General features: G+C 49.2%; 6 protein-coding genes across 7 annotated transcripts; 4 read left to right on the top strand and 2 right to left on the bottom strand.

Annotated features, from left to right (window-relative positions):
* Positions 1 to 2,081: 2,081 nt before the first annotated feature.
* LOC307072219 (multidrug and toxin extrusion protein 1-like) lies at positions 2,082 to 14,331 on the top strand (the record flags this gene model as incomplete). Its single annotated transcript, XM_079731434.1, has 17 exons — positions 2,082 to 2,192; positions 4,211 to 4,312; positions 4,838 to 4,906; positions 5,011 to 5,159; positions 5,646 to 5,688; positions 5,896 to 5,940; positions 6,169 to 6,266; positions 6,842 to 6,939; positions 7,553 to 7,666; positions 7,801 to 7,868; positions 9,889 to 9,997; positions 10,235 to 10,310; positions 12,142 to 12,211; positions 12,350 to 12,482; positions 12,910 to 13,004; positions 13,594 to 13,677; positions 14,014 to 14,331. The coding sequence occupies 17 exons, from the start codon at positions 2,082 to 2,084 to the stop codon at positions 14,299 to 14,301; spliced, it is 1,752 nt and encodes a 583-aa protein (XP_079587560.1). The 3' UTR covers positions 14,302 to 14,331.
* A 1,246-nt stretch (positions 14,332 to 15,577) lies between these two features.
* On the bottom strand, positions 15,578 to 34,086 carry slc47a3 (solute carrier family 47 member 3; the record flags this gene model as incomplete). The annotated part of the gene is made up of 17 exons (XM_079731433.1): positions 15,578 to 15,839; positions 16,257 to 16,299; positions 16,394 to 16,488; positions 16,695 to 16,827; positions 17,531 to 17,600; positions 18,145 to 18,220; positions 18,390 to 18,498; positions 18,872 to 18,939; positions 19,285 to 19,398; positions 19,901 to 19,998; positions 20,093 to 20,190; positions 20,465 to 20,509; positions 20,630 to 20,672; positions 20,762 to 20,910; positions 21,569 to 21,637; positions 21,735 to 21,836; positions 33,946 to 34,086. The coding sequence occupies 17 exons, from the start codon at positions 34,084 to 34,086 to the stop codon at positions 15,598 to 15,600; spliced, it is 1,695 nt and encodes a 564-aa protein (XP_079587559.1). The 3' UTR covers positions 15,578 to 15,597.
* A 4,165-nt stretch (positions 34,087 to 38,251) lies between these two features.
* slc13a5b (solute carrier family 13 member 5b) lies at positions 38,252 to 47,649 on the bottom strand (the record flags this gene model as incomplete). The annotated part of the gene is made up of 12 exons (XM_079731585.1): positions 38,252 to 38,403; positions 38,792 to 38,929; positions 39,972 to 40,133; positions 40,536 to 40,651; positions 40,846 to 40,952; positions 41,089 to 41,301; positions 41,464 to 41,586; positions 42,028 to 42,202; positions 43,231 to 43,466; positions 45,131 to 45,267; positions 45,684 to 45,812; positions 47,551 to 47,649. The coding sequence occupies 12 exons, from the start codon at positions 47,647 to 47,649 to the stop codon at positions 38,278 to 38,280; spliced, it is 1,761 nt and encodes a 586-aa protein (XP_079587711.1). The 3' UTR covers positions 38,252 to 38,277.
* A 2,894-nt stretch (positions 47,650 to 50,543) lies between these two features.
* Positions 50,544 to 72,475, top strand: wdr81 (WD repeat domain 81). The gene is made up of 12 exons (XM_079732560.1): positions 50,544 to 50,758; positions 51,933 to 52,475; positions 53,183 to 56,763; positions 57,167 to 57,274; positions 57,641 to 57,840; positions 58,973 to 59,154; positions 60,484 to 60,649; positions 62,878 to 63,043; positions 64,492 to 65,289; positions 66,482 to 66,627; positions 67,273 to 67,455; positions 70,590 to 72,475. Exons 2-12 carry the CDS (start codon positions 52,114 to 52,116, stop codon positions 70,914 to 70,916), a joined length of 6,219 nt encoding a protein of 2,072 aa, XP_079588686.1. The 5' UTR covers positions 50,544 to 50,758; positions 51,933 to 52,113; the 3' UTR covers positions 70,917 to 72,475.
* Positions 72,476 to 73,817: 1,342 nt separating this feature from the next.
* serpinf2b (serpin peptidase inhibitor, clade F (alpha-2 antiplasmin, pigment epithelium derived factor), member 2b) lies at positions 73,818 to 79,088 on the top strand (the record flags this gene model as incomplete). The annotated part of the gene is made up of 9 exons (XM_079731679.1): positions 73,818 to 73,871; positions 74,689 to 74,748; positions 75,780 to 75,830; positions 75,946 to 76,249; positions 76,514 to 76,657; positions 77,188 to 77,376; positions 77,805 to 77,947; positions 78,133 to 78,337; positions 78,736 to 79,088. 9 exons carry the CDS (start codon positions 73,818 to 73,820, stop codon positions 79,086 to 79,088), a joined length of 1,503 nt encoding a protein of 500 aa, XP_079587805.1.
* A 2,693-nt stretch (positions 79,089 to 81,781) lies between these two features.
* Positions 81,782 to 118,184, top strand: rpa1 (replication protein A1). 2 transcript variants are annotated; one of them, XM_079733341.1, is made up of 17 exons: positions 81,782 to 81,932; positions 82,232 to 82,279; positions 82,928 to 83,006; positions 83,822 to 83,930; positions 84,543 to 84,631; positions 85,043 to 85,120; positions 86,504 to 86,621; positions 87,359 to 87,461; positions 87,858 to 87,926; positions 88,133 to 88,325; positions 91,044 to 91,180; positions 93,125 to 93,273; positions 104,051 to 104,183; positions 109,551 to 109,727; positions 111,033 to 111,140; positions 111,646 to 111,732; positions 117,498 to 118,184. In XM_079733341.1, the coding sequence occupies exons 1-17, from the start codon at positions 81,906 to 81,908 to the stop codon at positions 117,597 to 117,599; spliced, it is 1,806 nt and encodes a 601-aa protein (XP_079589467.1). In that variant the 5' UTR covers positions 81,782 to 81,905; the 3' UTR covers positions 117,600 to 118,184. The 2 variants fall into 2 exon arrangements, with proteins under 2 accessions (XP_079589467.1, XP_079589468.1); XM_079733342.1 differs by having other exon boundaries at positions 85,043 to 85,111.
* The last annotated feature ends 25,404 nt before the right edge of the window (positions 118,185 to 143,588 follow it).

Raw genomic sequence — 143,588 nt, forward strand, 5'->3', positions numbered from 1 at the left:
GCCCCACCAGCACATGCCGAGTTATACAATGGAACACAAGGTCGGCTCCTGTTAATGGACTCAAACACCGTCGGAATGACTGTGACTCGCCCTCACTGAGTTATGAATTTCATGTCAGGTCGACCATAAAGTCACTGTAACTCGGTTAAAGCCCCATCCGCCGTGGTTTATTATGAATAACCAAACCCCGTCCTCTCGTTGATCTCAGGCGAATGGTTGACGAAGAAGTGAAACGGTGGAACATGGATTAGCAGCCCTCCACCGGTCTCACGCGGCCACTGATTCAGACACAGGGAGCTGGGGGTTCAGATGTGCAGCGTCAGCATCTGAACTGTCACGGTGAAGATTCTTTGAATCTATTTTTGTTTTCTAAATCTGATCTTAGAGAGAGAGAGGGAGACGCATAGTTAGATGGACAGATAGGAGGGAGGTAGTTAGACACAGAGAAAGAGACAGGTAGATAGCCAGATACAAAGTGTTAGAGAGGGAGACAGACAGTGTGTGAGAGACAGGTAGATTGATTGAGAGAGAGACAGCATTATACAGCGAGCGACATCAAGTGATGGAGGGGAGCTAAATTCATGCTGGCTCTAACATACAGAGTCATTATCCCAGTGTGTGTTCCTGTAATGCATGTGTGTGTGTGTGTGTGTGTGTGTGTGAGTGCTTTTGTTGTCTGTGTGCATGTCTGTGTGTGTGCATTTGTGTGTGTGTGTGTTTACATGTGTGTATGTGTGTATTCCTGTCTGAGCACATGAGTGTTTTCACATGCGTGTGTATGTGTGTGTGTGTGTTAACATGTGTGTGTGCGTGTGTTCCTGTTTGAGCATGTGAGTGTGTTTACATGCATGTGTGTGTGTGTGCGTGCATACCTGCGTCAGTGTGCATGTGTGTTTATATGCATGTCTGTGTGTGTGTGTGTGTGTGAGTAGGCATGCTGCTGTGCCACAGATTGCGAGGCGAACAGAGAGTTTTCCAGCTGCAGCACTGCTGGATCTCAGCCAGGACCCCTCACCGACACCGGACCATGTGACGTGTTAATGTTTGATGTCCCTGGTTTTTCCTTGAGGCCCTGCTAGAGAAGAGAATGTTAATGATCACATGTTCTTGGAACGGGGGAATGAACGCTTGGGATTATTGATTCAGTCGAGTAGGAAAAGTGTGCGCTGCCAAGGGTGCCATGTCATTCAAAGGTCAACAGAATCAGATACCTTTTCATGGATAATTACCGCACTTTATTTTTGCCATGCTGAATATCTGACCACAGAGGGGCAGGACTAAAGGTATGCCAGTGTTTGTGTGTCTCTATGCGGATCTCTGCTGTGTCCCAGAACGCCGTTCACTGCCACTCGTCTGTATGTCCGTCATCTGATGAAGCAGTTGCACTGAATATACAACTCTAGGATTTTCGATTCTGTTCTTCGATTTAAAAGCTTTATTCTTCACATGCTCGTTCATGCAGACACGTGTGGCGCAACACGTGTCTGTAGACTCCACACACTGAACCGTAAATGCTGAAAAGTCGAAAATGTACAAAATAAATTTAATATTCCGTGAGAAGCATGTATCGTGTACATTAATACAAATACAATACAAATCATTAATCTATCCTTGAGTGTTCTAGTACATAATATAAAATCCATACAACTGTAGTCTATAGACTTTCTATTCTAGAAGACCCCTACAACTCTAGTGTATAGACTTTCTATTCTAGAAGATCCATACAACTCTAGTGTATAGACTTTCCATTCTAGGAGATCCATACAACTCCAGCGTATAAAATGTATATTCTAAAAGATTAATATAACACTAATGTATAGACTTTCTATTCTAGAAGATCCGTACAACTCTAGTCCATCGACTTTCTATTCTGGAAGAGCCGTACCGCTCCACGGCGAGGACGTTCTCTTCTAGGTGAAGACACTCTACTCTGTTTACCATCCGACCGGTGAGCAGTAATCAGTAACCGGGGAGCGGCCGAGCCCGTGACCGGGTCAGTGCGTGGGGCGTCAGGGCTGCGGCCGGAGACGGCACTGGGCATTCTGCAGGCGCTTCGGACATCACTGCTGCTCCGGGGAGCCATGGAGGACCGACCCGCTGCCCCCCTGTCCCACTGCGAGAGGCTCAAGGCGAGGGTCCCGCCGGCACTGAGGCTGGAGGTCTCCCACCTGCTGGCCATGACCGGCCCCCTGGTGAGCCCCCCTGCTCCGGCCACCGTGTGCGTTGGGTGGGTGTGGGCCAGTTAGTGCGCAGCGTGCCGGTGTTGGACTGCAGACCGGTGGGGCTGTGCGCCGTGAGGAGATGGGACGCACACACACACACACACAGGCACACACGCGCACACAGGCACACGCACACACATACGTGCAGGATTTAGGGCTTAATGTATGGTTCCCATTACGTCATGTGGTGGGACAATGTAAACGCGCTATAATGATCAACGGGGAAAGGGGATTTTTTAGTAGATACGATTACCTCAAGTTAGATATTATGTCCCGTTACCTTGATGGAGAGATGCTGTGAGCTGACTTTTGAACCTTCCTGCAGTGCCGCTAACATGTTGTGTACGTTGTGGGTGCTTTAGTCTTCAGACGTCCGTGCGCTGTCACTCACGTCTCATGTCTGGGTTTATATCTTGTGTTGGTTGTCTTGTGTTACCTTGTGGTTATTGTTGATTTCTTTGCACCTATATTGCCACGCATTGTGTGTGTAGATCTTTTCTGGATGAGTTTACATGAACACCATTAGAAAATGATTACTAGATCATTAGTTAACTTTTAATCAACTGTTAATTGTAGGCAGAGACTTTTTACTGCTATTTATTTTTTTAACTATTTAATGTTTAATTAATGTGCCCGTCTTTTAAGGCGTAACCATTTCATTTTTTGATAAAAAATCATTCAAATAATTGATTGCCTTGTACAGCTGTTCATTCTGCTGTGGCACCGGACTTAAAGATGGACATTTAATCTTCCTCTTATCTTTGGTTGGGCTCTGGGATTTCGTCTCAAGGCCCCCTGCTGTGCGCTCGGAGGCAGCGCCACAGCTCCGCTGTGTGTGCTAAACAGACTCATTCATGCAGCTGTGATCCTCTCTGTCAGCGTGTGTTCTTTTGTCCAAAGTAAATTTCTTGGAAGCAGAAAGCGTCAGCACTAATTGTAATGTTGGGTTCGGGTTATGCAATGGTTATTATCATAACGCCAATAAATATATGAGCAAAACAAGAGCTCAACTTATGCCTTGACTAATATTGCTACCTGCTATTTATCAATATTATTTCTTGACCTGGGGCGTGCCCGAGGCTACATGTGACGGGCCACCCTCACACTGCTGTGGTGATTTGAGAGGCAGCCCTACTAATCTTACAGATCAAGTCTGTACATTTTGTGAAGAACACCTTCCCCACTCTGCTGGGTGATCGAGTGGTCGGGGGCCCCCTGTTATTCCGATCCGGTCCTTAACCCCATGTTGACTGGTCTTGACGCTCCACTGAAGGCACCTCACAGTTTAAGGTTTCTTAGTTTACTTACTACGTCGCAAAGTAAGTACAGAGTTCACCTAGCGCTCCACTGAAGGCACCTCACAGTTTAAGGTTTCTTAGTTTACTTACTACGTCGCAAAGTAAGTACAGAGTTCACCTAGCGCTCCACTGAAGGCACCTCACAGTTTAAGGTTTCTTAGTTTACTTACTACGTCGCAAAGTAAGTACAGAGTTCACCTAGCGCTCCACTGAAGGCACCTCACAGTTTAAGGTTTCTTAGTTTACTTACTACGTCGCAAAGTAAGTACAGAGTTCACCCCTTCCCCCCCCCCATTCCCCTCTTCCACACTTATTGTATGTTGTACGTCCTGGCACTTAATTTACACACCTATTGTATGTTATAAGTCCTTGCACTTCATAATAGTACTTACACAAGCATATTTCAGATGTTACACAATAGCATTGTGTAACATCTTTAGACTTGGTTCTATGAACATCCTTACTGTACCGACAGCGATATACTGTTTCTCTTTCTTCTGACGAATGTACTTGGAAGTCGCTTTAGATAATAGCGTCTACTGAATGCCCTAAATGTAAAAATTTAATTGATCAGGGAAGGCTAGAGGTCGGCTTTGGAAGCGAGTGTCCAAAGTCCATGGATACTGACCTGTGTGTACTGACGGCATTATGTTGTGTATTGTTGTTGTTGGATTGTTTCTCTCCTTCCAGCTGCTGTCTCGACTCCTGAACTTCATGCTTCCCTTCGTGGTCACCATGTTCTGCGGCCGTCTGGGGACCCAAGTGATGGCGGGCTACGGGCTGGCGAGCGCGGTGAGGGTTAGCGCATTTAACAGTCGCTTTTATCCAAAGCGACTTACAGCGGTTCATACACACATTCACACACCGGCGGCGGTGTCAGCTGTGCAAGGCGACAGCCAGCTTGTCACGAGCAGTCAGGGTGAGGCGTCTCAGGGTGGGTGTCGAGGACACCTCAACACTCCGCTAGGAGGAGCCGCGGATTCGAACCAGCAACCTTCCGGTTATGAGCCCTGAGCTAAGCCGACCCCGGCTCAGTTCCTGTTCCTGTTACCACCTCTGATGAGCGGTGAAATAGGATGACAGGGCTCACACAATTCAATTCAATTCTATTTGTATAGCCCTTAATCAAAGTCACAGGCTCAAAGGGCTTAACAGGCTAAATATGTATGTATGCATACTGCTACTAATATGGTAACAGCACAGACGAGCGCGAACAAACAAGCATCGATACAGTCAGAAAAAGAAACATTATCACGATCAGACACCGACACACACCGTCCGTGCAGGCTTACGAACCTCACTTCCTGTCCCTTGCAGGCCATCAACTGCTCCGTGGCGGCGGCTGGCTACGGTCTGGGGCAAGCGTGTGACACTCTGGTCACCCAGGTTTGGAAAATAATAAACATATTGTCACCAATTCAAAATCACCCCCCGCTCGTGCGGCTGCTGTTGAACGCCGCTGACCGGTGACTGGGCGTCCCGCCGGGCAGACGTTCGGGAGCCGGAACCTTCCTCGCGTGGGCGTGGTCCTGCAGCGAGGCATCCTGATCCTGCTGCTATTTTGCCTGCCCTGCTGGGGGCTGCTCGTCAACATGCAGCCCGTCCTGCTGGCCTTGGGTCAGGGTCCCGAGGTTGCCAGGTAACGGCACACACCGGGCCCCGCCCCCCCCCCCCCTCCCCTCCCCTCTGGGCAGTGTGTGCGTCTTGAGTGTGTGCGTCTGAGTGTGTGCGTCTGAGTGTTTGTGCATGACGGCCAATTAGTGTGAACAGTTCAACAGCCTCGTCGCCGCCTGCATGCTGATGGGGCTGAGCGCCTTGAGATGGGACGCACGCGCATACACACACATGCACGCACACACATCCATACATAGATACAAACATGCATACGCACGCACACAGACAGACAGACGATGAAAAGGTATTTTTAGAACTTATGCATAAATTCACTACATCATGTGGGGTGACAACGTAAACGCCCTTTTATGATTAAATGAACAGTGAGTTTGCCTGGCTATATTAAAGAAAATCCAAACATGTATTAATTCCTGGAGGAGTGTATATTACATCACTTTGTCTTAGTGGAGCGATGCTGTGAGCTTTGAACCCATTTGTCTTGTGATTCCAGAATAGTCCAGGTGTATGTCTATGCCTTCATGCCTGCATTGCCAGTGAGTCAAAAGCTCCCTCACACTTCCTGTACGTTGTTGATGCATCACAGCGCACCCACTGTCGCATTGAGCCAAACTATTCCACTGTGCATTCAAATAAACACATTTAAAAATAGACGATGGTATGCTGTTCATCCCTGTGTTGTATAACAAGTGGAACCCCCCACGTCCTCATTCAACATGCATTCAACCGTTGCTTTCTTCCAGGCTGTTTTTCTCCATCACATCCACGTGACTTACCTCCAGAGCCAGGTACTAAACCCCCCTTCAGACCTGAGTGCTGGGGAGTACTTGAGCACTCATCCAACATTCAGCCCCCTCGGCCTTCACAGCCACAGGATGTCAGACAGACTGGGACTCCTGCTGTGATGCGCCGAGGTGTTGTTTGCAGGGGAAGTGACTGTGGTGTGTGTGTGTGTGTGTGTGTGTGTGTGTGTGTGTGTGTGTGTGTGTGTGTGTGTGTGTGACTTCTACATTCAGGGTATCATCATGCCCCAGGTGTACATGGCGGTGTTGGCCAACGTGGCTAACGCCATCACCAACTATGTGCTGTTGAACTGGCTGGCTCTGGGGTTGAGGTAGGAGAGTGCCGCTCACACACACGCTTATTTCCATCTGTGAAGTATGTAAACACACACAAAAAATACAGTCATTTATAGGGATACGTCAAGGGTTTTTTTTCATGCATTACTTGCTTTTAATGCAAAAAGAAATTGTAATTTACTTTAAAAAAAGGTCTTCCCCAAACCAGGCGGATTTAGCTGGATAAAAGTCTGTTCTTTCATCACTTTTTAATTTGTACAACGTTAATTTATGGTTATTAATAACATAAGTTTAGGATTGTTATCGGAGACGAACGCTCCAGTGCACTGCAGCTCCAGCAGGCGGCAGTTCATCTACCGGCCAGAGGGGCCAGTATTGAGAAGGAATTCAAATTTTTACTCATAGTACAACTAGTGCCACTATAACATAACAACTGTAAATAAACAAATAAAATAGATACTTGAAACCATTCCCAAATTTCTGCGATTTATAATTTTTCCGCTATGTATAAAAAAATTGTTCTAAAAAATAATCAGGGAAAGCCATACGTTTATTCTTGCACTTGTAGGCGTTGTTTGAGAGGAGTTTGTTTCTGCTGCTCTATTTGCAGTGGATCTGCAGCTGCCAATTGCCTCGCTCAGCTTTACCAGTGTACCTTCATGTTTGCTTACACTTGGTGGAATAAATTACATGTGAGCACATGGAAAGGTAAGAGACTTTGATTCCAATAAGAAATCCCCGGCTTACCCCTTAAATTGAGGCTCAAATTCAAAGGGGACCCTGCAGAATCACTCACTTCTTTTCACTCCCTTCTTATGACCATTTATAAATTGTACTTTACGTAATGTAGTCTGTTCATTAATAAATAAATAAATTAGTTAATTAATTAATGTATTTATTGATGAATGTATTTATCTGTTAATTGATGCTGGTATTTCTTTATTTTCTCTCTATATTTTTTTCTTATTCTATTTGCATTATTCTAGCATTATAATCGTACATTTACCTTTTTTAGGGTTAGGGTTCGGGTTGCTTTCCCTGTTAGCGCACCCTGTTTGAGTTGCTCCATCGAGGGTATTTTAAAGTGATTTATTCCTTAGCAAATAAATATATATATGGGCGTTGCGTTACCAATCCGGAATAATAATAATAATAAAAATCCCTAGAATAACATACAGTATCCACAGATACTCTGTGAATACCTAAAAAGGCAGTAAAGACGTCCTAGACGCTCTGACCTAGAAAGGTCTTATTATTCTCCGTTGGGGTCTGTTTGTGTGCGTGTGTGTGGCGGTAAGCAGCTCTCCACCGCCCCCTGCAGGCTGGTCCACGGAGTCGCTGCAGGAGTGGGGCTCCTTCATGCGACTGGCCATCCCCAGCACCCTGATGACGTGCTTCGAGTGGTGGATCTACGAGTCGGGGGGCTTCCTCGCTGGTAATCACACCAGGAACACACGGGATACAAATAATAAATACACAATAGTGCACATTGCAATTGTTAATAACACAAATGTAGCTTCTTTTGTCTAGCGAGGAAAGCTGTTAATCATTGATACGACCTTTGACCAGGGTTACTAGGGGAAAACGAGCTGGCATCCCAGCATGTTGTCATGATGGTGGCCTTCGTCAACTACATGGTAGTGTATTCATAAAATACCAGTACCCTCCTATAGACCCCGCCTGTCTCCTACATCCTTAACCCCAGGCCCCTCCTGTCCCCTACATCCTAATACCCCTCCTGTCCCCTACATCCTTAACCCCAGACCCCTCCTGTCTCCTACATCCTAATACCCCTCCTGTCCCCTACATCCTAATACCCCTCCTGTCTCCTACATCCTTAGCCCCAGGCCCCTCCTGTCTCCTACATCCTAATACCCCTCCTGTCCCCTACATCCTAATACCCCTCCTGTCCCCTACATCCTAATACCCCTCCTGTCTCCTACATCCTAATACCCCTCCTGTCTCCTACATCCTAATACCCCTCCTGTCTCCTACATCCTTAACCCCAGGCCCCTCCTGTCTCCTACATCCTAATACCCCTCCTGTCCCCTACATCCTTAACCCCAGACCCCTCCTGTCCTCTACATCCTAATACCCCTCCTGTCCCCTACATCCTAATACCCCTCCTGTCCCCTACATCCTTAACCCCAGACCCCTCCTGTCTCCTACATCCTAATACCCCTCCTGTCCCCTACATCCTAATACCCCTCCTGTCTCCTACATCCTTAACCCCAGACCCCTCCTGTCTCCTACATCCTAATACCCCTCCTGTCCCCTACATCCTAATACCCCTCCTGTCCCCTACATCCTTAACCCCAGACCCCTCCTGTCTCCTACATCCTAATACCCCTCCTGTCCCCTACATCCTAATACCCCTCCTGTCTCCTACATCCTAATACCCCTCCTGTCCCCTACATCCTTAACCCCAGGCCCCTCCTGTCTACTACATCCTAATACCCCTCCTGTCCCCTACATCCTAATACCCCTCCTGTCTCCTACATCCTAATAACCCTCCTGTCCCCTACATCCTTAACCCCAGACCCCTCCTGTCTCCTACATCCTAATACCCCTCCTGTCCCCTACATCCTAATACCCCTCCTGTCCCCTACATCCTTAACCCCAGACCCCTCCTGTCTCCTACATCCTAATACCCCTCCTGTCCCCTACATCCTAATACCCCTCCTGTCCCCTACATCCTAATACCCCTCCTGTCTCCTACATCCTAATACCCCTCCTGTCTCCTACATCCTAATACCCCTCCTGTCTCCTACATCCTTAACCCCAGGCCCCTCCTGTCTCCTACATCCTAATACCCCTCCTGTCCTCTACATCCTTAACCCCAGACCCCTCCTGTCTCCTACATCCTAATACCCCTCCTGTCCCCTACATCCTAATACCCCTCCTGTCCCCTACATCCTAATACCCCTCCTGTCCCCTACATCCTTAACCCCAGACCCTTCCTGTCTCCTACATCCTAATACCCCTCCTGTCCCCTACATCCTAATACCCCTCCTGTCTCCTACATCCTTAACCCCAGACCCCTCCTGTCTCCTACATCCTAATACCCCTCCTGTCCCCTACATCCTTAACCCCAGACCCCTCCTGTCTCCTACATCCTAATACCCCTCCTGTCTCCTACATCCTAATACCCCTCCTGTCTCCTACATCCTTAACCCCAGGCCCCTCCTGTCCCCTACATCCTAATACCCCTCCTGTCTCCTACATCCTAATACCCCTCCTGTCTCCTACATCCTAATACCCCTCCTGTCCCCTACATCCTTAACCCCAGGCCCCTCCTGTCTCCTACATCCTTAACCCCAGACCCCTCCTGTCCCCTACATCCTAATACCCCTCCTGTCCCCTACATCCTCAGATACCTCATGTCTCCTACATCCTTAAACCCAGACCCCTCCTGTCCTCTATGTCCTGAGACCCCTCCTGTCTCCTACATCCTCAGACCCCTCTTGTCTCCTACATCCCTAACTCCAGACCCCTCTTGTACCCTAAATCCTTAACCGCAGATCCCTCCTGTCCCGTATGTCCTCAGACCCCTCCTGTCCCCTACATCCTTAACCTCAGACCCCTCCTGTCTCCTCCGTCCTAAGACCCCTCCTGTCCCCTATGTCCTCAGACCCCTCCTGTCTCCTATGTCCTCAGATCCCTCTGGGGGTCCAGGCTGCCGCCTGCGTCCGTGTGGGGAACGCTCTGGGGGCTGGAGACACGGCCGGGGCCATCCTCTCTAGCAAGGTGGCTCTCTCACTCGCTGGTCAGTCATTCTCTCTCTCTCTCTCTCTCTCTCTCTCTCTCTCTCTCTCTCTCTCTCTCTCTCTCTCTCTCTCTCTCTCTCTCTCTCTCTCGTTGGTGTTTCACACAGTGCCGTCCATCACTCATCAACAGTCCCACCTTGTTTCATTCGTCTTCTTGGCGTGTGTCTGTGACCTTGGTGTGTGTCTGTGCCCTTGGTGTGTGTCTGTGACCTTGGTGTGTGTCTGTGACCTTGAAGGGGGTCTGGCGGTGGCTGAGTGTCTGTTCCTGGCCTCGACCAGGTCCGTCATCGGTCTCATCTTCACCTCAGACCAGTGAGTAGGAGTTAGTATCAGTGAGTAGTAGTTAGTAGTAGTTAGTATTAGTTTGTAGTAGCAGTCGGAGTTTTGTTCTGCAGACGAAACGTGAGCATGACTCCTGCTTCAATTAAATATGGACAAATAGAAACATAATGGAAGAATAATTTGGAGTGGGAGATCATTTAAATATAGATATAAAAAGCAGTTTCACCTGTGAACTTTACTCTGCTTTATTTATTCAAACCTGCTAAACAGATAGTGATGCTAATCCGTTTGGCAGATAATTCTGCTATGATGCTTAACAGATAATGCTGCTATGCTGCTAATCTGCTGAACAGATAAGGGGTTACATGCTGCCATTCCGACATGCTGCCATTCCGACATGCCCCCATTCCGCGAGAATATAGTCTAGACCCACCCCTTTCCACACAAAATCTCGAAGGGGAGCAATAAAAATAAACCAACCGTTTTTGCCCATATAAGGCAAATCCGTTAAACTTAGACTGTTAAACAATATCCCCCGACCTCGGAGATGATCAGAACAACCGGTAAGGTGAAATTGATGGATCAACAGAATCACAACAGTCACATGCCAGAGGCGTGCAGTTGTTAGATTGCACATAACATGTTTGCATATTTAGGCTGCATCCAATCCAATACTCATACTTGCCTGCTATATAGTAGGCATTTTGTAGTACATCACAAATATAGCTCGTCTGAATGCTCAGTACGCATTGTGTAGTAGGCAAAAAGTTCCCGAATGCGTACTACCGCCACAGTATACAACGGTAGGTCATTACGCTATCCCACAATTCAGCCGGAGTCTGGTAACCGAAGATGAAGAACGCCGCGGTGAAAAAATAAATATATATTTTGCCGGCATCTGATGTGCAGCGCACAGAGGGGAACTACGTTATCTCCAAACATCCGGTGGCGTTCCGGTGGTGTTCGGAAGCGTTCGGAGGCGTTCTACGCATAGCTGTAGAACGTACAACATTAACGGTTAAGTAGTAGACACTGCACAGAATAAGTATATACTTAGTATTCGGATGCACCCTTAGTCCTCTTTTTCTCGACTCTTCAGCATTCCCTAATGGCCTTGGTGCGCAAAGACAGGCAGGATTTCCGACGCTCCTTTTACAGTAAACCACTTCACAATGATCGTTCAAATAACCCCCAGAGTTCAGTGTCTATCAGTCCCAACAATTAGAAACAGAATTGAAACGTCCAAGCGTGAATTGGGTGGTTGGGGATTTTTGGGAGAGACTGGAGAAGGACCTTATGTCTTGGGCCAAAGATCCACAGCGAATGAGAGTCGGCGACTATCCCCAATGACGAATGTCAGTGTAGACACTAAAGTGCATGAAACTAAGAAATAATCACATTAATGAATTTTTAAAGTACAATGATAATAGTAATGACATTTATATTAATGACCTCATGTCGGAATGGCGGGACGTTTGAAAGAAAGTAGTCCCGCCACTCCGACAATTAGACGTCAATGTCGGAGTGGGGGTATGTCGGAATGGTAGGCGGTCCCCCAGATAAGGCTAGGAGGCTAATCAGATAGCGGATAAGGCTGCTATGATGCTAATCTGTTGGGCAGATAAGAATGCTAAGATGCTGTAATGAGACTGCGACTGACTCCATTGATTGCTAGACCGATATGCTTAGTGAAACGAATACATCTTCTTCCAGCTACTAGTGTGATCATTCATTATACAACAGCGCTCCCTTGTGTCCCGGGGGCCTTATGATATCATTACAGATGCTAATATGCTAAACGGATAATGCTGCTATGCTGCTGGTCTGTTGTGCACCTTCACGAGCGTCGCTTGTCTTGCAGGAAGGTCGTAGCGCTGGTGTCGCGCCTGATGAGCGTGTACTGCGTGGTGCCCCTGTTTGACAGTCTGGTGGTGAGTGCCGAGTCGCCCAACGCCGTCCGTCCAGAGCAGCCACATGGTTTACATCGACGTTCACGGATCGGTTGTTCTATGTCAACAACAACAACACAACAGCACCACACAATGACCAGGTGTTCTCCCGCCCTGCAGTGTGTGAGCACCGGTATCCTGCTGGGAACCGGCCGGCAGAAGATAGCAGCGGTGGCCAACCTCGTGGGTTACTACGGTATCGGCCTTCCCCTGGCCGCCACCCTGATGTTTGTGGCTGAGCTGGGAGGCTTGGGTAACCAACGGGTCGTACAACTTCAACGTAGAACATTTTAAAGACATTGAAAAGTTTAAGCAAATGATAGCAGACGTTAAACGTTTAAACCCCAGGCGTGAGTGGGATTAGCCACTCACGCCTGGGGTTTACGCCTGGGGATTAGCCACTCACGCCTGGGGACATATGGGCACGCCCATATGTCCTCTCCCTAAAACCGGAAAAGGCTGATTTTCAAACAGCTTATAACGGCTGATCGAACTCATCCCTGGCGGCATAATAACGCCCCCTTTAACATATGGAATGTTCAGCCTTCAAAGTTTTCACGTGAGAAACGGAAGACAAAATGTGAACTTTTAACGTGAACCTTTGAGGTTTTCATGTTAAAAGTGGAACCCTGAGAAAGGCAAAAACCTCAGTTTTCCGTTTCCTGCCCTCCCGTCCACAGGTTTTTGGGTCGGTCTTCTCGCGGCGGTCTGCCTACAGTCCGTCTTCTACGTGGTTGTCATCCTGAATTTCAATTGGGAGAAAATGACAGTAGAGGTATGGAGCCCGGAGGCACAAACATGCACAGACACGGCTTCTCCGAGGCACGTTTGCTGCTTAAAAGACCTATTCCTGCAGTTCATAGAAAGAGCTTTCTTATTTATTGGTTGAAGATCTTCCAGTCGTTTTAAAATGTATTCGTGCAGCACTTAAAGGTTTCATAGTTACTGTAGGAGATAATCGATATCAATCCAATGATGAGACGGATGAATGTAAGCAACTATCTTTTATTAAAATTGCATTACTCTCAACCACCACCTTCATCCCCTCTTCCATGCTATGGTGCATGGGAAATGTAGTTACAAACGGTAGGAGGTACATTATTAAGTCTTTGGAAAACAGAGGGAAAATACACATAGACTTCACTGAGTTATTATGGTACACATAACTGAAAGCTGCTCATTGTCCTTTGGCTGGGTGACCAACACGCCACTCAGAAGTTGATTGAGTGATTGATTTATTAAATGATGTCGGCCTCACCTGAGTTGCCTCTGATCAAAGTGTCTGCTAGCTTAATTAACAAATGGCTTCTTTGGTTAGTAATCAGTCAGGAAAGATGTATTTCTGTGTAATCCTGTGTTCCAAGGCGATGAAGCGAGGTAAGAAGAACATGCTGGTGGATCCCTTGAACCCAGAGACCTCCAACCAGAGTGCCAACAGCAGCGGCAGTGTGAGTGCCGTGGGCTTATTCAGACGCTCACAACAAAGCTTCAGTCACAGCCAGACAATTTGGTCTAGAGTGACTGCTGAATGACAGAAAATGGCTGCCTCCTCTTTTGTGGGTCTGTTTCAGTGATTACCGTTCCTGTAGTAGGCTTCCACTCGGCACCAAATAAACAGAGGAAACAAGGACCAAATACTATCATACACACACACACACACACACATATATATATATATATATATATATATATATATATGCACACACATCACACACACACCACACCACACACATGCATGCTACACACATCAGATACGTGATGCTGGGTCTGTGTTCCCGCTACAGCTGGTGAACGGTCTCCTCTCGGAGGACCAGAAGCGGCCGGACGGGGGCCCTCCAGCCCAGCGGTCGGGGGCCCCCCAGGGGCCCAGGAAGCGGCTCTCCCCCACCCAGCTGGTCCTCAGGCGGGGCTTCACCGCCGCGCTCATGGTTCTGCTCCTGGTGGTGGGGGTGGTGGTCCACCATCAGGTGCCCCTCCCTGAGTCCCCGTCCCCCCCCTCAGAGAGCAACAGGACCCTAGGGGGGGCTAACGTCACGGACACCCCGCCGGCCCCGGGCGTGCCCACCCCGTGAGTCTCCCGCGGGTAGCGGACCCCCCCCGACCCAACAGACCCTGGCTCTATCTTTATCTCCGCCCGTCTTCCAAAACACCCCGATCGGAATCCCCAAACCGTCCGTAAACTAAACGAACGTCATCAGCGTCATGTTTTAAAGCTGATCTGCATTTGTTTACATGTCATTAATGTGTATAAAATGTAAGAAAAAACACGCATGAAAAAAACAATAATAAATGGCGTCCGAGTGACGACTGTCTCTCCCCTGACCAGCGGGTCTCTCCTTTAGACTGGAGGGACAGCAGCGCCCCCTGGTGGAACGCCTCCTCCTTCATACCGCTTTAGAACCCTCACCCTCCGGCATGGGTGAGGAGGGTGACCAGGCAAGGGGTCAGCAGGTCGGTCATGTGACCACGAGAGGAGGGGTAAGCAGGTCGGTCATGTGACCAGGCAAGGGGTCAGCAGGTCATGTGACCACGCGTGGGGTCAGCAGGTCGTTGGGTCATGTGACCACGCGTGGGGTCAACAGGTTGTTGGGTCATGTGACCACGAGTGGGGTCAGCAGGTCATTGGGTCATGTGACCACACCAGGGGTCAGCAGGTCGTTGGGTCATGTGACTGCGCGTGGGGTCAGCAGGTCATTGGGTCATGTGACTACGTGTGGGGTCAGCAGGTGATTGGGTCATGTGACCCTGCGTGGAGTCAGCAGGTCGTTGGGTCATGTGACCACGCGTGCGGTCAGCAGGTGGTTGGGTCATGTGACCACGCGTGGGGTCAGCAGTTGATTGGGTCATGTGACCACGCGTGGGGTCAGCAGGTCGTTGGGTCATGTGACCACGAGTGGGGTCAGCAGGTCGTTGGGTCATGTGACCACGCGTGGGGTCAACAGGTTGTTGGGTCTCGTGACCACGAGTGGGGTCAGCAGGTCATTGGATCATGTGACCACACCAGGGGTCAGCAGGTCGTTGGGTCATGTGACTGCGCATGGGGTCAGCAGGTCATTGGGTCATGTGACTGCGCGTGGGGTCAGCAGGTCATTGGGTCATGTGACCACGTGTGGGGTCAGCAGGTGATTGGGTCATGTGACCCCGCGTGGGGTCAGCAGGTCGTTGGGTCATGTGACCACGCATGGGGTCAGCAGGTGATTGGGTCATGTGACCACGCGTGGGGTCAGCAGGTCGTTGGGTCATGTGACCACGCATGGGGTCAGCAGGTGATTGGGTCATGTGACCACGCGTGGGGTCAACAGGTTGTTGGGTCATGTGACCACACCAGGGGTCAGCAGGGGGTTGAGAGGTCGGGAGGGCGGGGAGGGTCATGTGACCGTGCGTGGGATCAGCCGGTCAGTGAGGATCCCCGTGAGCAGGATGGCGAGCATGGCGCCCAGTGCCGCACCGCGGCGCAGCAGCAGGCAGGGGAGGGAGTGACGGGCGGCGCCGGGCGGAGGGGCGGACGCGCCGTCGGCCTCCTCCTCCTCCTCTGTGGCCCTCCCCTGGACCATTGCAGAGTCTTCCTCCCCCCCTGGAGAGTCTTCCACCCCCCCCGGGGCTGAAGGGACTGCAGTTTATAAAGGGAGGAGGAGGGTTTAGTGGTCCTGGGTTCGATGATCCCCGATGTGTGTGACTCTGCCACGACAGTGGTTCCTTTTGGTTTTCACCCCGTCACATCTGTGACCCGCCAATGCACTGGGGTGTCACAGATATCTGTGACGGGGTGAATATCCGGGGAATGACACATTTTAAACGTGCATATCGTTAGCCTCATAGCATAGTTGTCTAAGACTAAGTCATATTTTAAGGTTCATCTTGTATTTATCGTCAAAAATGCTGAAGTCAAATCAATATCTTTAAAAAAAATAGAAAGGGTGTTGAAATATATGTCTACTCACTGGTAGGATAATGAAGGAGCCCTCGTCCTTTTGAGGACTTGTGCGTAGAGCCTACAGGCCAGAGAAGGATGAAAAAGTGTACTCACGTGTTTCCAGAATGTTCCCTGGAACCCCAGCTCTGACCTGAGCCTGGAAGCAGAAAGCGGAGGGGAACCGGGGATATTTAGAATGAATGGACATTTTGTAGAATATGCACAATGGGGAATTAGGGTTTGATCCTCACCTCCACGGTGACCTTCTGCCAGTCCATCCTGACCAGGTAACCGAGGAGGAAGATGGACTGCAGAGCCACACAAACCAGCAGGCCCAGCCACAGACCTGGGGAACCCACGTTACATTCACACGGTCAGGTGAGGAGAGAGAGAGAGCGGGCGAGCGGAGCCCGGCCGCCCGGGCGTTTGATGTCTCGCCAAAAGAGTTCTCTTTTGGCGAGACCATTGATCTTTCAAACGGCGCTGGGGTGGGGATCAGTTAACACGAGACACGCGCGTTTCAAACATCAATCACAGAGGCCCCCTCCTCACCCTTGATGCCGAGTTTGGCGGGGAACATCAGAGAGATGCCGATGGGGAAGCCCACTCCGTAGTACCCCAGGACGCCACAGAGCGCGCCAACCCGCTGCCGCCCTGCTCCTCTGGCGATGCTGCCTGCGGCCAGCTGGTCCAAACAAACACAAACACCTCCTAAATACCTCCTCCCAGGTCAGCTGGTCCAAACAAACACAAACACAACGGCTTCTTACCTCCTCCTAGGTAAGCTTAACATCTCACCAATGCTGTACGACCCAGCCCTTAATGTACACCCCTATTGTATGTTGTATTTCCTGGCCCATAATGTACACACTTATTGTATGTTGTACGTCCTGGCACTTACACTTATTGTATGTTGTACGTCCAGGCACTTAATGTACGCACTTATTTTATGTTTTACATCCTGCCACTTCATCTACACACCTATTGTATGTTGTATGTCCTGAGACTTAATGTATGCCCCTATTGTATGTTGTACGTCCTGGCACTTAAAAATAGTGCTTAGCATTGTGTAGCATCTTATCCTAGCTATCTTTGTTTTATACGGGGAATGGGTTAACCTAACAATAAGAAATATAAAAATATATAAATATATAACTATCTTTTTTTTTCTTCCCCTGAGCAAGTTTAAATTCTGAAAGCTTCCGTTTTGTGCCAGTGAAGGGGGCACTCAGCTGAAAAATATTTTTTTTAGAGGGGGTACATGAGTAGAAAAAGTTTGAGAACCACTGCTCTAGGTAGTCCGTGAATCAGGGACTTCTGGTTAAATTTCGGCAGAACACTCTCAGGATACAATACAACACTGTGCATGCAGGGCCACACCAGCTTACCGCCAACGCATCCAGGATGAGGAACGGTGAGTACAGGGCCACCACTTCGGCAGCCCTCAGTCGGATCTCCCTGTGAGGGGAGACACAAGAGTCAGGTCTGTTGTGGAACATTTGTATGTTGTGCCTCCTGGCACTTAAAAATAGTACATAGCATTGTGTAGCATCTTATCCTAGCTATCTGTCTTATACAGGGAATGGGATAACCTAGTGATTGTTAGTGCTTGGCACTTGTATCTATGAACGTCCTTACTGTACCGACAGAGATTTATTGTTTCTCTCTCTTCTGACAAATGTACTTTGTCAGAAGTGTATCTTTTGCGTCTGCAAAATAACCTAAATGTAAATTCACATTTGCAGCTTCCCAGTTCCTTCAACCATAGTTTGTTCTGGCTACTGTATATGTCACGAGACCTGGAAAACAATTCCTTATTGGAATTAAATATGCATCCATAATATCAGCATTAAAAGTGATGTACAAGGGGCTTTTAATTGTGATAAAGTCTGTCATCTTAATCAGTAACCAGCTCCAAAACAGTGACATTGTAGAGGTTAAAACAGTAGTGTAAAAGTGTAACTTTGATGCTCAGGAAGTATGCACAGGATCAGTTACTTACTCGTCGTACGTAAACATATATGATATGCGGTCCTTCAGGATCGCTATCACGACCGACAAGCACGACGAAATGAATACTGCAAATTCAGGTGGAGTTAATAACACATTACCGTGTGATAAATACAGTGGATTCATGCATAACACAGGCAAGGTCTCAATCGTACTCATTGACAACACAACAGACACAAGCAGGAGTGCATCGCTAACGGGAGCGATTGCTGAGTGTCAATGGCCGCTGGAACTGACCTGAGCAGAGGATGGTCAGCTTAGCGGACAGCTTGGCCTGCTCTGTATCCCCGGCACCCAGGGCGTTCCCTACCCTCACACTGCCCGCGACGCCAAAGCCTAGGGGGAACTGAGAGGCACGGTAAACAGCGTCAGCCTCCACTGACCCACATTGTGAACGCACTCTGCTCCTGTGTGCTCCGTCTCAGGTGAGGCGTCACGAAGGACGTGCGGTTCACACACGAGGAACTTGTGCGTGAGGGCTGCGCAATTTGGCCTAAAAATAAAATCTCTGATTTTTTCAAACCAAACCCGATTATCGATTTTAATTGATTTTCTTTCTATATATGACAATTATATATATATTTTTAAGTTTGGATTTTATTTGAAGACTAACAACAATTGACAAAATCTTTGACCATAAATTCGAATTACGATTAAAAAATCGATTAATCGCCCAGCTCTAGCGTGACATGTTCCAGAGGTAAGACGGTGTTGTTTACCATGATAACCAGATTTGCCAGTTCAAACACGACTGACTGAGCTCCCAGCTCCACCTCGCTGATTAAACCTGTGAAACGAAACGTACATCACACGTCGGATTCAACAAATAACAGTAACACATATTGTTCACTGGAATGGTGTGACAGTATCGTCACGAAGAGTTTTGCTTTCTAAGAGAGCCCCACCACGGCGAATTACTAAACTTTGTGCTTCTGCAACGAAGACCATCCAAAACAGCAGCAAGACGTGTCGTATTTCAAGAGATATATATTATATTTAACTTTTCTATTGCTTGGAGACAGAAATGTGGTAGGTCCATCCCATAATGAGTAATCGCACGCAGGCATCTACTGTGCCTGTCTCTACCGGGGGTTCCTGGACTTTCTTGTCCTCTAGCACCCGGGGCTTGTACCTGCCAGGAAGCTTCCCATCTCGTAGGTCCACCACTCCACGCACAACATGAGCATGCTGGGGACGGCCAGGGCCATGAAGGCGCCCCACTCGTTCAGACACTCCCTGGACCAGCCTGGGGAAGGGCAGCACATCAGAATCACCTCAGAATCACCTTGTCTTAGCCTTGCAGCAGTCACTCAAGAACCTCGCCTAACATTCAGCCATTCATGCACACATTCAAACACTGGCGGTGGTGTCAGCCACGCAAGGCGACAGCCATTGAGGTTTCTTGCTCAGGGACACCTCAACACTCAGCTAGGAGGAGCCGGGGATCGAACTAGCAACCTTCTGGTTACCAGCCAACCCTCTCTACCCACCTGAGCCACATGCCGCGCGATTAATAACGTGTTATTATAACCTGAAGGAACATGCTCCGTTACAAATTCATGAACACAAGTTCTTGTTCTATTCTCGTCTGTTCTTACATAGTTTCTCGTGGCGTGGCTGAACACAGTATCTTGGTTTTGTCCTTCTAAATAAAAATAATCAGTATGGTATGGTATAGGAGTGGGGCGTCACCCCTATACCATTGATGAGAGAGGATAGAGACGTTCTGAGCCTGTAAGCACACTCACCTGACCAGGTGGCCTTGTAGAGACCTCTCCTCCATATGTAAAGAAATAGAATCCCAGCCATGGCAAACTGGGAGACTGCATTGGCTATAGCTGAACCTCTGTAAAGGGTGATTAAGTGATCTGCTGTTATTGTTATCAATAGTTATAAATAATCACAGTAATCAATTAGGTTAGGCCTCTTAGGTTACTCACGCCACTCCCATATCGAGGACGTAGAGAAGGATGTAGTTGATGAGGACATTGATGATATTAACCACAACTCCGGTGATCACCTGTGGCCATATGATGGCCTGAAGGGAGAATGGAAACTGAGATTGGGCCGATCATCACATAATAACAAGGACGATTTAAGATCCTAAATTAGAGAAGGACCACATTGGCATTTATGTATTGGTGCGATCCAGGGTTCTAATTGGCTCATTCGGCTCACCTCTGGACTGTTATTTAAGTACTCCGTTTTTGTTCCTCTGTGAAAGAGTAGTCACCGTGTGCGCCGTGTTTATCTGCTCCCTTATATTCTGAAGTCTATTTGAAAGTGTATTCACATTTGTGTTGGTTACACACCTGGTTCTGCAGATACCTTATTTCCAATGAATACATAAAGGAAGCCTGTAAAAGAAAGAACATGGAAAAATAAAAACATATATATATATATATATACACATATATAAGATTTTTCACTTTCGGACACAAGGAATTGCACATTCACTCTCTTGTTGGTATACCCACAGGCAGGGCCGGCATAAAGATCTTCACGTAGGTCTGAGACAACCTGAAGATAAAACACACGTTATACACCCGGCCTTCGTTTCCGACGCCCGTGGGTTCCGCTGTGCAGTCGGTGCGGACGGAGGCACGTACCGGGCCACCTCGGGGCTCTGACGGACCGCCAGCAGGATCAGCTCCGTGTTGACCAGCACCGCCCAGCAGGGGAGACAGGCCAGAAGCAGGATGAGGATGGCTCGCTGCACCACCAGCCCCACCTGCAGCACGTTCCCGCTCCCAAACGTCTGGCATGACAACGAGAGAGGATTTAGGGGGCGGCCAAGAGGTTGCCGGTGTGATCCCCGGCACCTCCTAGCGGAGTGTCGAGGTGTGCCTGACCGAGACGCCTCACCCCTGACCGCTCCCGACGAGCTGGCTGTCGCCTAGCGTGGTCGACACCACTGTCGTCGTGTGAATGTGTGCTTGAATGGGTGAATGGAAGGCAGTATTGTAAAGCGCTTTTGTGACCACTGGTTAGAAAAGCGCCAATAAATACAGTCCATTTACCATTTAGAGAACCTGGGCTGCTAAGTCCGATACTGTTTAGCAGGGTGTCAAAAAGCGGAAACAATAGTGGAGGGTGACATGGATTTATTTTTATATTCTTTGTGTCTCGGCTTTTTAATTCTTGCCCACTGCCCCTGCATGATAGCCAAACGTTAGGTAACATGTTAGCATTTATAGCAGACACTTTAGCCAAACTTAACTTTGGATGTTAGTATTTTTAGCAGACAGATTCATCCAATTGATTAAATAACTGATGTTTGGTGTAGTAAAACATATTATTTGGTGTAATGTGGTGTAATGTTGTGTAAAGGGTGTGACTAAGACATGGTTCGTGTGGTGCCAATTTACTGAGGAAACCGACCACACCTTTCCACCCCACAACAGACCAGGACTCACCTGAGATATGAGGGTATCACATGCAGACGACAAGCCAGCCCCAATCGATATACCCGTGACGTTGATCGCCTGCAGAACACAACACAGCAGCAGCATCCAACGTCAAAGGGAGGGACTTCCTCGTCTGCTATACACAAATGAATATGTGGTTTAGTAGCCTACTTACAGCGATGGCAAGGACCACTCCAGCGAGCTCGGTCTTCCCCAGGTGCCCACAGAAGACTGTACTGACAAAACTCACGAGGAAGGTGAGCATCTGAGATATACACTGAGAAAGAACGTGAAAGAGTAGAGCAGCACTTCATCAACAACATCCAGTCCCAACGAAAAAAACATTTACCAAAGCACATCTTTCCAAATTGGGCTGTTCAATTACGTTCAGCCTACCGTAATTGTACTAAAATGCTAACAAATCACCTAGATTTGGTTGAATCAAACCAATATAATTTGATCTAAATCATGAGCGTTTAATTTTTATTGATATTTATTGACAAAAGGATCATAAGACGACTTTAGAGGTGTGTTCATGGTCCTGGTAATAACGAGACGGCTCGTCAGTAATGACGCTTATGCTTACGCGTGTTCCCGACAGCGACCGTTCATGTGCACTGCGTTCGGAAGCTAAAAGTTCTTCACAGCAGGGATTTTTTATCCGATAAAAAACAGTCAGAACTAAACAGAACTTAGTGGGATCAGTTTCAAGTTTGCACGCCTTTATTTTCCTTGTAGCCTATCACCTACTATACTTTTGCTTTTATTTATGAGACGCACATACAGTATTGCCACTGTATGGAAGGCAACACTTGCCCTTATCTAGAGCTGGTTTATCAGTTCACAACGTTTAAAACTGAGCAAAGTTGATGCTAACAGACGGTTACAACGTCAATCAATAGTAAAGTATGCAATATGATGGTTGATCATTTTATATTGAGTAGAGATTTCATGTTCTGCCATGTTCATGCGCGTCACTAGTTAACAATACCAACCGGGCAGCTCTGTTATCAAAATCTGGCCCCAGTTGCCAGGCAGAAGTAGAATCATCAGAGCATCATTTCCGACTTCGCAAAAATGTTTTTCCCATAATTCCCAGCGATCTGAACACGCCATAAGTGTGATTGAACGTTTTTAATCCCTGTCACTGTGATTTAGGTAACAGATCAGATAAACCAAGGCTACGTTTACATGATGAGGGTCTGAACAGAAGACGCAAAAGTGGCGTCGCGTCTTCACTTTTTATTCTGCGTTTAGACGAGCGTTTTCGGGAGGAAATATGCGTGCATAAAGTGACGCAGAAGTGTGTGGAATTTGATTGGGTATGCAATCGGCTAGGTGGTGCTGTGATACACTATCACACAACACCGCCATGTCTGAGCGCATGCGTAGAATCTTCCTTCTTCTCTTATCTGCGCCGCGAAAACCAAAACATAATTACAGATCCTTCTCTGTTCAGTAATAATATCTGTACATATCCTGTACATTTCGTGGAAAGACTCCTGTAAGTTTATTAGAGCTGCCAGAGCAGCTTGACGGTCCGACGCATGGAAATAATCCAACATGTTTGTTTATTTCCCTGTACTGGCACTGTATGTGACGTAAACGCGTACGCAACGTAAGCAGATCTGGGTCCCGTTTCCCGAAAGCATCGTTAGCCTAAGTGGACCGTGAAGTGCGTCCTACGAGCATCGTACAGTTTTCACACCGTTTCCAGAAAGCATTGTTGGTAACGAACGTCGTGAAAACGCTCGTAGCTAACGAGGACTCCAGGGGTACTCGTAGGATGCTAAGAGCATCGTTAGCCTACTATACCCTTAGTGGCGTCACCAGCGGACATTCCGTGTATTGGATGCGTTGCCCAGCTTGAGCAATTTCGCAACCAAAAACAGTGGTTACCGTCGATATATTACTCATAGACTACTGTTAGATTTAAACAGCAAAGATAGAGACATGTTAGAAGTCAACAACAACATAATTTATTGCAGCAATTTAAAAATCCAAAAATACATGCGCAGCCGAAATGTACCGATCAAACGCCACGTCACAAGGCATATAATAAAATCAAATGATTCCATTGCTCTTGTGTGGGAGGTCGCTTTCGTGCTGCACTTGCTGTCTCCCTCTGATTTTAATTCAACCATCGTGGTTAAAATGTCCTCATATTGATCAATGACAGAAGACATAGGCTACTGTAGACATGCATCATGCTGAGACCAGCGGGTGTCTGAGAATTTCTGCAGGGGTTTTTTGTTGCGATTGTTTGCATTAAGCACTGTAGGCTCTTCGGTGAGGCTGTGATGAAGTTCACTATTTATTGGACCGTGTCTAGACAGTATCGAACATCCCTGACCATAGTTAATCACGTTTGTAGTCTACACTCAGACGTGAAGTCATTATTGCGTGAAGTCAAATTAAAACATGCAATAATTCAAATTATTCTAAAGAGGTCTAGACTCCGTGAGCAGCCCCGCCTTCCCCAGTGAACCAAGAAAGCCCGCGCCGTGACAAACGGGATTTGACCCCCTAGGTTTTACACAGGAAACTTGAGATAAGAAGGGGAAATCGCCGGGCGTGCCAAGCTGCGACCGAACCGGCTCGGCAGTGTAAAAAGACCTATAGCCTACTTCATCCTGCCCAACAATATGGACAGGATCTAGACCAAGCTCTCCTATTCGGGTCAGCAGTAGCCGTGTGTCAATGCCTAGCCTCTGCGTTTGAATGATAATGAATGAATGGAACATTGCATTTTTAATGTCTAAAAATATTCTAGACTAGAGAGCCAATCAATGAAATGCGGAATCAGATAAAGTCGTCTCTCTTTGCTGCGCAAAGTATGTTTCAGAAATCAGCACATTAAGATAAATGTAGTTGTCACACAAGCTATTTTGGATTTTTGTAATATGGAATTATTTCAGGGAAGGAAATGCCGTGAGAAAATGTATGCGCAGTGCGTTCAGGATTAGGACTGATATAGCATATGTTCATGCAAGTTTCAAGTTTTCGACTCTGGAGGGTGGTTTCAGAGTTTTGCGTTTTTAAGCCCCAAAAACGCTGTCACCGTCTAAACGAAAGGCACGAGTGTATTTACAAGTGACGTCGCCCGGGAACCCGGATATACGAGCGCATCTTTGACAACAAAGAAACAAATATACAAAACTGTGAGACCAAGGATGAATGTGCCTTGCCCTATCGAGGAGTGTGACTATGTGGCTACACATGCTGAAGCAGCAGTGGTGGTGGCCATGCTGAACATACACGCGACCACACACGCTGCAGCCCCTAGGGAACCACGCCCAAATGCCAAAATGGAGAAACTCAGGCGCCCGTCCATAGCATTGGCTCGAACAGCCGAGACCTGGTCATACTTCCTAACCCGCTGGAGTGAGTACAAGAGGGGCACTAAACTAATTGGATCAGATGGTGTCACACAACTGCTAGAGTGCTGTGAGGAGGATCTGAGAAAAGACCTCACCCGTGCTGCAGGCAAAAGCCTAGTGGACAGTGATGAAAAGGACGTTCTCTCTGCCATGAGGGCACTCGCTGTCCGTGCAGAAAACACAATGGTAGCTCGAGTGGCCCTATCTAACATGCGACAGGGACACGAAGAGCCCATCCGATCATTTCATGCTCGCTTAAAGGGGCAGGCAGACACGTGTAAATACGAAATGACATGCACTAAGGAGGGGTGTGACCAAGTCAACGACTTCACAGAGGAAATATTGCGTGATGTTGACGCCCGCGGCATAACAGACCAAGAAATACAGCTCGATCTGCTTGGCGAAAGGAATCAGGATATGCCACTAAAGGACATGATAGAGTACATCGAAGCCAAAGAGTCAGGAAAGCGCTCAGCGTCACGCCTGCTTGACCCTCAGAGCACGGACACTATCAGCAGCTCTTATCGACGGGGGAAGCAGCAGGACGTCCGCGCCAGGGCCGGCGTCAGAGCGGAGACACCCAAGGTCAAGGCCGAGGGGACGTGCATCTACTGTGGCGAGGCAGGCCACGGCAAAACAACTCAGTGGCGCGCCAGGCGTGCCGAGTGCCCCGCGTACGGCAAGACGTGCCGGAAATTCAACCGTCAGAACCACATCGACAAGGTCTGCCTGGGTGGCCGATTATCTAGGCCCGAGGAGGCTGATGGGATGTGTGACGAACAGCAGATGACCGCCTTCAGTGAACTGTGCACACTCACCAGCACCGCCGACATGGTACGCACACTCCCCCTCGCTCACCACCTGTATGATGATATGTGCGACAAATGGATGAAGCGCCCGTCCAACTCACAGCCATATATCCACCTCACACTCACGATTAAAAACGAGGATTACAAAGCACTGGGCCTCGACCTCCGGAAGCGCACCCGCACTGTGACTCTGCCTGCTATGGCTGACACGGGGTGCCAGAGCTGCCTGATCGGCGTCAAGGTCGCCCAACAGATGGGCCTGAGCACACATGACCTCATTCCCGTATCCATGACCATGAAGGCCGCGAATAATGAGGGCATACGGATTCTCGGGGCCGCTGTCGTCAGGTTCGCTGGTAACAGCAGCGACGCCCGAAGAATGGAGACACGCCAGATCGCGTATGTGACTGACACCTCAGACCGTATATTCCTATCTCGTGCAGCCTATGTGGACCTGGTCATGATCTCAGACAGGTTCCCAACACTCGGGGAGGTCAACCTCGCGACCGCAGACCCATGTGACTGCCTGCGGCGTGCGGAACCTCCAACCAGGCCAACCACGCTCCCCATGCCGGCCACGGAGGCTAACAGGGAAGCTCTACGGAGACACTTACTTGGACTATACGCTCAGAGCACATTCAATACATGTCCCCACCAGCCTTTGCCGAGGATGTCTGGTCCACCGCTTCGTCTCATGCTCGATGAGAATGCAACGCCGGTCGCCTGCCACACCCCCATCCCAGTCGCCATACACTGGCAAGGTGAGGTGAAAGCGGGCCTTGACCAGGACGTTCGTCTCGGAGTGCTGGAAAAAGTGCCCATTGGCACACCAGTGACGTGGTGTCACCGCATGGTGATCTGCGCGAAGAAGAACGGCAAGCCACAACGCACGGTCGATTTCCAAGCACTAAACAAGCATGCGCTCCGTGAGACCCACCACACGCAATCTCCCTTCCACCAAGCGAGACAGGTGCCCAGTGGGAAACGCAAGACTGTATTCGACGCCTGGAATGGCTACCACAGCGTCCCGCTGCATGAAGATAACCGCCACAAGACAACGTTCATCACACCATGGGGGCGCTACCGGTACCTTTCAGCGCCACAAGGGTATGTGGCGTCAGGTGACGGTTACTCACGGCGCTATGATGAGGTGGTTGCGGACATCGGCAACAAGACCAAGTGTGTGGACGACACGCTCCTGTGGGCTGATACAGTTGAAGAGAGCTACTTCCAGGCGGCACAATGGCTGGACGTTTGTGGCAGGAACGGCATCATCCTCAACCCGGATAAATTTGTCTTCGCCGCACCCTTGGTGGACTTTGCGGGCTTCACAATCACCATGACCGACGTACGGCCATGCAGCCGTTACCTGGAGGCTATCCGAGACTTCCCACGACCCCGCAATGTCACTGACATCAGGTCCTGGTTCAGACTGGTCAACCAAGTGGCCTACGCCTTCAGTATGGCCGAGCGCATGCAACCGTTCCGGAAACTCCTACTGCATGGGGTATGCTTCGAGTGGTCTCCGGAATTGGAGAACGTTTTCCGCGAATCAAAGGAGGAGATCGTCCAGGAGATCAAGCGCGGCGTCCGCATCTTTGACAAGTCCAAGCCGACATGCCTCGCCACGGACTGGTCAAAAGAGGGCGTTGGCTTCTGGCTGTTCCAGAAGCACTGTCAGTGCGCGCCGGTCAGGCCCTTCTGCTGCGCTGATGGATGGAAGGTGACCCTGGTTGGCAGCAGATTCACACATGCGGCCAAGTCCAGATACGCGCCTGTAGAGGGCGAGGCGCTCGCAGTCGCTGACGCCTTGGACAAAGCGCGCTACCTCGTGTTGGGCTGCAGGGACCTGATTGTTGCGGTCGACCACAAGCCACTGCTCAAACTCCTTGGCGACAGGGCACTCGACGACGTGCCCAACCCCCGTCTCCGGAACCTCAAGGAGAAGACCCTGCGCAATCGTTTCCGCATCATCCATGTCCCCGGAATGAAGAACAGGGCTGCAGATGCCATGTCGCGCAGGCCGGTCGGCACACCGTGCCCGTCGCCCATGGATCTTCCGGACGACAATGCCGCCATGGTGGCCCACCTCTCACCCAGCGCACACACTGATGTGCTGTCTCTGATACGGTGGGTAGGGCCGAGGGCCGATGATGTTGAGGAAGGTGACCTGGCCTGGTGCACTGCGGGGCTTGAATCGCTGCAGTCCGTGACATGGGACTGCGTCAGGGAGGCCATGAGCAGCAGCGACGATATGCGCGCGTTGGAGGAGATGGCAGCAGACGGCTTCCCCGAGTCAAGGGCTGGGATGCCGGTGGCGATTCGTGGCTTCCATCAGTACCGCAAGGACATCACATCAGCTGACGGGGTGGTCCTGTACAAGGAAAGGGTAGTCATACCACCCTCACTCCGTGGCGAAGTGCTGAGCGCCGTGCACGCTGCCCACCAAGGCGTCTCCATGATGACCGCCCGCGCGGAATCGTCCGTGTTCTGGCCAGGCATGTCGGCTGACATCTGCGCCACTCGGAATGGCTGTGAACACTGCCACCGGATGGCGCCCTCTCAGCCCGCGGCGCCGCCGACCCCGCCTGTCATGGCCATTTACCCCTTCCAGGCTGTGTGTTCGGACTTTTTCATGCACAGGGGTGTACACTATCTTGTGATAGTTGACCGCTACTCGAATTGGCCGATCATCTCGAGGTCGACGGGTGGCGCCGCGGACCTCATATGCCAACTACGCCGTGCCTTTGCCACGTACAGGACTCCGGAAGAGCTTGCATCGGACGGGGGACCATAGTTCACCTCCGCCGAGACCAGGTCTTTCCTTCGCAGATGGGGCGTGCACCACCGCCTCTCATCGGTGGCCTTCCCCCACAGCAACTGCCGCGCAGAGATCGGGGTGAAGACGATGAAGTGGCTCATCACTGACAATACAGGCCTGAAGGGCGAACTTGACACCGACGCTGTGCAGAGGGCGATACTCCAATACCGTAATACGCCGGACCCTGACACGAAGCTATCCCCGGCGATGTGTGTCTTCGGCCGGCCCATCCGCGACTTCATCCCGGTTCCCCCCGGGAGGTACAGGCCGCACGTAACGTGGCGTGAGACGCTGACGGCGAGGGAGGAGGCCCTCCGCAAACGCCACTTCCGCACAGCTGGCACTTGGGCGGAGCACACCAAACGCCTCCCACCTCTCGAGGTGGGGGACTTTGTCCGCGTACAGAACCAGACGGGGCCTCACCCTAAAAAGTGGGACAGGACGGGCAGTGTCGTTGAGGTGCGCCAGCATGATCAGTACATGGTCAACATTGACGGGTCGGGCAGGGTCTCAGCTCTGAACCGAAGATTCCTGCGCAAGTTCTACCCAGTCCACAGCGACCGGCCCCCGCCTCGTTCGATCTTTGATGATCTGGTGTCTCGTGTCGCTGTGCCAGCACTTCATGCAATGCCGCAGCTGCCTGGTCTTGCGAGCGGCCAAGTAAGGCCCATGACGGAGTCAGGGCCCACTCCGCCACCGGCGCTGCCACCTGCAGGCTCTCCCCGGCGCGGGACGCAGCCCTCCTCTATCGTGCAGGTGGTGCCGGCCCAGGGCGTGCTCCGTACGCCGCCGCCGGCCTCTGTGGCCCCTGTGACCCCTCTCCCACCGCCACCCGACGTGTCGCCGGCGGCAGGCCTGCGCCGGTCCACCAGGAAGACCAGTGTGCCTGCCTGGCATAAGGACTTTGCTGTGGGGTAGTCTTTAATGGGTTCTGTCTGCGTTGTGTTCATGTTGGACTTTCCACTCGTTTTTATGGCACAAAGTGCATACGACCGTTCGTTCGATGCTGTTTTTCTTTTATTTCTATCAGCCTTTGTGTTGGAGTGTTAAAGGCTCAGGGGGAAATAGGGAATATTGCACTACGGTCCTCTATGTTGTTGCACATAGCGGAACAGGAAGTTAATGACTCTGTTTAGATGTAAACCTACCGGCACTTTCAGCTGCTCATGACATGTTTGGTTATTGTCATTTCACTGCTGTCGTTCATTAAAGCAAGTGAACAAATGGAAAGTTGTTCTTATTTATATAGTATACTTTTTTGTGGTTGCATTCACCAGTGGCGCCAGGATTTTGATTGTGGGTGGGCCTCCAGAAAACTGGATGGGCCAGTTAAAATAAGGCAAAAAAAAAAACCGGGTTCCCCCTCATCTCTGTTTCATCTTCCGCCTTTCTGCGGCACTGAGGACAGCGACTCAGTAGCCTACATGTGTGGCTCGTGTCGCTGTCCTCAGCTCAGAGCTGAAGCGGACAAAGAAACACCTTGGCATTAAGCCTAACTTAATTTATCTCTTTTGAACGTTCAATACACAAAAAGACTGAAACTGAATTTTATCTTTGGAGGGTCTGTTTCTCTCTCCATTCATTTACCCAGCACGGCGCGCAGGGAACTGTCCAAAATTATTTAACTGTTTCTTATAAATTCAGAATGACAGAAGAACTGTATGGACATGAAATAACAGCAGCATTGAATCTGACACAGCTGCTAAACACAAACAGCAGGAAAACGATCAAAAATTATTTCTCCTCTAGCTTATTTCTTAAGAATAATTAAATGAATAACATATGTAACCATATAAACAACAGCATAACAATCCGAGATAACTGATAAACAATCACAAATTAAACTGGCTTGTGGGACTTGGGACTGACAGCAGGAGACGGCGGGGTTTCGTGCTGAACACAGCAAGAATTTCTTGATATTCCAGTCAATTAGTCAATTCCCTTTCAGATGAAAGCGGGGACAACGAGTTCAGTCTATCTGTCAACATTGTAGCCCTGGTGCCTGTGTGTATCCAATTGACAGCTGAAAAGAGTCTCTCCACAGTACTTGTCGCCATGGGCAATGTGAGCAGGCTGTTCGTGTTGGGGAAAATATCACGGGGGCATGCGTCGAGCACTTTTACGAGTGTTTCTTTTTTCTCGTTCTTGGTCTTGTTGGCCTTTGCCTTTCGTTTAAGCTGCTGCACAAACACAGTGTGCTCTGCGTCTTCCACTGTAATGGAAAAGTGCGCGCAGGCGGGCCGGATGAGAGCCTCTTCACCAAAGGTGTCTGACCGTGGCAAGCAGGCAGCAGCGGCTCTCATAAAGCCATATGCGTCGGGCTTGAAACGAGTGTTCAGCTCCATCATCTGCTTGTCCAGTATGTCATTCCTTAATTTAATTTCCGTAGGATTGAGTTTTGCTGTACAGGTGATGAGTTGCCCAGAATAGAATCAACGTGCGTATTGCAGCCTGTGGGCAGGCAGTCCACACGTGGGGTTGAAGCCGCTGATTGGCTGAGAAGCTTTTACTCGAAGCATTCCTCAGGCTGCTTATTGGATGAACAGCTAGAATGAAAATCAATCACTGCTCACTATAGGCCCGGACCTAAAATGGGTGGGCCCAATGGTAGCGGCGCGGTCGATTACCAGCAGCCACAGATGCATCATTAGCCAGTGAAGCCTGCAGAATTCTGACGTGTCCATATATGGGCAGATTTAGAATAATTTGTTGCAAAATGTTGCAAATTCAAATTCTTTTCAAATGCTTTCTTCTCTATGCATAGCGCATCTCGTCGATATTGCTGTTTTGTGCTGCTAGCCTTTTAGTGAGATCAGAGAGTGTTGAGAAGGACAGTAATACAATATCTTTTGTAAGATGGATATAAGAAGAGAGACCCGCAGTGAATTCAACCCGGTCCACTTGACATCGGGTGGGTGCATGACAGTGGTACCGTAAAACTTCAATAGCACGGGCTTTTATTTGTTTCAATCACTGAACTTTCAAACAAAACTCTTGCTCAGCAAAGATGGGAAATAGTATCAAATGTATTATTTAAACCAGTATGAATATTAGTAACCTAGGTCCAATAACGCCTGTTCGCATGCTTACACACACACACGCACACGCACGCACACACACACACACACACACACACACACACACACACACACACACACACACACACACACACACACACACACACACACACACACACACACACACACACACACACACACACACACACACACACACACACACACAGTAATCGGGCGAGTCGGGAGAATTCCGGGTGGGCCGTTAACGTTTCGGGGCTGCCGGGCTGATTACTGCGGGATAACAATATTGCGTTTATAAAAGTTCCTTGCAGCGCCGTCCGGCAGCCTGAGCTGTGTGTAACAGGGTGTCATATCTCTTACTTTATAATTACACAAAATTGCCTTACAGTTTTGTTTTATTACCTGAAGTGTAGCTTTCTATGCCCCCTTATGTGCCCCTTTCTATTTGATTTTGTGCTTTGATTTGGCTCCTCCTCCTTCTGTGCTCCCGCCCACATTCCTGAGAACCCCATAAGTTTCCCGTGCCCCCTTGCCCTCTTCCCTTTGTTCTGGTTCCCTTGGGAAGAGAGGAGTTGGAGTTCTGTCAAGGTCACTTCTAAGAGGAAGCTGATTTTTCATGTTTATCTTCAGAGAGCAACCAATAAATGGACGTCGGAGTTCCCGAGTCCGGACAGAGATCGCGGGTCACGTCTTTCATTTAAAAAAACACAACACAGAATCAACTGGTCACATGTGCAACCACAAAATGATTCTAAATCTGCCCATAAATGTACAAGTCAGAATTTTGCGGTTTTCACTGGCTACAATATTGCATCTGTCAGTTGTCAAATTTGCTGACCAAAATGTTAAACTTCAGTAATTGTTCATAGTCAACTTATATAGTCCATTTATTTAAGCTCTCAACAGCATAACCATACAGCTTCGCCACATCAACGGGAAAACACGGCACACGCAAAGTACATCCATGGAATCAGCCGTTCAAAGCCAGTCTGCATGAACCGTATGACAACTGGATGGCAGGGGATGCGGACAAGGAATACACCGCAGAGGGGACATGAGAGCCCCAGCTCGCCGCATACTAGTAGCCTGGGGGCTTAAAGCGTGGAACAAGCTGGATACGGAGCGGGTGAAAAACTCCTTAAAAGTGTTTGTGTGTGTGTGTGTGTGTGTGTGTGTGTGTGTGTGTGTGTGTGTGTGTGTGTGTTTGTGTGTCACTCAGTTCGAGCCTGCATGAGAGTTCAATGTTGTCATTAGCTGTTACGTCTTTCTGACCAATCGCAGTTCAAGGCCGACCTGGGCTGTACCACATCGGGAGGGGGCGCTCAGTCACTCCCCTCTGGACAAAATCGAATTGGTTGCGACGTTGACCCGGCGGTCCGAAGTTTACGGCCCACAGGGAATTCTCCCAACTCTCCCGATTACCACTCCGCGCGCGCGCGCGCGTGCGTGCGTGTGTGCGTGTGTGTGTGTGTTATTCAATTGCCTGGTAAACATGTACGGTAATATTCATACTGGTTTAAATAATGCATTTGATAGTATTTCCCATCTTTGCTGAGCAAGAGTTTTGTTCGAAATTTCAGTGATTGAAACAAATAAAAGCCCGGGCTATTGAAGTGTTACGGTACCACTGTCATGCACCTGCCCGATGCCAAGTGGACAGGGTTGAATTCACTGCGGGTCTCTCTTCTTATATCCATCTTACAAAAGATATTTTATTACGGTCCTTCTCAACACTCTCTGATCTCACTAAAAGGCTAGTAGCAGCACGAAACAGCAATATCGACGAGATGCGCTATGCATAGAGAAGAAAGAATACCGACGTTGAATTTGCAACATTTTGCAACAAATTATTCTAAATCTGCGCATATATGGACACTTCAGAATTTTGCGGTTTTCACTGGCTACAATGGTGCATCAGTGGCTGCTGGTAATTCAACCACAAAGAAGTAAACTCTACTGGGCTATTTTCAGCATTATGTTTTTGTTTTTTTGGACGGCACTAACTTCTGGGCTTTAGCCCCGAATATCTTCAATTGCTAGCGACGCTCATGATGCTAACTAGCCAAATGGCACGCGACAGTTAGTGTTCTTTAATTGGAGTGATGACGTCGGCCGACGGAGCCTCAGCCAACGGTCGTTAAAATATTGGGGTCTAATTGTTATTTTTGTTAATACATTTTTCTGATGTAGCCTAAAGCACATCGTTCAATTTACGAAAACGTTGTTGCTTTTAGTGTCTGTATCTGCATTTAACTTAGATAAAACACCGACCCAAAGAACTTAGATATCGAGGTATTTGGTCATGTGACCAGACCGCTGTGAATGACTGCCCACTTACCATTGGCCAGGCCAGTTTAAACAGTACCACAAGTTCTGTTTTAAAACCAATAGGAATCCATCGAACCCCCCGCGAGATATCACGACAGCAGCCCGTCAGCGGAAAAAACACAGATCCGGTCCTGGGGTCGTAATGCTCCATCTTACACCGCGTGTGTGTGGTTTCTCGCCGGCCACTTGTCTTCCGCTTTTAACCACTGAACTTCAGACCGGAGTCAGGTTTCCTCTGTATCATCCATGGACGTCGCACCGGTGACGTTTTACACCTCAAACACAGTGAATACACATATGCACATATTTCGTTCCGGAAAATAATTCTCTAGGAGTTTTTTTTAAAATTATTATTCTTTATATTATTGCCGCATTCGTTATTGAAACCTATGCAATATATTGACTGGATAGAACACGTCAAAGCATTTTCTGTTCATTCACGTTTCTGCCACAAGATTGCGCCATTTCTCCTGTTTCTCCCCCAAAAATGAACGTCACCCGTCGCCACCACACGGTTGACCTGGCCTATCATTGCTTTCAGAATGTTCAATGCATGAGAACAGAAGATATTGCCTTGGATCTGGTGGTTAACCCACTTTTCAGGCAATTTCTCCCCTAGCACGCTTGCCGCCATGGGTAACATTGTGGGAAAAGTTGTAGTAGTCGTTCCGTCGTTGACAGAGTTCTGGCTTGCTGGACTCTCAGAACAGAGTGGTGCGTGTGGATATTGACTGACTGTTTCAGAGCCAGCTCTCTGGGCCCATAGCTTTGGCGGTGGAAGTGTTAATTGTGTGCTGATAAAGAAATACGCAGTACGTCAGTAAAAATAGTAATTTAAGCACTAAAGAGAGAACATATGGTAGGTTTGCATTGCATGAAACCCCTTATTACAGCACTTTTGCCAGTGAAGTGGCACCCAAACATTGGGCTGTGTATCCAACAGAGGAAAGAGTTATTATTGTCATATGAGTCATTGTTCATCTTGCCTATAGGCCTGAGGCTTGTGTGGTCCAGAGAACAAGAGGCCTGCGTTTTGCAATAGTGAAAATATGACTGTACTGGGATTTCACAATATTTGGACTACGGGAACAATAAAGGTTTTAAATAATCCAACTGAAGATGATCTCCCTAGTCACGGTCACAGAGTGGGCCCAAGCTGTGCTCCCCTGATCACATCACATCCCTCCGATCTCTAAACCCTGTTCAGTACATCAGTGGTACTGTCATCAGGGAGATATATATTTTGCCATCACCATTAATCCACTAATTACTTCGAATTGTGATTGCTAGTATCCACACAAAAATGCATGATACGACATAAAGAACAACTCTAAACTTTCTTCGGGGGTAGTCGATACCAACGTATTCACTTGGGCCAAAGAAAGTTCTGTTGTCTCTCACTGCCAGCCTTAAAGGAGAAATCTGGTGTAAAATGGATTTGGGTTAGTGTTTGTTTGGTGTGATAACGAGTTGGAGTGTAAAAAAACGCATATAGATGCATTCTTCAGTTGGCTGTTTTTAGCTGATTCTATCAAAACGCTATAAACTTGGAACGATAAGGGCATGTGTTATGGTAAAAACTAAATCGCTATTTTAAACCACTTAAAAGGCTAGAAGTAGCCCGACACTTCTTTGGTAGTATAATAAGGGTCTTGACATATAAAACGAGGCATTGATAACTTTGTAAGTGTACAGATGTGTTTATTATAAAGGACATTTTATACACACAATACCATCAGTAGTTCACCCGTCAACGCCATCTTGTTTTTAAGACTCGATAAGTAGATGGGCGAACACAGAGATTGTACCATCCGTCAACAACACGCAAGCTCTGTTTTCGCCAATCTACTTATCCAGTCCTAAAAACAAGATGGTGTCGACGGGTGAACTACTGATGGTATTGTGTGTATAAAATGTCCTTTTTAATAAACAATCTGTACAATTACAAAGGTATCAATGCCTCGTTTTATATGTCAAGACCCTTATTATACTACCAAAGAAGTGCCAGGCTACTTCTAGCCTTTTAAGTGGTTTAAAGTAACGATTTAGTTTTTACCATTACACATGCCCCCATCGTTCCAAGGCTAAGAACAGCCAACTTAAGAATGCGTCTATACGCGCTTTTTTGCTCCCAAACAAACATTCCAACTCGTTATCATACTAAACATATCCCAGATCCATTTTACATCGGATTTCTCCTTTAATTCCACCTAATCCTGGTCAGCGACAAGTCAGTAAGAGTTTCTGATTTTACTTTAATTTGAGACAGAAGTCACATGAAACCGATCCAGTGTGGACAAGGGTCGATTGTGTCAAACAGGCTTTCTCTTGTCTTCTGCTGGTAAGTGATACTGTTACCTGGGAGAATGGCCCAGGCTGTTTGAAAACCAACCACCAACCATTCATTTACTATCAAAAATCATTCTTGTTCATCCAATGAAGACGAGTGATTCAAAGAAAATGTGTGTGTTTGTGTGTTTCAATGACTCTCTTACGAACAGGGAAACACTTGACAGGGTGATTGCTGTCCAATCGTGCTTACAGGTGCTCTCCCTGCAAACAGCACGACATTGTATGCTTATAGGGAAACAACAGAGCTGTGACTTCAGGGAGCTCTGCTAAAGCCTTGGCATCATGTCCCTCCTATACCCGGGGGTCCCCGGCCCTTTTAAAGTATATACATAGTGCAAATAATGGAGGCCGTGATCCCAAAGAACGTGTTTCAATTGGATAATGATTGGGTGGCAAAAAGGCAGCGAAGGGAAAGGAGAGCAAGATAATTACATGGGCTTTATGCCTCGCTGGTATCCAAGATCACAGGGATCCCAGCTGGATTATACTGGCCAAGACCGCTTGTTAACTACCCTTAAAACGCCCGGCGTCAGGCTGCTGCGGCAGGGACCTCTCCGCTCGCCATCTGAGCTGGAGCGCTGACCTTTATTTGATGCTGAGTCACCGGGCCGCCGTGCGACACCGTTCCATTTCCCTTCTCTTTCCACAACCGTTTCTGCCGTTCTAATGCTGAAAGGTTTACCGCCCTTCCTGCCCGGCCATATATCGCTGCGTTGGAGTACGCAACAGTCAACCTGGAGGTCACATGTGAATATAGCACTTTCATGAATTTCACATAATTTTGCACGCTGCTGAAACATTCTCGGGTTCTCAGAGGAATCTCCAAACGCGACGCGATAGGAACCGCGCGGGGTTGTTGGGGTGAGTCCAGAAGAATAGACACTTGTGAAATGGACCAGCCGGATTTGAAAGGATTGTGGCCTTAAGATGAGAGGCAGCCATTCAAAGCCAAAGGATTACCCGGGCATTGAGCACTGTGTTTACAGGATCATAGCTCATCAGCACCGAGACAAGGTCACCTGCTGATCCCAGAGCGGGAAAACAATTGCACCATCAAAGCATAGACTATGTTGTCTATGTTGGCATGCTCGTGTAATGGCTTTTTGTTTCTCAGCTGACAGGTTCAGAGTTTGTAAATAGAAAAAGGAATGAATGAGAAATCAAAAACGTTTTCGGTTTCTTGTGCACATAACATGCAGCAGACATAGATGGAGGAGACTTTCATGATAATTTCAATGTTTTTATGTTCAAACACACATACAAACTATACATATTTGCTCTTAAATATAAAATGTATCTATCTTTATATGCATACACTGGCTTCAGTATTGAGAAAAACAGAAAATACAATACATCTATTTGTTTTCATCATATACATTGGATTTCATGCTATTTTCCAGTGATCATACACCAGTCAAAGTTCGGGTGATGGTGGAAGTAACAATGCAACATTTTTTTTTCAGAGGCATAAGTGTAAGAATATTGGTTGTCTACGCCATTGTTGAATACATTATCATGATCTCGCAGGCTAGCAAAACAACACATGGCAACTTTAATGGATTGGCAAATTCTTTATTATGAGTCTGAATCCATTCTTAAACCCTCTGGAATCCATTTCACGATGTTGACAGCCCTTTCATGAAGGTTATATTTTATATATATATGAAGCTAAAAATATGTTTATTCTGAGGGAAAAGGAGAGTTCCAGTGGCACGGTTATGCCTTACTAACAATACCAAAACGTGTTTTTATCTTAAATTAGGGGTGCAATGTTAACCCAAACATGACTGACACTCCACTTCCTCAGCCCTTTGAACCCCAATTCTCACATTCAGCAGCGCCTTCCCTCCCCAGGTGGGAGGGACCCACCTGGAGGACCCGGTTCACCCAGTCGTCCTATGGCCTCTCTCTGGTGTGAAGTCTTTGAACTGGAGCTCCCGCTGGACGCTGCTTGGTACGTCCTCCGTGTCCTCGCTCCGACCCGGGGGGCTCACACCCCCGTGTTATTGGCCCAGGCCGGGAAGGTGTCCAGCTGGAACATGGCCCTGCCCCAACTGTTGATGGCCAAGGTGATGCAGAGGATCCCGATGATGTTCATGACGATGCCCGTCTTGGCCTGTTGGACAGGGAAGCAGGGAGGTGCACACAAAGCATCACCGACCGAGAGCCTCGATCCACCTAGCTTAGTGTCGAGGTGTCCCTGAGCAGGACACCTCACCCTCGCTGCTACCGAACGAGCTGGCGGTCGTCTTGCGTGGTCGACACCGCCGTCGGTGTGGGAATGTGTGTGTGAACGGGTGAATGTTGGGCAATACTGTGAAGCGCTTTGAGTGGCCACCGGTTAGAAGAGCGCTGTATAAATGCAGCCCGTTTAACATTCACCCATCACTGTGGATGCTCCCCGTTCAGGGTTGCGTAACAAGGGACCAAAAGCAACAGCTGTGGACCGGCAGACTCCTACTTTATGATCCTGCTGAGCTCAGCGGAACCGCTGTGAGGCTTACCATGTCAGCCACCTTGAGGTAGCCGTAGGAGAAGACGATGGCGTTGGGCGGCGTGGCCACGGGCAGCATGAAGGCGAACGAGGCGCTGAGCGTACAGGGCACCATGATGTACAGAGGGTTCATCCCGATGGACTGGGACTGCACCGATCACAGAGAGAGAGAGTTAACAGGTTCGTTGGCGTGGTAGAGCCCACTGGTTCTGGAACCCGATGACAACACCTCCGCACACACTGCCATCTGCCGCTGTTTGGTTTTGCACGGTAACCGCTGACTCATAGCGGTGTGTAACGCCGCGCCGGGGGAAAACTCTCATTACTCGGGTGTCGTTAAGAAGTTGTTCTCGTACCGTTTTGGTCATGGGGTCATGGGACAAGCCGAACGGGGAAAAGTACTTCCCGTATGGCTGTAATGGCAGACTACTACCAAGGCACACATTACGCCTTGCTTGGGGTTTGCGTTGGAATTACACGTCCCCCCACAGCAAAGGAGCGGGCAACACGATCACAATTGCTGGCTTTGGAATAAACAAAGGGTGGAAATACTTTATAGTCCATAATTACTAACATTCATGCTGCACGACTATACACCGTGGCAGTTCGGTAAAGGGCATGTTTAGACACACCCCCTAACTTTACATTGCATGCACTTGATGAGATGCTCTTCTCCTATCCACTCTTCCATTGTCCCTTCGGGTATTTTTCTGTGGCACCCCCCCTTCTACCCCCTCTTGGCTCGGCTGGGCTCGGTAAATATCTGTTTGAATACCCCCGCTTGACATGTTCTGCCTCCTTGCTGGGCACAGCCCTCCCATTCTTCAGCGGCAGGGGGGTTGCGAAACAGGACCCCAGTGCAGGACACTGGGGTGAATGTGTGCGTTTGGCAGGTTACTAATGGGAGAAGGGCCCAGCTAAGGGGACCTACTATCTGCAGCCACAATGGGTCGCCATTGAAGTGCCAAACAAGGACATATGGGCCAGCTTCCTCTGGGAGTTGTTCAAGTGCTGCGCTCCGATTGGTGCGTTCTCTCCAAAGGCCTCGCCACCGTTAAGATGTCTCACGTTGAGGATCCCCACTGCCGACGCATATATCTCCCATTGTCCCTGCCCTTCTGAAGGAATTCGGTTGTGTAACGGCATGTTCCATAAGAGCTCGTAAATCTGCGATCTGTGAGAATCCTTACCATGGAGGCCAGCACAGGTAGGAAGAGCGTTGCCGTGGCGACGTTGCTGGTGCACTCTGTGAAGGTAGCGATTAGCAGGCACAGGATGATGGCTATTGCCCAGGGAGGGATCGTTTTCAGGGGACTCATTTGCTCTCCCATCCACATTGACAGGCCGGATACCTGCAGAGGAATGTACAATATCACATTACATCACATCAGATTAGAGAAGAGTAGATTATATACAGAGAGTACAGAGAGAGTACAGTGGAGCACAGAAGAGCAGAGTAGTAGAGTAGAGAACTAGAGCAACTAGAGTAGATTATATTAGAGTAGAGTAGATCATACACGAGTAGATTCTATTAGAGTAGGGTTGAGTAGCTTAGAGTATCATGTAGATTAGATCAGAGTAGATGACATGACTCTAGTTTTTGGAACAGAGACATTGGAACACAGAGCTGACCGGATAAGACGTGAGAGACTGTATTCATCAGAGACAGAATTGTGGCTATCGCAGCGGCAGAAATACAGTACAGTAAAACAGAAACAGTAGAGGTCATGTGAGGCTGGCTGTTGGTAGCATACCTCGCTGCCCTTGGCCAGAGCGAAGCCCCCGCCGAGCAGAAGCACGATGTTCCACGGCAGCTTCTTCTGGGCCACCCTCCAGGTGAGCAGTGGGATAGAGGGACCTGAAGGTTCATCTGTCGGAGACGGGAGCAGTCTGGTGAAACAAGTGGATCGCAAGTGACCTTTTCCTCTCTCAACGTCCTACCTCACGGCAGAGTGAAAACTGATCCAGGTTCGACGACAAAAACACATTTGTATTGATTGTTGTTGCCATTGAACGGACGCCCTCGTGACAGCTGTGTGCTGTCGATCTGAAACGCCGAGTCACCTGGTTCGAAGGTGTTGCGGCGCCCCCAGCACTTGCGGGGCCCTTTGGAAGGCAGAATGAAGAGGAGGATCGCGATGAAAATGGCAACCGTGGCGTCGGTCACATATCTGGGAGGACAACAGGGAGAAGAGTCAGTGTCGAGAGCTTCCAGAGGCTGACCTCTGGAAGTAAACAACAACAACAACAACAACAACAACAACAGCGGGGTTTTAATGAGGCCGGCAATGTGTAAGGATTACGAACTCGGCTCTTTCGTTGAAGAGGTTCGTGGCCCATCCGTCCACAAAGCCCGGGTCCCGGGTGAACCAAAGCAGCACCAGCAGGACGAAGAGGCCGAGCACACTGAGCTCCCCGAAGGACATGGGGCCCAGCCGCCGGTGCTCCTCGCGGATGACCTTGTAGGCGGCGAGCTCCTTCTCCGTCTTCACGGAGCCACACCCCCAGGTCTTCTTGAAGCTAGACAGGGGGGGGGGATTTGGAAGGGGATTACAAGGAATCGGCGTGTCACCTCAGTGTTTAATCTCCCCGCCCGGTGGAAAAAGGGTTTTTGGTGCAGATTCTGTCAGCTCGGGTTAGGTGGTGAGTTACGGGCCGTTTCATCACAGCCGAGGGGCTTACTTGAATCCCATGTAGACGAACTGCAGCCAGAGCCAGGCCAGCGTGAGCATGAGGATCATATTAGGGAAGGCAAAGCCGAACCACGACGCAAAGTTGATCACGTCTCCGTTCTGAGGAAAGAGTCTGAGAGAGAAGGGTTTGGGGGGTGACTAAAACAACGACAAAACATAAAACACTACATTGTAAGACATGATGATGAATATGATATAATTCTCTGTGCCTTGAGCAAGCTGTCTGGTCCTTAATGGCATGTATGTTTTGCCTGTATGCATGTATGTCAATTATAGCCCCCATTGTACTCCTGATCATCCCTGGAAGAAGGGAACCCCAACTCTGCATTCCTTCTCAAGATTTCCGCCTTGCTAATTAAACTAGTTTTTTCTTGACCTCTGGGGGGCTAGGGTCAGGGGGGGGGGTCACAAATAGACGGCCTGTTAAGCCCTTTGAGGCTGTACCTGTGATAAGGGGCTGTACAAATACAATTGAATATAAATTATCTGACCACTGGCTTTCACTGCAGATGAGGGTGTCTGCTAGTGAGCAGTCCTCCGATGGGACACTCACTCGTTCATCTGGCCCGTGAGCACCAGGTTGGGGCCGGTTCCGGTGAGCGTGGCGGTGCCTCCGATGCTGGCGGCGTAGCAGATGGACAGGATCATGCCCTTACACATCCTCTTGTTCTCAGCCTGCTCCTTGCGCCGGGCGAGCTCCAGCGAGGCGTCCAGGAAGGTCACCACCACTGGGGGGCCAAAGTGCACGAGTCACGGGCTGAATGGTGCCGCCTCGTGTATCGTGTTGCGCGCTGCACAATAAACTAACGGGGACATTCCAACTGCAGCCTTGCAAAGGATGGCCTCGTTTCCCTCGTTAGTCGTCTTGTTCCGGCTGATGTGGTAACTCTAAACACTTTTATCATTTGCATGCAGTACTCCCCACTCATGAGTAATATGTCATCTTGTTATTTAAATATATATATATATATATATATATGTTTTTTATAAACAAATCTGCATATTTGTGCCTGTTCGTAAGCTTTGTAAATAGGTGGAGTTTGTTGAATGGCTATTCAGTTTTTCCTCTCTGCCTCCTTGCAAATACTGTACTTGACACTTGTCTTGTGTACTTGTACTCGATACACTTGATATTGTACTTGATATAATGCACTTACACTTGATCCATGTGAGTACATTATAACACAGCGCTCGATGCCCAGGTAGGCTTTGAATGGCTGCACCTCATCTTAAGGCCCAAATCCTTTTCCAATCCACAGGAGTGCAGTACCTTATTGAAAGTTTGTTATTTCAAGTTTTCTATGCATGTCTCATATCTAGCTTTGCGTCCTGTGCGCCACGTTTGTGACGCCTGCGTCTCCACGCCCAGGGATCCCTAACCCCGTCTTATCTGAGCTTTAACGCCTCCCAGACAGTACCACGGCCGGGGCCGAGGGCCTGATCAGAGCTTTAACGCCTCCCAGACAGTACCACGGCCGGGGCCGAGGGCCTGATCAGAGCTTTAACGCCTCCCAGACAGTACCACGGCCGGGGCCGAGGGCCTGATCAGAGCTTTAACGCCTCCCAGACAGTACCACGGCCGGGGCCGAGGGCCTGATCAGAGCTTTAACGACTCCCAGACAGTACCACGGCCGGGGCCGAGGGCCTGATCAGAGCTTTAACGACTCCCAGACAGTACCACGGCCGGGGCCGAGGGCCTGATCAGAGCTTTAACGACTCCCAGACAGTACCACGGCCGGGGCCGAGGGCCTGATCAGCGGACCTTGTGCCTCCGCCTGCTTGGTGGGCTTGGAGGGCGGCTTGGTCTCCCCCGCCACCTCCGGGCCCGGGTCCTCCGAAGAGCAGAGGATGGGGGGGCTCTCCCCTGGCTCCCCCTCGTTGTTGAGCTGCTGCAGCACGGCCTGGACGATGGGCACCATCATGGCGGTGGTGGCCGTGTTGCTGATCCACATAGAGAGGAAGGCCGTGACGCCCATGAAGCCCAGCATCAGCCTGGAAGACCACACAGACCCGGTCAGACGGATGTGTGTGTGTGTGTGTGTGTGCGCGCGGTATGCATTAGCTTCTAGCATGTGTTTGTGGTTGATGTGCTGATGGATGAAGGGGTGAACGTGTGGGAACTGTAATAGGCCGTCTAGCTGTCCTGTCCTGTGCCGTTCCTGTCTGGGAGTCTAATTGTGTTTCTCAGACAAGTGCAGGACCGTAATAAACCCGGCTCGGTGAGATGCCGAATGAGAGTTTACTATTTTTGAATTTTAAATGATGTCAGAAAGAATGTGTTTTGTTGTTGCTCCCGCTGGTGTTGTTCAGGGCCGTGCGGGGTGGCGGCTGATTGACGAGCTGATTACTGGGTTGGTGATTACATATCAGCCCTGTCTACGGATTCAAGAGCTCTTTAAGGAGAGATTGTGAAGCTGACACCGGTAGGGGGTGCGTATCACCGGTAGTGGGTGTGTGTCACCGGTAGGGGTGTGTATCACCAATAGGGGGTGTGTGTCACGGGTGTGTATCACCAGTTGGGGTGTGTATCACCAGTTGGGGTGTGTATCACCAGTTGGGGTGTGTGTCACCAGTAGGGGGTGTGTCCCCAGTAGGGTGTGTGTGTCCCCAGTAGGGTGTGTGTATCACCAGTTGGGGTGTGTGTCACCGGTAGGGGTGTGTGTCACCAGTAGGGTGTGTGTGTCACCGGTAGGGGTGTGTGTCATCGGTAGGGGGTGTGTATCACCAGTTGGGGTGTGTATCACCAGTCGGGGTGTGTGTCACCGGTAGGGGTGTGTGTCATCGGTAGGGGGTGTGTATCACCAGTTGGGGTGTGTATCACCAGTTGGGGTGTGTATCACCAGTAGGGTGTGTGTGTCACCAGTAGGGTGTGTGTGTCACCAGTAGGGTGCGTGTGTCCCCAGTAGGGTGTGTGTATCAGCAGTAGGGGGTGTGTGTCCCCAGTAGGGTGTGTGTATCAGCAGTAGGGGGTGTGTATCAGCAGTAGGGTGTGTGTGTCCCCAGTAGGGTGTGTGTGTCCCCAGTAGGGTGTGTGTGTCCCCAGTAGGGTGTGTGTATCAGCAGTAGGGGGTGTGTATCAGCAGTAGGGTGTGTGTGTCCCCAGTAGGGGGTGTGTATCAGCAGTAGGGGGTGTGTGTCCCCAGTAGGGGGTGTGTATCACCAGTAGGGGGTGTGTGTCCCCAGTAGGGTGTGTGTATCAGCAGTAGGGGGTGTGTGTCACCAGTAGGGGGTGTGTGTCCCCAGTAGGGTGAGTGTATCAGCAGTAGGGGGTGTGTGTCCCCAGTAGGGGGTGTGTATCACCAGTAGGGGGTGTGTGTCACCAGTAGGGGGTGTGTGTCCCCAGTAGGGGGTGTGTGTCACCAGTAGGGGGTGTGTGTCCCCAGTAGGGGGTGTGTATCACCAGTAGGGGGTGTGTGTCCCCAGTAGGGTGTGTGTATCAGCAGTAGGGGGTGTGTGTCACCAGTAGGGGGTGTGTGTCCCCAGTAGGGTGAGTGTATCAGCAGTAGGGGGTGTGTGTCCCCAGTAGGGGGTGTGTATCACCAGTAGGGGGTGTGTGTCACCAGTAGGGGGTGTGTGTCCCCAGTAGGGGGTGTGTGTCCCCAGTAGGGTGAGTGTATCAGCAGTAGGGGGTGTGTGTCCCCTCATCAGCCACTCACAGCGCAGGCCGAACGCCGACACACAGCAGCACCCTGAGGGCGATGCGCTTGTGGAGGTTCCAGTGCTCCACGGCCACAGCCACCATCAGCCCGCCCACAAACAGCATGTTGGTGTCCTTCAGGTACTGCATGCACACCTGGACGCACCCCAACAACCATGGCCACTTAGAGCCCACTCTTGCGTCGACCGAGGAGAACGGCAGACTTAAGAAAAGTACGTAGCATTGTGTAGCATCTCGCCCCATCATTGTTGTGTACGGGGAATGGGTTAACATATCAATTGTTAGTACTTGGCACTTGGTTCTACGAACATCCGTACGGTACCGACAGTGATATCGTGTTGTTTTCCCTTTCTTCGGACAAATGTACTTATTGTAAGTCGCTTTGGATAAAAGAGTCTGCCTAACGCCCTGAGTGTAAAGGTAAAGGACAGACAATGATTCCTCGACGGGCCTGACACAGAGAGTAAACACAGGCCCCTCCGACACCCTGAGAAGGCCCTTCTCTGTTTCGGGGGGGTCAGGGCGGGAGGAGGGGGGGGGGGGGGACTCACGTCTTTGGACTGCATGATGCCGAACAGGGGGAAGAGCAGGGCCGGGAGCAGGGCGGTGACGGCCAACGGCAGCGCCTCGGTGCACCAGAACACCGCCATCAGGATGATCACGTAAGCACATTGTGCAACCTGGAGCACCAGGAGCGCGCACGCACACACACACACACGCATTAGTGAAAACACAAAGATACACGTAAACACACACACACACACGTTAGTGAACACACAAAGATACACATCAACACACACACGTTAGTGAAAACACAAAGATACACGTAAACACACACACACGTTAGTGAACACACAAAGATACACATAAACACACACACACGTTAGTGAAAACACAAAGATACACATAAACACACACACACACACACGTTAGTGAACACACAAAGATACACATAAACACACACACGTTAGTGAACACACAAAGATACATATAAACACACACACACGTTAGTGAAAACACAAAGATACACATAAACACACACACACGTTAGTGAAAACACAAAGATACACATAAACACACACACACACACACGTTAGTGAACACACAAAGATACACATAAACACACACACGTTAGTGAACACACAAAGATACATATAAACACACACACACGTTAGTGAAAACACAAAGATACACATAAACACACACACACACACATTAGTGAACACACACACGCTAATGAAAACACACATAAACACAAACACACATGTAAGTGAACGCACACACGTTAGTGAACACACACACACACGGTAACAAAAACACATATACATTAGCAAACACACACATACGCACATACATACAGACCCGAATACAGAGGCACACACACACACACACACACACACACACACACACACCTTGTTTTAGATCAGACAAGAGTGACACTTGCTCAGTGGTGTCAGATGAAGGGTAAAACACAACAGAGCAGACAACACAGGCTTCTGTCCTGCTCCATATTTATTACCAAGCGGAAAGTGAATAAGTAGCTCTGGGCTCAGATAACAGGGGGTTGAAGTTTAAGTTTCTGAGCTGCCGTTAAATCCCCTGCCACTACACAACAGCATGCCTATCACTTAGACGACGTAGAGGGACATTGTAAAATAAATCAATGCCAACATCTGTGTGAACATGATTGTTTCCAGGAGAGATTATATTCTGTCAACTCATGTATATTTTTGATAAGGAATTTTATAGCAGTAATTAGGAAGCTGGTAACTCATTATGGATCAATAATTCAGGGAGAAGGGATGAGATTAAATACGTTTTTCTTCTTCTCACCCCTTTCCGAACGGGTAGAGCAAATGTTAGAAATGTTTATTTTCGTTTTCGGTTTTCATTGTTTTAATGTTTTATTGTTTTTTTTCCTTTTATTTTATTGTTTATTATTGCTTATTTTTCTTTTTCTTTGCTAACCGTTCGAAATAACAATATTTTCAATTCAATTCAATTCATTCCGTTGTGCGACTGACTTATCACAACACGGTCATCGCGTGTGACATGCAGGAGGGGTGACACCGTTCTGTTCCCACGCTGGACTTGACCCCTGCTGTGTGTTCACACCAAAGAGTTAAAATCACAGCTCAGAGTTTGAGGGCAGCCTGCGGCAACACGGGCCGGTTCCCATACATGTTGCTCCCATGCATGTTGAGGCGGGGGACCGTAGGGCGCATCAACAGTGACTGTTCCGCGAACGGTTCCAGTCCCCACAAGAGCCTTCCGAGTTTTACGCAAATGCGTAAATGTGCAACAGCAGCTGTCCAGAGTTTTGCGCAAATGCGTAAAAGTGAAATGCGTAATATGACTGACTAAAAACTAAGGATGCATACAAAACAAACCCAAAGTGTGTGTTTGCTGGGTACATACCGAAGTGCCGATCACCAGGGGCAGCGGGAGGAAGATTAACGGGGCGACCAGCAGGATAGCCTCGTTCTTTCGGTTCCGGAGACGCGTGAAAAAGGCCATAGCCAGCAAAGCGCGAAAAAAGCCGAGGAAAGTAAGTCGGCGAGCGCCATGGCGGGCCTTTTTACCACCCGGAGAGGCGGGGGGAAAGGGGGAGTCCTCCATCAGATAAAAGAGGACCGAGGGACTGCAGTCCACTCACGGAGTGCATTGTGGAGGAGAGGGGGGAGAGAGAGAGGAGGGAGAGAGAGGGGGGGGGGGGGGGGGGGGGGGGGGGAGTGAGAGGGAGAGAGTGGAGAGGGAGGGAGGGAGGGAGAGGAGAGAGGGAGAGGAGTGAGTGGGGTGTGACGGAGAGGGAGGGAGAGAGGGGCAGAGAGTGGAGAGGGAGAAAGAGGGAGAGAGGGGAGGGAGAGAGGACAAGAGGGGGAGAGAGAGAGGGAGAGAGAGGGAGGGAGAAGGGAGAGGGGGAGAGGCAGGGGGGAGAGAGCTGTTGGGGGGGGGGAGCAAAGCCTGAGAACACTAGATCAGAACCTGCCGACTCCCGCCCTCCTCCATGCTCCTCGTCATCGTCACATCACTTATCATTCATTACTAGCCAAAGTAATGGTTACGGTGCGCGCGCACCGTAACCATTACTTTGACACGTGCACCCGCTCAGGTCACAGTCGGACTCGCCGACATCTGATTCCCTCAGATTGGTCCTGCAGCGGGGTAACCGGACACCGGGGAATCCGGTGTCTGAGGACTATTGTCCACATGACATGTCCATTGCCCTTGCTATTATCATTATTATATTTTTTATTAAACATTATAATAGAAAAAAAACGACAGAAATGCCGACGGTTTAGGCCCCGTTTACCCGTTAGGTCTATTTAATCATCTGCAGACTGCAAGCAGGATATTCACGCTCAAAAATTATACTTAAACATTTTTAACTTGTACAAGTAGTATTAACGTTATATGACCGTATGCCAAGTAAGGTGAACAATAAAAGATCCGATTCGATTTTATTGTCATTGCCAAAGTAAAGCAGAACCCAAAGTGGCTCGGATGCAGTCCGCTCTCCACTGATCAGAATAACAACAGTCAGAAAAAAACCACAATCACTGGGAGTTGTTTCACTTAATGCATCAGAAGCAGTTTGAGTCTATATAGTGCACGTCCACGGAGCAGGTTACATAACGGTTCCTCGTCTGCGCCCCGGTGCGCCACCAGGGCACCAGACCGCGTCAGACTGCAGCGGTAGAAGGCTTTCTGCAGGTTTCGGGGGGCTTTCCGCAGTTGTTTTGGGGTCTGCCGCTCTCAGCGTCCTCAGTTATCCTCGGGACCCGGTGGGAAGAGTTCAGAGTCCAGGGTGCAGGTTTTTATCAACGCAAGGTGGCCTGTGCGAGTAGATTAGCCTACTTCGAAGGATATAAGCAGTCATTGACTGCTGTGTCTACCACTGTGTCTACCACTGCAACAACTATTATTTAATCGATATAAGCTCACTCCAGCGTGTTTATCTCACAGAGCGAGCTTGCCACGTTATGCAGGGACAAAGGAAAGCGAAGGGAAGGCCACGTCGTATCCGTTTGTGTTTCCAATGTTCTTGTGGCCAGAACATAGTGTGCAGAAAATCTCATGTTCTTTGAATCGTCGCTGGCTGAAATTACGGCGTTTGTGGTGGTCTTCCGGGACGAGGACCGCTTTAATTCGTTGTCCTGTAACTAGGGTGACCAGATCCCAATACACCAGAAGTGGGACAAAGACTACGTTTGTGCGGGACAATGCGGGACAAAGTGGGGGGGGGGGGGGGAGAGGAGGCGACCTGGGACCTTCAGTGGGGGTTTCAGTCCGCAATAACAGATAATCCCCCGTTCCCCCCTTGTCCGTTCTATTTAGAAGCATATTTGATAAACGTGTTTTATTTCGCTTATTTAGTTATATTTCATAATTAATTAAGGCCGCCACCAGAGGGCGCCTTCAACGCATTTGCCGCCCTAGGCGATTGACTAGGATCGCCCTTGTATTGCTTCTTGGTGGTGGGCGTGCCCTTAACCTGCGTCCGAGACCAAGTTTCATTGACATGATCAAACAACCTGCCCCTCCCCCTGATGACAGCCCTGCTGTCTCCGCACGCAGCTATTTGATAAATGCTAGATGATAAATCCCGCATTTCCAAAAAAAAAAAAAATCGAGTCTGACTGTCAATAACAATGCGGGACAACGTCTCAATTTGCGGGACGCGTCCAAAGTCATGGAAATGCGGGACTGTCCCGCACAAAGCGGGACATCTGGTCACCCTACCTGTAACCCTAGTTGGGCCTCCTCTGCATGCGTAGTCTACCCTTTGACGCAGGGGAAGATGATGCATACATCCCTATTATGAAAATAGACAAAGTGTAAGAGCAATATAAATAGAATAGCGAGTAGAATTCAGATTCTGACGTTATTATTTTTACACTTATATGTGGTCTTATAGGTCTGCTTAGTACGGTAGCATGGTAAGCATATCGGTATAGGCTTGTCTTAATGCTTAGATGTGCAAAAATAATATAGGGAATAAAAGTATCCTACTTTAAATTAACCAAAGAGAGGTCAAGATTAACACACACACAAAAATAAATTGAAACATAGGAAGGTTATGAAGTAAAAAAAAAATGATGGACCATAAAACAATGCCACGGAATGCAAATTAAAACCCAAAGCGCTCAACCTGTGGAGAAATGGCGCCACCGCGTGGATTTAACGTTTACTGCATTTCAGACGCAAGGACAGAAAAACCATTGGATGAATGTGGATCGGTCTCACTCATCATCACCGAATCGTAAATGTTAATACTTTATATAACCTCTACACCTCATTACTTAATAATCATCACTATTAGCACTGTTTAGTTTCCCTTATAGGAAAGAGACACTGGTCACGTGACAGGCGGTTACAGCGGGATCACGTGAGTGCTTCTGGAAATAACATGGCTGCACATAACGTTGCACAAAAACACCCTCGGATGGCTGACTGTGTTTGACTGTGTCTATCTGAACCTACCGGAGCAGGAAACGAGCGGCCTCAGAGAGACGCGCCTCACTGGTCTGCGTCTAAGAGCGTCTTGACGCGTCGTCCTGCGCACCGCCGATCAGGAAGCGAAACTTCGCCTTCTGCACTGGCTGCTAGCTACAAGTTGGGAGAGGTGAGCTATTGTCACGTTAAATGATCCTTATGGTGTTTGACTGCGTTGATGAGTTGGTGTTTAGGTGTCCGGTAACCGCTGCGTCCACGTTGTGGTGCCTCTCGTCTCCGTGCGTAATGTTAGTTGTCCCTGGAGAGCTGCTCGCGTTAGCTGGGTGTTTATCAGCCGATCTGGGGTCGGTACTTCTTCCAAGGGGGAACTTAAGACAGAAGGCCACTCTGCAGACCGCATCATGCAAATTCGTTGTTTGTTAAGAAAGTGCGAAATAAGTGTTGTATTGTGTGTTGGTGAACTCTCTGCCACTGTAGTTATAAACGTGTTGTTGTTGAACCGCTGTCTGACAGAATTTGTAGCTTCCCGCTATAAAATCGGAACATTTTGCATTAATGCATAATCTACCTGTATTCATTCTTATTTTAAAACAGCCACCAGGTCTGTACATAAGTACATGTGTGATTGTTTACCGAACGACATGTATCTTTAGAGAGGGAGGACATATCCGTTATCATTTATCTCTGAATCCAGACCTGCTAAGTTCAGTCAATCCTTATCTAGGTAATGTTGTGAGGTATGTTCTTCTTCAGTTTAAACTCTTGAGTACACTCTCTCCTTGTGTTCGGCTAGTATAGCTTCACGAGCCAGCCTCCCTCAGGGTCTCGCGTTCTGAGCCCGGGGATAGTTATTTCTCCTTTGCACATGGGGTCGTGGCAGCCAAGTCATGTGAGCTTGGCTCCCAGATTGAAATCATGTGTCACTAAAATGACATCCTGTGTCGATTACAAAATAGCACCGGCTTCCACTGTGTAACTTCCCTGTGGCTGGTGACTTCACGTTGTAGAGTGGAAAGCACATTTTTAATAAAGCGCTATAAATGGTAAATGGACTGCATTTATACAGCGCTTTTCTAACAAGTGGCCACTCAAAGCGCTTTACAATACTGCCTAACAATCACCCATTCATGCACACATTCACACACCGACGGCGGTGTCGACCAAGCAGGGCGACAGCCAGCTCGTCAGGAGCAGTCAGGGTGAGGCGTCTCGCTCAGGGACACCTCGACACTCAGGAGGAGCCGGGGATCGAACCGGCGACCTTCCGGTCACCGGCCGACCGGCTCCACCACCTGAGCCGCACGGCGCCCAGATCTAACAGGTTGTATCTCCGTTTCGGATAGGTCCTCTGCAGAACCCTCGGGGGAGACGAACCGCACCACATAAATGTAGGGCTCTTGTAGTCCTGCGTTTATAACCCGATGGGAGTGTGAGTGAGTGTGTGTGTGTGTGTGTGGGGGCGGCGGCGGCGCATGCATCGGGACCGCGCGTGAGTTCTGGGCACAGACATCGGACACCTTCACCATGGAGTGGCTGGCGCCAGCGGTGGAGCGGGACCTGGGCATCGACCGGCGCCAGCTGGGCCAGGGGCCGAGGCCCCAGGAGCTGGTGGCCCTGGTGCCCACCCGCTGGGCGGGGGGGCTGAAGGACAGGAGGCTGCAGCGCTGTCCGCGCTTCGACAGCGTCAGCGACGGCGAGGTCCGCACGTACCTCCAGCGCTCCCAGGCCAAGCTGCCCGCCGGCTGGACGCGCGTGTGCGTCCAGGGCCTGAGGAAGAGCCGGCTGGGCTACCGGCTGGCCCGGGACCCCGGGCGCCGGGGAGAGGACGCCATGCCGCCGGACTCCTTCATGAAGACCATGCGCTGTGTGTCTCAGCAGAATGTCAGGTAGGGCGTGTGCCGCCGTGGCTCGTCACCAGTGAGAACGCACTGGCACTTTGGGATGCGAGGAGTCCACAAAGTGTGTGTGTGTGTGTGTGTGTGTGTGTGTGTGTTAGGGCTGCTCGATTATGGGAAAAATCATAATCACGATTATTTTGGTCAATGTTGAAATCACGATTATTCAAACGATTACTTTTGAGTTTCAAAACATGTTGTATTTATTCAGCATGTCTCCCGCAAAAGAAACTTTGTAACTGGGAACTTAGAAATTTCGCCTTAGAAAAATGGTCAAAAAGAAAATGTTCCAATCTAAAATAATATACAGATATGTATCCAGCTGTTCTGCCCTTTCTATAAAACATTAAATAAAAATGGGATCGAAAAACTCGATTATGTTAATTTTGTGGTCGTTTAACGCTAAAATCGAAATCGTGATCAAAATTAGATGAATCGCCCAGCCCTGGTGTGTGTGTGTGGTGTGTGTGTGTGGTGTGTGTGTGTGGTGTGTGTGTGGTGTGTGTGTGTGTGTGTGTGTGTGTGTGTGTGTGTGTGTGTGTGTGTGTGTGTGTGTGTGTGTGTGTGTGTGTGTCCCCACTAACGTGTGAGTTCAGAATGTAACTACTCATGTACAACTCATCCTCTATGTACGGGTGATTTCACGGAGCGAGACGGACCCATCAGCGACGACGTCGTTTCTGTCTCCTTCCCTCCAGGAACCTCTGGCGCGAAGCCCACCGCGAGCGCGTGCAGCCGTACGCCGGCGCCACTCAGCAGACGCAGATCACCGCCCTCGACGCCGTGCGCCAAGCGCTGCAGAAGCTCTTCAACTCCTCCTTCTTCTCCGCGGAGCGAGTGTCTCCGTCCCTCTCCCCGGCCCGAGAAAAGGACAAAGAAATCCCCTTCCAGCCGGCCGCGGCCCCGCCCCACAGGTCCCCGGGAGACCCCCTGTGCCCCAACGTCCTGCGGGCCGAGTGTCTCTTGGAGACGGCCGAGGTGCTCTACGTGGTGCTGCCCTACAGCCAGTACTCCCTGCACGACGTCGTGTCCTACAGCCCCGCCAAGCTGGCCAACAGCCACGCCAAGGTGCTGTTCATCCTGTACCAGGTGCTCACGGCGCTGCAGGCCTGCCACGCGGCGGGGCTCTCCGTCGGGCCGCTGTCCCTGCAGGACGTCGCCGTGGACGACCAGCTGTGCAGCCGGCTCCGCCTCAACCTGGCGCACTACGAGGACGCGGGCGGCTGCGTCGCGGCCGGCAGACGAGGGCCTCGGGAGGTCCCGGCGGCGGCGGCGGCGGGCGATCGGGCCCTGTGCGGTGACTGCTTCGACGGTCTGAAGGCGCTGGTGCTGGGCTGGGTCCACGGCCGCGTCAGCAACTTCTGCTACCTGATGGAGCTGAACCGGCTGGCGGGCCGGCGGGAGGGGGATCCCAACTACCACCCGGTGCTGCCCTGGGTGGCCGACTTCAGCGCGCCCTTCGGCCGCTTCCGGGACCTCCGCAGGTCCAAGTTCCGGCTGAACAAGGGCGACAAGCAGCTGGACTTTACCTACGAGATGACCAAAGAGGCCCTGGCAGCCGCGGGGGGCAACGGGCCGGGGGGCTGCGGCGTGGGCGGGGACCTGGGCGGGGTCGGCGGCGGCGGCGGCGGCGGCGGCGGCGGCGGCGGCGGCGGCGGCGCGGGCTCGTCGGACCACCTCCACGTGCCGCACCACATCTCGGACGTGCTGTCGGACATCACGTACTACGTGTACAAGGCGCGGCAGACGCCCAAGCCGGTGCTGTGCAGCCACGTGCGCTCCCAGTGGGAGCCCAACGAGTACCCGGCCAGCATGGAGCGCATGCAGAGCTGGACCCCCGACGAGTGCATCCCCGAGTTCTACACGGACCCCTCCATCTTCCGCTCGGTCCACGCCGACATGCCGGACCTGGACGTGCCGGCGTGGTGCAGCTCCTACGAGGACTTCGTGGAGGTGCACCGGGGCATGCTGGAGAGCAGGGAGGTGTCCCAGAACCTGCACCACTGGATCGACCTCACCTTCGGCCACAAGCTGTCGGGGAAGGAGGCGGTCAAGGCCAAGAACGTGTGTCTGCACCTGGTGGACAACCACACCAACCTCACCAGCTTCGGGGTGGTGCAGCTGTTCGACCAGCCCCACCCGCCGCGCCTCCACCCGTACCAGTACGCCCCGCCGGATCCCCCTCTCCTGGGCCTCGCCGCGCAGCTCAGCGTGCCGGTCCCCCCGACGAAGGCCCTGCCGGACGCTGTGGACGGGGCGGTGCAGGAGACCGCGGGGTGCGAGTCCAGCGGCTGGACCATGGTGGACCGCGACGAGGACCTGGAGCAAGGGACGGAGGCCCTGGACTCGTTGTCGTCTGTCGGCTCCTCCGGCTCGGGGGCCACCTCGGCGCCGCTGCCGTGCATGCACGCCGCCGGGGGGAAGATGGCGGGCGAACACCCGGCCCTCGTTATCTCCCAGTCCCCGAGTTCGATGCCCGGGGAGGGCCGGGGCAGCAGTGGCCTGGGTCCGAGCTTCCGTAGCGCCATGCTGCAGAAAGGAGGCCCATCGGGCAAAAAGCACGCGGAGGGGAGCGCGGCCGCCAGCAACGCCGACGACTTTAAGATCATCCTGCCGGAAGGCTTCAACCCCCTGCAGCCCCTGGAGGAGCTGGAGAAGCTGAACAACTTCCTGGTGAAGAGCCTACACGCGGAGGTACCGCATCTCGCGGGGCCCAGGGACGAGGCGAGGGCACCGAGGGCGGCGGGCCAGGCCTTGACCTCGGTAACGGAGCTCTTTCAGAGAGACGTTCAGGCGCTCGGTGTGGTCATCGCCGAGATATTCTACTCCCCCAAGCTGAGGGGCCTGCCCCCGGGCGCCCCACTCAGGGATCGCTTCCAGGCTGTGAAGAAGCTCTGCTCTTCCAACCTGCGAGACGTGCCCCTGTCCCTGCACCACGCCCTGGAGACCCTCCTGTTGATCCGGAAGCGCTCTGGGAGGGCGAGCGCGGAGCTCGCGCATGGCTCGGGCCCGCTGCTCTTCGAATACGAGCCGATCCACGAGGGCCTGCCTCCTCCCAGCCCCTGCCTGCTGCTGAACCCCGTCGTCACCCCCTTCCCCTTCCCCGCGTACTTCCCGGCCCTGCACCAGTTCATCTTCTCCTACCACGACAAGATGGAGACGGCCTCTGGCCTCCAGGGCAGGGACGTGGTGTTCCACCTCTGGCAGCAGCTGGAGACTCTCCTCTTGGGGAACATCAACGCCGAAGGCCTGGAGATCCTCCTGCCGTTCGTCCTGTCGCTGATGCTGGAGGAGTCCACCGCCGTCTACGCCGCCTGGTACATGTTCGAGCCCGTCGCCCGCGTGCTGGGCCCCAGGAACGCCGCCAAGTTCCTGCTGAAGCCCCTGGTCGGCGTCTACGAGAACCCGCGGCGCCTGCGCGGGCGCTTCTACCTGTACACGGACTGCTTCGTCCTGCAGCTCATCGCCCGGCTGGGCCTGCAGGCCTTCCTGTCGAGCCTGCTGCCCCACGTGCTGCAGGTCATCACGGGCTTCGAGAGCTGCGCCGCCGGCGCGGGGCCCGGGGAGGGGAAGCGCCTGAGGGGCGGGACGTGCACCCTGGGGGAGGAGGAAGAGGAGGAGGACTACCAGTGCAGCGAGGGGCGCCCGTCGTCGGGGTCCGTCAGCGGGAAGGCGGGGGGCGGCAGCGTCGGCGTCGGGGTGGGCGGGGACACGGGGCTGGTGGACTACTCCTCGGGGCTCAGCCTCAACGACCAGGTGTTCCTCTCCGAGGGCGAGGACTTCCAGAACGGCTTCTACGTCAACAGCGGGGCGGGCGGCGGCGGCGGCGGCGGCGGCGGCGGCGGCGGCGTGGCCGGGAAGCAGCACGGCCAGAGCTCGGCCGGAGCCACGGAGCAAGACCAGGAGTCGATGAGCGTGGGCAAGCTCAGCGACAAGAGCAGCGCCAGCGAGCTGTCCATCGGGGACGGGGACTCGACGCGGGACCGCGCGAGCCTGCGCTCGGCCGACAGCAGCCAGGACCTGAAGCCCGCCAGCGAGGGAGAGGACGTGGGCGAGCTGGAGGAGGAGGAGACCCCGGAGACGGCCGGGGGCCGAGAGCGCCCCGACGACCCCGGCGGGGAGCTCTCGCTCTCCGGCGGCACCGAGGACACGGTGGGCACCCTGGAGGAGGAGTTCCTGAACGGGATGACGCTGGAGGAGTCGGAGAAAGGCGTCGAGGAGGAGGAGGACCACGACCCCATGGACGGCTCGGACGAGAAGGAGCACAAGATACTTCTAGGTGAGCGGGGAGGAGCGGTTGGTTTATGGGGGGCGGCTTTCTCTGTTGCGGCTGTTCAGTGTCGACTGGCACTTAATGTACGCACTTATTGTACGTTGGACGTCCTGGCACTTAATGTACACACTTATTGTACGTTGTACATCCTGGTACTTAATGTACGCACTTATTGTATGTTACTTAAAAATAGTACTTGTGTAGCATCCTATCCTAGCTATATTATTGAATACGGGGAAGGGGTTAACAAGTGCTTGGCACTTGGTTCTATGAGCATCCTAACTGTACCGACAGCCGTATGTTGTTGTTTCTCTTTCTTCTTACTAGAAGAGAGAGTCAAGTCGCTTTGATTAAAAGCGTCCGCTAAATGGCCTAAATGCAAATGACTTCATTCAATGCTCGTCCACAGTAACGGTCTTCAAAACGGTGAGGTGGCTGACTGCCAAGCTGGGTCCCACGGTGACGTCGCGCTACGTGGCCAGGAATCTTCTTCGACTGCTCACCACCTGCTATGTCGGTGAGTACGTGGTGGGAACGCTCTCTGGGATGCTTGTCTTTGGGGGAGCGTCTAGCCTCAGTATTTGATACAGAAAATCTCCAGGATCATGCAGTTTTATTTATTTGTATAGATATACACGTAAATTAAGAGCATTTAGCAGACGCTTTTGTCCACACAACCATGAATGCACACTGGAGCAGCCAGCTCATCAGGAGCAGTCAGGGTGAGGTATCGATCACCGACGGACCGGGGATCGAACTAGCAACCTGCAGGTTCCACGTGAACACGCCCTACCCCCTGAGCTAAACTGACCCGAATGATCAATGCACCTTTTTAATAACAAACAGACTTCCTTTCTGCCTGCTCTCCTCTGTGTCCGTCCAGGGCCGGAGAAGCACCAGTTCCTGGCCCCCCTGTCGGAGGAGAGCAGCCTGGAGGGCGTGGCCATGGGCAGCGTGTACGAAAAGAAGCCCGTGGCCGGAGACCTGACGGCGGAGCCGGTCCTGGAGAGCCTGCTCTACATCGCACAGCTCTACGGAGAGCCGGTGCTCACCTACCAATACCTGCCCTACATCGGCTACCTGGTGGGCGAATGACCCCCTGGGGGTCTTTAAGCCCCTGTTGTTACCCCTAGCCCGGGTATACCCGGGCTGCCTTGCGCGCGATTTCATAGAGATAGGAAACCAATCACAGAACGGGGAGGGACGGCGAGACGATGACCACGTCTATTCGCCACAATAATAAATAATAATAATAATAATAATAATAATTCATTCATTTTCTAAAGCGCTTTTCAGTGACCCAAAGACGCTTACATAAAACACGAAGAGGGAGATGACACACCCGTCGTCTTCTTCCTCACCGGATTTCTGTCGCTCTATCTGCGTCGTCTGGTATAATTGATACGATTGGCTATGAGCTACGTACAGACTCCTGTGATAGACGTTCGTAGCGCCCAATAAATGGCTCCGGGCAATCGGGAACCACGCCTCAAATACGAGAAAATGAATGTGTGGTTCCCAGACCTCATCTCAATGGAGATTGAGATGAGGTCTGGCGTTAGCCAGGCTATTAATCCACCAGGTGTGAGTGGGATTAGCCTTTACAAGCTGTTAGTGACATCATAAGTGTCCACCTTGATATATGATGGATAGATAAGCAATATTTGCCTACATCTAGGTAGAGACTCGTTTGCATTTAGCAGACGCTACTATTCAAGTGCCAATCATTAACAATTGTTAGGTTAACCCATTCCCTGTATACAACAAAAATAGCTAGGATAAGACGCACTCCCACTGGTGATGTCACAAAGGCACAGGAAAAGGCTGAGTTTCAAATAGCTGGTATTGGCTAATCACACTCACACCTGGTGGTATAATCCATCCCCATTTAAATAGACAACGTAATCAATGCCTTACAGTGTTGCGTCGATGGTATTCTACTCTCATCCGAAAGGTACTGGGTTCGATTCCCAATGTCAGACGTTCAATAGATAGATGGATGGATAGATAGATAGATAGATATACTTTATTTAGATAGATAGATAGACTTTATTTGTCACCTAGACAACATTGAATTGCTACATCTGAAGGTGCAGTAAAAATATAAGACATGACATCACGAGACAACATAGTAGGCATCTATGTCATGTGACCTTATTATGGATGTGCTATAACCACGTTGTGCCGCTGTCCGGTTCTGGCCCCGCCCCCTCAGGTGACTCCGCCCTCGTCGCAGCGTCTTAACACGCGCAAGGAGGCGGGGCTTCTGGGCGCGGTGGTGCTGACCCAGAAGATCATCGTCTTCCTCTCAGACACCACGCTCATGGACATGCTGATGAAGATCAACCAGGACATCCTGCTGCCCCTCCTCGAGCTGCTCACCACGCCGACCATGGGGTAACACTCACTCACTCACTCACTCACCACGCCGCACATGGGGTAACCCTCACTCAGTCAGTCAGTCAGTCAGTCAGTCACTCAGTCAGTCACCACGCCGAGCATGGGGTAACACTCACTCACTCACCACGCCACACATGGGGTAACCCTCACTCAGTCAGTCAGTCAGTCAGTCAGTCAGTCAGTCAGTCAGTCACTCAGTCACTCAGTCAGTCACTCAGTCACTCACCACGCCGCACATGGGGTAACCCTCACTCAGTCAGTCAGTCAGTCAGTCAGTCAGTCACTCACCACGCCGAGCATGGGGTAACACTCACTCACTCACCACGCCACACATGGGGTAACCCTACTCACTCACTCACTCACTCACTCACGTACACTACTCACACACATGTACATAATCACCAATTTACACACACACACACACACACACACACACACACACTCACTCACTCACTCACTCACTCACTCACTCACTCACTCACGTACACTACTCAAACAGATGTACATAATCACTAATTTACACACACACGCACACCGCTTGGTCCATTTGGCTTTGCTATTTAAACTGACGGTTCTACGATTAAATAAATACAATTGAATAAAAGTGTTATTGCGTGAACGCCCCGCTCATGAATCACGGCTGTCGTTATATTTCAAGTAGGACATAAAACCAATTCCCTGCACATGATCTTTTGGCCTCCGTTGTGGGGAGAATTGGTTTTATGTCCTGCATGAAAAATAATGACACAAATTACTGATGATTGCAATTCCTCCACCTTTCTCGGTGTGATGACATGCCACCCGTAATGCCATTAGTATTCAAGACGCGCTCCCTCTAGAGAGGACTGCACTGGGGGAAAGGGGAGCATAATGGTCCATCCAAGTGTGTGTGTGTGTGTGCGTCTATATGACTGTATGAACGTGTGCATATATGGCTGTGTGTGTGTGTGTGTGTGTGTGTGTATATAAATGACTGTATGTGTGTGTACATGTGTATATATTACTGTGTGTGTGTACATGTGTATATATTACTGTGTGTGTGTACATGTGTATGTATGAGACTGTGTATAGATGACTGTGTGATGTGTGTGTGCGTGTGTATATATGACTGTGATTGTGTATATCTGTGACTTTGTGTTTGTGTACGTGTGTATATATGATGTGTGTGTATGTGTGTGTGCCTGTGTTTGTATAAATGACTGTGTGCGTGTATATCTGACTGTGTGTGTATATATGACTGTGTGTGTATCTGACTGTGTGTGTGTGTATCTGACTGTGTGTGTGTGTATCTGACTGTGTGTGTATCTGACTGCGCCCCCCCCCCAGGTTCCCCAGCGGGGTGCAGACCCGCTCCGCCCTGTGCCTGAAGACCCTGAGCCTCATGGCGCTGATCTGTCTGCGTATCGGGAGGGAGATGGTTCAGCAGCACCTGGCCGACACGCTGGGACGCTTCTTCACCGTCTTCAGCCTGCTGCACTGCCTGCAGCCACAGGTACGCACACACACACACACACACACTCACTCATTTACATTTACATTTAGGGCATTTAGCAGACGCTTTTATCCAAAGCGACTTACAATAAGTGCATTTGTTACAATAAGTACATTTGTCATAAGAAGTGAAACAATATATCGCTGTCGGTACAGTAAAGATGTTCATAGAACCAAGTGCAAGTATTACAATCGCTAGGCTAACCCATTCCCTGTGTAACGCAACGATAGCAGCTACTGTAGATGCTACACAATTAAGTACCTTGAATAAGTGCAATGTACAAGTGCCAGGACGTACAACATTCAATGGTGGCTGTGCATTGGTTTCTATGCAGAGTCGAGGTGAACTCTGAACAGGTGAGTTTTGAGTCTTTTGCGGAAGCTGGTGAGCGACTCTGCGGTCCTGACATCGGTAGGCAGCTCGTTCCACCACTGAGGTCCCAAAACAGAGAAAAGTTGTGACTTCGCTGATCGACCTTTGCTTGCTCTTAGCGATGGCGGTACAAGACGTCCAGCTGAGGTAGTTGAGCGGAGGGATCGAGCTGGGATGTGTGGCTTTACTAATGCTTGGAGGTAGGCAGCCAGTTCCATCGACTGCCTTGTATGCCAGTACCATCATCTTGAATCTGATGCGAGCTATTACAGGGAGCCAGTGGAGGTCTCGGAAGAGGGGGGTTACATGTGAGAACTTTGGTAAGTTGAACACGAGGCGCGCTGCCACATTCTGGATGCGCTGCAAGGGTTTAATCGCAGAGGCAGGGAGTCCAGCCAGGAGCGAGTTGCAGTAGTCGAGGCGGGAGATGACCAGTGATTGGACTAGAAGCTGAGCTGCTTCCCTTGTGAGGAATGGCCGAAACACTAGAATTCTTACCTTCAAGACTCACCACAGCTAGATATGAGACAACCTTCTTAAAGACAAAATGTAATGTAACTGAGTTTGTCAGCTTCCTGACTTTGCTAAATAGGCAGCCTTAGCTCCGCCCAGTCAATCAAGCCTATTGTTCACACCTTGTGACCGAAACTAGACTCAACGACCTTTCTATCAACAACAACACAGCAAAAACCAACGCTGCAGATACTATAGTTAAAGTTAGTACAACCAATTGCAATGCCAAACACTAGAATTCTTACCTTCAAGACTCACCACAGCTAGATATGAGACAACCTTCTTAAAGACAAAATGTAATGTAACACACTCACTCACTCACACTCACACACAAACTCATACACACGAATACGAACACACACTCATACAGAAGCAAACTCAATCACAAGCACACAACCTCTTACACACGCATGCACGCAATCTCTTACACACATACGCAACCTCTAACACACACATACGGAACCCCTTACACGCACATACGGAACCTCTAACACACACATACGGAACCTCTAACACGCACATACGGAACCTCTAACACACACATATGCAACCTCTTACACACACACACACAATCTCTGACACGGACACACACACAACCTCTGAAAGGGACACACACACAACCTCTGAAAGGGACACACACACACAACCTCTTATATGAAACACACACTGGAGAACACACAAAGGGGGCTGGGTCAGAATCATTTGACCTTTGGTGCTTAATGACATGAAACAGACTGCTTTATCACAAAGGGCTTCACAGAGGACATTAAGGCGTGTACCAGGGGCTCGCGGGTTCACCGGTGGTTTAGGTGGACCTTTGGAGGCGTGAAGGGGAGTTTAAACTTTGAGGATGAACGCCCCGAAAGTACCTCTGATCTCCCACCCGGGCTGCATGTTTCAATGAAACAATGAAAGATCTGGGTGAACAAACCCAATAGGCCTCCGAGGCTCCCGGTTCCCTCGGCCAAATTTTTGAATGATCATACATAACTAACTGGCAAAGAAGTAAAAGCTGCGTCACGTTGTGAACTACACTCTTTTTCCACCTAGTTTCCACTGTAGTTTTGGATTGTCGGTGCCGTTAAAGGAGCATTACTAATAGTTCACTACTTTAACGGCACCGACAATCCAAAAACCTTCTTCGCCACCTACAGAGTTTGTTATGTACGATCATTCTAACCCCGTGTTATTCCCCATGGACATTTGACCGAGGGAACCGGGAGCCCCGGAGGCGGGACTTATTCTTCAGCGGTCTATTGGCTGGCGCAAGGCGTCAGGCGCCCAATGGGAGATGAGCGTGAGCGGCCAGGAGTGGCTGACCTGTGATGCCTTCTCTCTTGCAGCTGGACAGCGCCCCCCGCAGGCTGGTGGGGGACGTGACGGTGGTCGAGGTGCGGACCCCGGAGGGGGCGGAGGCGACCTACGAACTGGGGGTGCTGGAGGAGCTGCAGACGGTGTTCAACGCGGAGATGGCCTACGCCTCCTACATCCCCTTCTACTGCCTCATAGGTGAGGAACTTCAGTACTACCTTCAGTACTACGTCTGGGTTTGCGGTATATTAGCAGGTTTTCTCCGGCCAAATTTTGCCGGTTCAATCAGCGAACAGAGGGAGCGGCTGAGAACAATGACGTTGAGGTCGTGCGCTAGTTTGACTTGTAGTCAAACGTTAGCGATTGGTTAAGACAGATCCAGAGTGGCACTGGGCAGATCCAATAGTTTTAAACTCCAACTGACACCCGCCTTCAAGTGAGTTAACATTTGTCAATAGAGAGAGGCCCTGCAAATGAAATTAAGTGTCTGGTAGGAACAGGCTAGGACGACTAGGGCTGAGCAATTAATCAAAATTCAATACTTTATTTTTTATTTTTGGGTAAAACAATCTCTGTATAATCGAGTCAAAACTATTTTTTCTATTTTATTTTATAAAACAGCTAGAAACATATTTCGACATTATTTTTTATTTGAAAATTTAGTGTATTTTTCTCAGTTACAAAATGTGTTCTCAGTTACAATGTGTTTTTTTGGGAGAGAAGTGCTGATTAAATGCATCATGTTTTCAAACTCAAAAATAATCGTTTGAATAATCGTGATTTCAATATTGACCAAAATAATCGTCCATAATCGAGCGGCCCAAGTAGCAACTAGAGTTGTTCTGATACCGGTACCAGTATCGGAAATTCCTCAGATACTGCCTAAACTGCAGGATCGGGTATCGGCGAGTACACAAGTCTATGCGCCGATCCGATACATCACGCGACTCATTTACTACAAAGGGAAAGAACATAACAAACACTACGGTGTTATGCTGCGTTCGTTAACGGTCGGAGGTGGAAAGTCGGAATGGGTTACGCCTCATCTCCGACATACGTGCGTTCGCGTCAAGAAGTCTGAAAAATACGGATGCATTCACGGTTAACTGCAAGAATACTAATGTATTATTCTCATTGAAGGTTATACATTTAATGGGTCTAGTTAGCTAATAAAAATTGTCATTAGTAAGTGAACCGACATTGCGGACACCGTAAGACAACCTTCAATAAGAAAGAATCTCTGTATAATCGAGTCAAAACTATTTTTTCTATTTTATTTTCTATAACAGCTAGAAACATATTTTGACATTATTTTTTATTTGAAAATTTTGTGTATTTTTCTCAGTTACAAAATGTGTTCTCAGTTACAATGTGTTTTTTCGGAGAGAAGTGCTGAATACATGCATCATTTTTTCAAACTCAAAAATAATCGTTTTGAATAATCGTGATTTCTATTAGTGGTTACAACGCTAGAGGCTGTGTCGGTATATACTCGGCATCGGCCGATACTCAAGTTCAGGAATCTGAATCGGTATCTGGAAGGGAAAAATGGTATCGGAACGTCTCCAATAACAGCACATGCTTTTACGTGTTTTTCACCAAGTGGTTCCCACCGTGTAAGACCTGTTTCTCTACGGGGGTTTCAGGCGACAAAGCCATCTGCAAACTGGTCCCCAACCACGAGCTGGTGTGGGGCATGGCGCAGTCCTACCACCAGCGCGTGCGGCCGGCCAGCCCGGACCCCCACTCCGGGGCGGGGCCGGCCCCCACGGCCGCCCAGAGCCACTTCCCCGCCCCCTACACCTCCACCTCCGCCGACCCGGGGTCGGACGGCATCCCCGAGTCGGGCACCTTCGGCAGCCACCTGGTGGGCAACCGCATCCAGGTGGCCCGGGCCCCCGAGCACAGCGGCAGCCCCAACGCGGGTTTGTCGGACTCCTGGGGCCGGGCGCGCCCAGGGGGGGCGGGCGTCGCCGCGGCGACCCGCGGGGCGGACTCCGCCTTCGCCTCGGCGGCGGCGGCGGCATCGTCGTGGGCGACGGGGGGCCCCGCCCCCGAGGACAGCGCCCTGAAGATGGAGCTGCCGCGCAGCGAGCGGTCGCTGCAGGGCAACTGGCTGGCCTACTGGCAGTACGAGATCGGCCTCAACCAGCAGGACCCGCGCTTCCACTTCCACCAGATCCGCCTGCAGAACTTCCTGGGCCACACGGGCACGGCCAAGTGCCTGGCGCCGCTGGCCGGGGAAGACTTCTTCCTGTCGGGCAGCAAGGACAAGACGGTGAGGCTGTGGCCGCTGTATAACCACGGCGACGGCACGCGGGAGGCGGCGGCGCGGCTGTGCTACACGGACCACCGGAAGTCGGTGTTCTACGTGGGGCAGCTGGAGGCCTCGCAGGAGGTGGTGAGCTGTGACGGCACGGTGCACCTGTGGGACCAGTACACCGGTGGGTCAGACAGACACACAGCCTCTCGCACACGTCCGCGCACGTAAGCGCGCGCACGTGCAGACACGTGCGCGCGCGCACGCACATACGCGAGCGCACGCACGCACGAGAACATACGCCCACGCACACGCACACGCACGAGAACGCATGGGGGAATGATGAAGTGTCACTGTGGGGGGTCTGCCGCTGGGCTATTAAACTATTATTATTATTGTTATTTACAAACAATAATAACAATTATAAAAAATTAAAAATATCTCATTATCTTTTTATTTTACACTGAGCAAGTTTAAATTCTGGAAGTTTCTGTTTAGTGCCGGTGAAGGGGGTACTCATCTGATACTATTTCTTAGATGGGGTACACTGGTAGAACCACTGGACTAGAGTATTATATATTAATATTATTATTATATTCTGTGTGTATCAATAAGAAAGTGATCAGTGTGAACAGCAAAGAGCCATCGGATGGCAATTCAATGCGTTTGGTTGATCGGGATTACGACCATGTCCGAAGGGAAATCCGGCTCCAATATGACGAGTAGTAAGGAAGGTATGCACATAAACATGCATACTTAAAGGGGTGATATGATGCCACCAGGTGTGAGTGTGATTAGCTATACAAGCCGTTTGAAATTGTTGTGATGTCACTAAGGCACAGGGGAGGGCACATTTTCAAACGGCTTGTAATGGCTAATCACACTCACACCTGGTGGCATAACATCACCGCTTTAAGGCCATAAGCGACTTTAAAGGTGACATATTACACCACCAGGTGTGAGTATGATTAGCCATTACAAGCCGTTTGAAAATCGGCCTCTTCTGACATCACAAGTGGGCGTGTCCACCTAGATGCGTGCTGGATAGATCAGTCTACCAGCCTACCCAGTGGACTGCAACAAAAGTTGCTCATCTATCCGTCATAGATCTAGGTGGACACGCCCACTTGTGATGTCAGAAGAGGCCGGTTTTCAAAACGACTCGTAACGGCTAATCACACTCACCCCTGGTGGTGTAATATGTCACCTTTAAGACTTTGGAGCTCATCACTGTCATTCTCCAGACATCTGCTCACCCGTGTCCCCCCCCGGCGGTCTGCATCAGCAGAACCACGGCGGGGCGTCCCTGCAGTAGAGCTCAGAGTCAGGGTTCAGTGTAGCGTTCGTTAACCCCTCCTCACTCCGCCGCTCTCCAGGGAAGCAGATCCGCTCGTACGAGGCGCTGGACGGGAAGAACCCCATCACGGCGGTGACCACCATGCCCGCCCCCCACTGCAGCGTGGTCTTCGGCAGCGCGGACTCCGTGCTCCGCTTCATCGACCCGCGCAAACCCGGCCTGCAGGTAACCAGGCGGCGCGCTGACGCCGCCCCCTAGGGCCCCGGAGGGTCATTACCCCCGGGGCCAATTTGGGCAAAACTGGGTTTTCTTGTGTTATTAAAGTTATAATTATGAATCCTAGGCAAAAGCTGAGCGAGCAGATATTGTGGATAGGAAGAGAGTTGGTTTAAAGTATATTTTGCAGGTTCATTAACTGATGTTGAACCAATTAGGTCAATCGATGTAACATGCTAGTTTGAATTGTTTTAATAGGCACCATGTTCTAGTCACACACTTTATATGACCGATCCACAAACAAAAACACACATTGAGATTGATTCGGTACATTGGCCAGCACACTTTATTATAAAAACACATACATATATATATCAATACAAGACCCAATCGACTGCAGTCCTGTAACGTCAATTTACACCAACTTCCAATTATCCAGATGTACTGCTTCAGTCACAGTGCGGTTGTTTGTGCATTTGATACATGTAGGTATCCTCAATCCACCGCCTGTTAAGCCCTTTGAGACCTTACCTGGGATTTAAGCCAGGGGGCCGCGCAGGAAAATAAAGAAAACACATTTAATCAAATTGAGTTTGAGTCACGACCAGCAGTGACCCTGGTCCTGCTGAATCCGCATCGTCTCGTCCCTCTCAGCACGAGTTCCGCCTGGCGTACAACAACGTGAGCGCGGGTCTGATCCGCTACCTGGCCGTCAGCCCCGGGGGCCGCACGGTGGCGGCCGGCTTCTCCTCGGGCTTCATCGTGCTGCTGGACTCCCGCACGGGGCTCATCCTCAGGGGCTGGCCCGCGCACGAGGGAGACATCCTGCAGATGAAGGTCCGTCCCCGCCCTGCCCTGTGGTCCCGGCTGTAGCCTAGCGTGTGGCCTAGCGTGTGGCCTAGCGTGTGGCCTAGCGTAGGACCTAGCGTGTGACCTAGAGTGTAGTCTAGCGTGTGGCCTAGCGTGTGGCCTAGCGTGTGGCCTAGCGTGTGGCCTAGCGTGTGGCCTAGCGTGTGGCCTAGCGTGTGGCCTAGCGTGTGGCCTAGCGTAGGACCTAGCGTGTGACCTAGAGTGTAGTCTAGCGTGTGGCCTAGCGTGTGGCCTAGCGTGTGGCCTAGCGTGTGGCCTAGCGTGTGGCCTAGCGCATGACCTAGCGTAGGACCTAGCGTGTGACCTAGAGTGTAGTCTAGCTTCTGACCTAGCGTTTAGCCTAGCGTGTAGCCCAGACTGTGGTCCAGACTGTAGCCTAGTGTCTTGCCTAGTGTGTGACCTAGCGTTTAGCCTAGCGTATGACCTAGCGTAGGACCTAGCATGTGACCTAGCGTGTAGCCTAGCTTGTAACCTAGCGTGTAGCCTAGCGTGTGACCTAGCGTTTAGCCTAGTGCATGACCTAGCGTAGGACCTAGCGTGTGACCTAGCGTGTAGTCTAGCTTGTGACCTAGCGTTTAGCCTAGCGTGTAGCCTAGCGTGTTGCCTAGCGTGTAGCCCAGAATGTGGTCCAGACTGTAGCCTAGTGCCTAGCCTAGCGGGGAGTCAAGAATGTTGCATGGCCTGTAGCCTAGCATGTAGCCTAGACTGTAGTCCAGATTGTAGCCTAGTATGTATCCTAGCGTGTAGCTTAGACGGTTGCCTAGTGTGTAGCCCAGACTCTAGCCTAGCGTGTAGCTTAGACGGTTGCCTAGAGTGTGGTCCAGCCTGTAGTCTAGCGTGTAGCCTAGACTGCATTCTAGGGTGTGGCCTGGACTGTAGCTTGAACTGTAGCTCAGACTGTATCCTAGCCTGTATCCTTGCATGTAGCCAAGAATGTGGCCTAGCAGGTGTCTAGACTGTATTTGTGTATGGTATGCGTGCGTGTGTGCGTGCGTGCGTGCGTGCGTGTGCCTGTTCACATTTACTAGGTTATTGTGACCTTAGGGTTTATATAGTTATAAGAAGGCGAGTCTTGCCAATTAGTTTACTATCTTTATGGCTCCCTGCTTATAATCCATTCATTTTTTTCGATTGGATATCATTCCTAGCTTATCCCCTCTGCATTGCTTTGATGCAGAGGACTGCTGATATGCACAGCTTTGTTTTTCTGCAATCTGCGCCAGAAACCCTCCTCTGCGCAGGTTTAGTTCCATCCTTCAAATTAAAAGTAAAATCGGGAGTGAGCAATATTTGTAGCACAATATTTTTCTCTTCCAAGTATGCTGAATGGCTAATATCAGTCCAGCAGGTTTCAAAGTGTGGCTCCCGTCAGTCTCCTGTGATACGTGTGGTTGGTAACGTTTGTTTATGAAAACAAAGAAGTCCCCAATTATTTGCATATATGCGTGGCGCTACAATTCCTGTCAATCCTAAAATCCCCAGTCTGCTTTTTTTTATTTTATATGTCAGAGTCCTTATCCTTCGGTAATTACCAACGCATTCTTATATTTATTCATAAACTATAAACATTGCTAAGAGGGAAATATCCGACGGTAATGTGACAATCCAATAAACAGCGGCTAATTGGCTGAATAAATTACTGCCACAACTCTGACGGTGAAGATAACGAATGTTTAAACGTCCTAATGCATAAATTAGTATACTGTGTTGTCACAATAAACATCCAACTCAAACCTTTTCCCGGTCAGCCCTTGAATTCGGCTTTATTTCGGCGTTGCGCAATCAAAGACCTAAACGGTTGTTTACGTTTACGCCCGACGTCAAACCGCCGTCCCGCGATGCGCCCCGTCCCATTCAAAGCAACTCGCTCACAAGGAACGGTGCCTGTGATTCGCTCCGATGCGGAGAACCGCCGCTCGGAAAATAGACGGAACGGAACTTTATCAAAGTTGCTGTCAGGTTACGATCGCTGCTGAAACAAATGCAACGCGACGGAGGTTAATCTAGGCCAGACGTAGCCCTGTTTTCAAAAGGAGTATTTTTATACAGTGTGTTTTTTTTTTTTTTTTGTGATGCCACAACCGTCCTGGTTTCTCCACCTCTGCTTTTGAATATTGGCACGGTGAGAGTCTGGGCTCGCACCCGGGTTAGATCTCAGTCCCCTGGCATTTGACTTTGACATTTCATCAATGGCGTTCGCTTTCCACTTTCACAATTGGATCAAACGCATGATGAGATACCCGACTCCACGACGGCGCTTAGTTTGGTAAAGTTTGAATGTCGGAAAGGAGTCTGTTGGCTCGTCGCACTGACACACACAAACGCGCACGCACTTGCGCAACTGTTGCGTAAGACCCGTCACCATCTGATTGTGTTTCGGGACTTTTTAATACATAACGTTATATACTCTGCTTCAGGTTGAAGACCATACGCAGACCGCCGGAAGGCCGGGGACAGTTGAACCCGGGCTCGGGTAGTCAACAGAACGCTGAACAAACTTTATTTAACCCTGAATCTGGGGTCAGGGCCTTTCGGATTATAAGTCATGGGTTTAGGCAAATATGGACACAAGTTAGTCATTAGAAAAACCTTGACGGTGCTGTTTGGGACACACTGGACATGAATATCCCCCAAACCACTGTCCAGTTCCTCGGTCTCTGGCCCACGACTTGGCCTGATAAAACCAGTAGCCCCCTCCCTCCCCAGATGTGTAATCAAACTGCTGGACTTTGACGTGTGTAGCAGGCGTGCAGCCTTATCGCCTGCCGCGTGTTAATGAACCAGAATGGTTATTTTATGGGGCGGCATGTGTCTCCAGTAGGTAGAGCGGGTTGCCTGGTTACCGGAAGGTTGCCGGTTCGATCCCCGGCTCCTCCTAGCGGAGTGTCGAGGTGTCCCTGAGCAAGACGCCTCACCCTGACCGCTCCTGACGAGCTGGTTGTCGCCTTGCATGGTTGACGCCGCCGTCGGTGTGTGAATTGTGTGCATGAATGGGTGATTGTTAGGCAATATTGTAAAGCGCTTTGAGTGGCCACTGGTTCGAAAAGCGCTGTATAAATGCAGTCCATTCACCATTTTGACCATTTCCCATTTCATGGCAGGCTGCAGAAGGCAACCTGGTGATCAGCTCCTCGGCCGACCACTCCCTGACGGTGTGGCGGGACCTGGAGCAGAAGCCGCTGCGGCAGTACAAGTCGCCCTCGGAGCCCGTGCACGCCTTCGACCTGTACGGCTCCGAGCTGGTCACCGGCACGGTGGCCAACAAGATCGGCGTGTACTCCATGGCGGACATCTCCCTCAGCCCCGTCAGCAGCACCAAGCTCAGCTCCGAGAACTTCCGGGGAACCCTGACCAGCCTGGCCGTGCTGCCCACCAAGAGGCTGCTGCTCCTGGGCTCGGAGAACGGAGCCATCCGCCTGTTTGCTTAGGCTGGAGGCGTAGGCCCAGGGAGGGTTGACCCAGGGAAGGAAGTGCCGCGAAGTCCCTGGCTCTGTGTGGGGCGCAGGGCGATTGTGAAACCGATAAGGCCAGATGCGTACGCCTCAAATGTGTTTTTTGTTATACTTGGTCCGCCTCCTACGACGATGGAGTCTTAGTGAGCTAGTTGAATTCCCTTGCACCCCTGAAGGGATCCTGCTGCCGCTTGGGGGGTCGAGGCACTGACCAAAGTAGTAGACCTGAGTCTTTCTCTTTACTTCCACTGTTGAGATTTATTTCTGCACAGCGAATCACAACCTTGTGCTTAGAGAAGGCTCATGACTTTCTGCCTTTAAGTGTGTGTGTGCGTGTGTGTGTGTGTGTGTGTATTCCATATCATAGGAGATTCTTATCTCGATAAGGTCAGTTATTATTTTTGAAAGAAAGAATCTGAGGACCCGCTCAGGGGGAAAGCAAATAAGGTTTGAGTGTAGTGTTTACACTTTCCAAACAGATGCATACCAACCAACGCCAAAAACACATCGACGACGCCACCTCCTCCTCCTCCTCCCTCGTCCCGTAACATTTGACCCCGCGGTGAGTCCGAAGCACTGATGAAACTATGCAGTATTTGTAGAGCAATTTTGTTTTTCATTTGCATCCAAGTTCCTGTTTTTTGGTCAAACCTCTTTTCCACAGTAGACTTTTTTTTCTAAACAATAAAGCTACCGCAGTCGGTTTCCATGTGACGGTGTTAGTTGATCTTCTCTGCGTTTTGGTCTGCGTTGGGTGGTCAGCCCAAGTAATAATGCACAACTCTGGATCCTGAGCACAACCTGGGGTCTCAGCCACACACAGAGACACGGTCGATTTTAAGATGCTATTTTTATTTTTTCCACATTAATTACTTGAAGTTTCTTTCTGAATAGTCTTGACACAGGTTTTCAGACGTGAATTATTGTATTAACAATCAGAGGGTCCATAGTAACACGGCTTTGACGTGACTTTTTAACATATGTATTCCAATTGTTAGGAAATCCATTTAGGAGATGTCCCTTTGGGCTGTTGTTAATGTACCATCGATGCATTGTCAGCACAGAAAAGCATTGCAGGAGCACATGGCAAGCCTCAAAATAATTTTCTATTATAACACTTCTATGTAATCACAAATGCATTATAAAATGTAATATAATCTGTTCAACTAATGGGACGGATTACAAAAAAACGAATCATTTGTAGTCATGTAGTGCTTTTCCTGTTGCAAATTGCGCATATTAAATGGTAACTCTTGTAGTTATCTCATCATTACTCCTTATGTCAAAATGCCTCAAATCAATGTCTGTTAGAAACTGTTATCAAAGCTTTTTTGTCATGTTTGAATTGTTTAGCTCTTTATGCCCACAGATCAACAATTTCCAGTATTTTTATTTTTATTTACTTTGCACCCGATTTCTAAACATGGACTAAATCTTGACAGACAACTTTGCGTTGAATTCTAAACTCCTGTTACATATGGATATTCGGTTGTGATCCAAAAAAATTCAAACATGAAACATAAATAACTTGATTTATTTATTAACTTGTTTAATAAAAAAAACGACTTGATGTCACATGTTTCAATGCGATTATTTGTCATGAGTCAACTCCACTAAAATCCATCCCCTCACCATTCTGAAATTGCCTAAGAAAAGTCATTACGAATGTGCTATTGGACAAAGTCCCACTTTTTTTTGTTTGGAATAGAATCCTTTCCCAGCTGCAGTCATGTGCTCTAAAGAAACAACAGTTTAACCGAGTGTTGCATTCTGAAGCACTTGCCACACACAGTCATTTCAGCCCTCCTGGCACCTTCACCCATTCATGATATAATCACCCTCGCTCCTCCAACATCGGCCACAGCTCTCTTATCACCAGAGCTGACGTCATCCTGCGTATATTGTTTTACAGAATCAAAGTTAACTACTCAACAGTACAACAGTCTAGTGACTCAGGTTTGTACCAACGATGTGTCATGGAATTATCTGTGAATGATACTGAGTAATCAATTAATTGGAATTGAGCACAGCTTGACCCCGATTTACTCTTGAGAGACATTTACAAACAAATAGTGACTGGTTTGAGGCCTCGATCAATGGGAGTTGATATTTAACTGGCCACTGAGCAACTGCCAATCTTTTACGCTTGGGATTTCTGTCGCACGTTGTCGCTTTTTTTAGACACACGTGTTTTTTCACATTTTATGTTTTCTCCAATTTAAATTTAAGGTAAGATCTTGTTTCTAGTGTATTTGATTTAGTTTTGTGCCTACGTACATTTCCAATGGTTATTGGAGGATATTCTGTTAGATTTTTGAGGTTATTTCAATCAAATATTTTTTTCTTCTTTTTGCTCCATTGAAAATTTTTAAGTTAATGTTACGCAAATAGTTTCCACCGTTTGGCATGGGTTTTAAAGTGAATTTGGCAGACTTTGGCTTGGCTACATTACAATTTGTACAATATTAGAAATTCTGCTAACAGCTTCATAGAACCTTATGGAAAGCAGTGTTTACAGTCATTGCAAAAAGAATATTTCTGTCTTTGTGATTCCTGTAGCAAATCTCTCACTCGTTTTTCTTTTTTTAGACTTTAGCTTTAGCTTCTTGTAGCTCCTCCAGTTTTAATTGTATACTTTTCATTGCAAATTATAAATATGTTTCTACACAACGCAGGTGTTATTTTGGGATTAACCAATATCTGTTCATGTCGATAATATTAACATGATATTATATATAGTGATGCCCTAACCCTAACCCTAACCCTAACCCTATGTCTGTGGTTCATTGAAAGAGTGTTTTTTGCGAGAAATGTGAGGTATTAAAGAAGTATTTCACAACTTGGTTATTTTTCCTCGACTCTAGACACTGTAAGGACATGGACATACTTCTGGCACTCCTGTTGTTATGCCTTGGCAGCAAAGGAATCTCAGTAAGTAGCACAATCCTTCCATATATCGTTTTTGTTTCTGATACGATGGTTCGAATTTGAGCCAAATTGGATAAAGCAGCCAAAGAAAGCTAGCCCTAACCCTTACAATCGATTTTTGAAAGAATCCAACTGAAAAAGTCCCAGCCCTCCCTTCAAGCCCTCCCTTCAAGCCTCTCTGCAAAGCCAAGCCCAAAAACATGTAACTAGCTAGTAAGCTGTCAATTCCAATTAATTGATTCCTCAGTATCATGTACAGACAGGGTGCGATTTGCCGGTGGGGATGGTGGGGATTATCCCCCCCTCTGGTTTACACGTCCTACCCTCTGCTGAATTATTTTTATCCTCGGTGGGGATAAAAATTATCCCCCCCACCCAAAGTATTTTCACCATTACATCGTAATAATTAACAACCAAAATACACAGGGTCCGTCTTCATTTTGAAACATTTTAAAATGTTTCTCAAAATTATCCCCCCCTCTGGTTTTTTCACAAATCGCACCCTGTGTACAGATAATTCTGTGACACATCGTTGGTACAAACCTGAGTCACTAGACTGTTTTACTGTTGAACAGTAAACTTTGTTAAAAATAGGTTTGCCTAGCATTGTGCTCTGGTCATCTGGTCATGGAGTGCCTGGGCACAATGTGTGCAGGTAGCCGGGTAGGTAGGTAGACGGACAGGTTAGCCATTCAGCCATTTCATTTGGGAATGATGGAAATGATCGTTGTAAAGAGTTTATGCAAAGTTAATTTCAATAAAAATGCTTCATAACTATGTGGCCTACCCTAGCTTTAATGCCGGGTTCCCCTTCTTACAGAATGCCGAGGTGGCAGAGGTTATGCCTCTCGGTCCCCTACTGCCCAGCGATCCTCTACAGGTGAGACGCTCGAACTCCTCTTGACTTCTTATGTTTACCCATCACTCTTCAAATATGTCAATCATGTCTTCATGCATACAAATACTGGGATTTCAGTGCTTCACTACATTTCCTGTATACTCGAATATCTTAATATGACTAATACTTCATACTTTGACAAATACTGGGATTTCAGCGCTTCACTACATTTCCTGTATACTTTAATATCTTTATATGACAAATACTTCATACTTTGACAAATACTGGGATTTCAGCGCTTCACTACATTTCCTGTATACTTTAATATCTTAATAATACAAATAATTAATACTTAAACAAATACTGAGATTTCAGCGCTTCACTACATTTCCTGTATACTTTAATATCTTAATATGACAAATACTTCATACTTTGACAAATACTGGGATTTCAGCGCTTCACTACATTTCCTGTATACTTTAATATCTTAATAGGACAAATACTTCATACTTTGACAAATACTGGGATTTCAGCGCTTCACTACATTTCCTGTATACTTTAATATCTTAATAGGACAAATACTTCATACTTTGACAAATACTGGGATTTCAGCGCTTCACTACATTTCCTGTATGCTTTAATATCTTAATATGACAAATACTTCATACTTTAACAAATACTGGGATTTCAGCGCTTCACTACATTTCCTGTATACTTTAATATCTTAATAATACAAATAATTAATACTTAAACAAATACTGAGATTTCAGCGCTTCACTACATTTCCTGTATACTTTAATATCTTAATATGACAAATACTTCATACTTTGACAAATACTGGGATTTCAGCGCTTCACTACATTTCCTGTATACTTTAATATCTTAATAGGACAAATACTTCATACTTTGACAAATACTGGGATTTCAGTGCTTCACCACATTTCCTGTATGCTTTAATATCTTAATATGACAAATACTTCATACTTTTACAAATACTGGGATTTCAGTGCTTCACCGCATTTCCTGTAGTTTTTGCCGACCCGGGTTTTAACGCCGGATTCCCCTCCTAACAGAATGAGACGGGGCCGAGCGCGGTGCCTCTCATCCCCAGCAAACCTGTAGAGGTTAGAGGCTTCATCTCAAACGCGTTATGATTTCCCATCACCCTTTGTTTGTCATCTTAATGACAAACAAAGATTCCACTGCTTTCACTTGATTTCCCGTATACTTTCCTCCCAGACCACAGCTGAAAATACCACAGAAGCACAGCCCGACAGAACACTAGAACCAACGGCTGAAGGTACAACAGCAACTTCATCTGGGTCCCCCGACACCGACGACGAGAAAGAGACGGTCTCAGAAGAAGATCTAGACGGCTCTTGTGAGTCGGTGGGCAAAAGCCGGCGTTCCCTGGGGCTAGTTGCCAAAGCCCTGCAGAGGAGTGGCCTGCAGCTCCTGGCGAAGTTGGAGCCGACAGAGGCCGAGCCCAATGTGATCATATCCCCACTCAGCATATCGTTAGCTCTCTCCCAGCTGGCTCTGGGTAAGCAGCCTCCCTCTGAAGCCTGGGCATGTTCACGTCTGATTATCTGTTGTTTCTATGGTGTGTAGATCTGGTCACATCGTGTGTCAGAGGCTGATTCTGGAAGCTGCTGCACTGTGTTCCGCGAGCAAATCTTGAAGATGGGGCAGATGTCGGCAGATTTGGCAGGATTTTGATTCCTGTGTGTGTGTGTGTGTGTGTGTGTGTGTGTGTGTGTGTGTGTGTGTGTGTGTGTGTGTGTGTCCCATTCCTTTTCACTCATAGGAGCAGTCAATGAGACGGAGGAGCTTCTCATGAATTATCTCCATGGAAACAAGCTGTCCTGTTACCACGAGACTCTGCATAAAGCTCTGGAGCAGCTCAAAAGCGATGATCTGCAAATCGCCACACGCATGTTCCTGGCCCAAGGTCACTGCGGACACTGGCCGGCATTCTGAATTCACGAGTTCATTCACATATCAGAGGACAACATTAGCTCCTCTTGAGTAGTAGTCATCTCTTACATTCACATTTTACATTTATATTTAGGGCATTTGGCAGAGGCTTTTATCCAAAGCGACTTACAATAAGTACATTTGTCAGAAGAAAGAGAAACAACTATATACTGCTGTCGGTACAGCTGTAAGTAATATAACTAAGTACGACATACTATAAGTGCGTACATTAAGTGCCAGGACTTAAAACATAACATCTCTTAATTTCATCGTTTAGGCAGACTTCATCACAGGCCATTTGTATTAAAGTGCTTGTATTGCCATGAATTCTTCGTTAAAGTTAATGCTCCGCAATTCGTTTCCAATGTTTGGCGTGTATTCTAAAGTCAATTTGGTAGGCTTAATTTCATCATTTAGACCTATTTCGTCATAGGCCGAGGGAGCTTAAAGGGCTTTGAGAGATTGTAAGAATCGCCGTGAATGTTTGTGTTGTACGTGTTTCAGGGCTGGAGCTGAAGCAGAAGTTTACTGAGGACTCTCAGCGGCTCTATGGGTCGAAGCCAGGGGCCCTTGAGGGACTGCAGCAGGTCAACTCATGGGTGGAGCAAGCAACCAAGGGGAAAATCCCTGAGTTCCTCACTTCGTTGCCTCCCGAACTGCTTCTGATGCTCATTAACGCCGTCCACTTTAAAGGTATATAACTAAATCTCTCTTTTTTTATGGGTGTTTTTACCTAATACAGTGTTAATACAAAAAGTAGCTCCTGAAATCGTTTCAACATGTTTTTTTCCCCTTAAATGGACATAGAGGAATGTATATATCTATATCTATCTATCTATCTATCTATCTATCTATCTATCTATCTATCTATCTATCTATCTATCTATCTATATATATATATATATATATATATATATATAAATCCCACACACAAAACACACAACAGACACCACAGTCTTCATGGTGCAAATGAATTACTGTTAGCCCTACAGATTATCACTATATATCTTAAGTGATGTTTAAAATGCGCCACATCGCAAAATGCAGTATATTGCGACCACCGACCGAATTTGTGTTTCGGTAAAGCTACTTAAGGATGTGGTCTTCCTTCCATCTCCCAGGTGAATGGAGAGCCCGCTTTGACCCCCAGTTGACCTCAAGAGGGGTGTTCTACCTGAACGAAAACCAGCTGGTGGATGTGGACATGATGGAGGGCCCCAAACATCCCATGAGTGTGTACGTAGATCCAATCATGGAAGCCCACGTAAGCATCCTTTCTTCATCTCATTTAATGTTTTTTTTGTCGGTGGTCACAAATGGGATTCTGCCGTAGAGCATGGTTATTCGTAAGTGAAGGTTACACTTCAAATGCATAATGACGTTTTGTTCAAATTTAATGTTATCCGTGTGTCACTGTGCTAATTGTGTTTTTTCTTCATGCCTGCACAGGTGGCTCGCTTGAGATTCCAGAAGCGTATGAGTCTGATCCTAGTGCTGCCGACCTCTGGACAGGTGAATGTGTCGAGGCTGGCCGAAACGCTGGTCCTCTCAGAAGTCTACTCTCGTCTGCCTCAAGAACAGGATGTAAAAGTCACCCTTCCAAAGCTCAAACTGGAGTACGGTCAAGAACTGAAGAAAGCCTTCACTGCCTTGGGTACGTCAACAGCCCCTGCACAAGTAACACTACCCTATTATTTACGTTTAGGGCATTTAGCAGACACTGCTAAATGCCCTACACATTCATTCTACACATTCAAAGCAACTTACAATGAGTACATTTGTTAGAAGAAAGAGAAACAATATATCGCTGTCGGTACAGTAAAGATGTTCAACCAAGTGCCAAGCACAAACAATAGTGAGGTTAACCCATTCCCCGTATACATCAGAGATAGATAGGATAAGATGCTACACAATTCTAAGTACTATTTTTTTTTTTTTTTAACGACGTACAACATACAATAAGTGCGTACATTAAGTGCCAGGACTAACGCATCACACTGGGTATTGCTTCACATTGTCCTGTGTGTCCCTCTACGATCGGTTGTCCAACAGGACTAGGACTGATCTTCTCGGACCCCGACCTGTCTGGGATTGCGGAGGGAGCCCTGGTAGTGACCAGTGTCAAACACAAGTCCAGCATGGAGCTGAACGAGGAGGGGGCAGAGGCCGCTGCAGCCACCGCTGTGATCATCTCTCGGATGTCCACTCCCATCTTCTCCGTCGATCGTCCCTTCTTCTTCAGCCTCATGGATGATAAAACCAAAGTACCGATCATGATGGGCGTGGTGAACAACCCCAACCCTGGAGCGCCCATACTGCGAAGTCCCGAACCCGACAGCAAAGAAAAAGAGGGGTACCCTGTTGACAAGAGCGAGGTGTCATCTAAAGGGCTCCCTCCCAAGTAGGAACTGTTACATCACGCCAGCTGGAAACAGATGACACGATCATTTCGCAGATCTCAACTTTATTTTATAGCGTTAACTGGATCGAGTTGTGATCAAATTTTTAAAAAATAAAATCGGTCAAAGACAATGAGTCGTGAGTCCCTGGTTAATGTCCGCTTCTTTATGAAATACTATTTTAGTCTGAAGAGCACACACCATGCTCATCCAATCAACCAGGTCAATTAAATAAAAACATACTAACTTGGTTTACACTCAGACATTGTTAAATCAACAACAAAACCTAAAATCTGTAGTTCTTTTTCAATCGTTCCATCATTCTAAAAAGTATGTCTTTGTAAATGCACTCATTACTTGGTCGGGGATCCTTTTGCATGAATTACTGCATCAATGGGGCATGGCATGGAGTCGATCAGCCTTTGGCCCTGCTGAGGTGTTATGGTGGAAGCCAAGGTTGCTTTGATAGCGGCCTTCGGCTAGTCTGCATTGTCGGGTCACGTGTCTCCTCTTCCTCTTGACAATATAAAGCTTGGCAGCAGAAGGAAGCATGAAGTGCTCTAAAACGTGCTGGTGGAACGCTGCGTTAACCTCGGTCAAAGATAAAGCCCAGTGGACCCACACCAGAAGATGGACATGGCTTCCCAAATCATCGTGGACTGGAAACGTCACACTGGACTTCAAGCAACTTGGATTCTGTGCCTCTCCATTCTTCCCCCAGACTCTGGGACCTTGATTTCCGAATTAAATGCAAAAATTTAAGTTCATCTGAAAGGAGGACTTTGGCCCTCTGAGCGACAGACCAGTATGTTTTCTCCTTAGCCCAGGTAAGACGCTTCTGACGTTGTCTGTGGTTCAGGAATGCCTTGACACGAGGAATGCAACAGCTGTGACCCAGGTCCTGGACACGTGTGTGTGTGTGTGTGTTGTGGCTCTTGATGCACTGACTCCTGGATCTGTCCACTCCTTGTGAAGTTCCCACATATTTTTGAACCCGGTTGCTTGTGCACCTTTTCCCACCACACTTTTTCCTTCCACTCAACTCTAAAAATAGTTGGATACAGCACTCTGTGAACAGCCAGCTTCTTTAACAGTGACCTTTTTCGGCTTACCCCTCTTGTGCAAATGTCTTCTGCACAACTGTCAGGTCAGCAGTCTTCCCCATAGTTGTGAAGCCTACACAACCAGACTGATAGACTATCTAAAGGCTCAGCAAATCTTTGCAGTTGTTTTGAGGTAATTAGCTGATTAGAGTGTGACATCTTGAGTCCACAATATTTAACTTTTCCACAATATTCTACTTTTCTGAGATATTGAATTTGGGCTTTTCATGAGCTCCATATTAGTCAAACTTAATACAATAAGGGCTTGATATATAATGCAAGGAATATAGCTCAGGAGGTAGAGCAGTTGTCTTGTAACCGAAAGGTTGCTAGTTCGATCCTCAGCTCTTTCTAGCGTGTTGGATGTGTCCCTGTGCAAGACACTTAACCTGACGAGCTGGCCGTCGCCTTGCATGACTCTGCTGTCAATGTGTCTATTAACCGATGTAAGTCGCTTTGGATAAAAGCTTCTGCTAAATGCACTAATTGTAATAATATATGAGGTGATTATATGACTTATTGAAACTTTCTGTATTTTTAACCCATAGGCTACGAATATATTTTAAATAATTAACAATAGGGCATTATATATAGGGCATTATTATTTTTTAAGAGTAATGCCATATTTAGTGGCGAAGTCACGCCTCTTCCGGTAGAGCCCGTGGGACCTATGAGGTCGAAAAATATGAATGGGTTTCAATGGAGAGAAAGTAATTATTTTCTGGTCCCAGTCTTTATGTCCTGGATTACACATATGTTGTTTGTGGATTTAAATGATATTTTTTCATGTCAAGAGTTTCACCGTTTATTGTGCAATTGTTCAGTTAAAGGCTGTAGAGAAAACAATGAGAAAGACTACGTGTCTCGTATGTGACGTCACGCTCCCTGCGACTGGCGTGGACAAGACCGACAATCTCCCCATCGGCATAACTGAAACTCTCCTCATGTACTTATAATGGTTTTCACCTCTTTCAATGGTTTTATCCTCCACTTGGAAAAAAGCGGTGAAGTGGAGCCGAGAGATCGCCATGTCTGTACCGGAGTTCCAAGTGCGGGTGGTGACGTATATCATACGCGTCGAGAGCAGCGAAGAGCTGTAGTTCACAAAGCGGCCTCACACAAACATTATTACACCTAACATTATCAAACTTCTTCGCAAACATTTTTAGTTTTCTTTGCATGAAAAATTATCATTTAAGTCCACAAACAACATATGTGTAATCTAGGGCATATAAAGACTGGGACCAGAAAATAATTACTACCCATGGGCTCTACCGGAAGAGGCGTGACTTTGCCACTTCCGGTAGAGCCCATGGGTAGTAATTATTTTATATATATATATATATTCTATATCTCCGAGGGACCAAGGTTTCAAGTTTTCATATTGAGATGAAATATCCCGAAAACTAGGCTGCTGCGAACGCACCATTCAGCACTACGTAGCACGCCCAGCGTTGTCACGTTGTGTTTGGCGCGTAACCCCTTTGACGAGCAGCTGGTCTGGAGTCGGTTTTACGTTCTGCACACCGACCAGGGACGACGTTAGACTGACGCTAGATCTGTGGACGGAAACGGAAGCCAGAGCTGAATGTGAATGTGCGCGGTGTGAGCAGGAGTAGTTGGCGCCACAGTTTATCGACAACAAAAAAGCCCTCAGCAGAGATTCTGATATCACTCTGAAATATTAGCTTTACTTTGTAATAATATCCGTACAGACACGATGAAACTCTCAGAGGGAGCCATAGAGGTACAGTGCCGGTTTAATACACAATGTTATTGAGTGACTGCATTGCTGTGTATATACAAGTTGAGCCTCTGAGCTTAATCAAACGAGCTCAACTTCAGACGCATATTACTGATGCGTCTGAAGGCACTCCGACGCATCAGTAATATGTAAATGTGTATGTTATACGTAAACCGTTAGCTAAATTAGTGGTATCTGTCTTTAACCAGCCAATGCTTTTTGGCAAAACGTACACAAACACATGCATTGAACGTTAATTTGACGACCAACGAGTGTATAAAGTATTGATTGTGTCCCATTAGACGCTGACCATGGGAGGGCAGCACCCGGACGCAATGCTTCAGCTGCTGGTGAGTGTCACTACTGGGGTGTGAGTTCAACTACGGTGTTACTACGCAGTTTCACATTTTCCAAAGGAACGGTTCCACAGTGGTCACCCATGGTCACTATCACTATGGTCTCCTCTCCTGTCATGCTTTATCAACAGTGTAAGCTACGACTGCTCTATATTGAGGGCCAATAATGGCATATATATATATATATATATATATATATATATATATATATATATATATATATATAGTAAGCAGGGAGATGCCATAGATACATTTTTCTTATCTATGGTTGTGATGGTGCACATACTCTTTTTTTAATACTGTTTGGTTATCTATTCTGTTGGTTGGCCACTGAAATGTCATGAAGTCGAATGCATTTTGATTGAGAATAACTATTAAAATACATCAGACTCATATTTTCTAAATCCTCAAGGACGCTTTACAGAGTGAACACAAAATAAGATAATTTAATAGGAATGTCTATAAGTAAAAAGTTAAAGGAGGAAGGGAAGAGAAGGGAAGGAGGTTATGTGCTGAAACAAAGAAAAATAAGCATTTCAGATTCATGTTCTTGGCGTGTGGACCGATTCCTGTACTCTGTACTGTACAATGTACTGTACTCTACCTTGGGGCAGCCTGTTGCCTGACTGTGTTTTCTCTCAGAACATCCGTAAGATGGACGGTACCAGTGGCCCGCCCCGGTTCAGGATCATGATGAACGACGGCCGACACACCATGTCGTGTAAGTATATGCACTCATTTGGATTTCAGACTCTGAATCAGCACTAGTCATTTCCGAAGTGAATTAATTCACATTCACATCGGTTAGCTTCATCGTGATTTGCAAACTTGAAAAGAGCTTGTAAAAAAATTTGTGGAAATCAATTCCAATTAATTACAATGACAGGATAAAATGCATTCAGTTGACTGAAATACGATAAAATATTTAATATGTGTCACTACCTCAGCAGTCCTTGCTGTGGTGTCACTGCCTACTGGTGTGTGGCTTTTAAGATACTTTTTAGAGGCATTTCAGGTAATAATTTACCAATTATGAATGGCCAAGGCCTTTTTACTTTTCTGGTGGCCTGATCTGATTGCAGTTCAATGTGTAACAGAATATCCGTGATTTATTACCGGCACTTTTCCAAGCCAAACTTGATTAGCAGTACTAGTTAATTAGCCTGTGTGGTTCATGGTTTCGTATTGACTGTTCAACACGCCCAGGCACATGCATGCGTTACACAGCCAAAACCTTTCTGGGTTCGCGAGGGTTCGGCTTCGCTCAGGAGGTAGAGCGGGTTTACTTGTGACCAGAAGGTTGCTAGATCCCCGGCTCCTCCTAGCCGAGTGTCGAGGTGTCCCTGAGCGAGACGCCTCACCCTGACCGCTCCCGACCAGCTGGCTGTCGCCCTGCGTGGTCGACACCGCCGTCGGTGTGTGAATGTGTGTGGGAACTGTTGAAAGTCCCTTCTGATAAAAGCCGACCGCTGAATGTGTATGTTAAAGTGTGGTGGTTGGAGGTTCAATGTTTGTTGGGTTCCCCGCTCCCTGCAGACTTCATGCTGTCCACTCAGCTGAACTCCCTGGCCGAGCAGAACCTGCTGGAGCCCAACTGTGTCTGCATGCTGAAGAAGAGTGTGACCAACGTGCTGAAGGATGGAAGGTGGGCTGCAGTAATGGTGTTATTATGGGATGCTTTAATGGTGAATCCCCATCCTAAAATGTAGAGGGTTGGTGAATTTGTTTCACAAAACGTTACGGACCCACTCAAGTGCCAGGCGCCGGTGGTGTTAATGTCCGTCCTGTGTTATCATTTACATCTACATTTTACATTAAGAGTATTAAGAAGATGCTTTTATCCAAAGCGACTTACATAAGTACATTTGTCAGAAGAAAGAGAATCAACAATATACCACTGTCGGTACAGTAAGGATGTTCATAGAACCAAGTGCCAAGCACTAACAATCACTAGGTTAACCCATTCCCTGTATACAACAAAGACAGCTAGGATAAGACGCTACACCATGCTAAGTACTATTTTGAAGTGCAAGGATGTACAACATACAATAAGTGCGTACATTAAATGTGAGGACAAGCGACATACAATAAGTGCGTACATTAAGTGTGAGGACATGCGACATACAATAAGAGTGTACATTAAGTGCCAGGACGTACAATATACATTAACTGCATAAGAGTGGGCAGTTATCTTTAAGTGTTTCAATGTGTTGATGGAGACTTGGTTAATAAAACGATGTCGGTGGTTTGTCCCCAGGCGGGTCATCATCATCCTGGAGATCGAGGTCATCACTCCGGCCAAAGACGTTCCCGGGAAGCTGGGCGAGCCCATTCCCTTCGTGGAAGGTGACGCCTTCAAGTCCACGCATGTTCACCTCGTGTCTTAGGCACCTTACCACACTCTGTATTTTATGAGAGCGTCTCAGTAAGGCCCTCAGTGGTAGGCAAGGCAACTCTATCTATATAGCACTTTTCATACACAAGGCAGACTCCAAAGTGCTTCACATAGAAACGTTGTCATAAAATAATAGATAAGCAAAAGAAAAAATAGTAAAATAGATCGAAAATTAAGGCAAAGTTAAGAAAGCATTTTAGAAAGTGCAATGTATTTAAGATCAGACCAACAGTCTCTCTGGTACCCACGTCGGTACTCCAACTATTCTATTAGTTAGAAGGTCGGGTTGGACCTTCTGACCTTCTATTAGAAGGTGATTGAAGGTCACAGAGCTGATGGGGGATGTGTCTCTTGCTCTCCAGGTCAGGGGAGTAAAGCACCACAGGCTGCCGAGCCCGCCGCCCCGGTCCGCCCCCTGCAGCCCCAGAACGGTAAAGAGCGTGAGTTATATTTTGCTTCTTTCAACAGGCATTTAGATGCGTATTCTCCCGAGCGGCCACCAGATGGCAGTGTTTGTCGGGCCAACGCAGGTATCCAGCCGGTTTGCAGCAGCAGGGGAGGGGTGTGCCTTCAACGCTGCTCGGATACGTTATGTTCGGATACACATTGCTTACGTCTTTCCATATGGGTGTGATCAAACACAAGCCTCCACATTGATATTTTATTAATGCATCTCAGGGGGTTCTCGTTATTCATTAGCATGACGAGGTTAACCGTCTCTTAATGGATCATGTCCCAAACTTCCCCCCCCCCCCGCGGCGATGAGAAGTTTACCTGGGAACGCTCGAAACGCTGACAAGCCGGTCTGGACGTTGATTAAAACGCTTCCCCCTCGCCTCCACCACGCTCGGGCTAAATCCATAGGTAATCTAAATACGTTGTTGGAGGGACTCGAGTAGCGCAAGGTGGGGTAAATGGGCTGGAACCGGGGGGACGGGCGGCGGTGGTGGTGGTGGTGGTGGTGGAGGATGAGGTGTGATCTGGCTGTCAGAAGGCCCTCTTGAGCCCCGTTCCCTGGCAGGTATTCATCCCTTTTAATCTGCCGCAAGGGGATGGAGCCTGCGGCAGCACCCTCCTCATCACCAGAGTTATTGTTAATTGTGTGTGTGTGTGTGTGTGTGTGTGTGTGTGTGTGTGTGTGTGTGTGTGTGTGTGTGTGTGTGTGTGTGTGTGTGTGTGTGTGTGTGTTGCCTTGCCTGATCTGGGGAGGGCTTAATTACCAGAAGTGCAGTGGTTGGCAAAGTCGAAGTGGTGGTGTGTTGGGTGGTGGTGTGGCTTAAGTGGACACTTTGAACTATAATCCGCCACGTGGGAAACACACACACGCACGCACGTGGTAGGGGTGTCCATCCAACCGACAAATCCCGCAGTGAGGCGGTGGCGGCGGCTCTCTGCAGTGGAGGAAGCGTCTCCAAGTGCGTTTCACATTTCACACCCTGCCCCTGAATCTGTGACTGTGATTCATCCTCCGCTTCCTCCTGCTGGAACATCATCCCCACCCCTTCCTTCTTCCCGCCTCACACTGCGTTCACACCGGCGTCCGCAAGCGTCCCCGCGTCACGTGTGGCGGTCGCCTGACGCAGGTCTCTGTGGTATCGTGGCCGAGACGTTTACGCCGATCAGAGAACAGAGCCGCCATCTAAAGGAATTGGATCTTTTGTTATTCGGCCTCTGATGAATAATGCATGCGTCTCTCACTTCACTTCACTCTATTACTTGCTGTTCTTGGATCATTGATTTCCCACGTCCTCTCTCTCTCTCTCTCTCTCTCTCTCTCTCTCTCTCTCTCTCTCTCTCTCTCTCTCTGTCTCCCCCCCCTCCAGCGGCAAACAAAGGTCCAAGCAGAGAGTTTGGGAAGAAGACCCCCTCTGCCCTGCCTAGCACCCCAGGGGGCTCCTCCAAAGTCGTGCCCATCGCCAGCCTCAACCCCTACCAGTCCAAGTGAGTGTCTGGGCCCCCCTCCAACCACTAAGGGGCCGCTGGCTCTCTGCGTATCCCTGCCATCGCGCCCTCCTGTGGGGTTCTGAACTGGAACGCAGTGCAGCACTGCAGCGACAGAACCGGCAACGCGTTCATATTAAAATGTATAAAAGTTTAAAGGGATTTTTTATGTTTTTTTTTATTTTCAGGTTTCGGCTCCTAGCTAGTGCGTTTTCAGAAAAAACTCAAACTCTCGAACGCCTAAAGAATATAGAAAATAATACTTTATCTTTACCAATGTCGATGTTCAAAGGAGGCTTCCATCCGGTGATTTCTTTGTGCCAAATGCTCTGATTCAATGAATACAGCAGGTTTTATTTCGAGTTATTATAAAAGAACGATCGAGAGACTAATTGCCATTTTAAAGCAGTGGGGGGGAAAAAAAAAGTCATAATCTTGGAACTATTTAATTCACGACGCTAACCACCCTTTAAAATCCAATTAATCTCAACGTGCTTTACATGAACAGCCTGTACCTTAATGCGTCTTCAGAAGAGACGCAAAACAGCCCAATTTACCCCGCGTTTATCCATGCACTCTGTGTGCCTTGGCTACGCGGAGATACTTCAAATGTGGGAAACTAGAAAAATACATAATGCGGCGTGACCGTCGGCATGAAAGGGACTCCCACGCCGCCCTGAACCCTTGAGCGTGAGTCAGACCATTCACCCCGGTGCCTCTCTCTTCCCCTCTGCTAGGTGGACCATACGGGCTCGCGTGACCAACCGCAGCAACATCCGCACATGGAGCAACTCCCGCGGCGACGGCAAGCTCTTCTCCATGGAGATCGTGGACGAGAGTGTGGGTGTCATTACCGTCCTCCCGCCGTCCTCGTTCCTGTTGTTATGTTAATCGTGGTCCCCGTGCTCCCAGTGCAGCCCGGAGTGGGACCAGTGGGTCTCCGGGGTGTAAATGGAATGTATTTATACAGCGCTTTTCTCACCGCTCGAAGCTCTTTGCAACATTGCCTAACATTCTACCATTCATTCACTCATTCATTCGACCATTCATTCACCCATTCATTCATCCATGCATGCACACGTTCTCACACATGGGTGTCTCGCTCAGGGACACGTCGACACTCCTACGCTAGCAGGAGCCGGGGATCAAACTAGCAACCTTCCGGTTACCAGCCAGCCCGCTCTGCCTCCTGTGTGTGACGGTGGCTAACGTACGGTTTGATGTTTTGGGTTGCAGGGAGAAATCCGCATCACGGCCTTCAACCAGGAGGTGGACAAGTTCTACAGTCTGATCGAGGTCGGAAAGGTGAGAAAACTGAGGCTAGGTCTGACGACACACACGCTTACTTCCCGAGCCGTCGCACGGGAAACGGGCTTCGGGCGGCGATGCTAACTCAGCCACAGCTGCGGCGGTCTCTAGTGTCTAGGAGACGGCGATATCTTGCCAACGTACCAGAGCATCGACACTGTTGTCCTATGGTCTCCCGTCAGCGTCTATTGTTGTTGCTCCAGGTGTACTACATGTCCAAGGGCACCCTGAAGATCGCCAACAAGCAGTACTCGTCGACGAAGAACGACTACGAGATGACACTGAACGGCGAGTCGTCCATCATCCCCTGCGACGACGCCAGCGACCTCCCCGTGGCCCTCTGCAGCTTTGTGGCCATCAACGACCTGGCGTCGCACGAGAAGGACGCGGTGCTGGGTGAGGACGCTGTCTGTCTGTCTGTCTGCCTGCCTGCCTGCCTGCCTGCCTGCCTGCCTGTCTGTCTGTCTGTCTGTCTGTCTGTCTGTCATAATCACGATTATTTTGGTCAGTATTGAATTCACGATTATTCTTACGATTATGTTTGAGTTTCAAAACACGATGCGCATTTTTCAGCATTTCTCTCCCCGAAAAACACGTGGTAACTGAGAAATTTGAAATTCCTGAATAGAAAATAACGTAAAAAAAAAAGGGATCCAGCTGTTCTATTTCGATATAACATATATACTTAAAAAAAATACAAAAATCGATTTATATTAGGTTGGAGATCGCTTTACCCAAGAATCTAAATCACAATCAACATTAGGTTGATTGCAGCAGGCACCGTGGGAGGGGGGTTAATCGGGCCACTGGGGAGAGGGGGGGACCCACCTGGGTTTGGTGAGATCAAATGAGGTCGTTTATTGCGTCGTGAGTGGAAATGAGGGCACAGGAGAAACAAACACTGGGTTGTACTATGAAACAAAAGCCTTCTAAGTCTTTATGTAATGTAAGGCCACTATATGACCCCTGGGCTTAAGATCTATATAATATTTACTATATTTATATACAATGTTTTATTTAGGTGTATGAGTGTGAGAGATGGCTCAAGGTGAACTCTGGCCACTCAGAGCGTACAGAGGTGGAGTGATTCAATCTGAAGCACATTTCCCTCTGGACATTAAACCTAGTAAACCCCCCCCCCCCCCCCCCCCCCCCCCTTACATCTGGCCTTCAGTGGGAAAGGTTACAATCCGCCGCCATTCCAGGACAAATTACTCTGTGGTAGTCGTCGTTAGCGGTATTTATCGGCTCCGTCCGGTGATGGAGACGGGACATCAGGGAAATGCAAATGTTCTTACCCTTTTCCCACACGCTAATATCCGGGCAATGTTGACTCCTCAGTCCCTAGCTCAACATCGATAGCTTGAGTTATACGGCATCAGTGTATTCAGATGCAACAACAGACTTAATACAATAGAAACCTAACAATTGGTTGTAGAATATATTTTAACATTAATGTAGTCAACCGGTGACAAATTTTTCAACTTCATTTAATTCCTTTTTGCAAAGCAACATAATACCTTTGAAGAACCATACAAAGTATCTTTTTCTTTATTTAACTAAATGTTCTAATGTGTTTTACATCAAAATATAAAACCTGCTGATTGCATGCATTTGAAGGCATCTGTATATGTCTTAATAAAGTGGAGGTGATATTTAAATAAACTGCTTGTCATTTTGGTTTCATTTTAGCTCATTAAAACATTGCCGTTCCTCGTTTTAAGAAAATCAAGCATTATTAAGAAACGTCCAAAGCTATCGAGCAAACCACTGATCACACAGGGATCCGGGATAACCGCGTCTGCTAAATGCCATAAATGTAATGGATCCATCCCACTGCTAGTCCCATCAGCTCAAAGTCAACTTTATTGTCAATTTCAAAATATGCGCCAGACATACAGAGGAATCAAAATTGTGTTTATCTCCGACACATCGTGCAATAATAACAAAAGGATAAGATAAGTAATATTTACAATAAATTAATTCTAAATAGTGCAAATGGTAAGGCAAAACAAAGCGGTTTATCGATAAAATAAAGTAAATAAATTGAAATGTACAAAATGAGGAACATTATTTACAATATGTGCTTACTGGGAACACTTGGTAAACAGTCCGATAACTTATAGTCCGATAGACTGAGCCGCTCTTTAGCAAAGAGAGCGCTGAGCTGTTCCCGGCTCAGTCGAGTGGCGTCGCGGCGTTATGAATGTATGCATCTGCAAGTCGCGGACCACTGACCTCGGCCCCGCCTCCAAATGAAAAACCAGCCGCTGATTTCCCCAGAGCCAATTTGTGGTGGAAAAACACCGGAGTTTCCTCTGAGTGACCTAGGGTTCCCTGCCCTCTCCGATCAATATGTATGATATGCATATTCGCCCCGGTGTCTGGTGTGGAATTTTCCCTTTCTCTCTATTTTTATTGTTTATTATTTTTGGAGCCAAGGACGAGAGTTGTCGTCCCTCTCCGGACGGCTTTCCTCGGATGTACGTGACTCGGCCGGGAGACTTCCGTCCGATCTGTGCCCGGGTTCCTTACAGTCAGTCAGTCAGTCAGTCAGTCAGTCAGTCAGTCAGTCAGAATCAAGATTATTTTGGTCAATATTGAATTCACGATTATTCGAACGATTATGTTTGAGTTTCAAAACACGATGCGCATTTATTCAGCGTTTGTCTCCCCAAAAATCACGTGGTAACTGAGAAAATTTAAAATTCCCCTAAAAAAAATACACAAATTGTCCGAATAGAAAAATACGTAAAAAAAATGGATCCAGCTCTTCTATTTCGATATAACATATGCTTAAAAAAAATACAAAAATCGATTTATATTAGGTTGGAGATCGTTTTACCCAAGAATCTAAATCACAATCAACATTAGGTTGATTGCAGCAGGCACCGTGGGAGGGGGGTTAATCGGGCCACTGGGGAGAGGGGGGGACCCACCTGGGTTTGGTGAGATCCAACGAGGTCGTCCTTTATTGCGTTGTGAGTGGAAATGAGGGCACAGGAGAAACACACTGGGTGGTACTACGCCGGGAGACTTCCGTCTGATCTCTGCCCGGGTTCCTTACCGTCTGTCCCACCCCCCCCCCCCCCCCCCCCCCCACCCCCGGTGCAGATGTGATCGGGGTGTGTAAGAGCGTGGACGAGCTGACCCGCCTCACAACCAAGGCCAGCCGGGAGGTCTCCAAGAGGACCTTCAACCTGATGGACCAGTCCGGCTGCACCGTGTCCGTCACCCTGTGGGGGGAGGAGGTGAGTGGGGGGGGGGGGGGGGGGGGGGGGGGGGCAAGGGAGACGGGCGGGGGTGTGTGGGTGGGGGTCAACACGCCGGAGCTCCGCCAAACTGGGGTCAGAGCGATGGGATGAGTTTGTTGTCATTGACGTTGGAATCGAGGTGGTCCTCAACGCATAATCATCCAAAGTCCGCATATTCATGCGGGGGGCCGCATTTTTTTCAAATATGCCGCACTTTCACCGCATAAGTTGCTGATTGCCGCGCAAAATATGCGGGGCTTGCATGATTTGATAATCCCCGCATTTTCGTCACCTATATCTTAGCAGAAAGTTTAAAAATGTTGCGTTTACTTCACACAAGAGCAGCCATTTCCCCCTGTTGCCATGGGAACGTTATGAAGTGACGTAATTACGCGACGTGAACGTCATCGAAGAGCTGCAAGTTCCCGCAATTTCATCGCATAAAATTGCATAAATATGCCGCATATTTCATCACATTTTTTAAGAAAACGTGCCGCATAATCAAGGATTTTTGGCCGCAACAATCACAAAAAAACGTTGCATTTTTCTGGAGGGACTGGTTAGTAACAGAGTGGCGCAAGAACGCCGGTCGAGACGTCGATGTCCATTTTAACTCTGATTCACTATCGTCAGAACATCGTTACACTTAACAGGTGCCGTAGAGCGTCGTAAGGCATCGGAGTAACGATGCACACTGTAGACTAGGACTGGGTATTGCCAGGTACCTCACTATTCAATTAGATTCTTTAGGTCTTCATTCGATTCGATTTCGATTCGATATTGATCCAATTGCTTCGATATCGATTCAATAATACGTGCAGATGACAAAAATATCTAAATATTATTTAGAGTTAACCATTTCATAATGAATTAACCATTTCATTGTGCTTTAACTAGCAAAAAGGGAATACACCATTGTATAGTATTGTTCCTGAGCTAAACTTGCAGCATAAAAGTAATAATCATAACATGGACATTTGCCCATCCCTAATGTGGACTATCCATTGAATACATAACAGTAGCATAAAGGGAACAGCTTTTGATGACGCGTTGCGGAAGGATTCCAAACTAATTCCCGTTTCCAATGAATACTAATGCCCATCCAAACACTGAGTATTTATTCAGAACTCTTTTCTATGGTTGCGTGATGGGAACCATCACAATAACTCATACCTGCCAGGTCTATCTGTCAACCAACTTGGTCTTTATTTCAAAATAACCTGTTTGTGGACCGGGCTTGTGTGTGTCACTGTGAGTAGTTATTGGTGGATTTGGATGTGTGTGTGTTTAATGGAAACTCGGGGGCCTCTCCGATAGCGGAAGCTGTAGCTCAGACCAGGGAATAAATACCCTGTCACGCAGTGATGAACGGACTCTGGGTTGCAGTCTCAGTTGATTTTCAGCTCATGGCCCCCGCGTTTCTCCTCTCCGATTTCCTCCCCCTTGACGAGAGGCAGACTGTTAGCCTCTTTGTTTGCTCGGCAGATCCCCCGTTCCGCAGGGAACGTGCCGAGGTACACGAGGATGTATAGTTTAGAAAGAACAATCATAATACCAAACTGCATTATGTCCCCCCTCGCCTCCTCTCCTCTCTCAGGACTCTGGTCAGGTCTATGTATTTGCTCTCTCATTTCTTTAGTTGGTTATAGTGGGACTGTGTGTGTCTGTCCTTCCTTTTTGGTTTGGTTTCCTTCCCTCTAGGTGCTTCTCCATGTTGTTGTTGTTGTTGTTGTTGTTGATGCTAACTCGATGTTAAAAATAAAGGGATGGAAACTGAAATGAAAAACGATTGCAGTAAAATGTGTTTTTACGTTGTTGAATTGTACTTGGCGCAAACAGAACAAACGCACTACGCCACGTAGGAAGCTGAGGAAAAACCGGAATCGAGTTTGGTGAAGCGTTGTCGACCCTCTGCTCCTCCACCCGTGTTTGTGTGCGCAGGCGGAGAACTTTGACGGCTCGGCGCAGCCCATCGTGGCCATCAAGGGGGCCAAGCTGTCGGACTTTGGCGGGCGCTCCCTGTCGGCGTCCTTCAGCAGCACAGTCATGATCAACCCGGACCTCCCAGAGGCCTTCAAGCTGCGGGGCTGGTGAGTTGGGGGGGTGGCTCGGTAACCTGAAGGTTGCCAGTTCGATGCATGAATGTCAGGCAACAGTGTAAAGCGCTTTGAGTTGCCGCGGGTTAGAAAAGCGCTGTATGAATGCAGTCCTTTCACCGTTTGACCAAAGCCAAAACAGGCGTGTATCCGTCAGTGCATGCGTCCATACGTGTGTGCGTTGGTGGGAAGCGTTAGCCGCTGTTTAACGAGCGCTGTGTTATGTCATGACGGTTCCCAGGAGGTGGAAACGGACTGTAAAGCTGCGTACTTTGCTCTTGTTGTTAGGATGTGTGAGGTTTAAGTGCCCCATAGTCTGGTGGGTTTGGGCTGCTGCTGTCGTACCTCCATGAGAATTGGATTCCCCTGTAACCGATTGAATGTGTTTCCTTGTTTTTTTTTTGTCTTGCATGTAACGAGACGAGAATTATAAAAGTCCTCTTATGAGTTAATTAGATTTCTCGCAATTGTGTTCGGTTTTTATTTAGACTTTGACTTTATTTTGTGGACGAGCACGTATAACCGGTCCTGTGTGGGCTTATCACAAGAGGTGCTGTTGTATAGTGAAATGTATTTCAGCCTCTTTCAAAGGCACCGGAGCCAAATGTGGTTTTAAGATGGTCTGAGCTATCACAATTGAACAGCCATACGCTCCTATTCCTCTGACTCTCTATTGGCTTCGGCTTCTCAAAGGAATAGAGAAACAGTTTGGACTTGTGCTTTCATCTTTTCTCTGCACTCTCTGGCCATTCCTACAATTCATCATTACCTAAACCCTCCCATCCTAGCTGCTTGCCCAGACCAGAAATAAGCCAGTGTGTTTTGCACCTCCGACTGCGACACAAAAGGAAAAAGCATAAATCCTTTTCGTTCGTTCTTTCTTCTGACATTGTCTGGGGCCTGGACGCAGGATTTCACCGTGTGACACATGGGTGGAAGATAAAAAGGCTGTCAGTCAGCCAAAAGGGCCACTGAGGGGAGATGGCTGCGTGACAGAGCTCTGTCTCGACCTTGCCTTCAGCTCCAGGGCACATTGATTGACCTACTCCGGCCTATTGATCCTGCCCTCACCTCAAACCTTCCCCATTCTAACACGAAGGTAGCCATCTGTTAGTGGCCTGTGTTCACTTAGCGGACTAGTTCCTCCCCAAGGGGATGAATGAATGAATTCATCCCAAGGGTTTAAACTGGCAGTCACTGACGGTGGAGTTGAAGGCGGTCCTTTTGCCCCGCTACGTGCGGCACTGGGCGGCTGCTAGTTCGATCCCCGGCTCCTCCTAGCGGAGTGTCGAGGTGTCCCTGAGCAAGACGCCTCACCCTGACTGTTCCTGACGAGCTGGCTGTCTTCCTGTGTGGCTAACCCCACTGTCGGTGTGTGAACGTGTGCATGAATGTGTGAATGTTAGGCAATGTTGTAAAGCGCTTTCAGTGGCCACTGGTTAGAAAAGCGCAATATAAAAAGTCATTTTACATAGTCACCTGTGTGTGTGTGTGTGTGTGTGTGTGTGTGTGTGTGTGTGTGTGTGTGTGTGTGTGTGTGTGTGTGTGTGTGTGTGTGTGTGTGTGTGTGTGTACCGACGCATGGGTTGTGATGAGGGTGAAGGAAAAGGGCGTGGCTAGTTTGAATCTTCACTCATTCAGCCATTAGCTCCCTGGCACTACTTTACTCCGTACCGCCTTGTGTGTGTGAATCGGCAGCCACGTGCTGTGGAAGAGTAAGCAGTTGTGTGGAAGAGTAAGCAGTCGTTGGTTTTTCTCTTCTCTGTGGATGAGAGGATTTTATTTCCATAATGGTAGCGGCTAAATGGGCGGGCACTGCGGGAGACGGTGGGGAGCGAGCAAACAGAGTACAGTTCTGTTTACCACTCGGCTGCCTCTTCCTGATCGTGTTGATCCAGTGATTGGCTCATTCGGAAGCTCCTGGGTGCCCTGCGAAGGCCGCGCCTTAAGCCCCAGTTCTGCCGCTTTGCGCGTAAGCCTTTCCCAGAGTGGCGTGTTCGTATAAAATCGGCTGGCTGTTTTGTCCGATTAAAATAAACAGACGAGTTTCCGAGACTTATGTCTGTGGGGTCTGATTGCTGGCGCATCACGGGACCGTTTCAGAATTCCTCCGACGGTTGACGATATTGGTCATTGACTCAAAACGTAGAATGTTTAAATCATACACTAATAACTTCATGGCTCTTCCTATCAATCTGCTTCAATTCATCCATTTTAGTGTGTGTGTGTGTGTGTGTGTGTGTGTGTGTGTGTGTGTGTGTGTGTGTGTGTGTGTGTGTGTGTCTGTGTCTGTGTCTGTGTCTGTGTGTGTGTGGAGACCCTCTTCAGTCCCTTCTCACTTGGCCGACCCCAGATAACGATTCCTGACGCTGTGTTTGTTTATCCAGTCCTTCCTGGAGACAGGCCGGTCCTAGCAGGACTTTCTGAGGCCTTTTAGTGCCTTATAGACCTCCTCTAATTGAGCCCAGAAGTCACCGCTGACAGGAGACCTGACTTGAGCTAGGAGAGGGAGAGAGTGTGAGGGAGGGATGGAGAGAGTGGGAGAGAGGGATGGTACCTTTCAATTCGACTCTTTAGGTCTTCATTCGATTCAATTTCGATTCGATATTGATCCAATTGCTTCGATATCGATTCAATAATACGTGCAGATGACAAAAATACCCAAATATTATTTAGAATTAACCATTTCAAAATGAATCAACCATTTCATTGTGCTTTAACTAGCAAAAAGGGACTACACCATTGTATAGTATTGTTCCTGAGCTAAACCTGCGGCATCAAAGTAATAATCATAACATGGACAAATGTAAAAGGGCACGTACATTTAGGCATACTCGCTTCTAGATTACAATGACTGAGTATGCTTCTTTTTTTCTTTTTCTTTTTTTTTAATGGAGATAATTGATTTTCAAAAAAGTTCTGAATCGACATTGAATCGAGAATAAATAAATTGCAGTACATTGACGAAACGATATTTTTACCCAGCGCTACTATTTTCATTCAATCCAATGCATGTGGAGATTTACGGGGTGCAATAACAACCTGACTAAACACAACACTTAGTTTAAAAAATAGTTTTGTTTTGTAAAGGTGATGGATGTGATTTTTAAACATAAATAAATGTATAAAAAAATATACTTGTTTATGTCTCAAAGTAAAACATTATTTAAACCGACGACTTGGCAACCAATTAAACACTTTGTGGCCCTTGCCTTTCTTGATTTTGCTCAACTCTGTGTGACCAGTTTTGTCACACACATGTGGCACTTCTCGTTTATTTTCTCTGGGCAGGCAGAGAAAAAGGCTCACCGCAATCACCTGTGTCCTGGTTCTGTCCCGGGGATTCAGTTTTAATTTGATTATGTTGTGGTGCCGAGCTCTTGAGTTCTCTACAACTATTTAATATGTCCCTGATGGCTTGCTTTGCGCCGCACCGGAGAAATCAGTCAGCCTACCCCATCCTGTATTCTGGGGACTGCTGACTACTGCGCCGTTTAATGTCACAGTAATTAGCATTAGGCAGAAGACGACTGTTTTATTGCACAGCAATGCAGAACTGTGCAGAAGTTTGTTCGTTTTTTTTGAGGGGGTGGTGGATGGGGCTGCAGAGTATCTGTGCTTGCGCTGCCCAATTATCTTCCTACCATGTTGAGCGTTGCTTGCTCACAGATTGCATGCATTTGTGCTTTCCAAGCATAACTGTTGTGTTTGCTCCAAATAACTCTTAACATACTTTTGTGTATAACTCAATTGGGGTTTTCCCTAAGCTCAAATCCAATGTTCCGCATTTTCCCCCCATTTACAAGGATAAAAGATTCAACCAATGTTGACAATCAGCACTGCCGGTCTCAAACAGGCTTCGTACTACTGTACTTCTCCTTCGTTATACCTCTTTCACTCTTCTTGTGCAATACTGCAGTTGCCCATGAGGGGGCAACAACACGTTTGGTTATGCCTCTGGTCCTTCTCTCCAGGACGCCAGTCAAACCCTCCCCCCTCCCCTCCGAAGGGGGGGCCTTCTCGTTCCAGCTCCCTCCCTCGCCGTTAGTCACTCGGTCACTTGTGGCCAGTCTTGCCACGTTTGTCCAGGCCTCCAGATGGCAGAATGCGTGTGTGTGTAACCGGAAGGTTGCTAGTTCGAGTGTCGAGGTGTCCCTGAGCAAGACACCTCACCCTTACTGCTCCTGACGAGCAGGCTGTCGCCTTGCATCGTTGACACCGCCGTTGGTGTGTGTATGAACAGGTGAACGTTAGCCAATATTATAAAACGCTTTGAAGTGGACACTGGTTAGAAAGCACTATATAAATGCAGACAAATTGATCATTTAACACACGGTCGCAGATTCTGCTGTATGTGTGCTGTAGCTAGGAGGTGGCAGGATTAAAGGTAAAGTGGGTGTGAATCCACGGTGAAAGGTCCTGTGTTCTAACCCCGACATCTGCAGTCCTTGCTGGAGGCATCCTCGGGCCGGGATACAGACCCCTACCTGCTCCGTAGAGCTCGTATCTGTATCTGAAAGGTTCAGATGGTCTCTTAGGATGTCCGCCTCTGCTGAATACTTCTGAATGGTAATGGGAGGTGGGCAGCTGAAGTTCATCCATTTTGTGAAACATTTGCCCGATCACACCTCCTCTGAATCGGTAATTGTATTATTCATTATTCGTCATCTTTGGAGAGCCAGGGTGTGTTATCCTCTGATGGATGGTGCTGCTGAGAACTCGGTCTCTTGAGTCATTCCCCCGCATGATTTGGTGGGAAAGACTTATGGTTGAAATGCCTCTCAACCCAAGGGGAGAGTCTTAATACATTTAAAATATATATTGTTAAACACCAGTAAGTTACAGTTCCTTGAGAATGAACAAGAGGTGATGGAATGTTGTTATTTTTATGAACAACCGCGTCGCTTATGTTGACATTTTAAAAGAGATATTACTTTGAACTGTGGTTTGCCAACACATGATTCGGTCTATCAAGTGAAATCCCAGCCTTTGTCGAGTCACCCATCGTGTTGTTTTGAAGGCCGAGACGTAGAACGCCGCTTCAGGCAGGATGCACATACCCCTGCTATTTCGCTGAAGAATTTAACGCTGCTGGCTGCAAACGTGTATTTATTTTTATTTTTTCACGGAGCGTATACATTAATAACCAGGCGTGCTTACTTATTCAGTGTTTGGCTCTGGCCCGCGCTGACCCAGTTACATATGTCAATCAAGCCCATCTGGAGACTTCTCATCCCGGTTAGTTGGTCATTATCCCGGCACATAGTTTAGTATTTGTGCACCTCGGTCATTAGTCCGCTACAGTCAACGGCTAAATTGTCAGAAATTATCCTTTTTTGTTTCTCTGCCCTTCTTCTCTACACTGAGCTGCGGTTTTTCCACCTTTGAAAAAAAGTGTGAGGTGTTTGAAAATGTTCTCCAAAGTGAATAAATCTAAATAAAACACATATCTTGCGGAGCAACAAATAGTAAAACGTGGCCTGTGCGTACGTGACGATGTTTGAACAGCGCTTAGACACAAAAAACTTGGCGGTAATCGTGTGGATGTGGCCTGAGAGATTTAGGTTTATTTTAGACGTATAATTGGCAGTGGATACAGCCTTGTGGAAATGGAGGTTGTTTAACCGTCAAGGCAAGAAAAAAGAGGAAAAGGAAACGAGTACTGGGAGAGTTCTGGGAGAGTACCAGTCTGTGATCTCCCAGTCTGTGACCAGTCTGGGAGAGTACCTTCTCTGGTGCACTGTAGGGGTGAAACAAGCAAAGCAACCGATCATGGCTTGAGTGCTGGCCCTTCAGCTCAACTGCTCGGACATTGCGTTGACACCGCCAGTTAGGGGGTTTGATTTCCACCGGAGCCACCCATGCAAAGAATGTATGCACTCAAGATACTTTAAGAGCCTTTGGATGAAGCTCTCTTGCAGTACTAAAAGAGGTGGAGGCGGGGTTGGTGGGGGGGGCACAGAGCCTTGGCCGGAGCCGGGGACAGAGTTACGCTGTAGTATTTTAATAAGTGTTTCCGCAGCGGCCAGTCTACACGGTGCCGATGCGAGACACTTATTTACTGTTTGCTAGTGCTAGCCGAGGTTGAGTTCAGCGCTAACAGCCAATTAGGCGCTTCCAGAGCCCGGCTTCCAGCAACACCATTGGTCGATTGGAGCTCGTTCCATCAAACCTTATATGAGAAATCTAACGTCCTATTTATGGGACAATGGCCTAAACCTTTGGACCCCAATGTCCTGTGATTGACGCGACTCTTAATGTGACAAATGACTAAAATGAAGGACAAAAGCTTGTTAGTGTTGGGGTCGCCGCAGAGATCATCTTTCCACTGAGCCGTGAGTCGGAAGGCTTTACGTTCTAACATTACACCATTCGTTGCGCTCCCTAAATTTTGCTCGCACTGTACATTCGGAATAACATAAAGACAACAAGCATTTAAACTGAACTGCAGATACCAATTATTGTACTGTAATGTGTGTTTGTGTGTGTGTGTGTGTGTGTGTGTGTGTGTTAGGGCTGCTCGATTATGGAAAGAAAACATAATCACGTTTATTTTGGACAATATTGAAATCACGATTATTTAAATGCTTATCTTTGAGTTTGAAAACATGCATTTATTTAGCATGTCTCTCCCAAAAAACGTTGTAACTCAGAACTTTGAAATTTCGCCTTTAAAAAATACACAAATTGTTCAAAAAGAAAATGTTCGAATCTAAATTAATGTAAATATACGTATCCCGCTGTTCTGCACTTTCTATAGAACATTTAATGCGTTTGACGCTAAAATAAAAATCGCGATCAAAATTCGATTAATCGCTCTAGTGTCCTGTGTGTGTGTGTGTGTTTGTGTGTGTGTTTGTGTTAGGCATTCATCCATTTTATTGTCCTTGCTTATGATTGGTCTGTATAATGCTTGCAGCAGCTCAGTGCTGAACTGTGCGGCACGCGGTTTCGGTCCCTGTCGCCGCCTTCGCCGCCACCGTCACACACGGTTTTCCCTGTTTCCCTCCGCCTCGGCGTCCGCCACGTCGCCTGTCACACGGCGACTCCCGCTCTGTCCTTGGTTGCTGACACATGTCCGTGACATGTGACATGTCTGTAGCGTGCCCCCCCCCTTGAAGCCGGGGTCAGTGTCACTGCTCCTACAGTCGGTTAGTCTTCACTCCAAGGGCCGCTGCGCCGCCATCTTGTTCCTCGGCTCCCGCCCGGCGCCGATCCCTTCTGCCTTTGTCCGCCTTGATCAAGACCACCCCCCCCCCCCCCCTTTTCACCGCTTGAATTAGCCAATCATGTTGTCTCGTGTTATGAATAGGCCGCGTATGCCAAGGGAGTCTGGGACTTTTGCGTGGGAGTCTTGGCTTGAGAAAGCAATCGCTTTTATGTAAAGAGTAGCGGGTCGTTTGTTTCCATCGCGCGTTTCTGTCTGGTTCTAAGTGTATTGTTTGCGAGGGTTCGCCCACGGACTACTGCGGTGGGGTCTGTTTAAGTTCAGCAGCGCTCTTCTGGTCGAGCCACCTTTTTTTTAAAAACGCCGAACCGATAAAAGACCCAATTTTCCTTTCAGGGTTTAGCTCCCCCCCCCTCCCCCCGATCTCTCGGACCGCGAGCGAGCACAATTAAAAACTGAGCGGTGCCGGCCAAAGAATGGGTGTCACCGGAAATAATTGCTGACATTAGTCAGCAGGAGTGGTGGAGAGTGACGGCCTGCGTGCAGCCCTGGGGCCGCCGACTGCAGCGCTAATGGGGAGATTTTCAATTAGTCATGCCTCCCGTCCATTGCAGGGTCTTGCGCCACCTGTATTTATCTTTTGTATTTACCTCTCGAGCGGCCCGCTACCGCAGAACCCCCACGACTCCAGGCTCAATGGATCACCGGGGCAATTTATAGATGGCGTTTACTCCCGCCCCCATCCCCCCCCCCTCTCTCTTTTTCCATTTCCTTTCCCCTGGTTCCTCCCTGCCCTCGCCCCCTCCCTGCCCTCGCCCCCTCCCTCCCACGTTTCTCATCCTTGTCTTGGGCGTCGCACCGCGAGCGCTGGGGAGGAAATGGGTTTCTGGTTCCACGGAGACGGCCGTGGCCCCGCCCCGGCTCAGGTCCTCTTTGTTGTATTTGAGTTTTCCGAGACTCCCGGTGCTCCCGTGTCTCAGGAGGGGGAGCACAGGGCGGCCAAGCTCCCTCCCGCCTGCCTAGGCGGACACAGAAGGCCACGCCGCCTCTGAACATAGCTCTTGTATTTCTGTCCTTTCGGCCTTTCTTTGAAGCCAAATTCAAATGGGACGGCTTTCAACCCGTCGGCGGCCGTGTTCACCGCCGACGGATCGGCGGTCTCGTTCTCGGGTCAGCGTTTATGTGATCAAACGGCAGAGATACGAAAGACACATCTATACAGTGATACCCACCCAGTACAAAGCCACATCTATACAGTGATACCCAGTACAAAGCCACATCTATAAAGTGATACCCAGTACAAAGACACATCTATACAGTGATACCCAGTACAAAGACACATCTATACAGTGATACCCAGTACAGAGATACATCTATACAGTGATACCCAGTACAGAGATACATCTATACAGTGATACCCAGTACAGAGATACATCTATACAGTGATACCCAGTACAGAGACACATCTATACAGTGATACCCACCCAGTACAAAGATACATCTATACAGTGATACCAGTACAGAGATACATCTATACAGTGATACCCAGTACAGAGATACATCTATACAGTGATACCCAGTACAAAGACACATCTATACAGTGATACCCACCCAGTACAAAGATACATCTATACAGTGATACCAGTACAGAGATACATCTATACAGTGATACCCAGTACAGAGATACATCTATACAGTGATACCCAGTACAAAGACACATCTATACAGTGATACCCAGTACAAAGACACATCTATACAGTGATACCCAGTACAAAGCCACATCTATAAAGTGATACCCAGTACAAAGACACATCTATACAGTGATACCCAGTACAAAGATACATCTATACAGTGATACCAGTACAGAGATACATCTATACAGTGATACCCAGTACAGAGATACATCTATACAGTGATACCCAGTACAAAGACACATCTATACAGTGATACCCAGTACAAAGATACATCTATACAGTGATACCCACCCAGTACAAGGATACATCTATACAGTGATACCCAGTACAAAGACACATCTATACAGTGATACCCACCCAGTACAAAGATACATCTATACAGTGATACCCACCCAGTACAAAGACACATCTATACAGTGATACCCAGTACAGAGATACATCTATACAGTGATACCCAGTACAGAGATACATCTATACAGTGAAACCCAGTACAAAGACAAATCTATACAGTGATACCGACCCAGTACAAAGATACATCTATACAGTGATACCAGTACAAAGCCACATCTATACAGTGATACCCAGTACAAAGACACATCTATACAGTGATACCCAGTACAAAGACACATCTATACAGTGATACCCAGTACAAAGCCACATCTATACAGTGATACCCAGTACAAAGACACATCTATACAGTGATACCCAGTACAAAGACACATCTATACAGTGATACCCAGTACAAAGCCACATCTATAAAGTGATACCCAGTACAAAGACACATCTATACAGTGATACCCAGTACAAAGATACATCTATACAGTGATACCAGTACAGAGATACATCTATACAGTGATACCCAGTACAGAGATACATCTATACAGTGATACCCAGTACAAAGACACATCTATACAGTGATACCCAGTACAAAGATACATCTATACAGTGATACCCACTTAGTACAAGGATACATCTATACAGTGATACCCAGTACAAAGACACATCTATACAGTGATACCCACCCAGTACAAAGATACATCTATACAGTGATACCCACCCAGTACAAAGACACATCTATACAGTGATACCCAGTACAGAGATACATCTATACAGTGATACCCAGTACAGAGATACATCTATACAGTGATACCCAGTACAGAGATACATCTATACAGTGATACCCAGTACAAAGACACATCTATACAGTGATACCCACCCAGTACAAAGATACATCTATACAGTGATACCAGTACAGAGATACATCTATACAGTGATACCCAGTACAGAGATACATCTATACAGTGATACCCAGTACAAAGACACATCTATACAGTGATACCCACCCAGTACAAAGATACATCTATACAGTGATACCCACCCAGTACAAAGATACATCTATACAGTGATACCAGTACAGAGATACATCTATACAGTGATACCCAGTACAGAGATACATCTATACAGTGATACCAGTACAGAGATACATCTATACAGTGATACCCAGTACAGAGATACATCTATACAGTGATACCAGTACAGAGATACATCTATACAGTGATACCAGTACAGAGATACATCTATACAGTGATACCCAGTACAGAGATACATCTATACAGTGATACCAGTACAGAGATACATCTATACAGTGATACCCAGTATAGATGGGGCTCAAGAAGGGAGGATAACGGTTGGGGTTTGACCCCGAGTTGAGGTGTGTGTGTGTGTGTGTGTGTCACGTGTTTTGTAAACAGACAGCGCCATAGATCTACACATAACAAACAGACGTCCAGTAATGGCCCCATGTGTGTGATGGATCCCCTCACCGTGATTCATGTCCCCTGTGCCGCGTGCGTCCATCACGTTTGTCAACGCGTGTGTGTGTGTGTGTCTCTGTGTGTGTACATCACAGGTACGACAAGGAGGGTCACGCCGTGGAGGGCCAGTCCCTGACGGAGGCGCGGGGTGCAGGTGGGGGTGGGGGCACCACCAACTGGAAGACCCTGAGCGACGTGAAGACGGAGCACCTGGGGCATGGAGACAAGGTGAGCCCCCCCCCCCCCCGAAACACTCTCACCCCCCCGACAGAGAGAGCATCTCTTCCCCCCCCCCCCCGACACTCTCACCCCCCTGACAGAGGGAGCATCTCTCCCCCCCCTGACACACAGAGAGCACCTCTCCCCCCGGATCATCTCTCCCCTCCTGACACACAGAGAAGCATCCCCCTGACCCGCGCGGCATCTCTCTCTCACCCCCCCTCCAACCCTGACACGCAAGGCATCAGTGTCTGGTCGGCGTGCCGACCGCAAAGACGTTGTCATTCGCGGCACGTCCCCCTGTGTGTTCGGCGCTGGGCTCAAGGTGAGGCCAACGAGGCAACGGCCGCACGGATCCTCTGTGATTTGTCGGGATCCTCTGACGATCCTGGAAGGAAGGAAGGAAAACGAAGAAAACAAGAAAGAAAACAAACGCTGTTTGTTTTCTTTCTCTCTCTGAATTCGATTTTTGGAGAAAGTTCTCCGGTGCCCGCCGCTTCCAAAGGTTGCCACGGTGATGGATCGGGCTTCATCATCCAATTGAGCGCGATCATCGGGTGCTCGTTTTTAAGTGACTGTGGGTCTTCCACGCCGTGTCGCTCCTTGAGGGGGGGGGGAAGCCCTGCGTGGAAAGCGTTTGTGAACGTCCGCCCGGTCGTTAATCACCTCGTCCCGGGTGTCCTCTCGACGACCGGGTTATGTAGATCCAGACTGAGTCGCTCAGCACTGCATATTGGGATAACCACCCTAGCCCAGGGCGCTTGGTAATGAAACGATGGTCTCTGCGTTAAGTGAAGTGTTTTAATTCAGCTCGTTATGTAAGGACTCCGGGTCGCTGGCCGTGTCTCTGTGTGTGTAAACAGTGAGATCGGATGAGAACGCTGAACCTGTGTGAATAATTAGTTAGATTTGTCTCTATATGTGTGCTGTTCAATTTATTTGGGGCGGGATTTCTTTTTTTTTTTTTTTCCTTCACAACTTTTTGGTCAGAAAACCATTTTAGGCTTTAGCTGAGGGCAATAATGGGAAACTTTGGGGGGATTTGAGCCAAGGGGACACCAAAGATGACACCTCCACTTTCTGGAAAACAAAAAGCACAACGGTACACAGCGTCTTAACAAGGACACCGGCGCTCCCAAGCCTCTTGCCCTTCCTGAGTGCCTCGCTTTGATGTGAGAAACTTTGTGGAGTCACAGGGGTTATTGGATTACGTGTGTGTGTGTGTGTGTGTCTTTGCCTTTGCTGTGTGTTTGTGTGCACTGTCCGTGCAGATTGCTCTGCTCCCGGCTGTGAGTGTGGAAGTGGAGCCTTTGTACCAATGCTATAAGCTTTACACACACACACACACACACACACACACACACACACACACACACACACACACACACACACACACACACACGCACACACACAGGCACACACACAGGCACACACACAGGCACACACACACACACACACACACACGGACACAGCCACGTACACAGACACACACGTACGGACACACGTGGACACAGCCACGGACACAGACACACACGTACGGACACACGTGGATACACAAATACACACACGGTCACCCACACTCTAATCTCGCTTCCCCATCACCAGTCACCAGAACTGGGCTGTGTCTCTGTATATCGTAACCACGATGTGATACGAGATACAGCGGCTCCTCGGATCAAAACGTCTGGGTAATCACATTGACGTTATCTCCTCGCTCTCGTCTTAATGGTCTCCCCTCCGTCAGGCGGTCCAATTCTCTGAAGTTATTACCGTGGTACGGTTTGAATTAAGGAGGAGGCCGGTGGCTGTTTGGGCTCCGCGTTACCAGCGCACATTGTTTCTCCCGTGTTTCTTCATGGCGGGGGAGTTCTCGACGCAGAAGACCGTGATAAACTAACTGCCGCAAAGTTAGAGGCGTCCACATCGCTTTGGGAGGCAAATTATGACGAGGGTACAGACGGTCTGGGTTTCCATTGAGTCTATGCGAATGCAATACACACGGCGGTCTTCACGGCAGTGGCTCAGGAGGCAGAGCGGGTTGGCTGGTAACCGGAAGGTTGCTAGTTCGATCCCCGGCTCGTCCTCGCTGAGCGTCGAGGTGTCCCTGAGCAAGACGCCTCACCCTAACTGCTCCCGACGAGCTGGCTGTCGCCTTCCATGGTTGACGCGGCCGTCGGTGTGTGAATGTTTGCATGCATGAGGGAATGTCTGCCAATAATAGTAAAGCACTTTGAGTGGCCGCAGGTTAGAAAAGTGCTGTATAAATGCAGTCTATTAACCATTTCAAATGATCTCTCTGGTTTTGCTCTCCCTGAGGAGCGTACGTCTCGTCAGTGTCCTCTTCATCTCGTCGCTCTTCCAGGCCAACCGCGGTCATCGGTGTCTCCGTCTCGTCCGTTGAACATCGGCCCCTCTTCCCATTGGCTCAACCCGCGCTCAAGGCCGAGAACAAGAGCGAGCGGAGAGCGAGCGGGACCCCGCGACGCTGCATGTTCGTCCTCCCCAGCGGGGACCGTGTCATGGGGGGGGGGTGACAGGCCGCAGAAACCTGTCTCGGCCGTCCTGAACCTCACCTCCCTGGCCCCAGACCCCCGATGAGTCAGGGAGGGGGGGTGACACAGGGTCAGGTTTTCACTGCACTCCCTTGACCAACGTCTGCCACAATTAATTCCCCCCCATCCCTGTCACAACCTCTTTGTGTCACAATCTGCGATATTCCCAACGTGGGAGCGTGCCCTCTGACACGCGCTGTCCGGTCTCCGGCGTGCCGGGCGGACATGTTGTACACGGGAGGTGACAGAGGATGGCAGGACAGCGTTCTCGGACCCTCCCTGGGCACGGTTTCCGCGGTGCCTCACCGATGGTACGTCCAACTCTAGACTGACGATTTTTCTATTTATTTTTTGTAATTGACGCTTTTCTGGCGAAAGTGTCGCGGGCGGTTTTCCGTTAAACCTAACCTGCTTAGAGGGCGGGGTGGTTCAATCCTTCTCTTTTTGCCACTGTCGTCAACCGCTTCTTCTGAACGGCTTTTTTATTTATCCGAAGTGACGCACGGTATCAGATGTCCTGCGCGCGGTGCTAATTGGGGTCGAGGAACTGTCGCCATCTGACACGAGGGTCGGCCGTTGGCTAGAGGAGGTAGGGGGCGGCGGTGGATCAATTCTAGTTTTCCTTCTGTTTATTTCCTTCAGAGAACAGGCGGTCGGGCCCTGGGCCCCGGCCTGGATATTGAGCGGCGGCCAGGACTGTAAGTGAACAGGACTCCCGTGGGGGCCGCGGGTCCCTTTCCTGTTAAATCCTTTATTTTTTATTTTTTTTCCCCCAAGTCTGCTCCTTTTTGTCTACGGCTGAATCACAACAGCCAGCACGCGAAAATATGCCTTTTTAAGCCTAGTCGTGCAAGGAGGGCATTAGGAATCAGCAATTCTCCCCCGGATTAGACGCTATTACAGATGCCTTCTTAGCCCCGGGCGGTTCTGTGGTGTTAACATAATTAGACTTACACGGCAGAATGATTGGTAGTTCTGCTGTTGGCGCCCCTTCACCGAGGAGGCCACTTGTCACCATGCTCACTGACCCTGAGGAAATGCACCTTTAGCCAGGCTGTGAACCTCCATCACACATCCCCCCCCCCCCCCCCCCTCCAGACCCCCAACCCAATCATCCTGAGGGCCAGCGGGGCGACGAGGGGAGGGGGAGGGAGGGAGAGCGTCCATAACAACCCGGCTGTTTGGGTGCGAGTGCCATCTATTAAAGTGTGCTCGTCGGGGCGTGAGCACTCCCGTCGGAGATGCCGGTGGGAGGACAACCTCTGTTGACAACCCGGCGTCTCCTCACCGCCCCGCTGCCCACGCCCGCCGCCTCTTAGGCTACGCGGAGGCTCAGAAAGACTTCTGTCCGGGTGTTTGCGATGCTTCTCTTTGGGCGGAACACTAGGTCCACTATGTCGACAGGAACGAGGTCAACGAAATTTGTATGATGGCTGCTGGGTTCATCGACGCCTGACGCCATTTCTACTGAAATTTAACTTTATTTAAATTTAGTTATTTTGCATCTTTGCATCTTTAGGCAAAGGCAGTAGCTTAAGCCGTTTAAAGGTTAAGGAAGAGAATCATGAGTTTGTGTCTTGATTTGTCGAGCGTTTTAACACCTGTCGATGTCACCCGTTACGAGGAACGGCCCTTTGTTCCTTCCCATTGGCTGATGCCATCGTAATTTGTTCCTTCCCATTGGCCGATGACATCATAATTTGTTCCTTCCCATTGGCTGATGCCATCATAATTTGTTCCTTCCCATTGGCTGATCCCATCGTACTTTGTTCCTTCCCATTGGCTGATGCCATCGTTCTTTGTTCCTTCCCATTGGCTGATGCCATCGTACTTTGTTCCTTCCCATTGGCTGATGCCATCATACTTTGTTCCTTCCCATTGGCTGATGCCATCGTACTTTGTTCCTTCCCTTTGGCTGATGCCGTCGTACTTTGTTCCTTCCCATTGGCTGATACCATCGTTCTTTGTTCCTTCCCATTGGCTGATGCCGTCGTTCTTTGTTCCTTCCCATTGGCTGATACCATCGTTCTTTGTTCCTTCCCATTGGCTGATGCCATCGTTCTTTGTTCCTTCCCATTGGCTGATGCCATCGTTCTTTGTTCCTTCCCATTGGCTGATGCCATCGTTATCACACATCTCTGTCCCGGTCTCCCACCCCCCCCAAACTCCACGCCAGTCGGGCCAGATGATACCAAGTCTCTGCCCTTGCGACACAGCAGGGGGGCGGGTGAATCTCGTGGCTTGAGCCCCCCTGTACTACATGACAATCAGCCAGCTCCAGCCCCCCCCTCCTTTCCCGACTGACTCAGCAGACTCATCAGGGGGGGGTCTGTTGCCTGGCGGGTAGGAGCCTTTAAAGGCCGCGCCTGCATTTCATCCATCCCCCCCGGCCCGCTTGCAAATCCCTTTCTCACAACTCCTTTTTTTCGGTGGCCTCTTTATAAATCTTTCACTCTTCGGTGAAGGTGAAGGAATCTGGTTCGGAGAGCCTGCTTACACACGTGCAGCCTCCACAATTCCCATCATTTACATGTGCTTATGCTGCTCATAAATGCGTGTGGGAGCCACGTCGCAGCTTTCCATTCGTGTCGGAGCGGCGCATGCAGATTTTCGTCAAATTATGCCGTTCGTTATTTTGAACATCCCAGCGTTTGCCCTCTGATGTCTTTATGTTAATACAATGTTATTTTTAATCTGTTGACGATGGCATGGCTCCTAAAGAACGTCTCGCCGCACGCAGCCCTCACGTGGACGGAAAGTTGGAATATTCATGTGTGTGTGTGTGTGTGTGTGTGTGTGTGTGTGTGTGTGTGTGTGTGTGTAGGCGGACTACTTCAGCAGCATCGCCACCATAGTGTACCTGCGTAAGGAGAACTGCCTGTACCAGGCCTGCCCCAGCCCGGACTGCAACAAGAAAGTGGTTGACCAGCAGAACGGCATGTACCGTTGTGAGAAGTGTGACAAGGAGTTCCCCAACTTCAAGTACCGGCTCATCCTGTCGGTGAGTGACGAACAACGGAACACACGCCAGCATACACACACACAGACGCCGACTTGACACAAAGAAATGACATAAAAGACACGCAGAAACACACACACACACACACACACACACACACACACACACACACACACACACACACACACACACACACACACACACACACACACACACACTGACTGAAACACACCCGAGATACATCGACACACACACACACACACACACTGAGACACACACAAACACACACACACCTGAGAGACCTGACACACACACACACACACACACACACACACACACACACACACACACACCTGAGACACAGACACCTGAGACACACACACACACACACACACACACACACACCTGAGAGACACACACACCTGAGACACACACACACACACACACACCTGAGAGACACACACACACACCTAAGAGACACACACACACACCTGAGACACACACACACATGCACAGACACACTCGAAACACACTGACTGAAACACACACCATGAGGTACATCAAACGACCCACTTACACTCACACAAGTCACACCGAACGACCCACACACACGCACACAGAAGGGACAGTGACTGAGGTTCAAGGGCAGCCATTTGGTGTGCCAGGTCCAGACCTCGTTGGCTAGGCGTCTTCTTGAGAGTAGAGAAAATACAGGTGACTCACGTCTCCCAACTACTGTACCATGTCACTGTCCTCGCTTCTCTCAGTTGTATTCTTCTATACCTGTCGCTCTGGCTATAAAAATACAAGCCTTTCTGCAGTCTCATTCCAGTCTAATTGTTGAATGAGATTCATGTTTATTTGTTTTTATGTTAAATTGAGGTGGTTATTGTCTGCATAAGGACTTTCCGTGCTTTCTGGTCGTCCCACATAATTTGCAGGGATGCACTCAAATATAGGCCTATTCTTTGTTTGTACGGAGCCAAAATACATGAAATATCGCCTTTTTAAATTTAAAAACGCCTTCAGTCAGCGAAAGCGCCCAGCCCTTTTGGAATAAGCATATTTCTTTGTTGTTTTGTACCATTCAGCCGTCAGCATATTGCCACCGAACACAAGCGGAAACATAAGCTGTGAATCTCTCTTCCCCCGTATGCATCACCATACCTCAAGGTGTACATCCGGCCTCATCACGAATGCATTCACCGCGAATAACCACCCATATGGACCGGCTTCACATCTCCTCACGCGTGGTTGAAATAACCAAACGGTACCCGTGGCAGGAGGGAGTTTACGATGCCGCCTTCGTTCTCACCGACTCCTCGTTTTCCCCCCAATCTCCGGCAGGCCAACATCGCGGACTACGGGGACAACCAATGGGTGACGTGCTTCCAGGAGAGTGCCGAGGCCATCCTGGGCCAGAACGCGGCTTACCTGGGGCAGCTCAAGGACTCGGTGAGCCTCCCACGCGGTCTAGCCGGGCGGAGCCCCTGTGCTGTGTGAATCCCCCGTCCCCCCCTGATCTGAAACACAATCGCTCCGTCACGAAGCACAACAAACAAACATTTCACCGTGTATAAACGATGTCTACATGTTGTTGTAAAGGATTCACACCTTCACACTTCGACTGCTCGTGCTAAATGTGTGTGTGTGTGTGTGTGTGTGTGTGTGTGTGTGTGTGTGTGTGTGTGTGTGTGTGTGTGTGTGTGTGTGTGTGTGTGTGAGTGTGTGTGTGTGTGTGTGTGTGTGTGTGTGTGTGTGTGTGTGTGTGTGTGTGTGTGTGTGTGTGTGTGTGTGTGTGTGTGTGTGTGTGTGTTGGTGGATGGAGAGGAACTCATGAAATAATCAAAGCCGGTTTTTCTTCAGCGCTGTGTGTCCCGTTAGTGCTCATTAAAAGCTAGAATGTACGATGCAGAAAGGTTGAATCGAAGTGTTCCCGCCCTGGTTGTTTCCCCTGCAGAACGAGGCGGCGTTCGAGGAGATCTTCCAGCAGGCCAACTTCCACACGTTCGTGTTCCGCAGCCGAGTCAAGCTGGAGACGTACAACGTAAGTTCAGATCAACACAAGGAGCTGTTCAGTGGGGGTGCAGGATGGAGGAACGGTTAGGGGGTCTCACAGCCCATAGGTCCACACACACACTTTGTCTACATTCATCTGGGATCTGTAAGCGATCCCGGTACTAGATCCCACCTTTAGGTGTCCCTGAGCAAGAGGCTCAGTCCGCTACCTGCTCATTTATGAAGTACATCGCTTTGGATACAAGCTAAATGCTACGTACCTGCAATCCTTTTTTAAAGGGGCATGCTTTAAACATTGTCTTTGATGAAAGGTGAAGGGTCTTTTTTTTGAGACATGAATACGTGGAACACATACAGGCCTTTGTGTTGTCATGCACAGTCAATGGTTTTTAATGCTTTGTTGACAAACAATTCGCTCAAAAACGCTATTCCAACGGTGACGATCGTTCCCCTTTCCATGAAAGCCGCTTACCCCCCCCCACCCCCTTGTTTCGCCCCACTTCCCCCCACTGCCCCTTCCCCGGCCCCTCGTTTGTTTTCCTCTGTGAATGCTGGCTATTGTTCACGGGGAGGAGGAGGAGGAGGAGGAGGAGGTGGTGTTATGGACACGCCGATGATGTGGTACACACAGGCCTCGGTAGACCTGGGGGAAACCGCCGTCGTTAATCAGAGCTGTCAGTCGGCGCGGATAAAGTGGCGCAGTGTTTCGTTTAGTCTCCGTTTCGTTTTGTGACACGACCTCCACGTCTGGCGCAGTCCTCCGGTGTTTGATGTTTTTGCTGAAGCGTTCGCAGCACTGCGCTGTCAAGTCATTGAGAGGTGTTATTGTAAGAAGGTTTCTGAAGGGCATGCTCTGTACACATGTGATGAGTCTGCTGCTTTTCTTTTGGTCTGTGGGGGAGGGTGAAACTTATTATACTTTGAGATTATTTTATCTGATCAAATGCAGCGACTTCAGGAGTCGGTGTAGGGTAGGGGTATGGAAATACCTGTGAAATGTAAAAAATGATCGGTGAATCGATAAGGGTTTAGTTTCTTGGAGGAAGTACAAAGTCGATCCGATTGTACCACCATTTGGTAAAAATCGCAAACGCAAGACACACCCACATGCATCTAATCTTTTTGGACTTTGCACTGGGTATAAATCCTCCCTCTCTGACTTTGACTGTGGTGGAGCTCCGAGGCTCAAAGCCGTTTACAATATCAGAACGAAGATCAATGCATGTAGGTCATGACTTCTGGAAATGTCGCTGGATGAATATCCCCGTCACTTTTTAAACCTGTCAAGTGTCAGTCTGCTCCGTCTCGCCACGGCTCCTGAGTCCCGTTCCCGGCGTTCCTCACACCCGACCGGCGACCGGCCGTTATTACAGCTGTCACTTTGTAATCACCACGGCTGGTATTTAGGATTTGAGTCACCCCTGCAGGCCCCCTGTCTAGACATTTTAAATGTTTTCAAAACGGAGGGGCCACAGAGGAAGGAGGCGACGTTGGAGATAAGGTGTGTGTGTGTGTCTGTGTGTGTGTGTGTGCGTGTGCCCGCGTGCGTGCGCACACTGTGGCTTTTCAATCCTGCCCAGTTTCAAAGAGATGTGTGGCAGGATTTGCATAGCAAATGACACAGGGTGGATGTTTTATTTTCTGCCCACATAAATCCTGCTTCTCTGGCAAGAAGTGAGCGGGGCTAATCACTGGAGGAACGGGGGGAGATCATGGGCTGTAGGGCAGACGGGGGCAGACTGGGACACAGAGGTGTGCAGAGAGGGGCCCAGATAAAACGCTGGGAGGACTTTAGGGCCGTGGACCGAGCATGACTAGCGGCGTCTTCCTAGACCCTCAGGCAGAGCCGTAGCCAGGGTCTGAAAAATAGTGAGGTCAAAGTAAATTAAATTAAAAAGGGGTTATCACTCTTGTCATTCGTGCAAATTACTAAAACCTGAATAAATAATCAATAATAATGATTTAAAAACAGATGTCCCTTAATGAGGTGTTGCTGTTAAACAGTCTGGGGGGAGAGGGGGGGTTCAGTTGCAGGGATCCAGTTTTGTTTCGGGGGGGTGGGTGCTCGGCTCGCACGCTCACCAGCAAATGTCAACCACGGCGAACACAAAGTAACACGTCTAACTGAATTAAGTATTTACTCATCTCGGGGAAGATCTCAACCGCTGATTTTGTATGCAGTTGCATTTAGGTTAGAATTGTTTCCAGTCCCACCTCACAGCTGGCTACGGGCATGTCTGAAGCGTGGGGGTTAACGAGGCCAGAGGAGGTTCCTACACCTGGATCTCTGTCGCTCGGGACGTCTTGAAGGATGCCTTCGAGTGGTTCGACCTTGCTATGAAAGGAGAATGCGTAGGGGAAAAAAAGAATAGGAAAAAAGAAAGTGTTTAGGAAGAGATAATGTTTGTTGGGAGTATTAACCGGAATGCTGGAAGAAGAACAGGTTTTAATCCTGTTTAATATTTTCTTAATACACTACTTTTTGAATTACGTCTCCCCACTGCCTGTTGTTCATTAAATTGGCCATTAACCCGAAGCCCCAGGATTGGTGTGGCTCCATACGACTCACATTAACGACTCTGATCACCAGGGTCATAAACGCCGCACTAAAACCAACCATGGGCGACACAAATAAAAGGAACGGGGAGTCGATGATATATCGGTGCATAACCAAAGAAAAAGAAAAAGTCATTAAAATGTTCCCAAAAAGTTTTGTGATAAACCACCCATTCCGGGCGGGGGCCGTTTTTGATGTGAGAGGGAGTAGTGGCCCTAGCCTGTAACTTTCTCACGTTGGCAGGGGGCCCTAGTTGTCAAAGCCCCCCGACCCCCCTCGAGTGGATGATGGATTTAGGGGCCCCCACACCAACGGCCCCCGCCTCAGGGGCCCGGACTGGCTGTGCGGACCTCTGTTGTCCTGGTCTTTCATGAATCGACTACAGCAGTATCTTCTCTTTTTAATTCCCTAAAAGTCGGCCCCGGGGTCCAGCGGGGGCTGAGATGATGTTTCTCCAGAGATGGTTTTTTTTTACTTTTTCCGTTGCCCGCCGTCAAACCGTTCCACACTTATTTCCGGCGGCTGCTTCGGCCGAGTTATGCCTCGCGTGTCCAGAGTCCTCACTTCTGGCACAGCTCAATTGGGTCCATGGCGCCGGACGGGCTGAATTAATGCCCGCCGTGTTGACCCGTGTCTGCAGGCAGCAATCTTCCACCGCATTGCTTCCAACATTTCGCACGTTATTCTTGGAAGTGAAAAAAAATCTATTTTCTGCCATTTCTTTATTTATTTATTTTCCCCTCCTTTTCACCGAAGGCCTGTCGCATGGAAATGTATTCCGGTTTTCGCCCCCTGCTCACTGCGCCCGGTGCCTGACTGTGCGCCACTCGACCGTGTTACTAAACGCCCAGCAGCACTCTCAACTTTACCGTTGTGTGTGTACAGTGGATTACATCCATGGATTACATCCATTCTCACACAGCCTCCGTCCATCAATCTATTTACTAAATTCTAGTGCAGCTACAGCCCCTGGCCTCAAACGTAGGAAGATATCAGAGTCTGAAGAACCTTCTGGACCAGCTTCATCTGGTCAGGACATGATGGGCTTCCACAGGGCAGATGTAGCAGAGCCCTGGCACTTAATCACCTGCTCTCCAAGCACAGAGAGTGAGGCTACCAGCCTAGGTAGCTACCAGCCTCCATCTCTCTCTCTCACTGTAGCTCGTAGCTACCAGCCTCCATCTCTCTCTCTCTCTCTCTCTCTCTCTCTCTCTCTCTCTCTCTCTCTCTCTCTCTCTCTCTCTCTCTCTCTCTCTCTCTCTCTCTCTCTCTCTCTCTCTCTCTCTCTCTCTCTCTCTCTCTCTCTCTCTCTCACTGTAGCTCGTAGCTACCAGCCCCTCACTCACTCACACTGTAGCTAACAGCCCCTCTCTTCTCACTGGAGCTTGTAGCTAACAGCTACCCGGGAAGAGAGAGAGGGGCTGGTAGCCTTAAGCTACCAGCCTCTCACTGGAGCCACTCACTTACTCATTCATTCAAGCTTCGTAGCTACTCATCGCTTTAAGCTACCAGCCCCGCCCTCTCTCTCACTTGAGCTCGAAGCTAACATCTACCCGGGGGGGGGAGAGGAGAGAGAGAGAGAGAGAGAGAGAGAGCAGGGGCTGGTAGCTACAAGCTCCACCCTGCCAACACCTTGCTCCCTCCTTTCCCTCGCGCCGTTAGCCGCGGCCCCGGGGGAGCCCGGCCCAGGGCTAACGGCAGAACCTTCTCTCCGCGCCGGCCAGATGCAAATCCCTGTGCCGCGGCGGGAGCACACTGTAGCAGCACGGCTGTTGCTGTTAACACCGTTGGCATGCACAGATGCTGCCTCGTCCTCGGGGTGGGTGTGAGTGTGCTTACGTGTTCATATGTGTAGTACACTGTGTGTTAAGTCAACGCACGAACGCACACACAGTCTTCGTTTACTTGATTCCCCCCCCCCCCATTCCTTATTCAGCGCTATGTTAATGTGGAACCCCCTATAGCTCGGGATCCTCTAGCCTTGGAGCCGAGTGCTCAGCACCACAAACAGGCCTGCTTAGCGCTAGCTTGCCTAGCGCTAGCTTGCCTAGCGCTCGCCTGCCTAGCGGCTAGCCTGCTCTGCTTAGCGCTTAGCCTGCCTAGCGTTTATCCTGCTCTGCTTAGCGTTTAGCCTGCTCTGCTTAGCGCTTAGCCTGCCTAGCGTTTAGCCTGCTCTGCTTAGCGCTTAGCCTGCTCTGCTTAGCGCTTAGCCTGCTCTGCTTAGCGCTAGCCTGCCTAGGGCTAGGCTGCATAGCGCTTAGCCAGCCTAGCGCTTAGCCAGCCTAGCGCTTAGCCTGCCTACAGCTAGCCTGCCTAGCCCCAGCCTGCCTAGCCCCGCCCATCAGCTGCCTCGCACCATTAACCAGTGGAGGCGACCCCACCCTATTAGGGCTCCTGGGGGGGCGTCGGCCTTGCGTACTTAATGTCTTGTTTTTGTTTTGGGTTCATTAGCAGAGCCGCGTAGCTCGGGGGTGCCGGGCCCGTGCATCGTAGCCCCGCCTCTCCCTGCTTATGTAAGGGATGGGGGGGGGGGGGGGGGGGGGTTACTCGACCTATTTGGGCGAGGACAGCGTGCGGATCTTGTTAAAATAAAATGTCAGTGCCAACCCGATCGGGGATGATTTACATCTCCCCTACATGGGTATAAGGGGAGATTAATGGAGACAAAGTGTGTGTAACTGCGCTTTAAACGCCGAGAATGATGGCCCCGGCTGGCAATGACCTTCTCCTGTCTAGACGGCCGTGGAGGTGGGGATGGCGTTTAAAAAAAAAACGCCACCACCCCTGTTTTTTTTCTGTGGAGATCTTCATTTTAATGGCAGTCGACGTCGCGCTGCCAAACCCGGGTACGATCACTCACGTTGACCCCACCGCGGACGAAGAGCGCCGTCTCTCGACCACTGTTTGTGTTTTTCCGGGGAGGATTAATTGGGATTGCTTGGACTAACTATACTCTAGAATGTAGTGTCACGCGGAGTTGGATTAAGGACTGCTATTGGATCATAAGGATGCCATTGCCCTGGGGGTATTGACATCATTATCCTTACTGCCATGTTGTCTTTTTATGGGGCCTATAGCCGCGCCGCGGGGACGGCGGGCTCGAATAAACATCTGAAGGCCTCGCTACATGTACAGAAGCTGTGTGCCTGTCGCTCTCTGCTGCTCTCACCCCAGTGGTGCTTCCTAAGGCCTCACTGTTTTTGTTTGTGTCTGTTTGTTTGTTTCCCCCCCGCTAGGACGAGTCTCGGATCAAGGCCACGGTGATGGACGTGAAGCCGGTCGACCACAAGGAGTACAGCAAGAGACTGATCATGAACATCCGCAAAATGGCCGTCTAGGGGAGCTCTGTCTCTGTCTCGGTCCGTGTTAATAGCTCGTTTTCTTTGTGTTTTCCTTTCTAAACGTCCCGACGGCTGCTGCCCTGTTTCGGCTCCTTTACCTTATACGCTCATTTACCCACTCTTCACCTTGTAAGCCGTCACAGGACGTAAAGGAGCGCTGGTTTAACTCTGGGCTGTGTTGACTGCTTTCTGTTTGTATATACATAACTGGTTTGTAGATTACTGGGTCTCTAGGGAGCTCCGGAGATAACGGCACGTTTTAGTTTAAATAAAAATTCTACAACAGATAATAAGCTGATCCAGGATTGCTCAGCTACGGCGAGTAGGGGTAGGAGTTGAGGGGTTTATGCGTGCGCGCGGTTGGTTTTCCCCGGTGCATGTTTGTAAAACGCCATTTGGACCTGCCGACGCCTGATAAGACGGTATTTTCTGCCGTCGTTCACGAGACGAGAAGAGAGGCAGAGCAGGGCGCTGCGAAGCCGACAGGAAACAGGAAACACACAGCAATGTATTTATGTTGTTTGGTTTGGATTTGTATTTTTGGGGGCCAGTGCTGAAGAATAAAAAATATAATCAAAATAATCATTGTTCTCTTTATTGTACTTGTCGGAGGAATCTATCGAATTTTGCCCCAAAATACCATCGCCTTGCCATTGATTAAAGAACCAGGCTTCTCTTCAAGGTAGGAGTTGTCAGCAGGGTTTGATCACAGCATGGAGAGTGTGTTTAGTAGCAGGTCCCCTCCTCTCCTCATCTCCTAGGGTTCGGATCCACCCAGGGACCCCCCTGAAAGCTGGACTTTCAGTGTGTGTGTGTGTGTGCCTGTGCGTCCCCCAATTTTAGAAGCTTTACAAACCTTTAACGTCCAGCTGCTGAAGTGCAACCGCTAAACTACGCTTCTTGTCCCAACTACTTCACCCGTCTCCTGCGTTATGTGGTACACGTCTGGTGTTATTATTCCTCGTAATCTGGGCTGCAAAACGTGACATCTCCCAGTCTCTGCTGCGCTGCGCTGCTCTGTGGGAACCGTTCCCAACACACGGCGGCTCGGATCTGCGAGCGAGCGGCTGGTGTGTCTGTCGGCTCGGTCCCGCGGCGTCGTCGTGACACGCAGACCTAATTAACCACTAATTGGAACCTGGCTGGGGCCGCCTCTGTTTCCAGTCATGTAATTGAGGCCTGCACTATATTTACGTGTATATTGCGGTGCTCTAAAATTAAATCAAATGTTGCGGTTTAATTTAAAAATAAGCAGCGTTGTTTTGCGAGGATCTGTTGGGATGGGTCTCCCGCGACCTGTGGATTATCTCCTAGTACTCACTCCTCTCTGGATAACCCTGGTATCTGCCAATGGGAAACGCAGCTATATGAATAAATGAATATCGCACGGCGGGTAGCACACACCTATTTCCTTGTTCTAATTTGTGATTTGCACGGGCCGTGTTAGGTTGAAAATTAGATCTTGTTGCACGTGTAATTGATTTGCACACTAAATCTCCCCCTCCTTTTTCCTTTTATTTACCCGGATTAGAATCGCTCGTGCTTACAGCGGTGATAACGTGCATCTCCTCGGAGGGGAGGGGAAACCTGCTTAAACACAGGGAGAGGGCGGGGGCACCCGACCCGACACCGTTAATTTTTCTAGTTAAATTTCAATAAAATAATTAATTCAATAGCAATTATTATTAATTGCTATTATTAATTCATTATTTTTATTGAAATTGAACTAGAAAAATGTACGTGAAAAACTCAACTAGGAGACGACTGTTGACACATAATGTTGAATAAAGGACCTGCTAAACCACAGGCCCCTCTACCCCACCACAGCCAGTCTCCGGGGGTGCACCTGGATGCTATTGGTGTGTTGGGCCATTGTAGCCACCCCCCGCTCTTATGGCCAGCTAGCGGAGCAGTTGGACTCTACAAAGTCCCCCCGTGATGCTCTAAGTTGGAAAATTCTGGGGCGACAGTAGCTCAGGAGGTAGAGCGGGGTTGATCCCCGGGTCTTCCTAACGTCGAGGTGTCCCTGAGCGAGACACCTCGCCCTGACTGCTCCTGACGAGCTGGCTGTCACCCTTGCATGGTTGACGCCGCCGTTGGTTTGTGAATTTGTGAATGAATGGTTGTAAGTCGCTTTGGATAAAACCTTATGTGGGGAAAGTGGGCTGGGCGGGTTGGAGCGCACTGTGGAGCCACCAGATGTTTCACAGGAACCTTTGACTGGTGAAGCGGGCGGCTCATCTGCTCCGCCATGTTTATTAGTCTGGCATTGTGCTCTCCTATGGGGGTGGGGGGGACATATTTGTGGGATTAATTGTAAATACACACGTCTGCTTTGAAAAAGTCACGTTCTGAGCTGAATGGTCCACCTGATTGAGGTTCTGAGGCGGATTAGACGTCATGTGTTGTGCATACGATCGCGCCACCAGCCTCTATCAGAAAGGTCACAAAGTCTTATGGGAAATATCGGCATGTTGTCGAGGATTTCCAACCGTGCAACATATAATCCCCGGAAAGACTTTTCCACAGCAATGGAAATTAGAAACGGGAGAGAGGTGCCGATCGTTCAAACAATTTAATGAAAAAGTTGGAGGATAAGGTTTTGAGCTGATAAGTATATCCTTTTGTTTGTCCAACAGCGTGTGTTGAGAGTGGCTTGAAGACATGGTGGAGGAACCACTTCGGTCACTTTCTTAAGGTCAGTGTTGGGAACGTTACTTTAAAAAAGTAATTCGTTACAGTTACTCACTACTTGTTCCAAAAAGTAACTGAGTTAGTAATTGAATTACTCTATAATAAAAGTAACTAGTTACCAGGGAAAGTAAGTATTTGCGTTACTGTAAAAAAGAAAGTTGCTTAGAATTTGGATTTTTCTGAGCAGTTTTCACTTGGCCTTAATGTGTTAAATGGTTGAACTGCCCAATCAAGGCCCTGTAATACTTCCAACTGAATTTTAATTTGCTTAGTTGCAAAGGCTGTGGAACATCTGCCGAATACTACAGAAAATGCCAATTTTTCATCGGATTGCTCCGGATTCTCAATTTCTGCTGCTTCATCGAATCTGTTTGGTGTGTGCGTTTGCGTGTGTGTGTGGCGCGCGTGTCCTGGCTTGTGTGTAAAAACACTGGCTCCGATTGGCTACCATGAAACATGACTCTGCCTTAGCCAATCATAATCGCTTATCTCGTTGTTAACCCACCCGGTCTCCTAACTAGCAGTTTGTGTTTGGGGTGCGTTCAGATTACGCAGTTTATTCAATCAATTCATAGTAACGTACCGCATTTAACGTACAGTAACAGCATTGTAACGACGGATACAGTAATTAGTTAGATTACCCCATTACTGAAAAAAAATAACAGCGTTACCACAAACACTGCTTAAGGTACGGCCACACTGAACGCGTTTTATGCGCCTAACCTGACGTGAGATCATTGTGTGTCACAAAAATGGTTCAACGCGGCTAACGCCTCGTGCCCACTGCACCGTCCGTTGACGGATCCCCATTGACTTTGAATGGGGACAGACGCGCAATGCATTGTGGATCCGTCCGCTCCGTTGGAACCGTCCGCTCCCTCAAAAAGTAGAAAAATGTTCAACTTTTTCGGCAGCGACAGATCCGTCATCCAATCACATTGCGCATGCAAATTTAAGCACTGTGACACTACTCGGGCTCTGACGACCCTGGAAAGCTCCCCCATCCGTCAGCCACGCCTTCCGACGTCCCTTGGTGGACGGTGCAGTGGGCACGAGGCGTAACGCGCCTACGCAGCTAGATGAGTCCGCCCAAAACGTATTTTCCCCCCCGCTACTTTTCTTTTGCTCCACAAACCTTGCTGAGATCACCACCATCGCTGCGCTGTATTTGTTATGGGAGTTCGAGGAGGGTAGGGAACCCAAACGCCGCCGTGTTTGTGTGCATGATGGCGCTTAGATCGGGCCCAGAAAATCAAGCCCGAGCCTGTGCACGTTCTGTCCGAGCCCCGCCCGGCTCGGACAGAATCGAACTGAAACGGTGACTTGGTTGTCCATGTTCTTTCTGCTTGTCCTTGGCTCCGTCTCTCTGCCAGTGACATCGGGTCAACGCTGATTGGCTATTGCGGCTAAGCCTCACGCTTAGGAGCGTAAAAATTTCAATTTTTTGAACTCCGTGCGTTGGCGTGTTGGGCGCGTTATTTAGGTGCGTAACGTGCTGCTTTAGCCCGTGTAACGCATCTACGTGCCTAAACCAATGGTTCCCTATGCAAAAATGCAGATTTTCTACGCCTCTAACGCTTATAACGCGTTCAGTGTGGCCGTACCTTTAGTGTTAATTATGTGTCCAACACAGCGCAGAGTTCACCTAGACTCTGCATAGCCTCCCCTCTTACACACATCCCCACACCCCTCTTCTGTACATATTGTATTTTGTACGTCCTGGCACTTAATGTACACACTTGTTGTATGTTTTACGTCCTGGCACTTCAACATAGTACTTTACATCGTCTTTAGCATCTTATCCTAGCTATCTCTGTTTCATACGGGTAATGCGTAAACCTAGCGATTGTTATTGCTTGGCACTTGTTTCTATGAACATCCTTACTGTATCCACAGCGATAAATTGTTGTTTCTCTTTCTTCTGACAAATGTACTTTGTATTGTAATTCGCTTTGGATTAAAGCGTCTGCTGAATGCCCTAAAAAAATTATGTTAATGTAAATGTCAGCATTGACAACGTTATTTGCTACGAGTCCAACTCAACTCATCCACTCTGCCTACTGGCTCATTAACCAGCAAACCTTCTCTCCCCTACTTATTCCTTATTCCAGATAGGCGTTACTAGAGAGAGAGAGACAGAGAGAGGGGGAGCGACCCTGCTACGAGGGTTTAGAGACGAGAGAGTGTCGCTGTAGACTGGGAGAATGCTTCAATTCACGGCCTCTCAGCCTACTTATTGCTGGTCAACAGCCCGGCCAACTGTAGCCGGGATAGACCAGAAAGTCTTCCCCTCTGTCCCCATTGGCCGATGGTAGCACATCCACGATCTACAGCTAGTTTGACCTACATGTCGTTGGAGATCGGGGGGGTTTCTGCAGCTAGAGCTAGCATCTCTGCCCGTGCGGAGACTCCTGACCTCCATTTTGAGCGGCAAGGAGTTTATGTGTTGCGGAGTCAATTACCCGCGCGCATGGAAAGAACACCAGATCACATTAGAGTAATCCCATCTGGCTTCCAGGAGTCCATATTTCAGCTACCTACGTATGGAATCTGATCTCTGAGGCTGAGGACCCCAATCACAATAACCTGATAAGCTGACCAATTGTAAAACATTATGGTGTGAATATCATCTGTCGTCGCTCCACACTTGATAGGCAGCCAAACAATCAGGAGCCTCTGCTGTTTCTACCTCCAGGTGATCTTCAACTGAACATCTCTGGGAGATGGTGAACGTAGTGGTGAGATGGTGAACACTTCGGTGAGATGGTGAACATCTGGGTGAGATGGTGAACGGACTGGTGAGATGGTGAACACTTCGATGAGATGGTGAACATCTGGGTGAGATGGTGAACACTTCGGTGAGATGGTGAAATTCTGGGTGAGATGGTGAACGTACTGGTGAGATGGTGAATGGACTGGTGAGATGGTGAACACTTCGGTGAGATGGTGAACACTTCGGTGAGATGGTGAACATCTGGGTGAGATGGTGAACACTTCGGTGAGACGGTGAACATCTGGGTGAGATGGTGAACGTACTGGTGAGATGGTGAACACTTCGGTGAGATGGTGAACATCTGGGTGAGATGGTGAACGTACTGGTGAGATGGTGAACATCTGGGTGAGATGGTGAACACTTCGGTTAGATGGTGAACACTTCGGTGAGATGGTGAAATTCTGGGTGGGATGGTGAACGTACTGGTGAGATGGTGATCATCTTGGTGAGATGGTGAACATCTCGTGACATGGTGAGAGGGTGAAAAGTAGATGTCCCCTCCATAGCATGCATACAATTTTACTTAATTATTTGCTATCGTCCGTTCGCCTCTTCAGCTGGAGCCTGCGAGAGAGAGAGAGAGAGAGAGAGAGAGAGAGAGAGAGAGAGAGAGAGAGAGAGAGAGAGAGAGAGAGAGAGAGAGAGAGAGAGAGAGAGAGAGAGAGAGAGAGAGAGAGAGAGAGAGAGAGAGAGAGAGAGATGTAAGGTGGAGGGAGCCAGGAGCCCTGACACCATGGAGACGGATGGGAAGGAGTCCCTCCTGGGTGCTGCACTAATGCCAACGGATGGAATGGAGTTAATGTGGGTATCTTTCAAGATTGATTGGCTCTTGTTCCATCGCCGGACACAGGGGAGCTGAGGTCCTTGTGGCCGTGTGTGTGTGTGTGGGGGGGGGGGGGGGGGGAATAGGTGTGCGTCTTTGTCAATTGGCCTGCAATTCAATTATACGCACGCACGTGTTTCCCCCACCCACACTAGCCACACACTGCAGCCAAACGTCTTCAATACCGTCACGATCTACCCCGTGTGAGGGAGATGAGTCTTTATCGGCCCACCTAGGGGGGCCGTGGCCTTCTGCCGTCCCACCATGTTTAGGCCCGTCATTAGGTTCGGCTCCGTGGAGCCGAACCTAATGACGGGCCTAAACATGGTCCCGGGGCCAAACTCCAGATCTGGGGGCCAGTGGTTTGCTCAAGGAGCAGGGGCGTTCGTGCGCACCCAATGCGCGTGGCTTCGTGGAACATCTGGACAGCACTACACCACAACGGCTGCAGGGCCGTCAGGTGCTCAGCACTTGGAGTCCAGCCTTCAGGCCTCTCTTCACCGTGGACCGATGCTTCCACCATGGGATCCGAGCGCGACCGGCCAGAAGATGGATCTGACAATCACATGTCAGGGCAGGTAGCCGGCGTGTCGGAGCAATAATTGTTGCCAACGAATAAAGTAGTAGTCCTATTCGGCTTCTGAAAAGCAGCGCAGATTCTGTCTGGGGACACAAATATGTCTTGGATCCGCGCTACCCCTCCCCTTTAATTGGGTCTGGTTGTAGATAGGTCCGTGGTGTTCACTTTTCTCGAGTGTTGGCTTGCATGGCTGTGCGGTGGTTGATGTTGTTATTTTCTCTGCTTGTCATTGTCAAGGCCCACAGTCTGCCAGCACACTTTTCTTTCAATTTAATCGAATTTGTCTTGTTTTTTTTTCACCGGCCACAAGTACCGAGAACAATGTCGTGTCTGACTTATGACGTACCATTCCTCCATTTATATGGTAGAAAATCTATTTTCTAGATGTGATTATTTTGAGACAATGCAATCCTCCGCCGGAGAAGCAACCATCCCTGGTAACAATGTATTAGGTTGTAAATTAAGTTTTAGATACTGGGAATCAATTCAAATATAATGTGTGGCTGCAAAGAAGCAAACAAGAACACCTTACAGAGAGATCCTTTCTGGGGAAGAAAGTTTCCCGTTTGTTAGGGAACTGTGGTAAAAGAGGAAGGGAAAAAAACTAAAACCAACTGTTGCCATGGTGATTATTCGAGCACGTTTCCTCTTTTTTTTTTTTGAGGCCTGCTCACTTTTCCACAAGGGCTTACTCTGTCATCATCAATCTTCAATTACAGGATGAGGAACCCATGGGTGCCTCGCAAAGTGCCGGTAGATCTTTATTGTTTCCTCAGATGTCCGTTACATTACACTGCACATGAAAAACAAATGAAACAAAGGGGAGACATAAGAGGTCCGGCTCCGTGTCACTGACATTACTATGCCGGGGAAGGCCTCCTGTTTCAGAATGACTTTGAAGCCCGAGCCGTTGCTTTGTGGTCGGTGAGGCTGGGGCCGCGTCCTTTGAGACCGGTCGTGTTTGTGTTCCGCATGTACCGGTCCTGTTTGGATCCTGTATGTACCGGCCACCTTTTATATATATATATCTATATATGTATATATATATATATATATATATATATATATATATATATATATATCCAGGATGTTCACCATCTCACCAAGGATGTTCACCATCTCACCAAGACGTTCACCATCTCACTGAAGTGTTCACCGTCTCACCGAGACGTTCACCATCTCACGAGACGTTCACCGTCTCACCGAGACGTTCACCATCTTACCGAGACGTTCACCGTCTCACCGAAGTGTTCACCATCTCACCAAGAAGTTCACCATCTCATCGAAGTATTCACCATCTCACCAAGACGTTCACCATCTCACCGAGACATTCACCATCTCGCAGAGGTATTCATTTTCTGGCCACCTTGTCCCGGCCTGCTGTGAGTGGGCGACCGAGAGCTTTATCAAGGAGTTCTCTTCCCTGTGCACCTGGGGGGTTGACCGACGCCTTCTTCGAACCGCTGCCACAATAACGACGATTGATTCGTCGATATATAGGGGAGTCTATTCCCCCCCCCCACCTCCATGTACACGATCATGTTCATGTTTTTGAAACGGTGGGGTCTGCTGGCAGTGTACTCCAGCACTGACTGCAGCGCTCAGAGATGCTGGCAGCCTGATAGCATCTGTTACGTTCAAATGGAGAGAAATTATGTGGAAATGCAGAGTATCGCTGTTTGGGTATACACTGGCCTCTCTCTCTCGCTCTCTCCAACTCTCTCCATCACTCTCCATCTCTCTCTCTCTCTCTCTCTCTCTCTCTCTCTCTCTCTCTCTCTCTCTCTCTCTCTCTCTCTCTCTCTCTCTCTCTCTCTCCAACGCTCTCCCTCCCTCCCTCCCTCCCCCCATGACGGCTGCAGACTTCAGATAATACACCTGGTCTGAGGTCCCTTTCTCTCCTAAACCTTCCTCCAGAGGGATGTGGACAGGTCCCTGTTGGGGGGGGGGGGGGGGGGGTGGACAGACGCTTTAGCAGGGCCCCAGTCTGGTGTAGCTTACTCTTAAACTCCCACCTCCAAGTCTCCATAAAGCTCCTTTTTATTCCCTTCCGTCTCGCTTTATATATCCCAACTCGCACGCTTTCCTCTAAATCTATATCTCCTCTTTATGTGAAGATGTAACTTATTCCACTTACTGTCAAAAACGATACAGTCCAGAACGGGCAAAGTATCTCGTCGCACTTTGCAGCAGTAAGAAAAGGCAGCCTCTCCTCCAGCGTCCTCCACAGATTTAGGGTCCTCGGTTCGTGTGTGTGTCTGTGCGTGTGCGTGCACTTTGTCTTTCCTAGAGCAGTGTGTTAAACTCCACCTCATGCATTCTTAACATCCTCATTCTGTTTAGGTGCCGGACCTTTCTGGTCCAGCAGAACAGAAGTCCCCCTCTCGCTCGCTCTGTGTCTCTCTCTCTCTTCCTCTCTGTGTCCCTGTCTCTATCTCTCTCTGTCTCTCTATCGCGTCTTCGTCTCTCTCTGTCTTTGTCTCTCTCTCCCTCTCTCTCTATCGGGCTGTCATTGTCTCTCTCTCTTTTTTTTTTTAAATTTAAAAAAGATCTCACTCTCACACTTTGTCTCTCTCTATCTCACTCTCTAACTCTCTCTGTCTCTTCCTCTCTCACTCTCTGTCTCTCTCAATATCTATCTTTCTCTCTCACCCTCTCTCACTTGTTGTCTCTCTCACTCTGCCTCTCTCACTCTCTGTCTCTCTCTCTCTCCCTCTCTGTCTCTCTCACTCTGCCTCTCTCACTCTTTGTCTCTCACTCTGCCACTATCACTCTCACTCTCTCTCTCTCTCCCTCTCTGTCTCTCTCACTCTGCCTCTCTCACTCTCTCTCTCTCTCCCTCCCTCTCTGTCTCTCTCACTCTGCCTCTCTCACTCTCTGTCTCTCTCTCTCTCCCTCTCTGTCTCTCTCACTCTGCCTCTCTCACTCTTTGTCTCTCTCTCTCTGCCTCTATCACTCTTACTCTCTCTCTCCCTCTCTGTCTCTCTCACTCTGCCTCTCTCACTCTTTGTCTCTCTCACTCTGCCTCTCTCACTCTCTGCCTCTCTCTCTCTCTCCCTCTCTGCCTCTCTCACTCTTTGTCTCTCTCACTCTGCCTCTCTGTCTCTCTCTCTCTCTCTCTCCCTCTCTGTCTCTCTCACTCTCTGTCTCTCTCTCTCTCTCTCTCTCCCTCTCTGTCTCTCTCACTCTCTGTCTCTCTCTCTCTTCCTCTCTCACTCTCTGTCTCTCTCTCTCAGTCTGGGAGGTGCAGCCGTGCAGCAACAGAAACACTTCCCTGTTTTCCCTCCAGTGTTTACCCAGGACCCCGCCATCCACATAAACACGCGCACGGAGAGTTTTCCCCCCGCTGCACAAACGCCGAGCGATTGGCTTATTTACTCGGCGCGGGGGTTGGAGGGTGAGACGCCGGGGAGGAGGGAGGAAAAAAAGTTTGGAGAATTGGGTGCCTGCGCCGCCGTGTCACTCGCTGCTGAGAAGAGGGCCTGTGGAGCTCCAGCGGGCCCCGCTCGGAGACGCTATTTTGACATCTTTCTACGGAGCCCTTGAAGACATGACAGACGGAGAGCTGGAGAAGCTCTTTAGTCTTTCGCTTGGATGCGGGCGGAGAGGAAGACAAGCTGCGGCAGCAGAGGAGTGAAAGGGAATGAAAAAAAGATTCAATCCTGAAGCGCCTTGAATACCAAAAGTGTGCCCCCCCCCCCCACCAAACCCCTAGTTGTTGGAGTACGTTTGTATAACAATTCACTTTTCAACATTGCGGTGACTTTATCTGCACACATAGACTCACTGTATACCAACAGAGATACACACGCAGACCCCCCCAGCGCCTGGATAACGACAGTGACGGTTATAACGGGAGAACCCGCGGCGGCAATCACAAACAGGGTAACTGGTTTCTGTGTCACGCGACCCAGAGCCCGAATCCAGCGTCACGACACATTAGGAGGTTGAGGCGCTCCCGCCAAAACGACTCTCTCACTCGTCTCCGTTTTCCCTCCACCGTATTGTCGCCGGCACTTAGCGGCACCCCCGACATTGGGCTGGAAACAGGGAGACGGCGTGGCGCTCAGCCATTACCCAGATGCCCCGGCGGCTCGTCTCTGGCCCTGCCAAGTCAGTGGCGGTGGTGTTCGGCAGACGGCCCCGCGGCTATCAGTTCACATCATTACTTACAAACCATTGTGCTCCTAAGTTTGCCCAATAAAATCAACAACAAACAGCAATCGGCATTAGCGCCGGGGTGTTTTGTGACAAACATTAAGGAGAGGGGGAATGAAGGTAGCGCCGCGCGGCAGTACTCTGAAGAGCTCTAATTAAACAAACGCATCCTGTTGCCAAATGGGTTTCTTCTGGGAGGCTCCCGGCTCGGGTGCGTGTGGTTGCGTGTGCTATCGCTCTGCTGAGAGCGATAACACCCTGTGTGTGTGTGTGTGTGTGTGTGTGTGTGTCTTTAAGGCTTCCGACGCACCAATTGCACCCATTCTTCTGGGCAAATTGAATAGTCAATTTGTTGCCGTAGTAACAAAGTGGAAGTTTTGCTATGCTAACGCAGGAGAGGGGAATTCGATGGCCTACAGGCCCTTGGAATGTAAATCAGTGAAGACGCCCACCGCAGTGAGGGTCCGCAAGATGGGCGACGGAACCATGCGACCACGTGATCCTGTGACCAGACCAGACTGGCGTGACTGAAGTGTGTCACATTCGCCCCCCCCCCCCCCCCCGTCAGGGGCCTTGACTGGCAGGGGGCGGGGGGTTTCTTGGATGTCCTGCGGCCCCTCTCTCCCCACATGGGGGCCTTATGATGCTAGGAGTCACCGGCATGCCTCAAAGACAAAGACAGGTGCCTTTGACATCAATCCCTTTTCCATGGGGCTGTCGAGTGCGAGAACTAACCACCCGTCGGACCGGCCGGCGTCGAGGGCTCCCAGTGTTCGCTGTGTCCAGTCGGGGGTCGACGCCCCGAGCTACCCTACCAGGAGACGGGGAAGGGATTATCCACAGCGTTTGAACTAAAAGGACAGCGGAGTAAACTTTTGACGGTTGAAGGTTGTCGTCGGCTGACAGAGGAAGAGTTGTTTAGACCAGTGGTTCTCAACAGGCCTGGCCTTGGAACCCACGTTTTTCCTTTGGTGATTAAGTCGCGTCCCACTTCGGTAAAATTAAAACTATTTTATTTCTCAGAAATGGGCTAGTAAACACACACACACACACACACACACACACACACACACACACACACACACACACACACAATGTCATCATGACCTTTTCTTTTTATCAATCAACAAATATTTTCATCCCTGCACTCAAAGCACATTACTCTAGCGTAATAATAATAATGAAATTAAATTTATTGATATATTTTTTTACCACACTCTGCTTGGGTCATGGACCCACTTTCGGGTACTGGTTTAGACTGAAGATAAAGAACACAGCTTCTTCAGTACAATCACGATGATGTTACATGTTTGACATCACATTTGTTTCTAATGTTTTCCAAGTGGAATTAATGGAAAGTGACTTGTAAAGTGTTAGAATTTTGAAAGTCTAATTTGGATCCAGTTTGCCGAAAGCTTTGTTAATCAGCTCTTTAAGGTTTACGGTATGTGTCCTGCTATTGTTTCATGAATACCACGGGAGTCTTTACAGAAATATAGTTAGAAAGCTATAACTTTACAATCCCATACAGTAAAGTTGTTGGTTTTGGCATATGCTCATAAATCAGTACGTGCAAAGAAAATGACATAACTTGCTAACAACATCGTTTAAAATCATCCTTTATCCTTCCACCAGTTTGATTGTTTCAGAAACAAACAAACAAATGAATCATTAACTGAGCGTCTAGATGGGAGGTGATTGCTGTGCTTCAATCAATTCCAGACTAAATTCAGAACAAATACTCCACACACACCGTGGTACTGAATGCTCCTAGTCTTAATTAAAAACCAAAACAATTACATTGTGTGCAATGGGGAAGTGATAAAATTCCAAAAAATATGTATCTGTATGTCGTGTGATTCTCTGTGCACCTCCTGACCTTGGGTGTGTTTGTGCTTGTGTGTGTCTGGGTGTGTGTGTGTCCGGGAGTGTGTATCCCTGGTCGCGTGTGTCCGGGAGCATTTGTGTCTGGCCGCGTGTCCTTGTTTGGGCTTGTCGCGTGTGTGTCCGTGTGCGTTTGCGACCGGATGACGTGTGAGTGTGTGGATGGCCGGTCGTCTCATCGCCATGGCGACCTGCGGGCGACGGCAGTAGTATCTGAGTGACCGCTCGATGAGTGGCGGGTCATCTCATCGCCACGGCGACCTGCCGGCGGCAGCAGTAGTATCTGAGTGACCGCTCAATATGTGGCGGGTCGTCTCATCGCCATGGCGACCTGCCGGCGACGGCAGTAGTATCTGGGGGACCGCTCAATGAGTGGGGGGGTCGTCTCATCGCCATGGCGACCTGCGGGCGACGGCAGTAGTATCTGAGTGACCGCTCAATATGTGGCGGGTCGTCTCATCGCCATGGCGACCTGCCGGCGACGGCAGTAGTATCTGAGGGACCGCTCAATGAGTGGCGGGTTGCTCATCGTCATGGCGACCTGCCGGCGGCAGCAGTAGTATCTGAGTGACCGCTCAATATGTGGCGGGTCGTCTCATCGCCATGGCGACCTGCCGGCGACGGCAGTAGTATCTGGGGGACCGCTCAATGAGTGGGGGGTCGTCTCATCGCCATGGCGACCTGCCGGCGAGGGCAGTAGTATTTGAGTGACCGCTCAATGAGCGGTCACAGTAGTTATCGATCCGGCCATAATTGATTATGGCCGGGAACGGCTTTCCAATGGACTAAGTTAACGGAGACGGGTGGGGGACAGATGGAGTGCGGCCTGCTGGGTTTCCCAGGAATGATGTGCAGACGAGCGGGCGGACACAAGAGGAGTCCGTCTTTGTCTTTTCTCAAACGTCACAGGAAGAAGATGTAGGGCTCTTGACGGAGCGACGCTTAATGCTGAGCCTCACTGGACCCCAGCAGCCCAAGACCGATGCTTAATGCTGAACCTCACTGGACCCCAGCAGCACAAGACCGATGCTTATATTTTTTTACCACACTCTGCTTGGGTCATGGACCCACTTTCGGGTACTGGTTTAGACTGAAGATAATGAACACAGCTTCTTCAGTACAATCACGATGATGTTACATGTTTGACATCACATTTGTTAATGCTGAGCCTCACTGGACCCCAGCAGCCCAAGACCGATGCTTAATGCTGAACCTCACTGGACCCCAGCAGCACAAGACCGATGCTTAATGCTGAGCCTCACTGGACCCCAGCAGCACAAGACCGATGCAGGTAGAGCAGTTGTCTTGTAACCGAAAGGTTGCTAGTCCGATTCCCAGCTCCTCCTAGCTGTGTTGAGTGTCCCTGAGCAAAGCACTTAACCCCAACTGCTCCTGACCAGCTGGCTGTCGCCTTGCATGTTTGACTCTGCCGTCGGTGTGTCAATGTGTGTATTATCCGATGTAAGTCTCTTTGGATAAAAGCGTCTGCTAAATGCCCTAATTTAGCACAAGACTGTCAGCGCGGAGCTCCCAGACCTGTTGAGGTCAACACGGAGAGGCAATATCATCAAAATACCATGGAGGTACCGCACGCACGTACACTCACGCAGTGTGTCTCCACTGTGTGTGTGGGTGCCGGTTGTAAATACATAACCATCAAAATAAAAGCACCATTAGACCGATACCTCCTAGACGGACACCAACCAGGCAGTGAGAGAGACAGAGAGAGAGAGAGAGTGTGTGTGTGTGTGTGTGTGTGTGTGTGTGTGTGTGTGTGTGTGTGTGTGTGTGTGTGTGTGTGTGTGTGTGTGTGTGTGTGTGTGTGTGTGTGTGTGTGTAGTTGTCCTAGCGGGCAGCACAGTGGGCGGCGCAGTTACCTAACCTGCTCCAAACACCTGTGATCGATTGCTTTTCCTGGGGTGGTGTGTGTGTGCGTGGGCGTCTGCGTTCTGTTCTCTGCATCCCGGACACACCAACACCTCCAGGGACCGCCTTCAACGCGACAGCCTGTGCGGGGCGTGGAGTCGATGCTGCAGGTACCGGACGCAGCGTTTAAGAGCTGCTACTCCGCTGTTACTCGTCAGAGAGTCCAACGCTACCCATCAGCTGTATCGCTCTGTGTGAATACCTGCTCTGGGTGACTGCCCTGGCCTCTGTAAGAGACACTTACAGGTAAAGCCGCCTGCTCTTTGGGGTCCACTGGAGGAGGAGAGAACAGCCAGGGGACTATAGGGTCACTGGGGGAGGAGAGAACAGTCAGGGGACTATAGGGTCACTGGGGGAGGAGAGAACAGCCAGGGGTCTATAGGGTCACTGGGGGAGGAGAGAACAGCCAGGGGACTATAGGGTCACTGGAGGAGGAGAGAACAGCCAGGGGTCTATAGGGTCACTGGGGGAGGAGAGAACAGCCAGGGGACTATAGGGTCACTGGGGGAGGAGAGAACAGCCAGGGGACTATAGGGTCACTGGGGGAGGAGAGAACAGCCAGGGGACTATAGGGTCACTGCAGGAATGCAGTGACTGCACCACTGGAATAAGAGAACACAACAATGGTCTATAGCATCACTAGATCCACTAGACAAGGCAGGAGCTGACTAGGTCTGACGTTGAACTCTACATACAAAGCGGTGCATGTTTGACTACAACACTAGTAGTCAAATGTGTGTGTGTGTGTGTGTCTTCAGGGAGGGGGTCTCCTCCCTGCAGGGCGAGCGTCTTCTGTCACGTGATCAGACTGCATGTAGAAGACGTGTGCCCAAGATGAACACCTACCAGCCAATGGCAGACCGGTGTGGCCGTCAGGCAGGCTGAACCATTCAGGGTTGCATAGTAATATAATTGCTAAGGGCGGTGGGTTCTTCCACTCTGGTAGGATAAAAGACAAAATTGTAAAAGTGAATTTTGGGCCCTGGTTGCAAAAGAATATGCCGTGATTTGAGCTTTATATCAGACGAAAATAATCGCTCTGCGTTGTTTGCGATGGGGAGGTTGTGGAGATTGTGGTCGATAATGACAATGCCGCTCTTGGTAAACAAACCTGTTCAACCGCTCAGCCACGATGTTTACATCGTTTAACATCCGAAAAACAAATACACTGGTGGCTTTAAGCATTTTAATTAAATCAAACCGTTGGCGTTTGTTCAGATCCAAACACACATTACTTTATTCATCCCAGGGGTACTTCTTCAAACCAACGTCTTTTTATTTTACTGCCTTTCTTTCAATTTCTTCTCAAAGTTTTCTTGGCTTGTGAAGTCGAGAGCGATGTGTAGAGTTGGTGAACACCAGACTGAGCCAAACACACACCGTAGTGATAATGGAGCCTCTCTCCTGTGACTTAAATAGCTCCTTTCTGACAGATGACAGATGCTTGACAAAATATAGAGCAATTTCCCCCCCCGACTGGTAATTTGTACAAAGTATGACAGTGAAGAAAAAGCCTGTTTTCCACGGCTACGAGATTGGTCACGAGAAAAGGAACCTTTTGCTGATTACCTTAGCCAGTTGTTAGCTTAGGGCAAGCACATTTCTCCCAGCCAAAATGTAGAAGTCTAATGCCAGAAACACAAGCTTAGCATCTGGAATGCTAAATGGCCGACCTCTGACCTTTCAGTTGGTGGTGTCTAATGTGTGTGTTGTATGTGTGTGCCTCTCGAGGTCAAAATGCTAATCCCTGTGTGTGTGTGTGTGTGTGTGTGAGAGAGGGCATGGTTGAGAGAAAGTGGACCTGATCTTTGTCAGTAGCGACTTGATTATGCTTCTAACTTAGAAGCCCCCAACCACATCCAACCCCCCTATACACACACACACACACACACACACACACACACACACACACACACACACACACACACACACACACACACACACACACACACACACACACACACACCACCGTGAGCGCCGTGCTCTCATTGTGTCAGGTCCTGTAGCGCCTTCATGCGCACACATTATGCGGTGAATACCAAGTTACGCCTTTAAATATTTAACCAGGTGCCTCCGAGTCAATGTCTTAATAGGCTGGCGAATCGTATCGTTCCAACACCGATCGGGGGTGGGGGAAGGACACAGCTCGCCAGTGGTGTGTACTCACTCGCCCTCCCACAAAACACCAGAGAGAGAGAGAGGGCCGAGTCAGAGTGAACTGTCTTTTTATTATTCTGTTTTTTTCATTCCTGTGCGTTAATGCGTGAGAAATATTCAGAGTCAAAACATGCACTCTCCTCTTTGCTTGTGAGCGAAGCGCCGTCTTCGTGTAATAACTAAATGTGAAGTCTGGGAGAGATGTCAGCTCACATCGTCGACGGCGCCTGGACTGTGAGTCAGACACACTCGCTGCAGCAGAATGAGTGTAAAAACACAAGCAGCTGTCGATGCATTAGTATTCAATCATACTCAACTCACAGCATCTGCGCCAGCAGTCCTGATGACTGGTGTGCAGATATGAATCTGAAACATGTTTCCCGTTTTATTCTTCCGGTTGATCCCCCTGGCCTTCGTTTTGTTTGTTCCCCCTCCTGTTGTAACGATTTAAACGTAGCCATCTTCTAACGTACCGTGATCTACATGCCGTTGCAGCCCTGAGACTAAGACTCACACTTACGTAATTTTCTCGGGCGGCATTTGGCTGAGGAGGTAGAGCGGGGTTGGCTAGTCACCGGAAGGTTGCCGGTTCGATCCCCGGCTCCTCCTAGCTAGAGTGTCGAGGTGTCCCTGAGCGAGACATCTCCGCCTAACTGCTCCCGACGAACTGGCAGTCGCCGTGCACGGTCGACACCGCCGTCTGTGTGTGAATGTGTGGATGAATGAGTGAATGTTAAGCACTATTGTAAGGCGCTTTGAGTGGCCGCTGGTTAGAAAAGCGCTTTATAAATGCAGTCCATTTACCATTTACTGAGGGATCATGTTTTCAAATGTATTTTAAATATATTTAATTATTTTTGAGAGCAATATAATCCCAAAAGAAGCTAGGCCTAATAAATGATGTTACCGTAACGTACCGTAGGTTTTACGGTAAATCTATCGCAGTATTCCTGTATATTTCTTAAGGCTACCAGAGTACTTCCGTTCATTATTAAGTTAAGCGCTCTATCTTCCCTGATTACCAGTAGCATTAGACGGAGCACGTTTATGTTAATGCTCCCACTGTATCAATATTATCTAAGCAAATTTTTCTACTAATACTAATTACTTTCCGGGGAATTAATCCAAATGGGTGACATGCATATTTCATGAACTTAATGCCAAATTCAACAGACAATTTGTCACAGAGTAGACAGGGAAAGTTAAAGACGTTATACAATTGCACGGCAATTAATGTTATTCATGATGGCCAGTAGAAGGCCTCGCATCGTCGAAATGATATCAAGCTGTTCAGCTAATTAGTGAGCAATCAAAATATTGGATGTAAATAAAACAAGGCGTCTATTATTATCTCTGGCTGTGCTTCTGAAAGCCGTCATTAATAATTCTCAATCAGAGGTGGAGCTGCACTGTACCCGCACCTGTCCCACGATAAGACCCACATTGTGTGTGTGTGTGTGTGTGTACTTGTGTGTGTGTGTGCGAGGTGGTCTTTGTATCCCAGTGTGCGCATGTGTGTGTGTGTGGTTGTCTTTGTATCTGTGTGTGTGTGTGTGTGTGCGTGCCTGCATGCGCACATGTGTTTGTGTTTGTGGGTGTCTGTGTGCGTGCGTTTCTGCGCGTGTGCGCGTGTCTTTGTGTGCGTCTCTGCGCGTGCATCCGAGCCTGCGTGCGTTTGCACGTGCGTGCGTGTGTGCCTGCCTGCTCACGTGCACGTGCAACAACCAGAGCCCCGGAGCGGCAGATGAAACGCCTCCACAAAGTGCACGCAGTTCATCGGGTTCGGCGGCGGCGTGCGCGGCTATCGACCGCATCTCGGGGACCCCGACCCTGCAGCCTTTCCTCAAATGTCAGCCCTGTTCTGGCGAGCAGGGCGCCTAAGACATCACCTGCCCCCGCCCCCCACCGGGGAGATGGGGGGTGGGGGGGGGGAGGTTGGGCCACTGTTTGATCTGACAAGAAGGGATTTAATTGAGTGTGATAGGGGAAAGAAAAAAGGCAGGCGAGGAGCCGGCTCTGGAGCGGCGCCACAGATGTGTTGGTTGATGTGTTTCTTTATCTCCTCCTGCTGGTGATTTCTCCGGTCGTTCTGCTGACCAGACTTCTGGAGCTGATAGAGGGATGCCCGGCTCTGGTTATGAAGGAAGACTACGCTGATGTATCCCCCCCCGCCTGGGATCAGCCGGTCCAGCGTTGCTACCAATAGTGAAGGATTACAACAGCAAGTCCTCCCCTGTGGAAGAGTCTTACCCCCTTCCTCCCTCACCACCCCCGCCCCCTCCCTCAGAGACCCCCGAGCTGGGCCCTCCTGGATACTCCAGACTGAGGCTTTAGAGGAGGCCTGTGTCTAGAGCCTTCCCTCCCAGCACTAGTCCTGGGTTTGTTTTATATCTTTGACCAGGATAGCCGCAGAATACAAAGTCCAATCTAGGTTTTCTTAGCAGGGCTTCGAGGCTTTCCCAACCCGCGCCGCGTGAATCCACACAGAGTTCTGCTCCCTTCATCTGAATCTCTTTGTGTTTTCCAAGCCGGGTCTTCGCCGCTGGTGCCGATTGGCTGCAGACCACCTGCCCCCCCCCCCTCCCCCTCCAACCCAGTGGACGGAAGTGTGAAGAGAGTGGAGTTGTCTTCACAAATCCCTGGTGCTCGGCACACATTTGGACCAAAGACTCGGGGACAGAGACAGAGACAGAGCCACACCTCACCGCTGAGATGAGATGGTTCTCTGGGTCCGAGCTCTCCATGCCGTCTGTCTTTGCTTGGTTTTCTTTTGTCTCTCCATCCGTCGTATCCGTCAGGCCTACTTAGACTTTCCCTGACCTCCTACCAACGTATTTCTGTTCCTTCTTGTCACACCACCGTGCATATCTAAAAGCCTTTTTTCTTTATTGCATTCCGTGGCTCAGAGCCAACGTTAAACTTTCATAACTTCTCCTCTTAGTCCATGTAAAAATAAATAATATAAAGACTGAAATATCTGCATATATTTCAATGAGGAACCACTTGGCCCTCGCAGGGCAGCGGACTGCTCAGTTATGAGCCGTGTTGGATGATGATAATTAAACTAATGCCAAGCTAACACCAAGCTCAGGTGTCAGGAGATGGGGGAACCTATAGGGAGGCCCTGCTCCCTATAGGGGGGCCCTGCTCCCTATAGGGGAGGCCCTGCTCCCTATAGGGGGGCCCTGCTCCCTATAGGGGGGCCCTGCTCCCTATAGGGGGGCCCTGCTCCCTATAGGGGGGCCCTGCTCCCTATAGGGGAGGCCCTGCTCCCTATAGGGGGGCCCTGCTCCCTATAGGGGGGCCCTGCTCCCTATAGGGGAGGCCCTGCTCCCTATAGGGGGGCCCTGCTCCCTATAGGGGGGCCCTGTTCCCTATAGGGGGGCCCTGTTCCCTATAGGGGGGCCCTGCTCCCTATAGGGGGGCCCTGCTCCCTATAGGGGGGCCCTGTTCCCTATAGGGGGGCCCTGCTCCCTATAGGGGGGCCCTGCTCCCTATAGGGGGGCCCTGCTCCCTATAGGGGAGGCCCTGCTCCCTATAGGGGGGCCCTGCTCCCTATAGGGGAGGCCCTGCTCCCTATAGGGGGGCCCTGCTCCCTATAGGGGGGCCCTGTTCCCTATAGGGGCTCAGGAGCAGCAGACTCTCAGGAAGACAGATCACGATCCAAAGCCGGGGCGAGAGAGAGAGAGAGAGAGAGAGAGAGAGAGAGAGAGAGAGAGAGAGGGAGAGGGAGAGGGAGAGGGAGAGGGAGAGGGAGAGAGAGAGGTGGTGATAGAGTTTCAGGGAGCCTGTATTATATTATCATTGATTTAACATCTATTTTACATTGTTGACTCTCATTATTCATGTATATATCTATAGGGGCATTGTTAATAGTGGAATAGAGCGTTTGCCGCGCGTTGCTATGCGACGATAGGGGAGATTATCATCACTAGTGTCTATCCCTTCCTTAAGCAAAAAGAAACACATTGTTGTTGGCGCCCGGTGTATTGACCAGAGGACCAGGCCTCCTGGGTACGTATCTACGGAACAATGCTGTCGCACCGCGGGCAGAAAATCCCCCAGAGAAGGCAGAGGAAAAAAAACACTTGCCTGTTTTCCCTCCCTTCTGACCTTCTACTTATCATGCGCCAGCACGCGCCCCGGCAGCCAATAGGAGGCAGAGACAGAGCAGAGAGAAAGAGAACCAAGGATTGGGATCCAGGCACCGTGTCCTCGTCTGAGTCCGTCCATGCGTGGCATTCTCTCGGGGAGCTGGAGATGCACAGATCCAATGAGGTCGAAGCCATGATGCTGCTGTCATTAAAATCGATGCAGATACGGCCCCCTTTTATACCGGAGGCGGCGTGGCTTTCAGACGTTCCGGTTCGGCAGGCTTCTTCCTTTTCTTGGTTTTGCCATTTACCGCTCAAGAAAAGAGATTAATCAGGGCGATCATAGTGGAAACACAGGCACGCGTCGACCGCGATACCAGGCTAATAGATCTGCTCTGTGATCGTGTCAGAGAGACGGAGCGATAAGGAGGGGGGGAGAGACAGAGGGGGAGAGGGGGAGAGGAAGGCAGGGAGACTATGACAGAGAGAGAGAGAGAAGTGAGAAAGAGAGAGCACGAGTGAATGAAGAGAGAGAGACTATGACAGATAGAGAGAGAAGAAGTGAGAAAGAGAGCACGAGTGAATGAAGAGAGAGAGACAGACAGAGAGAGAGAGACGGAGAGAGACGGAGGGAGAGAGAGAGAGAGAGAGAGAGGGACAGGCAGAGCTTCTGAACAAGATTATATTGTGTATACCTGTGCAGCTCTTCATGGCTGCTGTCCATATCGCTGCTCCCTTGCCGTCTGTCACGGCTGATGCCCGGCCTTCCAGAGACCGGGATTCATGTCCTGACAGGCGGTCCTGTTCGCCTGACATCTGATACAGGTGTGAATGGCGTGCATAGGTGTGTTTTCTGGGCGGTACACGGCCGCACTGTCCAGGGGTAAGACCACGAGACCCAGCCCCCCAACAGGAGCTCTGAGCCCGACTAACAGGATGGATGGATGGATGGAGGGATGGATGGATGGATGGATGGAAGGATGGATGGATGGATGGATGGAAGGAAGGATGGATGGATGGAGGGTTGGATGGATGGATGGATGGAGGGTTGGAGGGTTGGATGGATGGATGGATGGAGGGTTGGATGGATAGAAGGATGGAGGGTTGGATGGATTGATGGATGGAGGGTTGGTTGGAAGGATGGATGGATGGATGGAGGGTTGGATGGAAGGATGGATGGAAGGAGGGTTGGATACACAGAGGGATAGATTGGTGGATGGACACCTTGATAGAAGCATTGACATGTATAGGTGGAAGGATGATGGATGGATGGATGAATGAATGAATGGTTGGATACAGAAAGGGATTGATAAGTGAATGGATAAGTTGATAGATGCATGGAATTGTATAGGTGAGTGGATAGATGGATGGATGGATGGATGAATGGAGAGATGGATGGATGGTTGGATACACAGAGGGATAGATTGGTGGGTGAATATGTTGATAGGCGGACCTGAAAGGTGGATGGATTGATGAATGAATGGATGGATGAATGGTTGGATGGATGGATGGAAGGTTGGTTACACAGAGGGACAGATTTAAGGGTGGATACGTTGATAGATGCATTGACGTATGACGTACTGGTGGATGGATGCATTGATGGAGGACGATTGGGTACCTCTCTACATGACCGATGAATACTTCCATGTTAGGAGCTGGTTCCTGTTGGATAACTAATCCATCAGATCGTCTTTGTGTCGTACCACACACAGTTTGTTCTATACCTCCTCCTACTTCACTCACTGAGTCCACACTCTTAGCGGTGTGGATTCACTCTAGTTTCTACTCCAGTAAGATATTAAAACCAGTGCTCACTTCCCCACCACCTCGGCCGTACCCAGTCCATCATTCGCTCCTGGTCGTGCCATGTCACCACGGTTTCCCAGGCAAGGTTTCAATGTTTTCCTGTAACTGCTGTAACTATCTATCACCCCCCCCCCCCCCCCCCCACGAACAAACATGGCCATCAACACGTTTTCCAAATCCATCAGAAGCCCCCCCTTAGTTCCGCACCCTTCACTTCTCTTCTTTAACTTTCTATTGAATATTTGAACACAAAAGAAAACGTGATTTTTCTCCTTACGTGTTAGAATGTGAGTGGAGTTTGGTGTTTCATAGCTTCATAACTCCGGTAATAATCAGCCTCCCAGCTTCCAGGGGCCCCTCCCTAGCTCCAACATGTTATTCCGCTGCATATTTTGTCAGCCTTGGAGGAGCGATGCCCTTGGAAGAGTTTTTCTCCTCAGCGCTCTCGTCTCTGCTCGCTCTGTATCGCCATTTATGACCACACGCTCCGAGAGGGATATGTATCCCTTTCCATAACTGATTTAGAGCATTTAGACGTACGCTGGTGTCCGACGGGATGTCAATAGCTTCGCCGTGTGATGGTGTGTTCCTGTCTGTGATGGAGCACTCGATATTTACCTGATCTGATTTAGACAACACAACAAACACATCCAAAACAAACAACAGCCACACTGTTCCCATTTGGTGTTTACCAGCAGATTGCGCTTCAACCTAAATAAACACATTCTGTTTTGGGTTGAACTGCTGACAATTGTTTTCTGTAAACAGTGTCTTTGGATGCTTCTGCCCTACTGTGTGTGTGTGTGTGTGCGTGTGTGTGTTTGTGTGCGTGTGTGTGTTTGTGAGTGTGTGTGTGTGGGTGGGGATGAACCTTGGATCCTGCTCAAGCAGCAGGCATAACGAAACACTCACTATGCTGCAAGCATGTGTTGACGAGAACACGGAAGAGCCCCGCATGTGCAATGTGTGTGTGTGGGCGTGTGTCTTATTCTGTGTGTGTGTGTGTGTGTGTGTGCGTGTGTATGGTTGTATCATCTTGTGTGTGTGTGTGTGCGCCATGTTGCGAATGTGTGTGTCTGTCATTCTGTATGTGTGTATCATATTGTGTGTATATGTGTGTGTGTGTGTGCATGTGCAAGTGTGTGGGTGTGTATCATATTGAGTGTGTCTGTGTGCGAGTGTGGGTGTGTGTTTATCTGAAGCGAGCTACTGCCTGAGGGAAGATACAGAAGGGTGGGGGGGGGGGGGGGTTTGAACTTCACCTCAGCTCTTTTTTCTTCCATCACTGAGTAGGAGAGTGTGGAAGTTATTTGTTGGGCTGGTTTGTGTGTGTGTGTGTGTGTGTGTGTGTGTGTGTGCTTCCTTTTGTTCAAATTGCAGGAGTTTTAAGAGGCTGGGGGTGAAGGTATGTGAGCTCTCCCGTACCGCCTCTCGTTCAGGAATCCTTGGGTGGTGCGTTGTGATTGGTGCTCGTTCGATCATTCATTCATTCCAGGATGGTCTTCTCAAAGTGTTCCCTTCTTTTCTCGCCAACATAATAAAAAGGATTGAATATTTCCTTTTTCCTTTTTTCATTTTTCCACGGAAAAATAAATCCCTTTCAGACTCAGTCTTTCTTCCTAGTTGCTAGCGTTGCTCCGACGAGATAACGTTGGCCACGCGGGGGTCCGGACGATAGCGTCACCCCGTAGCGGTGTGCTCGGGCCCCTGAGGGGTGGGGCTCACAGCCCTGGTAGCTTAAGGGCGCTAACCCCGTAGCGCAGTGCACCGCACCGTCTGCCGTGGTCACGAAGAGGGGAGTCCGAATAAGGAGCCGTCTCCACTCGGAGAAAGAGTGAGGATTAGACGGCGTTCGGAGTTGTTATTGTTCAGCCTACCCTTGAGGCGGGAAGCAGAAAACATTATTTTTCAGAATTAGCATACTTTGGTATCTTCACACCCGCTGGCAAGTCAGTATAAGACAGTACGGGTAGTGGAAGAACCGAAATGAAAGTGAAATGAAAAAAGCGAGGGGGGGGGGGGGGGGGTGTTGTGTTTAAGCAGATAAAGTCTGCGTGTTGCATAGGCGTGTGTGTTGTTCGCTCACCTTGAAGGTACTCCTCATATATTAAACAGTGGGAATGTGAGCTTAAAGTGTGTCACTTAAGTGAAGGGTTATTTATCACCCGGGAATCTCAGTGGTTGGTATCAGCCTCATTCCTTCAGCGCTCCCGGCTGAGAATTCCCAGATCCATTAGTTTACATTAGGAACATGCCCGTTCTCACCCATCCTCTCTTCAAACTCCACAGGAACACCTCTTCAGGAAAAGCTGCCAGGGAATTAGCATATATCTGCATAATGGACTGAAATAAGTTTAACCTATTTGTGAGGTCGCAAATCACTTCCCACCCTATCCAAGTAAACAACCACGTCCTGGCGACAAACACTGCATGTAAAACACGAGCAACGAGTCTCATCTCATCTCACGTGGATCCCCTGTAACCCTGTGCTCAGAGCACAGCCCTGGACCTCAGATCCCAGGCCGCTGATGCTGCCCAAGAGCTATCATCTGCTCAGCTTGTGGCGTTGTTCCATCCCTGGTCTGACCATCTGCTGGCCTCTTCCCTGTACGCCATAAGAGGAGAAACGTACAGCAGCCGGGAGCCGGGGCAGATGGCGGCGATGATAAGGTGGAGCGGAGAAGATAAGAAGACGCGGGGTCGGGCGTTAAGTGGTTTTATATGTTGGAGCCGTGAGCGCGGGGTTCACAGAGCGATCTGTTGCGTCTGCAGCGTGGAGGAGAGAGAGGAGGGCCTACTGGTGGGAGAGGAGAGGGGGAGAGGGGAGAGGGGAGAGAGAGGAGAGAGGAGAGGGAGGAGAGGGGAGAGGAGAGCGGGGAGAGAGGAGAGGAGAGGAGAGGGGAGAGTACTGGAGGTAGAGGTAGAGGAGAGAGGAGAAGGAGGAGGGCCTACTGGTGGTAGAGGAGAGGGAGAGAGAGGAGAGAGGAGAAAGGAGAGAGAAGAGAGAGGAGAGAGAGGGAGGAGAGAGGAGAGAGGAACGAGGAGAGAGAGGAGAGAAGAGAGAGAGAGAGAAGAGAAAGGAGAGAGGAGA

Source organism: Pollachius pollachius (genome assembly GCF_949987615.1).
Source record: "Pollachius pollachius genome assembly, chromosome: 3".
Classification (NCBI taxonomy): domain Eukaryota; kingdom Metazoa; phylum Chordata; class Actinopteri; order Gadiformes; family Gadidae; genus Pollachius; species Pollachius pollachius.

Excerpts from the sequence above, each read along its gene's own strand:
- rpa1 (XM_079733341.1), top strand. The coding sequence starts at position 81,906 with ATGAAACTCTCAGAGGGAGCCATAGAG. Across the intron at positions 85,121-86,503 it reads GCCCCAGAACGGTAAAGAGC|CGGCAAACAAAGGTCCAAGC; the intron begins GTGAGTTATATT and ends CCCCCCCTCCAG. Across the intron at positions 86,622-87,358 it reads CTCAACCCCTACCAGTCCAA|GTGGACCATACGGGCTCGCG; the intron begins GTGAGTGTCTGG and ends CCCCTCTGCTAG.
- wdr81 (XM_079732560.1), top strand. The coding sequence starts at position 52,114 with ATGGAGTGGCTGGCGCCAGCGGTGGAGCGGGACCTGGGCATCGACCGG. Across the intron at positions 60,650-62,877 it reads TGCACTGCCTGCAGCCACAG|CTGGACAGCGCCCCCCGCAG; the intron begins GTACGCACACAC and ends TCTCTCTTGCAG. Across the intron at positions 66,628-67,272 it reads CGCGCAAACCCGGCCTGCAG|CACGAGTTCCGCCTGGCGTA; the intron begins GTAACCAGGCGG and ends CGTCCCTCTCAG.